We start from the raw sequence: 101,163 nt of genomic DNA on the forward strand, positions 1-101,163 counted from the left end.
TCTTGAACTAGCTTTGTCTTGAATATCCGACATTCATATAGATTGTTCTCAAGGATGTAAAGTTACTCATGATGTAGGCTAGTCTTACCCACCATCCAGGGATTTGTCGACTGTACTCGCTGATTTGTTCTTGTTGCGCCATAGTCGTGGCTTTCCTTCTGCATTTATTGTGTGAACCTGCACTGCAAAAAACTGAAAACTGAATTCGAGGAGAAAATTACTTTATTGGGCGGCACGGTGGTGTAGTGGTTAGCGCTGTCGCCTCACAGCAAGAAGGTCCGGGTTCGAGCCCCGTGGCCGACGAGGGCCTTTCTGTGCGGAGTTTGCATGTTCTCCCCGTGTCCGCATGGGTTTCCTCGGGTGCTCCGGTTTCCCCCACAGTCCAAAGACATGCAGGTTAGGTTAACTGGTGACTCTAAATTGAGCGTAGGTGTGAATGTGAGTGTGAATGGTTGTCTGTGTCTATGTGTCAGCCCTGTGATGACCTGGCGACTTGTCCAGGGTGTACCCCGCCTTTCGCCCGTAGTCAGCTGGGATAGGCTCCAGCTTGCCTGCGACCCTGTAGAACAGGATAAAGCGGCTAGAGATAATGAGATGAGACATTTTAGAATAAGTTGGTTGCAATCTAGAACTAGATTCTACTTGTATTCTTCTAATAGGAAATGCTAGATTGTTTCAACTATTTTCAAGATATTTTCACTTGCCAAGATATCATTTTTTTGCAGAGTGAGCAGTTTCCAATTATATCGTAAATCATCCACACAATTTGGTGTGTGACTTGAGGCATGCACGTGATTTTGAGTTTTATAAATTAAACACATGACTCTCTCTCTCTCTCTCTCTCTCTCTCTCTCTGATGCCATTGGGAAGCTAGATCTCTTAGCTAGCTTCCCAACTAGCTCCTGATTTCTTAATCTATGATCCAGACTATTTATTTTGTCCATGGAAGATGGTCATGGGGTGATGGCCTGTTAAACCCAATGAAAAACCTCATTTCACAGAAGAGAAACAGCTAAATGTAGCATCATATTCACACAGACTTTTCCAAACTCCCTCGCAATGAGCCGTGTTAGGAAACTGGAACAAGGACAGTGCTTCACTTTTCATTATGTCATATAAAATTTCATTATTGTTAAATTAACACATACACACACAGGCTCAGGGGCGCAGATACGTTTTTTGAACTGGGGGGGACAAAGCTGCCAGCAAACCAACCCCAACCCCACCCCCACCATGTGTTGTGCGAGGAATATACTAGTGCCTAGTGCACTACTACTACCCTCCTGTGGATCACTTATTTCACCTCCCTCACTGCCATCACCAGGAACTACCTGCAGGCCAGGACAATGATAACATTTTAACATAGCCTATGGAAATCCAAAGTTTACACATTATCATCACGCACAGAAATTGCAAAACTGCAAAACTAGTTTTAAAACCGCTAAGTTCCAACTGTTAAACATAGCGAGAGGCTGGGCTACGTGTGTGTGTGTAAAGTGTAAACCAGTGCATCCTGACTTTCTAACTATGCCTGTGTGTTGAGTGAGCGGCAGTCAGTCAACAACTCTTCGCAAAGTTTCCTTATGAAACAATATGCTCGCTGAAATTATGGCAGGGAACGCCAGATTAAACATTAAAACTGCCTTCTGAGCACTGTATCTACAGGCTGCCACCGAAAGAAGGAGGCTACCAGAAAGGCATCTCTACTCCATACGATTTTACTTTCACTACGACATTACTTTGAACAGACTATCAAAAAATTGCAAGGTGATATGATAAAGTAAGGCACAGTTTACTTACAGTCGTTGTTTTTTGAAAAAATGATGCAATCGTTTTCTGCCTTTTCGGTTTGGCACCCTTCATCATGCCGTGTTGGGGTCCTGAACTAGGAGCTGTCCCCGATATGCCTGTCAAACTTGTTGTGGGTAACCATAGGAACCAAGCTCGAGCTCGCAACCTGTGCAGTCTGCGCAGCTCAACCAACCGAATATCAGTCTTTGTTTTGTTTTATGTGAGTTGTTGCAACTATGTATGTACTGCTGTGCACCTCAATAAACCGAATGGTAATTAGTCTTTTGATTTTTCTGTGAGGTTTGCCTTATGCAAAGAAAGACAGCATAGACGTTTTTTCCTCCCTATAAGTGGGGGGGACCGAACGAGGTGAATTTAAATCTGGGTGGGACGAATCCCACCCGTCCCACCCTCTATCTGTGCCCGTGCACAGGCTGCTCTTAAAAAGGACAACGTACAGGTAAAAATATCTGTAATGATTTTACTGTGTGGTATACATAACCACATACTGATGACATCATCATTATAATCCATTACATTTTCATTAGACTGGAATATAAAAAGACAGAAATTTTTCATGTCAATACATGTGCTGTGACTCACACTTTCTGTCACATCACAACATAAGGATTGGCTTAGACCTGCAACTGTATCAGGTAAATAATAAGCTCAGGATATTTCAATCCATAGTTTACAGCTACCTTTATTCTATCCACATTCACTGGATATGAGCAATCGCGCGCTCTGATTGGTTACTCTACTACTCAAGTCAAGTTTATTTGTATAGCGTTTTTAACAATAAACATTGTCACAAAGCAGCTTTACAGAATTTGAATGACTTAAAACATGAGCTAATTTTATCCCTAATCTATCCCCAATGATGAAGCCTGTGGCGACGGTGAAAAACTCCCTCAGACGACACGAGGAAGAAACCTCGAGAGGAACCAGACTCAAAAGGGAACCCATCCTCATTTGGGTGATAACAGACAACGTGATGATAACATTTTTAACAGTTTTAACATGAAGTCAGTTTCGTTGATGTTATAAACTCTTCAGTGATGGAAACTTGAGTGCAAAACTGTTCATGACAACTGCAGTCCTAAAGTTAGCAAGTCAACTGTAGTCCTCAGCCATAAAAGCATTACTGTAAGAGTCCAGAGTGTCTTCCAAGTGCGACTTTCAACTGTCCATATGGGGCCGTCCTCCACAGGAGCGATGTGATGAGACTCCAGCCAGACGTAGGGCATCAGGATGGATCAGGCAGGTCCGAGGAGCAGAAGAGGTCAGCATCTCAATCTCAGGATTGACCTGTAACTCAGAGGGACAGATGGGGAGGAGGGGGGGAGAGAAAGAGAGAGAAAACGGTGAGTACAGAAAAACAAAATGGCGGTGCATGTTGCTGAAGCAACCGAGGACGAAATTAAAACTCTACTCGAAAACAAAATCCCCCAAAAAAAAGACAACACAATAAGGAATGAAAGTATTTGATCATAAGAACATATCTTTTTTTGGTTTGTTTTTCAAGAATTATTGTTATTATCACAAATTGCTCCTGTCATTTCGCCGGTTTGTTTACATTCTAAGTGGAAATGATTTTATCGGACATTTTGTATAAAAGTTTTATTTATCGAATTTGCAAAATAAATAAATCAATAAAAATGCTCTGTTTCTCAAAATCCAGTGAATACTGATCTAATAAAACAGTTATTCCACTCAATCTCGTCATACATCATTTAATCTTGCTGTACATCAGCTCATGTATGACTAGATTTCATGGAATATTTGGCAGTGATGTTAGTAATGTCTCCCTTGATCCACTGTGTATGTGTTCACTGATGTACATGCTTGGTTAAGAATAGTTTAAAAACACTGGATTTGGCATTTTGAGCTGAGTGTGAATCATCTCGCTTAAAGTTGCTACCATTAAGGCAGGATGGTTGTCGATTGTGAAGTGCACTCAGGCATGTGGTGGCACGGTGGTGTAGTGGTTAGCGCTGTCGCCTCACAGCAAGAAGCTTCTGGGTTCGAGTCCGGTGGCCGACGGGGGCCTTTCTGTGTGGAGTTTGCATGTTCTCCCCGTGTCTGCGTGGGTTTCCTCTGGGTGCTCCCGTTTCCCCAACAGTCCAAAGACATGCAGGTTAGGATAAGTGGTGGCTCTAAATTGACCGTAGGTGTGAATGTGAGTGTGAATGGTTGTTTGTCTCTACAGTATGTGCAGCCCTGCAATGATCTGGTGACTTGTCTAGGGTGTACCCCGCCTCTCTCCCATAGTCAGCTGGGATAGGCTCCAGCTTGCCCGTGACCCTGCACAGGATAAGCGGTTATGGATGATGGAACCCCAATCCTGTCGATCAGCCACGCAGTTGGCTAGCTCAGCAGTACTGCCAGCACCCATGTCCCTTTTCAGGGTGTCGATGAAGGTTGCGGGAGGACGGCCTCGACTTCTGCAACCGTTGAGAGGCTCCCACAGCATGAGCTCACCAGCAGGCAGATTCTTGTCCCTGAAGCAGTGACCCGCAAGCCCAAGTGTCCACCAGGCCACCTTAACCTTCCATAGGAAGGTTAAAAAAAATAAAGGTAAGGTGATGGGGTTGCAACTCCACACACAACCACCACTATCCAACTGACTGTTGGGATTTTTTATCAGGGTTGTCGCCCCTAGATCTGCTGCGATTCTGTGACGCTAGGGGCGGCTCTGAGAGCCACTGTGGACGGTCTTCGTCGTCTGAGAGGCTAGATGGTGCGGCCACTTGCTGGAATATTGGCCGTGTTTTGCGCATCACATAATGCTAGATATGGGAAGACCAGACTGGGATGCCAGGTGTATCAAGGCCACCCAGAAAGGTACTACTCCTGCAGAGATCCTTTCCCCCGAAAATGAATTAAGGGAGAAATAAAGTTCTGAAGTAAACAAAACTGTCATTCAGTTCTTCAGATTAACAGTTCATATTAGAATAAAAATGGATAAGTAAACAAATAAAATTCTAAATAATGAATAAGAATCGACAGGAAATAGAATAATATAATTGTTAATTGTGAAAATATTGTTTGTTTAGTATTGCGGAAATATGTCAAGATAGGCATGGATAACAATACCTTCTTCTTCTTTTCTTCTACTTATTATTAGTAAATTTTAAATATGCAATTTTTTTTCATTTATCTTTATTATTTCATCCATTTTATATTATTTATTACCAGAGGCTTCCATTATTCTTCATTATTTATTGTTTGTTCTTGATTATTTTTATTTACGTTACTGAGAAGGTTGCACAGCTGCTTATTTGCCCCTCTGTAGAGTGCAGCTGTTAACTCCAGCACTGTGTCACTGATCTCAGATCAGCTCTACAGGATCATTTGTGTTTAGTGAAAAGCCACAGCTGTTCCAGGAGCAGCCAGAGAAACGGGGGGTGGAGGGGAAAGGTCATGTGAGCAGGGCCTTCATAATAAGGACAAGCCCCGCCTGTTACACGGGTTGCCAGATTGATGTCAATCACCTCCGCAGTATTGCTGTAGCCTTATTGTTGACAGTTCACTTTGATAGTTTAAAGTAGTTACTGGAAATTTACAAGGAATGTAAGGAATTTGAGTGTTTTTTTTTATATCTATATCAATGTCAAGAAGTACTGTTGGGGGAAAAAAAAAATCACATTTACACAATTTAGCCCTTACCATAAATGGATCCAGTAAACCAAAGATATATTTGGTGTGTCTCTTTTTTAGTTCTTTGGTTTTCCATTGTGTGTATCAGGTTCTGGAAGTCTACCTCATCCCAAATCTTTTCATAAATGCACAAATCTGAATTATATTCTAGCAAATTAAAGGTTAAGTCTATATTTAATACAGCTCCAAAATGGAGACCACCGGAGGACAGAGTGTATCTCATGGATGGCTTCAGAAGACCTGGGAAGGAATTTCACAGGAGAAGCTGGAATAGTCTAGTGTGACCTTCTCAGCCTGTTGCCACTGTGACCTCAACTAGGAAAAGCAGAAGGAAAATGGATGAATTAATTCAAATAACGATGCTAAAATCTGGCATGACAGGATGATCCATACCGTATATTTTATTCATTCACTCATTCATTCATTCATCTGGAGTAACTGCTTTATTCTGGCCAGGGGTGGAACGGATCCTGGGAACACTGGGTGTAAGGAACTCTGGATGGAATGCGAGTGCGCACACACACACACAGGAAATTTAGCATGGCTAATACACCTATCGACATGTTTTTCAGAGATGTGAGGAAACTGGAGAACCTGGAGGAGAGCCACAGGGACACAACAAAAACACAGACAAGAACTCAAGCTGAGGATCAAACCCTGGATCCTGGAACTGTGAGGCAGCAACATTCCACTCTGCCAATCACTATTATGTTATTTATTTTATACATTTTTCATATACAGCTAACATTCTAATATACAGTAGTGTGAAAAAGTTTTAGGCACATCTGAAGAAATGCTGGAGAGCAACGATGCCTTCACCTTCAAAAATAATGAAATTAAATGTTTCTACATTAAAAAATATATATAAAGAGGAACAGTGAACGCTGGTAAATGAAAGAAAGTCAGTATTTGGTGTAAGACGACCCTTTGTTTAAAAAAAAATAGCAGTCTCAGGTACAGTGAGTGCAGTTTTATAAGGAAATGAGCTGTAAGATTTTTGAGCATCTTGCAGAACCAGACACACTTCTTCTGGACACTTTGACTGTCACATTTGCTTCTTGATTTTGCACCAAAACCCAGTAGCCTTTATGATGTTTTCTGTTTTCATCTGAAAAGTGCTCTCTTAAAATGTAATATTCTGCTCAGATACAAACTTTTTTTTTTTTGGTAGCATTTAATTTTGTGCTAGAAAAAACAAACAAACAAACAAACAAACAAACAAACAAACAAAAATGAACGTTTGGACTCTAAAATGTTTTTTGTAATGTTTTAACTTGATAATGTATCCATCCATCCATCCATCCATCCATCCATTATCTCTAGCCGCTTTATCCTGTTCTACAGGGTCGCAGGCGAGCCGGAGCCTAACCCAGCTGACTACGGGCAAAAGGCGGGGTACACCCTGGACAAGTCGCCAGGTCATCACAGGGCTGACACATAGACACAGACAACCATTCACACTCACATTCACACCTACGCTCAATTTAGAGTCACCAGTTAACCTAACCTGCATGTCTTTGGACTGTGGGGGAAACCGGAGCACCCGGAGGAAACCCACGCGGACACGGGGAGAACATGCAAACTCCGTACAGAAAGGCCCTCGCCGGCCCCGGGGCTCGAACCCGGACCTTCTTGCTGTGAGGCGACAGCGCTAACCACTACACCACCGTGCCGCCCACAGTAGAAATCATAAAATAGAAATCTATAGCAAAGTTTGTATAAAAAATAGGATGCCTAAGACTTTTGGACAGTACTGTATATCATATCGTACACTACCGTTCAAAAGTTTGGGGTCACCCAGACACTTTTGTGTTTTCCATGAAAAGTCACACTTTTATTTCCCACCATAAGTTGTAAAATGAATAGAAAATATAGTCGAGACATTTTTCTGGCCATTTTGAGCATTTAATCGACCCCACAAATGTGATGCTCCAGAAACTCAATCTGCTCAAAGGAAGGTCAGTTTTATAGCTTCTCTAAAGAGCTCGACAGTTTTCAGCTGTGCTAACATGATTGTACAAGGGTTTTCTAATCATCCATTAGCCTTCTGAGGCAATGAGCAAACACATTGTACCATTAGAACACTGGAGTGAGAGTTGCTGGAAATGGGCCTCTATACACCTATGGAGATATTGCACCAAAAACCAGACATTTGCAGCTAGAATAGTCATTTACCACATTAGCAATGTATAGAGTGGATTTCTGATTAGTTTAAAGTGATCTTCATTGAAAAGAACAGTGCTTTTCTTTCAAAAATAAGGACATTTCAAAGTGACCCCAAACTTTTGAACGGTAGTGTGTATAGAAGATTATTTTTCTCCCACATGAGACATTTCTGTTTGTTTTCCAGTGAATTTCCCAGCAGGGTGGGTTGGATCCAATCTGGCAACCCGGACAGGAGGCAGCTTTCCTCGCTCGTACTGTAAACTTCCCTCTGTGAAATGACACCGAGACAGTGAGATCAGACCAGATCGGATCAGATCGGATCAGAGCCCGAACTGCGTTTAGGATCTGTGTATGATTCGAGTGTGTGTAGGCGATTCATCAGCAGTGAAGCTCGGGGAAGTTTCTGGATCCTGATGGTGAGTTCAGTGGGATTAATTTCACTGTCTAATCCACAGTGGATTAGACACACAGATATGAATCGGATCTAATAACATGGGAAACAGTTTGTTATTTACAGCAGTGGATGGTCGTTGAATGCTATTCAAAAGGATGCGTCATTCATTCATGCAGATGTTTTGTGTTAGGAGTTTGGGAAAGTGTGCCAGCTGTTGTGCTGATGTTTTTATCTTAATGCACTTTGTGTCAGATTAAAACAAGGTCATAAACTAATCAAGTAGCCTAATGCACTCAGATGAACCCGGACAGAGGGAAAACCTGCACTGTCCTGCACACACTCCTGTCGGTGGAGGAGCTTTCTGTTTTCATCCTTCATGTTTAATACTTATGATGTTTGTATTTCCTGTAAACAGACATGATTCGGAGGAAATACCCCAAATATTTCACCCAGTTTTTAATATCCTGTACTCCTGTTATTATGGAAGCCTGTTTCTGCCACTTGGTACATAGTAGCCTGTGTCATAATAATGAGAACATCTCATTACTATGAGAGAGCAAATCATTATTATACAACCCCGATTCCAAAAAAGTTGGGACAAAGTACAAATTGTAAATAAAAACTGGATGCAATGATGTGGAAGTTTCAAAATTCCATATTTTATTCAGAATAGAACATAGATGACATGTCAAATGTTTAAACTGAGAAAATGTATCATTTAAAGAGAAAAATTAGGTGATTTTAAATTTCATGACAACAACACATCTCAAAAAAGTTGGGACAAGGCCATGTTTCCCACTGTGAGACATCCCCTTTTCTCTTTACAACAGTCTGTAAACGTCTGGGGACTGAGGAGACAAGTTGCTCAAGTTTAGGGATAGGAATGTTAACCCATTTTTGTCTAATGTAGGATTCTAGTTGCTCAACTGTCTTAGGTCTTTTTTGTCGTATCTTCCGTTTTATGATGCGCCAAATGTTTTCTATGGGTGAAAGATCTGGACTGCAGGCTGGCCAGTTCAGTACCCGGACCCTTCTTCTACGCAGCCATGATGCTGTAATTGATGCAGTATGTGGTTTGGCATTGTCATGTTGGAAAATGCAAGGTCTTCCCTGAAAGAGACGTCGTCTGGATGGGAGCATATGTTGCTCTAGAACCTGGATATACCTTTCAGCATTGATGGTGTCTTTCCAGATGTGTAAGCTGCCCATGCCACACGCACTAATGCAACCCCATACCATCAGAGACGCAGGCTTCTGAACTGAGCGCTGATAACAACTTGGGTCGTCCTTCTCCTCTTTAGTCCGAATGGCACGGCATCCCTGATTTCCATAAAGAACTTCAAATTTTGATTCGTCTGACCATAGAACAGTTTTCCACTTTGCCACAGTCCATTTTAAATGAGCCTTGGCCCAGAGAAGACGTCTGCGCTTCTGGATCGTGTTTAGATACGGCTTCTTCTTTGAACTATAGAGTTTTAGCTGGCAACGGTGGATGGCACGGTGAATTGTGTTCACAGATAATGTTCTCTGGAAATATTCCTGAGCCCATTTTGTGATTTCCAATACAGAAGCATGCCTGTATGTGATGCAGTGCCGTCTAAGGGCCCGAAGATCACGGGCACCCAGTATGGTTTTCCGGCCTTGACCCTTACGCACAGAGATTCTTCCAGATTCTCTGAATCTTTTGATGATATTATGCACTATAGATGATGATATGTTCAAACTCTTTGCAATTTTACACTGTCGAACTCCTTTCTGATATTGCTCCACTATTTGTCGGCGCAGAATTAGGGGGATTGGTGATCCTCTTCCCATCTTTACTTCTGAGAGCCGCTGCCACTCCAAGATGCTCTTTTTATACCCAGTCATGTTAATGACCTATTGCCAATTGACCTAATGAGTTGCAATTTGGTCCTCCAGCTGTTCCTTTTTTGTACCTTTAACTTTTCCAGCCTCTTATTACCCCTGTCCCAACTTTTTTGAGATGTGTTGCTGTCATGAAATTTCAAATGAGCCAATATTTGGCATGAAATTTCAAAATGTCTCATTTTCGACATTTGATATGTCGTTTATGTTCTATTGTGAATACAATATCAGTTTTTGAGATTTGTAAATTATTGCATTCCGTTTTTATTTACAATTTGTACTTTGTCCCAACTTTTTTGGAATCGGGGTTGTAAGATAGCAAGTAATAATCATGAGATGCTAAGTCATGGGATAGGATTTCCTTATTATAAGATAGCAAGTAATAATCATGAGATACTAAGTCATGGGATAGGTTTTCATAATTATGACATAGCAAGTAATGAGATTCTAAGTCATGGGATAGGCTTTTATTACTATGAGATAGCAAGTAACGAGATACTAAGTCATGGGATAGGCTTTTATTACTATGGGATAGCAAGTAATAATCATGAGATACTAAGTCATGGGATAGACTTTCATTATTATGAGATAGCAAGTAATAATCATGAGATACTAAGTCATGGGATAGACTTTCATTATTATGAGATAGCAAGTAATAATCATGAGATACTAAGTCATGGGATAGACTTTCATTATTATGAGATAGCAAGTAATAATCATGAGATGCTAAGTCATGGGATAGGCTTTTATTACTATGAGATAGCAAGTAATAATCATGAGATACTACAGTAATTCATGGGATAGGATTTCCTTATTATAAGATAGCAAGTAATAATCATGATATACTAAGTCATGGGATAGGCTTTCATAATTATGACATAGCAAGTAATGAGATTCTAAGTCATGGGATAGGCTTTTATTACTATGAGATAGCAAGTAATGAGATACTAAGTCATGGGATAGGCTTTCATTATTATGAGATAGCAAGTCATGAGATACTAAGTCATGGGATAGGCTTTTATTACTATGAGATAGCAAGTAATGAGATACTAAGTCATGGGATAGGCTTTTATCAGATAGCAAGTAACAATCATGAGATACTAAGTCATGAGATAGGATTTCCTTTTTATGAGACAGCAAGTCATAATTATGAGATACTAAGCCATGGGATGAGCTTTTGTTATTATGAGATAGGAAGTCCTAATTATGTGAAAATTATCTCATTATTATGAGATATTAAGTCATTATTATGAGAATGTAAGTCATAATTATGAGGAACTTTCTCATTATTATGGTAGTGGAAACAGGCTCCCATACATTACCACGTGATAGTATTATGTGAGTGAATTAGAGCAGTAAGAAGAAACGGGGGAGTAAGCTTGAGGAATCTGGCTCTGTATGAGAGAGAGGGAGAGAGTGTTTGGCCTCAAACATCCATAAACTGAGTAATTATGCCTGAAAGTCAGTAGTCAGGGAAAGCAAACACACCTGCGACTGTCTTAAGTGCCTTTAAGGTCACGGAACAAAGATCCCATTTTCAAGCACACACTCATCAGATATATAATTTTAATCAACAAACTAATTCTTTAACTTCACATATATTGCCAGATCTCCAGAGCTTTGCTAAAGGCCCAGATTATTTCCTGTGAAAAGGCTTGATTTTTGGCAGCTGACGAAGGGACTAGAGATTAGATTAACGATTTGTGATTTGACATGTTTTTATCTGCCAATTTGGCAAAAACGTTCAATGCTGATTTGTGAACATACACTGATGAAGCCTGCATGTACTTTAGTGCACTGCTAATGTTTGATAGCTCTCTAACTTCACCCACTTATACAAATATACAAACTGAAGCCTGTGGTTAAAGAAGGAAGTTCGCTTTAATTCTTCAACTTGTGACTCCTAAATGTAAATTGTGTTTAGAAAAATAAAGAATGACTCAATCCTCAAACACGAAGATAGATTTTGGAAACTTGGGTATCAGAATCATTTCTGAAGCTCACACTTGTACCAAATGTTCATGTGAAACCTTTATGACAGAAACTCATGCTGTATTTACCACAATTCTGGTAGCACTTGAAGGTACCATGAGTTTCCCTGCCATTTTCTTGTCAAAGTATTTTTTTTCCTTTTTTTAATCAGTATACACAATAAACGACCAGTTGAGTGTATAACATGTCTAAATGTTTACCAACTGAGCTGCCATTTCCTATGGTATACCAATCTTTGTAAGAAATGATCTGGCAACCCTGTGTATCAGTGCACCCGTGTTTACAGTGTCACACTATCGCACCTGTGGAATCTGGAAAGTTGACATTTCAGGCAGCAGTCGTACCGTTTCAGGTGTAATAAAACCATAATTCTGTTTAACCTAAACTAAAATATGTAGGGTTTCAGCACTCCTAAGTTCGAACATAAGCTCTACAGTGTGTCGCAAGGAGATCATATTTTCTAATCAAAATTAGAGCCAAATTATCTTTATTGTGCTTTATAATATTATCATTGTACAATACTGGAGAGATAAGTGTATTTACCATGGGTTTTAATTTTTTTTTTTTGTGAAAGTCATTTCGTAACTCGAACTTGACTCTTGCACAGTTCTGGAAAGTCTGGAAAGAAAATAGTCATTTACTAGTCATTTACCAGGCCTGTTTCAAAAGTATGGAAAATCAGAAGGCATTTTGGGAAAGTTTTGTACGTTCTTATAGCTGTTTCAGGAAGACTCAAGGCACCAAGTTTTTAAACCTGCTGTCTTTTGTATTGATTTTGTTTTGCACTGATACTGAAAATCTCTATTGTTTAGCACATTTTATTTATTCCATGTCATGATATTTTTAATGGCCTGAAAAAAAAATTGGCGGGATATACTTATAAAGTTTGCAGGGGAAAAAAAGGTTCTGGTAAAACATTTAAAAAGTGGAACAAGGAATTAGCAAAAAAAAAAAAAAAGTCCCTGTAGTAGTGTGTACTAAGTAGTGATTGAAACTGAGGAAGATGAGAAACGGATCTTAAATCCAGGGTTTCACTGTACAGGGATAGAAAACTACAGATCTGACTACTGCTCACACATGCATTCAGCTTATGGCAACCTGACCTACATGTAATGGTGAAAATCACTTCACAAATCTGCACACACTGTACAATACCTCACTACACAGGTACACACACTGTACAATACCTCACTACACAGGTACACACACTGTACAATACCTCACTACACAGGTACACACACTGTACAATACCTCACTACACAGGTACACACACTGTACAATACCTCACTACACAGGTACACACACTGTACAATACCTCACTACACAGGTACACACACTGTACCATACCTCACTACACAGGTACACACTGTACAATACCTCACTACACAGGTACACACTGTACAATACCTCACTACACAGGAATACACACTGTACCATACCTCACTACACAGGAATACACACTGTACAATACCTCACTACACAGGAATACACACTGTACAATACCTCACTACACAGTTACACACACTGTACCATACCTCACTACACAGGAATACACACTGTACAATACCTCACTACACAGGTACACACATTGTACAATACCTCACTACACAGGAATACACACTGTACCATACCTTACTACACAGGAATACACACTGTACAATACCTCACTACACAGGTACACACTATACAATACCTCACTACACAGGAATACACACTGTACAATACCTCACTACACAGGAATACACACTGTACAATACCTCACTACACAGGTACACACACTGTACCATACCTCACTACACAGGAATACACACTGTACAATACCTCACTACACAGGAATACACACTGTACAATACCTCACTACACAGGTACACACACTGTACCATACCTCACTACACAGGAATACACACTGTACAATACCTCACTACACAGGAATACACACTGTACAATACCTCACTACACAGGTACACACACTGTACCATACCTCACTACACAGGAATACACACTGTACAATACCTCACTACACAGGTACACACATTGTACAATACCTCACTACACAGGAATACACACTGTACCATACCTTACTACACAGGAATACACACTGTACAATACCTCACTACACAGGTACACACTATACAATACCTCACTACACAGGAATACACACTGTACAATACCTCACTACACAGGAATACACATTGTACAATACCTCACTACACAGGAATACACACTGTACAATACCTCACTACACAGGAATACACACTGTACCATACCTCACTACACAGGAATACACACTGTACAATACCTCACTACACAGGTACACACACTGTACAATACCTCACTACACAGGTACACACACTGTACAATACCTCACTACACAGGTATACACACTGTACCATACCTCACTACACAGGTACACACTGTACAATACCTCACTACACAGGTACACACACTGTACAATACCTCATTACACAGGTACACACTGTACAATACGTCACTACACAGGTACACACACTGTACAATACCTCACTACACAGGTACACACTGTACAATACCTCACTACACAGGTACACACACTGTACAATACCTCACTACACAGGTACACACACTGTACAATACCTCACTACACAGGTACACACAACTGTACCATACCTCACTACACAGGTACACACACTGTACAATACCTCACTACACAGGTACACACACTGTACAATACCTCACTACACAGGTACACACTGTACAATACCTCAGTACACAGGTACACACTGTACAATACCTCAGTACACAGGTACACACACTGTACAATACCTCACTACACAGGTACACACATTGTACAATACCTCACTACACAGGTACACACTGTACAATACCTCACTACACAGGTACACACTGTACAATACCTCACTACACAGGTACACACTGTACAATACCTCACTACACAGGTACACACATTGTACAATACCTCACTACACAGGTACACACATTGTACAATACCTCACTACACAGGTACACACTGTACAATACCTCACTACACAGGTACACACACTGTACAATACCTCACTACACAGGAATACACACTGTACCATACCTCACTACACAGGTACACACTGTACCATACCTCACTACACAGGTATACACACTGTACCATACCTCACTACACAGGTACACACTGTACAATACCTCACTACACAGGAATACACACTGTACAATACCTCACTACACAGGTACACACTGTACCATACCTCACTACACAGGAATACACACTGTACCATACCTCACTACACAGGAATACACACTGTACAATACCTCACTACACAGGTACACACACTGTACAATACCTCACTACACAGGTACACACTGTACAATACCTCACTACACAGGTACACACACTGTACAATACCTCACTACACAGGTACACACACTGTACAATACCTCACTACACAGGTACACACTGTACAATACCTCAGTACACAGGTACACACACTGTACCATACCTCACTACACAGGAATACACACTGTACAATACCTCACTACACAGGTACACACATTGTACAATACCTCACTACACAGGAATACACACTGTACCATACCTTACTACACAGGAATACACACTGTACAATACCTCACTACACAGGTACACACTATACAATACCTCACTACACAGGAATACACACTGTACAATACCTCACTACACAGGAATACACATTGTACAATACCTCACTACACAGGAATACACACTGTACAATACCTCACTACACAGGAATACACACTGTACCATACCTCACTACACAGGTACACACTGTACAATACCTCACTACACAGGAATACACACTGTACAATACCTCACTACACAGGTACACACTGTACCATACCTCACTACACAGGTACACACTGTACAATACCTCACTACACAGGAATACACACTGTACAATACCTCACTACACAGGTATACACACTGTACCATACCTCACTACACAGGTACACACTGTACAATACCTCACTACACAGGAATACACACTGTACAATACCTCACTACACAGGTACACACTGTACCATACCTCACTACACAGGAATACACACTGTACAATACCTCACTACACAGGTACACACACTGTACAATACCTCACTACACAGGTACACACTGTACAATACCTCACTACACAGGTACACACACTGTACAATACCTCACTACACAGGTACACACACTGTACAATACCTCACTACACAGGTACACACTGTACAATACCTCAGTACACAGGTACACACACTGTACCATACCTCACTACACAGGAATACACACTGTACAATACCTCACTACACAGGTACACACATTGTACAATACCTCACTACACAGGAATACACACTGTACCATACCTTACTACACAGGAATACACACTGTACAATACCTCACTACACAGGTACACACTATACAATACCTCACTACACAGGAATACACACTGTACAATACCTCACTACACAGGAATACACACTGTACAATACCTCACTACACAGGTACACACTGTACCATACCTCACTACACAGGTACACACTGTACAATACCTCACTACACAGGAATACACACTGTACAATACCTCACTACACAGGTATACACACTGTACCATACCTCACTACACAGGTACACACTGTACAATACCTCACTACACAGGAATACACACTGTACAATACCTCACTACACAGGTACACACTGTACCATACCTCACTACACAGGAATACACACTGTACAATACCTCACTACACAGGTACACACACTGTACAATACCTCACTACACAGGTACACACTGTACAATACCTCACTACACAGGTACACACACTGTACAATACCTCACTACACAGGTACACACACTGTACAATACCTCACTACACAGGTACACACTGTACAATACCTCAGTACACAGGTACACACACTGTACCATACCTCACTACACAGGTACACACATTGTACAATACCTCACTACACAGGAATACACACTGTACCATACCTTACTACACAGGAATACACACTGTACAATACCTCACTACACAGGTACACACTATACAATACCTCACTACACAGGAATACACACTGTACAATACCTCACTACACAGGAATACACATTGTACAATACCTCACTACACAGGAATACACACTGTACAATACCTCACTACACAGGAATACACACTGTACCATACCTCACTACACAGGAATACACACTGTACAATACCTCACTACACAGGTACACACACTGTACAATACCTCACTACACAGGTATACACACTGTACCATACCTCACTACACAGGTACACACTGTACAATACCTCACTACACAGGTACACACACTGTACAATACCTCATTACACAGGTACACACTGTACAATACGTCACTACACAGGTACACACACTGTACAATACCTCACTACACAGGTACACACACTGTACAATACCTCACTACACAGGTACACACAACTGTACCATACCTCACTACACAGGTACACACACTGTACAATACCTCACTACACAGGTACACACACTGTACAATACCTCACTACACAGGTACACACTGTACAATACCTCAGTACACAGGTACACACTGTACAATACCTCAGCACACAGGTACACACACTGTACAATACCTCACTACACAGGTACACACATTGTACAATACCTCACTACACAGGTACACACTGTACAATACCTCACTACACAGGTACACACTGTACAATACCTCACTACACAGGTACACACTGTACAATACCTCACTACACAGGTACACACATTGTACAATACCTCACTACACAGGTACACACATTGTACAATACCTCACTACACAGGTACACACTGTACAATACCTCACTACACAGGTACACACACTGTACAATACCTCACTACACAGGAATACACACTGTACCATACCTCACTACACAGGTACACACTGTACCATACCTCACTACACAGGTATACACACTGTACCATACCTCACTACACAGGTACACACTGTACAATACCTCACTACACAGGAATACACACTGTACAATACCTCACTACACAGGTACACACTGTACCATACCTCACTACACAGGAATACACACTGTACCATACCTCACTACACAGGAATACACACTGTACAATACCTCACTACACAGGTACACACACTGTACAATACCTCACTACACAGGTACACACTGTACAATACCTCACTACACAGGTACACACACTGTACAATACCTCACTACACAGGTACACACACTGTACAATACCTCACTACACAGGTACACACTGTACAATACCTCACTATACAGGTACACACTGTACAATACCTCACTACACAGGTACACACACTTTACAATACCTCACTACACAGGTTCACACTGTACAATACCTCACTACACAGGTACACACTGTACAATACCTCACTACACAGGTACACACTGTACAATACCTCAATACACAGGTACACACACTGTACAATTCCTCACTACACAGGTATACACACTGTACCATACCTCACTACACAGATACACACTGTACAATACCTCACTACACAGGTATACACACTGTACCATACCTCACTACACAGATACACACTGTACAATACCTCACTACACAGGTACACACACTGTACAATACCTCAGTACACAGGTACACACACTGTACAATACCTCACTACACAGGTATACACACTGTACCATACCTCACTACACAGATACACACTGTACAATACCTCACTACACAGGTACACACTGTACAATACCTCACTACACAGGTACACACACTGTACAATACCTCACTACACAGGTACACACACTGTACAATACCTCACTACACAGGTATACACACTGTACAATACCTCACTACACAGGTACATACTGTACAATACCTCACTACACAGGTACACACACTGTACAATACCTCACTACACAGGTACACACTGTACAATACGTCACTATACAGGTACACACACTGTACAATACCTCACTACACAGGTACACACTGTACAATACCTCACTACACAGGTACACACACTGTACAATACCTCACTACACAGGTATACACACTGTACCATACCTCACTACACAGGTACACACACTGTACCATACCTCACTACACAAGTACACACACTGTACAATACCTCACTACACAGGTACACACTGTACAATACCTCACTACACAGGTACACACTGTACAATACCTCACTACACAGGTACACACACTGTACAATACCTCACTACACAGGTACACACATTGTACAATACCTCACTACACAGGTACACACTGTACAATACCTCACTACACAGGTACACACTGTACAATACCTCACTACACAGGTACACACACTGTACAATACCTCACTACACAGGTACACACATTGTACAATACCTCACTACACAGGTACACACACTGTACAATACGGTACCTCACTACACAGGTACACACTGTACAATATCTCACTACACAGGTACACACTGTACAATACCTCACTACACAGGTACACACACTGTACAATACCTCACTACACAGGTACACACACTGTACAATACCTCACTACACAGGTATACACACTGTACCATACCTCACTACACAGGTACATACTGTACAATACCTCACTACACAGGTACACACACTGTACAATACCTCACTACACAGGTACACACTGTACAATACGTCACTACACAGGTACACACACTGTACAATACCTCACTACACAGGTACACACTGTACAATACCTCACTACACAGGTACACACACTGTACAATACCTCACTACACAGGTATACACACTGTACCATACCTCACTACACAGGTACACACACTGTACCATACCTCACTACACAAGTACACACACTGTACAATACCTCACTACACAGGTACACACTGTACAATACCTCACTACACAGGTACACACTGTACAATACCTCACTACACAGGTACACACACTGTACAATACCTCACTACACAGGTACACACATTGTACAATACCTCACTACACAGGTACACACTGTACAATACCTCACTACACAGGTACACACTGTACAATACCTCACTACACAGGTACACACACTGTACCATACCTCACTACACAGGTACACACTGTACAATACCTCACTACACAGGTACACACACTGTACAATACCTCACTACACAGGTACACACATTGTACAATACCTCACTACACAGGTACACACACTGTACAATACGGTACCTCACTACACAGGTACACACTGTACAATATCTCACTACACAGGTACACACTGTACAATACCTCACTACACAGGTACACACACTGTACAATACCTCACTACACAGGTACACACACTGTACAATACCTCACTACACAGGTACACACACTGTACAGTACCTCACTACACAGGTACACACACTGTACCATACCTCACTACACAGGTACACACACTACGATACCTCATTATGGAAGCACTTACACTGTACTACTGTCAACACATGTTGAACTGTTGTAAGATTGTAAGACTTTTGCCCAATTTGTGAACAGTCTATCTGTGTGTCTGTATGTGTGTGTGATACTTGAGAGGAATTAGGCCATAGATCTCTCTCTCTCTCTCTCTCTCTCTCTCTCTCTCTCTGTCTCATACACACACCCTACACAGTCCAATCACACTCTCTCAGTGTTCGCTCTGTTCCATTCCTTGTTTGCTGTATTCAGTGTGTTGCTCATCTTTCACATTGACACATCTGTGTTGCGTGGTGAAACTGATTTACTTACACACACACACACACACACACACACACACACACACACACCACCCTCTAGCTAAGGAGTGGATTAGTTTTTAAAATACTATGAATGCACAGAAGCAATTTCTTCCCATTCGAAAATAGGTGGTGTTGAGTATAAATGGTGATTCAGAAGTAAAAATAGTTGATGTCAACAAAGGCCAAAACTAAATAGAAGGCTGATGCGAGCTGAGCCTCCCCCCCCCCATGGGTACGCATTCCGAACGCTCAATTACCCCTTTTTCTTGAACCCCTGACCGTCTGATCAGTCCCCATTGAGCCACCACTGCCCTCATTAAAGAACAGCTTAATCATCACTTAAAACTGTTTTTAGCTGACACCTTGTTGATTTGTTGGAAAGTTTCAATTCCTGTCAGTAACAAAAGTGTGAAGCGTTTTTTTTTTCTTTTTTTCGGTTGAAGTTTGCATATTCTTGTATATTTAGCTAATTTATATTATTCTATCCACATTCACTGGATATGAGCAATCGTGCACCCTGATTGGCTACTCTACTACTAGGCTATCAGGTCATATACCGTGAGTAGAGAAAAACAAAATGGCGGAGCGTGTTGCTGAGCCAACCGAGGATGAAATAAAAACTACTCGAAAACAAAACCACAAAAAATACAAAAAACCCAACAAAATATGGAATAAAATTACTTGATGGTAAGAACGTATCTCTTTTATTTTTCAATAATAATAATAATAATAATAATAATAATAATAATAATAGCATTTTTCACAAATTGCTCCTGTCATTTCACCGGTTTGTTTACATTCTAAGCGGAAATTATTTTGTCGGACGTTTTGTATAAAGTTTTTATTTATCAAATTTGCTAAAAATAAAAATGCTCTATGTCTCAAAATCCAGTGAATGTGGATAGAATAAAAGAGTTATTCCACTCAATCTCGTCATACATGGATTATAAACAACTCGGTGCTACGCGCCTCGTTGGCTATCAGGTCATGTACGACTCGATTTCATGGAATAACTGTTAATTATTTACAACAGACATAGACTTATGCTAATTTTGTAAAACGTGATAAATCCAAACATTCCTGCAGATGGGAGTTAGATATCAGTTTAACCAATCCTGTATATCCTTAATCACTTATGCTGTTAGCGTCAAGCCATCCTGGCCACCGACATATGCTACGGGGTTTTGTGGTAAAATTCTGTTTAGTGTTTTTTTCTCTCTCTCTCTTTGCAAGGATTTTTTGTTAGCGATGTTTGTACCTCTGCCAAAGTATGTGTTCAGAAAGAAAGCATGTCTGGCTTCAAGATGGTGCTTTTTTTTATTTCTGCAAAGTCATTCTGGAATTCTTTTTATGGATATCAGTTTGTCAGAAACGACATATTGTAAGCTCTATCTATCTATCTATCTATCTATCTATCTATCTATCTATCTATCTATCTATCTATCTATCTATCTATCTATCTATCTATGTGCATAAAAAAAACAGTTATTCCACGAAATTGAGTTGTGCATGAGCTGATAGCTGACGAGGCGCGTAGCACCGAATTGTCTACAATCCATGTACGACAAGATTGAGTGGAATAACGGTTTTATTCTATCCATATTTACTGGATTTTGAGAAAAAGAGCATGTTTAATTTTTATTTATTTATTTTTTGGCAATTTTGATAAATACAAATTTTATACAAAATGTCCAACAAAATCATTTCCACTTAGAACAACAAACCGGCAAAATGACAGGAGCAATTTGTGAAAAATGCAATAATAATAAATCCTGAAAAAAAAAGACATGCTCTGACCATCAAATACTTTTATTCCATATTTTGTTGCTTTTTTGTATTTCTGGGGGTTTTGTTTTCAAGTAGAGTTTTTATTTCATCCTCGGTTGGCTCAGCAACACGCTCTGCCATTTTGTTTTTCTCTACTGATGGCATATGAGCTGATATCCTAGTAGTAGAGTAGCCAATCAGAGTGTTCGATTGCTCATATCCAGTGAATGTGGATGGAATAAATATTATGTTTGTGGGCGCAGTTCAGGCAGAACTAAGGATCCAGTAATATGTCTGTATAAAATGCAGTAATCTGTGGTTAAATGTTACGTCAGATTTTGAGTAGGTGGGATTTTCCCGGGATAGGGTGTGTTTTGTGTTAAATTGCCACCCTGATGTTGGGAAACCGTTCTCATCTCCTTTCTTTCACTCTCCCATGAACAGTTTTTGTGCTGAAGTCAGACTAATATCACTCAAGAGCCCGTTGGCGTTATTCAGCACTTTAATTAAACCCATTATCCTCTTAGTGCACAGCAGCAATGTGAGATTAAAGTACTCATGATCGCTGCTTATTAAGGACTCAGACAAGTCTGGGTTGTTACTAAAGTTTTAAATCGTTCGGAAATATCAATAAATTAATTGATACTAATGACTCATGAATGTTTTATTTTAAACAGCGATAACAGCAAAAGATAAAGGTTTGAGAAATGACCCAAATGGACCGTACTTCAATATCTTGCTCACACAAAATGACTTTTTATTTTTTATTTTTGTCATGCCATACATGCTATATGGCCAAAATTATTTGTACACCTGACCGTCATAACCATATGTGCTTGTTGAACATCTCATTCAATATTTAGTTCCCTTTAACTGTTACAATAACCTCCACTCTTCTGGGAAGGCTTTCCACTAGATTTTGGAGTGTGGCTGTCGGGAAGTGTTCATTCAGCCACCAGAGCATTAGTGACCCAGATGTCCACAAATGCCAGCGATGGGCAGTTTTCTCCGCCTACACAGATGGTCTGCGCCGGCTACTCGATCCCAGAAAAAAACAAAAAAAACTAACCTTTCCATGTTCAAGCAATTTATATAATCTCTGCTGCCCATAATTTGCTGCAAATCCAATTATTCCACCATGAAATTGTCTTCGATTCGGTTCTAGCATGACCAGAAGAGACGCCATATTTGTTGATTGATTCTCGCGCTCTGATTGGCTGAGGCGGACCACATGCCCATGCCTTAGCATATGTAGTTATGTTACACCATGTAGTTATGTTACAGAGCCAGGCAGCATACTACAGAGGGTGACTGAGAAATCCAAGCACACACACACATCTCATCTCATCTCATCTCATCTCATCTCATCTCATCTCATCTCATTATCTCTAGCCGCTTTATCCTTCTACAGGGTCGCAGGCAAGCTGGAGCCTATCCCAGCTGACTATGGGCGAAAGGCGGGGTACACCCTGGACAAGTCGCCAGGTCATCACAGGGCTGACACATAGACACAGACAACCATTCACACTCACATTCACACCTACGCTCAATTTAGAGTCACCAGTTAACCTAACCTGCATGTCTTTGGACTGTGGGGGAAACCGGAGCACCCGGAGGAAACCCACGCGGACACGGGGAGAACATGCAAACTCCGCACAGAAAGGCCCTCGCCGGCCACGGGGCTCGAACCCGGACCTTCTTGCTGTGAGGCGACAGCGCTAACCACTACACCACCGTGCCGCCCCACACACACACATCTGGAGGGAAATTTCATACATATTTTACAAGTATTTTATAGAGAAATGGTTAGTAATTTATCAGCCGAGAATGCACCAGGAGCTACAAGAAGGCATGTAAATTTAAAAACTTTTCGGGGGACCATGCCCCCAGAACGGGCGGCACGGTGGTGTAGTGGTTAGTGCTGTCGCCTCACAGCAAGAAGGTTCTGGGTTCGAGCCCCGTGGTCGGCGAGGGCCTTTCTGTGTGGAGTTTGCATGTTCTCCCCGTGTCCGCGTGGGTTTCCTCCGGGTGCTCCGGTTTCCCCCACAGTCCAAAGACATGCAGGTTAGGTTAACTGGTGACTCTAAATTGACCGTAGGTGTGAATGTGAGTGTGAATGGTTGTCTGTGTCTATGTGTCAGCCCTGTGATGACCTGGCGACTTGTCCAGGGTGTACCCCGCCTTTCGCCCGTAGTCAGCTGGGATAGGCTCCAGCTTGCCTGCGACCCTGTAGAAGGATAAAGCGGCTAGAGATAATGAGATGAGATGCCCCCAGAACCCCTAGCAGTAGCGCACCTTTGGTGCACTGCACCGGCTTCACTGCCGCAAATTCCAGAACAACCTACTACTTTTTTTTAGCTGGCTACTTCAGATTTTCTGGAGAACCCTGATTAAGATGGTTTTTATCCAGTGATGCTGGTTGAGGAGGTCTGGGGTGCAGTCGGTGTTCCAGTTCATCCCAAAGGTGTTCAGTGGGGTTGAGGTCAAGGTTTTTTGTAGGACAGTCAAGTTTTTCCACTTCAAACTTGGCAAATCATGTCTTCATGGAGCTCACCTTGTGCACAGGGGCATTGTCATGCTGGAACAGGTTTGGGTCTCTTAATGCCAGTGAAGAATTCTCCAGAATACAATGTAACTTTGTGGCAACAGTTTGGGGAAGAACCACGTATGGGTGTGAAGGTCAGGTTTCCACAAACTTTTGCCCATATACACTATATTAATGACTTTAAAAGACATTTTATATTCCAAAAACAGTTTTAATTGTTGTCTGACTTGGTTGAAACGTCTCTTTAAGCATAATGCACTCTCATGAATACTGCGAGCTGACCTAGTGGTTAGCGTGTCCGCCTCTCGACCGGGAGATTGTGAGTTCTACCCATGGTCATCTCGTCTCGTCTCGTCTCGTCTTGTCTTCTTCCGCTTTATCCGGGACCAGGTCGCGGAGGCAGCAGTCTAAGCATGGAAGCCCAAACTTCCCTTTCCCCAGACACCTCGGCCAGCTCCTCGGGAAGAACACTGAGGCGTTCCCAGGCCAGCCGAGAGACATAGTCCCTCCAGCGTGTCCTGGGTCTTCCCCGGGGCCTCCTCCCGGGGGGACATGCCTGGAACACCTCCCCAGGGAGGCATTCAGGAGGCATCGGAAAAAGATGCCCGAGCCACCTCAGCTGATTCCTCTCGATGTGGAGGAGCAGCGGCTCCACTCCGAGCTCCTCCCGAGTGACTGTGCTTCTCACCCTATCTCTAAGGGAGCGCCCAGCCACCCTGCGAAGGAAACTCATTTCGGCCGCTTGTATCCGCGATCTTGTTCTTTTGGTCATTACCCAAAGCTCATGACCATAGGTGAGAGTCGGAACGTAGATCGACCGGTAAATTGAGAGCTTCGCCTTTTGGCTCAGCTCCTTCTTCACCACGACGGACCGGTAAAGCGACCGCATCACTGCGGAGGCTGCACCGATCCGCCTGTCGATCTCACGCTCCATCCCATGGTCGGATCATCCCAAAGACCATCATAAATGAAGAAGAAGCCAAGCCAAGAAGCCTTTATTTGTCACACATACACTCAAATACAAACTTAAGCACACAGTGAAATTCACTCTCTACATTTAACCCATCTGAAGCAGTGAACACACACATGCACACACAAGTGAGCAGTGAGCACACACACATACCCAGAGCAGTGGGCAGCTATACTACAGCACCCAGGGAGCAGTTCGGGGTTAGATGCCTTGCTCAAGGGCACTTCAGCCCAAGGCTGCCCCATGTTAACCTAACCTGCATGTTTTTGGACTGTGGGGGAAACCAGAGCACCTGGAGGAAACTCACGCAGACATGGGGAGAACATGCAAACTCCACAGAAAGGCCCCTGTTGGCCGCTAGGCTTGAACCCAGAACCTTCTTGCTGTGAGGTGACCATGCTAACTACAACACCTCCATGCCGCCCAATAATGGTACCTACAAGGCATGGTGGCAATCCAGATGTGAGTAGTGAGTCAAACTCTCGCGGTTACCAGAGAACCAGCCCCCGACTGTAAACCTAGCTGTATAGGCAAGAGGCCAAGGGCTACAGAAACAGAGATTGGCACCACTCAATGCACTTTAATGGCCTGGGGTGGGTTTCCCAAAAGCATCGCAGCACAAAGATCATCATTAAATGGTAGAGCGAGGAGCACAATGAACACTCTGTCCTAGTTAAGACACTCTTAGCATTGAAGGCCAATTTATGCTGACAACCCAGTCCTCGCAGATGGCGTCGCAGATGGCGTCTGCGAAGCCCCCCCCTTCGCAGACGCTCTGCGCGCACCTCCCAAAAATTGTGACCACCGCAGACAGCCTCACAGACAGCGTCGCAGACAAGAGGGCTCTGATTGGTCCACTCTACATCCGCTGTACACGCACTTCCGCTTCCCTACTTTCCCAGTTTGTTTTGTTTTCACGACCGCCATTTTTAAAAACACGAGCGAAGATGGAGCAGCACGAAGAGCGGTTGATCGAGGAAGTGAGGAAGTACGTACATCTATACGACTCCAGTTCTAGTCATTATAAGTAACCGGAGGATAAACACTCCACTAACCACACCCACCAACTACTCCTAGCGATTTCGCGACTTCGTGCCCCCTTGCGTTTTGGCGGTGAATAACATCGCGCACGCCTATTACTCCCCGCTCAACGATAAATTACAACTGTCTGCGAAAAGCTATCTGCGAAAACCTTGTCGCAAGAGCATGCAGAGGCCTCAAGAGGCTTTTGGGAAACCCACCCCGGTTAGTATTGGGACAGGAGACTCCCTGGGAAGACCAGGATATGGCACGGGAAGGATTTTAGACTATCATGAATATTTGCGATAGTCAAGAACACACTGTTCTCATGATTTTTGTGAAGAATAAAAAATGACGACGCTGAAATAATGGATAATGAATCTAAATAATGTACTTGAATCTGAGAAGAAGAAAAAAAACTTGTTTTTGATACATCATGCAGTGGATGCAACTGTTCTCGGTACAACAGTCTGACTTCTCGGCTGTTCTGATTGGAAGTGCTGTAAAGGAGTGGAAGATGGGAATGTGACTGAGCACACCTACTTATCTTCTGTACTCATAACGAGTGTTAAGTTTGATTGATGTTCCTTCTCTAAATTAGGACTTGGCAATAACAGTTTTCCTCTATCAGGATGGATGGATGGCTGGATGATAAATGAGGAACAAAACACAACAGGGCATACTGTTCTAGGAAAACAATCAGTGTTGTTGTGTGCAGGGTTGTGTGATTCTTCTTTTTCATAACAGCCTGTCTTGACATGTTTTATTTATCTTATACCACAGCAATTAGATTTTTACCTCTGCCAACATTGTTGGAGGAGGTTATGTTTTCGCCTCCGTTTGTTTGTCATTTCCCAATGGAAGTCAAGAAGTAGTGAACGGATTTGGGTGAAATTTGGAGGAAAGGTGAGCCATGAGTCAAGGAACAATTGATTAGATTTGGATGCAAATCCGGATATGTACAGTATGTGGATCCAGGATTTTTTTTTTCTTTTCCCAACGTAACTCAAAAAGTAGTGAACGGATTTGGATGAAATTTGGTGGACGGCTTTAGTATTACCCTAGGTTCCACTTATTTGATTTTGATGTCGATAACATGTGGCTTGGCAGAGGTATGCACCCTACCAAGTGCCCTCCAAGTTGATTTAGTAAATAACGACACGTCATACTATTTATCCATCTATTGTTATATTTAATTTTGTCCCCCATGAAACCGATATGTATAATACAGAAAAGAGCAATAAGGACAATAAACAAAACAGGATACAGAGATCACACAAACCCACTATTCATAAAATCACACATGTTGAAATTTATGGATCTGGTAAAATTCAGAACAGCACAAATAATGTACAAAGCGAGAAATAATCTATTGCCAAAAAATATACAAGGAATGTTTAGTGAGAGAGAGGGGGGATATAATCTAAGGGGAGACCTAAATTTTAAAAAAACAAAGGTTCGAACAAATATGAAAAACATGTGCGTATCGAGCTGTGGGGTGACTTTATGGAACAGACTAGAAACAGAAATAAAACAAAGTGCAAATATAAATCTGTTTAAAAAAAGGTACAAAAAATATTTTTAAACAAGTATATAGAAGAGGAAGTATGTTAACGGAGGATGATGAGGGATAAATAGAATAGGGTTGATTGTTATATTAGAACTAACTTAGTATATGGTATATATGGTATATATTTATTTATGGGGATAGTTTATATATTCATATTTATAGGGATAGGTATGTAGTAGATATTTATTTTTGTAATGATATATTTATATAGATATTTATTAAGTGTATATATGGTATATAGTATATATATATTTTTTTGTAATTATATATTTATATAGAGTGGCGGCACGGTGGTGTAGTGGTTAGCGCTGTCGCCTCACAGCAAGAAGGTCCGTGTTCGAGCCCCGTGGCCGGCGAGGGCCTTTCTGTGTGGAATTTGCATGTTCTCCCCGTGTCCGCGTGGGTTTCCTCCGGGTGCTCCGGTTTCCCCCACAGTCCAAAGACATGCAGGTTAGGTTAACTGGTGACTCTAAATTGACCGTAGGTGTGAATGTGAGTGTGAATGGTTGTCTGTGTCTATGTGTCAGCCCTGTGATGACCTGGCGACTTGTCCAGGGTGTACCCCGCCTTTCACCCGTAGTCAGCTGGGATAGGCTCCAGCTCGCCTGCGACCCTGTAGAACAGGATAAAGCGGCTACAGATAATGAGATGATATATATATATATATATATATATATATATATATATATATATATGAAGTGTATATGGTATGTAGTATATATTTATTTTTGTAATTATATATTTATATAGGGGCGGCACGGTGGTGTAGTGGTTAGCGCTGTCGCCTCACAGCAAGAAGGTCCTGGGTTCGAGCCCCGTGGCCGGCGAGGGCCTTTCTGTGCGGAGTTTGCATGTTCTCCCCGTGTCCGTGTGGGTTTCCTCCGGGTGCTCCGGTTTCCCCCACAGTCCAAAGACATGCAGGTTAGGTTAACTGGTGACTCTAAATTGAGCGTAGGTGTGAATGTGAGTGTGAATGGTTGTCTGTGTCTATGTGTCAGCCCTGTGATGACCTGGCGACTTGTCCAGGGTGTACCCCGCCTTTCGCCCGTAGTCAGCTGGGATAGGCTCCAGCTTGCCTGCGACCCTGTAGAAGGATAAAGCAGCTAGAGATAATGAGATGAGATGAGATATTTATATAGATATTCATGAAGTGTATATATGGTATATATTTTTATAGGTGTATTAATGTAGTTTGGATTTCAGGGTAGTTAAAAAGGGGTGGGAAATTAAAAAAGTATTGTACTTCTTCCCACTCCTTTTTCGAGCAATGTGCGGTGTTTTGTAATGTCTTAGCTCTTTATTTTATTTTTTATTATTTTTTTATTTCTCGTTTTCTTTCATTTGTATGTACAAATAGTTACATACATTTTTTTATACATGTTCGAAATAAAAATAAAATTCATTCAAATTCATTCATTCATTCAAAAAAAAAACAAGTGCCTGTTATCACTCATGTTACAGCAGCTATAAACAGCTGTTACTTTACTTTCTCTTGAAGTTAATAAGATTGATAAATGCATCTTGTCCTGAAGATTTTATTTGGTGGAAAACTTTCAAAAACTTCACACAGCTTTACGTGTGACTGATACAAAGTACAGCCACTGGAGATGCTAAATAAATGTGTCCTTATTGAAAACTGAACCACATCAAGAATTTTACATTGTTCTTTCTTAAATAACCACACATTTTAAATCTATTTATTATTATTTTTAGGTTATGTGGCATGTCTTCCATACAAGTTCTTGTGAAGGAGCTGTTACTAGAAAAACATACTGTAAATGTGTTAAAAACAGGTCTACGATCAGACCTGATGTTAAAGCCCAGTCCCACAATACCGATAACTATAACTACAACTATAACTATAAATAAATCGGCCCCCTGCAGTTTATGTGGTCGGTGCTCACACCAGACCGATAACAATCCCTATAGCCCAGGCCTGGGTTTATCCGTATCGATGAGATCGCTTCTGGAGCGATTTTTCCAAACCTGGACCTGATCCGATAAAACATCTGACCAATCAGCGAATTGTTTCCATGTGACGTTATCTGAGCACGTGCGATTTTCCCCGGGCGTCTTTGTACATCCTTGTTGCATTATAAAGTCACGGAATACGGATTCACAGAAAATAAAAAATATAATACAAAGCACGGATCTTTTATTCACAGATGTGTGATTATTTTCCGTGAAATATCAAGAGTAAATTAATAAAGTAAATATATTTTTACAGCAGGTAAGATATTTTAATTATGAACTTCAGCAGTCCAAACATTTAATTGTCTTAGACTTCTTAATTTTTTATCCATGATGCATTTTTTATCCGTATGAAATCTGTAACCAATCTGTAATATCCTGAAACGTCCGTGACCAATCCGTAAGTTATTAGCATTCGTGATGCATCCGTATTAAAATCCGTAACCACTCCGTATTTTGTATCCTTTTTTATTATATTTCCGTAATCCGTGACCTATCCGTATTATATCAACCACCGGAGTGTGTGCATGGGTTGTTTTGAAGTCCAAGCTGTACACTACGACCCGGAATAATGTGCTACTACTTGGAAAAAACTTCCAGGACTATTCCTAAGTTGCATGCGTTTATTTCCCAGAGTGGCAGCACCAACTGATATTATAGTTGTGGTGTTTCTGCTCCAGACTGGAACTAAACTCAGACAGAGGGACAGTCAGAGCTGGAGTTATAGGTACAGTTGTAGTTCTCGGTGTTGTAGGACCGGGCCCTTACTGAAAACGAATCAACGCTTTCTGACCAATCAGAATGAAGACTTCAGTAGTGGTGTGGCGTAAGGCAAACATGTGACGTCTCAGTACATTTTCAGGATACATGATATGTATCGCCATATGTTTGCTAATAATGGACCAGGAACTCAGTTGTGCTACATTTGAAAAGGTATATGACAAAATCAACAACAACGACAACAAAAATTAACAAAAAAAAAAGAACAATAAAAGAAAATATAATTCAAGTGCCATTCAGTTTGACTATTGCTACGTACAGGAACAGTCGAAGGAGTGTTATAGAAGTACTGACGCGCTCAGAAAAGTATATTTATATGATATGATCACATTTCCCAGCCCTAGAATATAGGTGCCCTTCAAGGACTGAAATAAAGTCAGCCTTATGCTGATTGTGGGTAACTGCCATTTAACGCCCACAGCCTCTCCTGCTGCAGTCTTTTCCATAAACAAATTCAACTCTTTACTCATTGACTTGTGAGCATTACTCAGTGTGTGTGTGTGTGTGTGTGTGTGTGTGTGTGTTTACCTTCATGCTCCAACTAAAGTACCCGACGGTTCGTTAGTTAATTTCCTGTGCCTCGCCTTGTTGTTGACATTCGTGCTGAAGATCCCAGGGGTGTGTTTCAACTTCAAGGTTCCCCACTGAAGAATGTGTGTGTGTGTGTGTGTGTGTGTGTGTGTGTGTGTGTGTGTGAGGACTGTCTGCCAAACAGGACACGGGGGCGTAGATGTCCACACAACACACAGTGGATTGCTGTAGAGCAGATAGTACTGAGAGGACAAACAATGGTACAAAACAGAAGTGTAAGACCAAATCAAGGGCGTGGTGCGCCAGAATGAGCGGATCTTGTTTGACCCCTAATGAGTCTAAATTAGACACAAACACTACGATTACATAATATTAAAAGCGCTGTACAAATAAAATTGACCTGAATTAGACTAAAAAAGCTGCAGTACCAAGAACCACGGCTCCATGAATAATGGATTACTTCATGTTCATAACTTTAAGATGTTTGCTGTTGGAAATACTTTCATGCACCAAGAAAAACAAGCTGAATGGAGACGTGGATGGAGGTTTGAGCCCAATCTGGCTGTGAAGCCACAAGCAAAATAAGCTGGAGTGAAGCGAGAACGGTTTTAAGGTCTTGGTCTGAGTCTTGGCCTGTAGCTCAAGTCGAGGTTATGTATTTACGTCGGCCGGTATTTAGAGCAGAATTTCCAACAAGCATCATTTTTTAAAGAATAAATAGATTTATATTAAAGCTAGACGGCCTTTCGATTTCATAAAATCAGTGAAATTTAGTTTCCTCGGAAATTTCGTCATTGTGATATATGTTTATTTCTGTAATATCTCACAAAAAAATAGGCCCTGGGAACTTATTTTATTTAAGATGATTCCTGAGCAAATAATGTGCGCTAAATTCGATTCGCGCAGACAGAGGAAGTCCGTGTGTGTGCGCATGCGCAGGTTTCCCTTTGAGCGTGCACTGACAGTTCCATCATTCTGTCGCTAAACGAACAGCTGATCACACCAAGGTGCTCGCTGAGCGCCCATATTTATTAGTTTGGTCCTGTGTTTCCTTTTCTTCGTATAGAACATAACGTCTTTTCCAGTAGCGGAGATTTGGGGGGGGCTGCGGCACAAACAATCCAGGGCCTCACTGCTGGGGGGGGGGGGGCCCCCACTGGTCGGGATTTTTTTTTTGTATTAAAAACTTATTAAGAGTTTCTTGCGCTCCACCATGGGTGAGTCACGGCTGTCAGACCTGGTGCTGGTCTGTATCGAGAGAGACATTGAGGTCAATAAGGATAAAGTAGTCGACAGATTTGCAAACATGAAGGAGAGGATGCTAAAGCTCAAAATAGATTAAATGTTTTTGCAGTGTGCATGTCCTTTTAGGACTGTTAGGCTACGTGCCTGTTTTTTCTTTGTTGAAATTCTTAAAAGTGGGCCAACTTTTAACATTCTTGAGGTCACAGTCGCTCATTTTCCTGATAGGCGTGGGCTATGGGATATTGTTTTCATTTAGCCTACGGCAACGAGATTTTATTAAAAAAAATATCGCGTCCACATGGGCAACGGATCAGTAAAATATCAGGTCCATATGGCAACGCAACGCTTGCTGAAAACGATGCAATACACATGCCACACCTCTACGTGCGCTGTAAGACGGTCCCATCGGAGACACCAGAACAATAGAAGAAGTAGGACGCATGCGCATAAACTCCTTCTTCTACCCGGCGTGAAGCACTCACAGGAACAAGCACACAACAACAAGAAGAAGATGGCTGCGACTACGTGAGGAAATCGTGCCTTCTGTGTGTACAAATTAGTTTTATTAGTGTGCATAGTTTTATATAACTTAATTTTCTTATTGTGTGTGAACATTTTGAAAAGCATTCTAATCCAATAAAAAAAAGAAATTCAAGAAATGGTTCAGTTACTTGTTTATTTAAAAGAAAAGCTGTATACAAAAGTGAATGCAATGCAGTGGTTCATACAAAACAGCGAGAGTGCTGCTTGTTCTAGTCATGTGGTTGTGACGTCACCGTAAACAAATCCGTTCTACTCATCCAGACGACTTCGTAACAGCGCCGTTACCAGATTTTTCCACTCTGGAACCCGTTCTCATTTTGGGGCACCCAAAACGCTGGTGCCGTGTGGACGCCAGGCCGAAACGATAAACAATTTTATCAGATTCACCTGAATCCGTTGCCGTGTGGACAGGGCCTCCAAGTTTCTTTTCTTTAAAAAGGATGGGATAGTTGTTGTCCCTTTAACATGTTAAATGAGTTTGCAAAGTTGTTGTTTGCTTGTTTGACCAGAATAGGCAGCTATGATCAAAGTTTTTTTTTCTGAAATAAACATATATTAAATATTTTGGTTTGTACTGCATGTTACATGTGCGAATGGAAAGGTTGCTGAAATTACGCTAGTGTAAGCCAACGTTTAGAATTGGCTAGTATAATAGACTGTTTGGGCTACTGCAACATATCAGTGGGGGGGGCCCAAACATTTCCCGCCCCCCGGACACAATACCCGAGCTCCGCCCCAGGTCTTTTCTTCTCGCTTTCTTTCCGTTACTGTAGTCGGCCTTTCACGTTTCATTCGCACACTCACGTCCTCCATTTTTCTCTCCTGTTTCAAATTTGTATCCCACAATTGTTTGCCTTGCGTGAATGGGGAAAGCCCACCATGATGTAGTATCTTGAATTGGGTCATGGTGAAGCAGGAAAAAATAGCGGCGAATTTAGGGACACGTGGAGATAAATTCATTAATTGTTCTATTTAAAGAAAAATAATAAAATTGGAAGTCTGTGATTCGAATTCAGTATCATATTTTGGTCCACGAAACAAAAATAATTAGGTGTCGGGGAAAATTATTTTTATGACCTACTCTTGAAAAATCTGAAAGGTGGTCTGCCTTTAAATATGGGCTGCTTACTTGCATCAGATAAACTGCAAGTCATGCTAATGTGAAGAAAAAAAAATGGGAATTTTGGGGCCTGTACTGTACCGTATTCCTGAGTCCAACAATCTAGAGTTGACCAAAAATTCAATTGATCAAAAATTTTATACAGGTTGAGTCTTTCTTTTCCAGAAATGCTGCTGTGAAATTCTTCGAAGCGGGTGATGTTAGCTGCTGATGGGTAACAACGTAATCAGACGATTTGCAAGCTTGTGTAACCTCATCTCATCTCATCTCATTATCTCTACATGATTTGAAATGTAATACGGTTCTGCGTTACTAGCAATCCAACTGTGAACTTTACATGTCTTAGCTGAGGTAATGTTAGCGAAAGGAGGCTCGTTCATGAGCAAGAAGTTGGCAGAACAGCTCCAGCAACATCACGTGACTTTCTTAAAAAAGGCAATGCCATAATTCTAGCCGGAATGTAGTTGTTTCTAATATACACTCACTGGCCACTTTAATAGGAACTTGTTCTTGATTCTAAGATTCCTGTTCTTGGATGCCAGGAGTGGAACCCAGTGTGGTCTTCTGTTTTCTGTTGCATGCTGAGATGTGTTTCTGCTCACTATGGTTGTAAAGAGTTGCTATGAGTTACTATATCCTTCCTGGCAAAAAAGCTCAAACCAATCTGTCCATTTTCCTCTGATCTCTCTCATCAATAATGCCTCGGTCACAACCGGCCGTACGTGCTCCTACGGCCGATCTACGTGCAAAAAACGCAAGAAACGCACGAAGGGCGCGCGTGTGACGTGCTGATTTTCGAGCCGTAGACCGGCCGCAGAGGTTCTTTGTCATGTCAAACAAACTCTACGGGCGCTTACGTTTTTTTCAGGTTGCAAGACAAACTTACGGCCAACGTGCGTCTTTCTCCACGAACAAAAAAAACGCAGCGATTTGGGAAATGCCAAAAATCGCACGGCCAAAAAAATCGTACGTCCGGTTGTAACCTAGGCTTAAGGCATTTGTTTCCATCCACAGTATTTTCACTTACTCACTCACTCAGTCACTCAATGTTTTTTGTTTTCTGCACCATTCTGTGTAAACTCTCGAGACTGTTGTGTGTGAAAACCCCAGGAGATCAGCAGCTTCTGAAATACTCAAACCAGTCCATCTGGCTCAAACCAACACCCGTGTCACAGTGAAAGAAAGGCACACATTGAGATCACAGTTTTTCCTGTTCTGATGTTTGAACATCATGAACATTAACTGAAGCTCTTGATTTGTGTCTGCAGGATTTGATGCATCGTGCTGCTGTCAAGTGATCGGCTGATTAGAGACCATACATTTACAGTTTATGTAAATTTACAGAACATTTATAGTTCAAAAAAGAACTTAAAACGTATCTCTCTAGAATGGCTTATGAATAACTTATCATTTTAGAGATGTATATATTTCTTAGACATTTATTGTAATTGTACATCATCAATTTTGATTATTATTCATGTAAAGTGCCATAGAGTGACAGATATGGCACTATATAAATTTGTCCATTTATTTATTTTTTTATTTATTATAAAACAGCAGGTGGGTGCGTGGGTGTTGCTAATAAAGTGGCCAGTGAGTGTAGTCATGAAATAAGGCCATAAACCTTAATTTTTATGGTTTATCCGATTATTTGTACATTTATTCATTTTCAGTAGGCAATCATGGTGGATTCCAGAGTCTCAGGAATGCTAGGAATAGTAGGCATGAGGCGAGAACACACCCTGAATGGGGCAAATCCATGGAACGTCCTGTTTTTAGGAGGTGGGAGGAAACGCTGTTAGAAATTCTCAGGTCTTCTTCTTTCAGCTGCTCCCGTTAGAGTTTGCCACAACAGATCGTCCAGTTTATGATCCGCATATTTGATTTGGCATAGGTTTTACATCGGCTGCCCTTCCTGATGCAACCCTCCCTAATCTATCCAGGCTTGGGACTGGCACTAAGTATACACTGGCTTGTGCGACCCCAGTGGCTGGGTATTTTTACCTAATCTGTATGTCTTTGAACTGTGGGGGAAACCGGAGCACCCAGAGGAAACCCACATATGGTAGACACGGGGAGAACATGCAAACTCTACATAGAAAGTCCCCCATCAGCCGTGAGATTCGAACCTGGAACCTTCTTGCTGTGAGGCGACAGTGTTAACCACTACACCACCGTTAGAAATTCTCAGGTATCTTCTGAAAAACATTTTGAACATCTCAAAGTCATCTCAAGAAGTGAATCGCTCATCTCAGCTGTTAGTTTTGCTCAAATTTCCCCGTGTGGTTGATCAACCAACACATGTTTGTTATCTAAAGTTTGTTTCTTTACTTTAGCACTGGAGCTTTCACTCACCAAAATATTATACTTAAAAAAAAAACAAACCTATAAATATTCATTTCTAGGCAGGGCTTTGAACCAGAATTGTTTTCCTATTGGTTCGTTCCGAACAGAAACGGAATTTTAACGTTTCCGGTTTTGGGTTCCACCATTAAATAGACGTTCCCGAACTGGTTAGAACAAAAAATTTTCGTTCCCGGAACGGTTAATTACGTTCCCTGTCAGCTATAAAATTATGTCTCTGTCTCATCCAGCTTAAGCCAAATGTAGGCTAATTCTATTACAACCTTCATTAAATAAGACAAGAAATAATTCAAAACAATTATTATTTCAAATGTTGGCGATTTGGATTCTCAGTATGTCTTCCCATCTACACAAACAGAAAAAGTGCCAAAAATGAAAGCTAATTCATTTAGTGTGTTACCAAAGGCTAGTCAGGTCCTATGCATTGATAGGCTAACAGAGGTTAACGTCATTTAATGTTCGCGAGCCTCTCATTAACGTGGACAAATATATTGATATCGTGTTTGAAATTGACGTTTTTGAATAACGATAGACTGCAATATTTACCTCTTATTTAAGATGTGGAGACGTGATAGTAGTCCACCCTCCCGCTCTCTCCATTCAGTCAGCGAACATCACACAGGAAGTGAACCCCAGCGGGTCATAGAAACTTGCGCAGGAGAAGAATGACTTTTTTATTTGTAGGCTACGGAAACTTTGAGGAACGAAATAAAAACCGGTATTAACCGGTTACCATTATTTTTAATAAGCGTTTCTGTTCCGGAACATAAAAAATAATAAAGTTTCTGGTTTCGTTTTTCTGTTCCATGTGAAATAGAAAAAGTTCCCGGTTTTCGTTTTCGTTCCTTGAACCGGTTCAAAGCCCTGATTCTAGGCCAAATATGTGTTATGCATTAATTTCAATTTCCACATCACACAGCTGATTTTCTCCAAATTTGATTTTCTATTAAGAGGATGATACCTTAAATATCTCATCTCATCTCATTATCTCTAGCCACTTTATCCTTCTACAGGGTTGCAGGCAAGCTGGAGCCTATCCCAGCTGACTACGGGTGAAAGGCGGGGTACACCCTGGACAAGTCGCCAGGTCATCACAGGGCTGACACATAGACACAGACAATCATTCACACTCACATTCACACCTACGCTCAATTTAGAGTCACCAGTTAACCTAACCTGCATGTCTTTGGACTGTGGGGGAAACCGGAGCACCCGGAGGAAACCCACGCGGACACGGGGAGAACATGCAAACTCCGCACAGAAAGGCCCTCGCCAGCCACGGGGCTCGAACCCGGACCTTCTTGCTGTGAGGCGACAGCGCTAACCACTACACCACCGTGCCGCCCTACCTTAAATATGTTTGCTAAATTATCTGGATTGGCTGCACCAAATTTCACAAAAGGTTGTTTATTTTAAAAATAATTAACATCAATTTGGACTAACCAATACATTTTTCTTTCTTATTTATTTATTTATTTATTTATTTATTTTTTGACCAGCTGAACTCATTTTGTGGTGACACGCCCCGTATATACCGTAAAGGACCCCCAGGACTGTGTATCTTCCCAATTAGTGGGATTAATCTCATACCACACAAAGAAAGCACACATTTAATCCACAAGCTGCTGAGAAACCAGTTTATTCTTAGAACAATAAGAACATGTGGATCCTGATAAATACATCTCGATACTAAATACTGTACAACAACATGTAGAAATGGGATTGCCAAGTCTTCGAAGCAGGTCTATGCCAGACATGACAATTAAATCATTTTAGATCGTTTCACACGTTTTATGTTTGTTATCAGAAGGTAACGGTGGAAATAAAGAGCGATGATGTGACTCTCCAGATGTGTGTTCCATCTAATCTGAACCAAATGTACTGTGTGCATGTGAGGAGCAGTGCTAAGTGCTGATGTGACCATAGCAACAACAAATTAGTAAATCCCTACAGAGTAGAATGTGAGTATTCTCAAGTAATGATTTCCGAGAAAAACATCCTCAGAAAGGACAGAGAGCAAGAAGCAGAATTCATATCATTGATCTTTGAAATATTATCTGGATGCCTTTTACGCACACACACACTGCATTTAACCCATCTGAAGCAGTGAACACACTTATGCACACACAAGTGAGCACTGAGCACACACACATACGGTACCCAGAGCAGTTGGCATCTATGCTACAGCACCCAGGGAGCAGTTGAGGGTTAGATGCCTTGCTCAAGTTTGATGCCATGATACAGAGGGAGGGGAAAGTGCAAGTTTAAACATTACATACTGCCACTTTAAATTTAGTAGCATCATTCAAACATAATCCTGTATGAGATCCTAATGGTCGAAGGTCAGTTTCATGAGAGAGAGGAATCAAACCAGCAACCCTTTGGGCCCAAAGCTGCCATGTAGGTTGGTGTGCATTGTCACACAGTGCAGTTGAGAAAATGAAGGAATTCAAAAAAATGTACATTGATTATTTTTTATATTGGGCGGCACGGTGGTGTAGTGGTTAGCGCTGTCGCCTCACAGCAAGAAAGTCCGGGTTCGAGCCCCGTGGCCGGCGAGGACCTTTCTGTGCGGAGTTTGCATGTTCTCCCCGTGTCCGCGTGGGTTTCCTCCGGGTGCTCCGGTTTCCCCCACAGTCCAAAGACATGCAGGTTAGGTTAACTGGTGACTCTAAATTGAGCGTAGGTGTGAATGTGAGTGTGAATGGTTGTCTGTGTCTATGTGTCAGCCCTGTGATGACCTGGCGACTTGTCCAGGGTGTACCCCGCCTTTCGCCCGTAGTCAGCTGGGATAGGCTCCAGCTCGCCTGCGACCCTGTAGAACAGGATAAAGCGGCTAGAGATAATGAGATGAGCTGAGATTTTTTATATTTCTTAAACTTGACAGACCCAGTACCAGGTCCAATAGAATGTGACCATGATTGACTTCCGGTAAAAAATTCAAAGAATGCTGTTTTGTTTGGTAAGTTCTATACTTACTAAAACTTTTGTAGCATCAGTGTACTTTGTGGTATTTCTACGGTATGTTGTTTTGGTTCAGTTGTCGTCGAGGAGTTGCTGAACGAAAAAGATGGCATTTTGTGCATAGGACCATTGTATCACGGGGTCATTTACTGGAATAGTGTTTCGAGCAAGAAATCTTTTGGTCATAAGTTCCCTTCCTTTCACTGTAATCGAGAATAAACTTTAGGACAAAAAAAATGTACATTTCTCCTTTGGTTTAGTACAGTTTACTCAGGGACAGTAACAGTCACAATGTTACTGACACTGGAAATATATTTTCTGAGGTCCTAGATATCCGTATAGACCAAGATTTTGGATATTGACCTGATAATTGTGGAACTAGTTTTGTTTAATTTTGGGTACAGCTGTCTGATGCCCCTTTTCCACCAAATCAGTTCCAGGGCTGGTTCGGGGCCAGTGCTGGTGCTGGTTCACAACTCATTCAACTTGCGAGCCAGCTGAGAACCAGTTTGCTTTTCCATCGCTCACGGTGGTAAGAGAAGACACGTCATTACGTCGTTGTATACGTCATTACGTCGCTGTATACGTCAGTTACGTCGCTGCGTTTGCATCAGGGCTTTGAACCGGTTCAAGGAACGAAAACGAAAACCGGGAACTTTTTCTATTTCACATGGAACAGAAACGAAACCAGAAACTTTATTATTTTTTATGTTCCGGAACAGAAACGCTTATTAAAAATAATGGTAACCGGTTAATACCGGTTTTTATTTCGTTCCTCAAAGTTTCCATAGCCTACAAATAAAAAAGTCATTCTTCTCCTGTGCAAGTTTCTATGACCTGCTGGGGTTCACTTCCTGTGTGACGTTCGCTGACTGAATGGAGAGAGCGGGAGGGTGGACTACTATCATGTCTCCATGTGATAGTAAGTGCATTACTGAGTGTCTGTGAGCAAAGAAGAGCCTGAATGTTGCAACCTCCCTATTGGCTGTTTGTAAAAATGTATCAATTGTTGCCCTTCCCACGGGAATCATCGCAGGCTCGAGAGACGAGACCTCACGAGTTAGTTCGTTGGTAGCAGAACAAAATGTCTGGACACAAATCGGGTTTTCAGAAAAGGAAAGAAAATAAACGGAGGGTCGAAAATACAAAAAAGGAGGCAGAAAATGCAAAACGAGTTTTAAGGTAGGACAAATGGTTACTTTTCTGAGGCGGCCCGCCGTGGCTGCCTGCAGGCTTATTTATTATAGCCCATTTAGTTAAAATAGTTGATATAAAATGTTTATAGTTATAGTTATGTGATGGTTGTCCTGATTTAGACTGGGTTTTTTTTTGTGGGGGGGGGGGGGGGGGGGGGGGGATTTGCGCGATGTTGCACGATGTTGCACCCGGGTCCAGATTAGGGCAGAACCGGCCCTGGCTACATTTCAGGTGTAGTTTGTTTTATGTATGTATGTACTTGCATAGATGTGTACTTGGTCTTCCAATATGGTGACTACCGAAATCTCGCGGCGCGGTGACGTCATGCAGTAGCCCTCTATAGGGCCTGACTAGCCTTTGGTAACACACTAAACGAATTATCTTTCATTTTTGGCACTTTTTCTGTTTGTGTAGATGGGAAGACATACTGAGAATCCAAATCGCCAACATTTGAAATAATAATTGTTTTGAATTATTTCTTGTCTTATTTAATGAAGGTTGTAATAGAATTAGCCTACATTTGGCTTAAGCTGGATGAGACAGAGACATAATTTTATAGCCATTTGTTAAACAGCTGACAGGGAACGTAATTAACCGTTCCGGGAACGAAATTTTTTTGTTCTAACCGGTTCGGGAACGTCTATTTAATGGTGGAACCCAAAACTGGAAACGTTAAAATTCCGTTTCTGTTCGGAACGAACCAATAGGAAAAAAATTCTGGTTCAAAGCCCTGGTTTGCATAAACCTTGGCGCGAATATCGAAGCAAAAACAACACAGAAGAAGCAGCAGCAGCAACAACAACAATAATAATAATGGATGACTTCGCGTTTGTACAGCTGCTGCTTCTCGTCGCTTAAAAATGGCAATCTTTTGCGGTCTTGTTATTGTTGTCGGTCTTAACAACTCCGCCCCCCCCGCTGACGTAAGCGGTTCTTTCCTCTGGCCCAGCAGAGAGTTGGTGCTAGCCTGGAACCGGTTTTTCTGGCCCCAGAGCCAGTTCTTTGTCAGTGGAAACAGAAAACCTGGTTCCAAACTAAGCACCGGCCCCGAACCAGCCCTGGAACTGCTTTGGTGGAAAAGGGGCATAAGCGAGCCACGCCTCCCAGCACACTCGGTCTCAAGAGGTTAATGAAGCAATTATTCAGCATATTATACAACTTAGATAAAATTGTTATTTGAATTGACCCTAATCAGTTCAAGCTGAGATTCAGATGAAGACTTTTTGTTTGTTTTTCATTCCAAATGAGACTAATGCAATGAAATTATGTTAAAAAAAAACCAACCCTGATTAGTTTTGTTTTTAGTTCATGCATTTCTTTTGCAAAAATATCTTCCTGATAAATTATGCCGTATAAATAAACAGTGCTTGGTGGTGCATTCAGCTGTTTGCTGTCTGCAGTCCAGGAAAGAATAGTTCATTCATCATTCCTGTGGTTATTTTATTTGCCTCCAGTTTCACAAGGCTTGATTTGGGAATAAACATTTCCCATCATTCCCCTCATCCCCAGCTCTGACTTGGTGATGGAAGTTCAGCTGTGTATCTCCAGCAGCTCGTCGTCCTGCTCTCCCGTTTCCCATCAGGCCGAGCTGAACCACAGTCACATATAAAAACCAGTACCAGAAGGATTGAAGACCTTTGGGCCTTTAGTGTAGGTCAGTGTTCCCTCTGCTCTCGTCTCTGAGACTCCCACACTATTAATAAGCTCTTGTGTGGACGCGAGGCTGGGACATGATGTACAGTTATGGGATGTGTGCGTGTTAGGTTTACATGTTTGCGTGTGGTCTGAAGATAAGTGTTATAACGAACCACCGGTTATACACAATGCTAGTGAGATTTATAAGGTTTTTAGATATTTTGATACGAATGTGTGAGGTCTTGGGGTCAAGTTGTAGTGTGTGCTAAAAGTCCATAGATGGCAGCGTTCTGCTGTGCCTTTTAAAAATTGATCTACAGGCAGCTTAGTAAACTAAAACAATAACATTTTGCCTGACATGTGGCTTTCTGAGCTCAGCCAATTTAAACATCTGGAAGTTATTGATACACCTGAAATGGAAACATCCAAACCCATGATGTCAATGCGTCAGAAAACAGATTCATATCTGTCTAAGCTCTTTCTGGTTCAGCTGTATTGATGGACGAGAGCTCAAAGTGAGCTGAGATGGTCTTACAATAGCATCCGTGATTTACAGCAACGACTGTTTTTACACTCTGTCAGGCTTGTAGTACTCGAGTCCAACTCGTGCCCTAAGTTTAAGAACTCGTGACTTGACTTAGACTTGAGCACTGATGACTCGGACTCGTACATTAACTGCATTCGGACTTGTAAATTGGAGACGAGGGCTCGGATTTTTTCTTTATTTTTTGTAACATGCCATAATAATTTGGCATAAGGTATTTATATCTACATAATTTTTATATTATATAATTTTGTGCGGGCGGCACGGTGGTGTAGTGGTTAGCGCTGTCGCCTCACAGCAAGAAGGTCCGGGTTCGAGCCCCGTGGCCGGCGAGGGCCTTTCTGTGTGGAGTTTGCATGTTCTCCCCGTGTCCGCATGGGTTTCCTCCGGGTGCTCCGTTTTCCCCCACAGTCCAAAGACATGCAGGTTAGGTTAACTGGTGACTCTAAATTGACCGTAGGTGTGAATGTGAGTGTGAATGGTTGTCTGTGTCTATGTGTCAGCCCTGTGATGACCTGGCAACTTGTCCAGGGTGTACCCCGCCTTTCGCCCGTAGTCAGCTGGGATAGGCTCCAGCTTGCCTGCGACCCTGTAGAACAGGATAAAGCGGCTAGAGATAATGAGATGAGATGAGATAATTTTGTGCAAGAGAATGCACATTCACCTGTTCATACGTCATGTTCAGGAGCAAACTAACGTTAACGGCGCTAAAATGCCTGGAGAGACGCCCCTAGGATTGTCCGCTTTGCTTATACAGACTTCTCGTGCAGTGGGGAAAAATGCACTGCTACAGTATGTGTTCCATATGTAGAAGAACTATCGAGGAGACGACGGGGACAACCTTGAACTTCAATCGTCATTTGGCGAGACTCCACCCAGAGAACGAAGAGACACGCTATGTTCATTGCTCTGTTGATATTGGGCGGAGCTTGCTGAGCGATGAACTAGCTAGTATTAACCCCCTCTATTGTTATCTGCCCTGTTGATAGTGGGCGGGGCTTGCTGAGTGATGAACAAGTGTTTTATCTGTAGCCTGGTAACTAATGCCGCTTTTCCACTACAAACGCGGCTGAGCCGTGCCGTGCTGAGTCGAGCTGAGTCGAGCTGAGCGGGGCTGTTGGAGTTGCATTTCGACTACAACCGCGCTGAACCGTGCTGGCTGGAAGTGGGTGGACACATTGGGTGGAGTTAGCGAAAGTGGGTGGACGTCATGTGATGTCGTTAAGCAGCGCAAACAGTGACATCAGTGACAGTGGCGGAACAAGTCAGAGCCGGGCCGGGGGCGGGGCAAATGACCGGGCCCTTTATTAAAGCTTATCATAACATCATTTTAGGCTACAAAATGTCCGCAACTGCGGTGTTTACCAATTTCAACACTACCGGGTGCAACTATGTTATTTAGTACATCAAGTCCTTCAAACGAACATGTAACTCAGAAACAAAAAACATTAGGATACTGTACATGGCTCATAATAAAACATCAATAGCCTATACTGCGCACATTATTTGAAGGGCATACGAATGAGCGCTCAGAGGTTGCAACGGTGACAAGAAGAGTCAGAAATAAAAGGAGGGAGGTGCAAACCTCACTGAATGCACTGTGTTTACATTAAGTCCTTCAAACGAACATGTAACTCAGAAACAAAAAAACATTCGGCGACATACTGTACATGGCTCATAATAAAACATCAATAGCCTACTGCGCGCATTATTTGAAGGGCATACGACGAGCCTTGCGCTCCGCGAACTCGTCCACGATGCTCTGTATGTCACTGATTCAGTGAGCTTTTAAGCGGTAGTCTCACGACCCGGATAGTAAACAATAAACATGGAGGACATGGAGTCGTTAGTGTTGCTGGTCTTGGTGCTGTGGCTTGACAACGCCAACAGATACTGGCAAGAGCGTGTAGATGAGGCGAGGCGCATAAGGCTTCAGAAATTCTCGTAATTCGTAATTCTTCTTCTTCCGGGTTTGCGGTGTTTACAGATCCCAGCGCGCTCGCGGGGCGTGTGTGGGCATGTGAGGACACTCCTCCTCACCAATCAGTGCACAGGGGAGTGTCTGCTCACGCCCCCAGCCTCAGTCAGCACGGCTTGGCTCGCTTCAGCCCCACTCCAAAACCGTGCGAGTTTTAGGGGCTAAGCAGGGCTGAAACGAGCTGAGTCGTGCTGGTTTTTGGTAGTCGAAACGCGAGCCGTGTCGGGCTGAAGTGAGCTGAAGCGAGCTGAAGTGAGCTGAAAAAGGGTAGTGGAAAAGGGCCATAAAATGAGGCAGTTGAGCAGGAACGTTAGTCCAACACAGTAGCAGAGACGCTTTCACATAAAGGCAGCAACAGCCACCGTCAAATGGTGCGGATGGAGTCTTGTTCTCGGACTTGACTTGGACTCGACTCGAAATTTTCTTTAATGACTTGAACACTGGGGACTCGAGACTGGACTCGGACTTGAGGTTTAGTGACTCGACTACAACACTGCACTGTTTGCTAACGGAGTCGGAACAAATGTGAAAACTCGTTCACTGAAGGTCAAAGAATGTGAAGGAAATAAATAAGTGCCTTCATGCCGTTTCTGTAAAAACCATCAAGACAGAATTAACATGTATATTCGAATCACATACACTGGTGCTGTAAAAAAAGAGTGACCTTGACCATGCCGTGCACTGTAAAATTATGCCAACAGAGAAAACGATTATCTATATGGTCATGCTGTTTACACAACAAACGGAAATGACATCATCCTTGAACTGCTTTGTTTGGGAAGTGCCTATTGTGTGTGTTCTGTGTGTGGCCTCGCTGTCTGCGGCTTTGTCGTAGTCATGCTCGGACCTGGTTTTAATAATAGCCCACGGTATCATGGGAAAGCGTCTTCCCTCCCCCGTCTCTGCTGTTCTGGGTTTTTCTGGGCTGCTCCACAGAGGTCGGCTCTTTAGCCCCGTTTTGCCTGCGGGACCAAATTAACACTGGCTAGAGTGACCCATTTACAGCAGGACCAGAAAGGAACCTGTGGAACAGCGTTGTAGCCTACTTACTATACCCTACTTACACCAGTACACACACACACACACACACACACACACACATACACTTATATTGACCTGCATGCACATCCATATCTCAGAACACACACATTTGTGGCAGATCACAGAATCCAGGGACACATGTCGGCCCGGGGGGATTTTGAGTTATTGACAGATTCAGAAAGTACAGTTTCTAAGCTTTCCAATGATGCCTTCCATGTGGAGATCTGACAATATTTGAAGAATGTGTGGCCTTTTGAAAGTGTATACTTCTTAAAACAGAAAAGGGAGAAAATCGCCCTCAAAGTTTTCCATCTCAGCTACTCTGGGTGTAGGGCGGGCACATAATGGTGCTCATTTGCATGACATTAAGGAAAGCCCTACCCCCTACGAGCTAGCACGATGCTACTTTCATGTAAACAAAGATCACCACGTCAATTTTCCTTCCATGCAGAGTATGCCCAACACAATTATGAAGTACAAAAATAAGTCCTAAAGTATACTTTAACGTTTTGTGGTTGAAAAATTACTCACACCGTAAGAAAGAAAGATAGCACGATGATGACACAACTAACACAACACTAGTTTCATGTAAAGCCTCGGTCACAACCGGCCGTACAGTACGCGCTCCTACGGCCGGTCTACACGCAAAAAACGCAAGAAACACACGGAGAGCGCGCATGAAACGCACGAGAGCGCGCGTGTGAAAAGCACGAGAGCGCGCGTGTGACGTGCTGATTTTCGAGCCGCAGACCGGCCGCAGAGGTTCTTTGTCAACAAAAAAAAACGCAGCGATTTGGGAAACGCCAAAAATCACACGGCCAAAAAATCGTACGTCCGATTGTGACCTAGGCTTAACCAAACCACAACACTCTCCGTTACATGCAAAAATAACCACACAGCCTTAGATTAATAAACTTACCCCATCAGAAAGAGAAACGGCGCCTTGCACACACCAATGCCTCCGATGGAATGTAGTCCTAGAACGGTCCGTGTATCATCCGATCATTCAAGTATTCCATTCAATCTGGAAAACGAGGTTGCGTTCTTTTTTGCTAAAAATGGTGATCTCCGATGTAAATACCGTGTGTCTGTTTGCTTCGCGGTGTTTCAGCTCCTCTGCGCTCTGTTTAACTTGCTCATTCCATAGTGAAATCACACGCCTGTATGCAGTTAAGTAGCCATGCGCTCAGCTCGCATCATACAGCTGATTCGCGGAAAAAACAAAATAAAAGACTTAAATCATCATGTGAATGTCCCATATGGTAATTTACCCACACCCCCCAGCAGGCTACAGTCCTGACAAAAACGAGACAATTTGCAACAAAAAATGTATGCTTTTCCAACAAAACAATCTATTATCTGAAATACTGATTGCATTCTTCAAGATCTCAACTTGCACATGATGGAAAAAAACAAAAATCACAAATTAAAAAAAAAAAATGCTTCTTTTGCGATTATCTCGGATTCGTTTCGGCCGACATGTGTCCCTGGATTCGGTGAGGGGTCACATATACAGTATACAGAAACGTATGAATTATGGGGTTTAGGGTGAAGAGTTTCTGTCCTTCAGAAATTGTTTATAAAAAGCAACGGTCTTAATTATTTTAAGTCTCTGCAACTGGAGTTGTCGTACTTGAGATTGGTCCTGGTCTCGAGACTGGTCTTAAGCCCAGTTTATGAAGATCTCGGTCTCGTCTCGGAATCAACCGGATTTTTAGTCGGCCTTGTCTTGGTCTGAAACTCAGGATTTTATTTCAAGGCAGGTCAAGCCCACAGCTGTGTGGGTTTCACTAAGTTGCCTGTGCATTTGAACTGTCTGATTTATTTGTTAACATCGTTACTGTGATTGGATGTAAAACTTCCTGCTTCAAATGCAACCAATAACTTGATTCTTTGCTAATTTGACATTTTTGTTACTGTTCTGACAATCCAGACTCTTTTCATGTGTCGTCCCACACTGGTGGAATGACCTACCGAGCGCTACCAGAGCAGGGGCGTCCCTGTCTGTCTTCAAGAAACTCTTGAAGACCCAGCTCTTCAGAGAACACCTCCTGTCCTGCACTTAGACTTTACACCCACCCTCCTCTCTACTGCACTCGTCTTGCACTTGATTCCACTTTTTCACTCACACTCTGGCTACGTTCACACTGCAGGCTGAAGTGACTCAAATCCGATCTTTTCGCCCATATGTGACCTGTATCCGATCTTTTATTGACAATATGAACGACACAGATCCGATTTTTTCAAATCCGACCCAGGCCGTTTGGATATGTGGTCCTAATTCCGATTCCTATCCGCTCTTTTCATATGCGACTTCAGTCTGAACCGCCAGGTCGCATTCATCCGACTTACACGTCGTCAACAAGCCACAAACGTCACTATTCTGCGCTGAAGTAGGCGGCGGGTCTCTAAAAAAAAAGTTACAACAACATGGCGCATAATCACGGGCGCAGATAGAGGGTGGGATTCGTCCCACCCAGATTTAAATTCACCTCGTTCGGTCCCCCCCACTTATAGGGAGGAAAAAACGTCTATGCTGTCTTTCTTTGCATAAGGCAAACCTCACGGAAAAATCAAAAGACTAATTACCATTCGGTTTATTGAGGTGCACAGCAGTACATACATAGTTGCAACAGCTCACATAAAACAAAGACTGATATTCGGCTGGTTGAGCTGCGCAGACTGTACAGGTTGCGAGCTCGAGCTTGGTTGCTATGGTAACCCACAACAAGTTTGACAGGCATATCGGGGTTGGGGTTGGTTTGCTGGCAGCTTTGTCCCCCCCAGTTCAAAAAACGTATCTGCGCCCCTGCGCATGACATCAATGCGAGGGACGCTTCGGGCTGTGAAGGTTCTGAATCTTCTCAATGGAAGGACGCAGAGGTTAGGGAGCTGATTTCCATTTGGGGGGATACAGCTATTCAAGCTAGATTGGATGGGTCATACCGCAACCGGGCGGTTTTACTTCCGTAAACACTGGCCATGCTCACTGCGTGTGACGTCGTCGTATCCTGCAATGCGCATGCGGAACACTTTTAGGTCGCTTTTCGTTCATACTGAGGATCACATACAAGTCTCATATATTTGTTAATGTGAACGACCTCACAAAAAAATCAGATTTCACAAAAAAATCGGAATTGAGCATTAAGCCTTGCAGTGTGAACGTAGCGTTAAGCTCCCTTTAGTGATATTTCTTTTAAGACTTCTTTTATGTATCTTGGTTGTTAATTTTCTTTTTGTAAGTCGCTTTGGATAAAAGTGTCTGCTAAATGAATAAATGTAAATGTTCTGTTAACAGCTGTGATCCCTCCCCGCCCCCTTCACACACACTCATCTGGTCTTGGTCTCGACTACAGTGGTGAACTGTTCCTGTTAGAGCTGGGACTTGAGCTCAGCAAAAACTTAGCCAGACACCAAAAAAAGCAACAGGGCAAAGGATTTTGCAAGGGATTAGCGGCAGGCTGCCTGGGCGCCGTTGTGTGTAGTTGTCGATGTTGATTGTAGAAGTAACTCAGTAAATGAGAAGAGTCTAGAGACAGAAATCTTAGCTTTTCGGTCGTTAGCCTGTGCTACCTGCTTTCGATAGCACTGGCTGGAGCACTTTATTAGCATTCACTAACGCTATTAAATGTAACATTTGAAATGATGATATGGGCGGCACGGTGGTGTAGTGGTTAGCGCTGTCGCCTCACAGCAAGAAGGTCCGGGTTTGAGCCCCGTGGCCGGCGAGGGCCTTTCTGTCTGGAGTTTGCATGTTCTCCCCGTGTCCGCATGGGTTTCCTCCAGTTTCCCCCACAGTCCAAAGACATGCAGGTTAGGTTAATTGGTGGCTCTAAGTTGACTGAGTGTGAATGGTTGTTTGTCTCTGTGGGTCAGCCCTGTGATGACCTGGCGACTTGTCCAGGGTGTACCCCGCCTCTTGCCAGTAGTCAGCTGGGATAGGCTCCTGTCTTGTTTGTCTGCGACCCTGCACAGGATAAGGCACGACAGATAATGGATGATGATATGTTTGGGCCTTCTCTGAGGGACTAGAAGGCCCTAACAGTTCCCTTCTACTTGACAACACTAGCTGCAATGTCAGTAACCTTTGTATGTTACCATATAACTCTGGTTGCACATCGTAGTTCTGGTGATTGCCAGGTAACCTGGGTTTTGTAAAAATTTTCATTTGGTGTATATGTTTAAGCGTAATGTTTAACAATGGTGTGATGCACTCCAACGCTGTAACTAGAGCATTCTACTTATTCTGAATCCAATGAATATTCTGGAAGATTTTATTATTATTATTATTATTATTATTATTATTATCTGGATTAATAAGCATGCATAGATGACAGGAAGTTCTTTTTTTTCTTTTTTTAGAAGCAGGAACTTGCAGGTATGTGGAAACACTAATAAGATTGAGCAAAATAAAGTTTAGGGCAAGACAATCATCTCATCTCATCTCATTATCTGTAGCCGCTTTATCCTGTTCTACAGGGTCGCAGGCGAGCTGGAGCCTATCCCAGCTGACTACGGGCGAAAGGCAGGGTACACCCTGGACAAGTCGCCAGGTCATCACAGGGCCGACACATAGACACAGACAACCATTCACACTCACATTCACACCTACGCTCAATTTAGAGTCACCAGTTAACCTAACCTGCATGTCTTTGGACTGTGGGGGAAACCGGAGCACCCGGAGGAAACCCACACGGACACGGGGAGAACATGCAAACTCCGCACAGAAAGGCCCTCGCTGGCCACGGGGCTCGAACCCGGACCTTCTTGCTGTGAGGCGACAGCGCTAACCACTACACCACCGTGCCGCAGCTGGGAGGTCCGTATGGTGAAATACCGTGACCTCGGCCTTGAATACTGACCTCGGCCCAGAGGGCCTCGCTCAGTACTTTCAAGACCTCGGTCACGGTATTTCAACATACGGACCGACCTTAAGCTGGTAAATAATATATTTATTTTTTTCTTTACCAAATTCTAACAGAAAACGAGAGCGCCCGAAAAGGAAAACAGAGCCGAGGCGAGCCGCTGTTTTGAATCCTCATTCACGGCTGTAATGCAAATGGCTTCCTCCTCGGTATACAAGTGCACTTCCATGGCAGGAAAAAAACTACATTTTGCCGCCTATGTAGTCCCCTATTTATACAAATAGGAGTCATTCAGGATTCAGCCATGTTTTTGCTCGGCGTTAGCAACAGTTAGAGGTTTTTAGCTTTCTCCTGAAATGTTTTCTTTTATTTCTTCTTCCTCAGGGTAGTAAAACTCGCTTTTGCTGTGAACACTGTCGTTATCGCTATCCATGCTGTAAAATTAATGCTATTCTCCTGAGAAATGCGAAAATAAATGTTGACAAAAATTGCTACTATGTTTGTTGTTGTTGTGAACAAGCGAGTCGCCAGAGCTCCGTAACGACCCGCTCGCCAGCCAATCAGAGTGCAGGATTTGATGGAAACCCGACCGCGAATAAAATAATTAACAGTTATTCCACGAAATCGAGTCGTACATGAGCTGATAACTGACAAGGCGCATAGCACCGAATTGTCTATAATCCATATACGACCAGATTGAGTGAAATAACTCTTTTATTCTATTCACATTCACTGGATTTTGAGAAACAGAGCATTTTTATTTTTATTTTTTGTAAATTTGATAAATAAAAACTTTATACAAAACGTCCGACAAAATCATTTCCACTTAGAATGTAAACAAACCGGTGAAATGACAGGAGCAATTTGTGAAAAATGCGATAATAATAATTCTTGAAAAAAAACCGTTCTTACCATCAAATACTTTTATTCCGTATTTTGTTGCATTTTTTTGTATTTTTTTTTCGAATATAGTTTTTATTTCATCCTTGGTTGCTTCAGCAACACGCTCCGCCATTTTGTTTTTCTCTACTCACAGTATATGAGCTGATATCTTAGTACTAGAGTAGCCAATCTGAGCACGCGATTGCTAATATCCAGTGAATGTGGATAGAATAAACAGTGATACGACATGGTCGTAACATATAAAGAGAAAAACATAAAAATGATAGCTAGACTGAAATAATATTGTACTTGTGGTGCTAGGTCAATAAGGTAATAAAACACCACCGTCACAATCACTGTGACTTTTTAATCAACTGTACAAAGTACAACATCAAAAACATGATCTATAATTGTTTGTTTCTTTGAGGCTGTATTAATACACTTAACAAGCCAATAATCTGGACATAAAGTATGTTATTGACCAGTTTTTAGCCTGGTCAGTTAGATTTCTGGACAGCTAAAACTTAGACCTGGGCAGCTTTTACTTGTTCATTAATTTTGGATTTGGACTATCGTCCATCACGATAGTGGTTTATCTAAAGCCTAGGTCACAACTGGAAGTATGATTTTTTGGCCGTGCGATTTTTGATGTTTCCCAAATTGCTGCGTTTTTTTTGTTTGTGGAGAAAGACGCACGTTGGCCGTAAGTTTGTCTTGCAACCTGAAAAAAACATAAGCGCCCGTAGAGTTTGTTTGACATGACAAAGAACCTCTGCGGCCGGTCTACGGCTCGAAAATCAGCACGTCACACGCACGCCCTCCGTGCGTTTCTTGCACGTAGACCGGCCGTAAGAGCACGTATGGCCGGTTGTGACTGAGGCTCAATGTGATTGATCCTGCTAGAGAATACACCTATCAGCCATAACATTAAAACCACTGATAGGTGACGTGAACAACATTGATTATCTCATTACAGTGGCACCTGCCAAGGGGTGGGATAAATAATGCAGCAAGAGTCAGTTCTTGAAGTTGATGTGTTGGAAGCAAGAAAAATGGGCGAGTGTAAGGATCTGAGCGACTTTGACAAATTGTGATGGCTAGATGACAGGGTCTGGGCATCTCCAAAATGGCACATCTTGTGGTGTGTTCCCGGTACACAGTGGTTAGTACCTACCAAAAGTGGTCCAAGGATCCAAAGGACAACCGGTGAACCGGTGACAGGGTCATGGGTGTCGAAGGCTCATTGATTCGCATTGGGCACGAAGGCTAACCTATATGGCCCAATCCCACAGAAGCGCTCCTGTCAAACAAACTACTGAACAAGTTAACACTGAGACCTTTCTGTTTTAGCCTGCGTTCACTTTTTCAGCAGTTTCTGATGCTAGTGAGCGATGCTACTTAATGTCAGATAGCTCTGCCACAGAGGTATAATTAGTGTTCGGTAAACTGACTAATGAGAAAAAGAAATGAAAAGAAAAGCTAGCAGTGATGTTATACGATCGAGTTTGTGATTCGTTAAGCAAATTCAACTTAAGCTTCTCCTTCGTAGCGCTTGTAACTAAACGCAACATAGAACAGTTGAAATAGATGGCCTTAAAGTTTTGGGGTGTGTATGTACAGTATGTGTGCTTACAAGTCTCGGTATGACGTTCCTGTTATATAATACATTGACAATAATAAGGTGATTACATGGGAGAGGAGTGTGTCTGTGAATAAAGGTGTACGACACATTCCAGACCTGTGTGTCATTTCCTTGTTGTGGTCAGTTTCAGCCCAGCACGGTTCATATTTCACACACACACACACACACACACACACACACACACGCACGCACACACACAAATACTGCTGCTCAAATCTCAGAAACATCTGCTTGCTAACGAGAGACTGGAAAACCTGTGCTCAGGAAACAGAGTGAAAACTAGAAAGAAAGAAAGAAAGAAAGAAAGAAAGAAAGAAAGAAAGAAAGAAAGAGGGAAAATAAGGAAGGATGAGGCCTCCATGCACAGCTGGGCTGCGCTATATAGAACACGTGCGGTGGAGAAATAGCATTTCCTAAGGGAGGAGAGAGGATGGAGAGAGCAGTGAGAGAGAAAGAGAGCAACGAGAAGGAGGAAGGGCGAGAGGAAAGTGTGTGAAGCTGGCCCAGGCAGTCAAAGATGGAAGTGTGGAGGATTAGACGAAAGAGCTGAAAGAGCTAAGGAGACTTTTTTTAATTTTTTTTTTAATTTTTTACCTTCAGTTAGCAACGGAAGCAGCTATGCAGGAGTCAACCTGGGGTATGTCACATTAGGAGCTTTAGTTTTATGTTGTGTGTGTGTGTGTGTGTGTGAGAGAGAGAGCGAGAGAGAGAGAGAGAGAGACAATTAGAGCTGTGTATGTGTTTTAGTATGGAATTTTTAGTCAACACTTCAAAACAGTCTAATCTGGATGATAAATCTTGTTTGGGCGGCACGGTGGTGTAGTGGTTAGCGCTGTCGCCTCACAGCAAGAAGGTCCTGGGTTCGAGCCCCGTGGCCGGCGAGGGCCTTTCTGTGCGGAGTTTGCATGTTCTCCCCGTGTCCGCGTGGGTTTCCTCCGGGTGCTCCGGTTTTCCCCACAGTCCAAAGACATGCAGGTTAGATTAATATGGGACGGCCTCGGGCTGAGGTGCCCTTGAGCGAGGCACCGAACTCCCGACTGCTCCCCGGGCGCTGTTAGCATGGCTGTCCACTGCTCTGGGTGTGTGTGTGTGTGTGTGCGCTCATTGCTTATGTGTGTGTTCACTGTTTCAGACGGGTTCACTGTTTCAGATGGGTCAAATGCAGAGAGGAAATTTCACAAGTGTGTGATGAATAAAGTTATAAAAAACAAACAAAAAAACATGAATAAAGTGGCATAGAGATTAAAAAATATATACACTCTTTACAGCACCAGTTCATAATGTGCAGTGATAATTAGCATTAGCGATACTACATAGTCATGTGACTACCGGTCAGTGAAATTTACTGGTAGACACAGGCTACATCCACACGACAACGGCAATGAGATTTAAAAAAAATATATATCGCGTCCACATGGGCAACGGATCAGTAAAATATCAGGTACATATGGCAACGCAACGCTTGCTGAAAACGATGCAATACACATGCCACACCTCTAGGGGCGCTGTAAGACGGTCCCATCGGAGACACCACAACAATAGAAGTAAGGATGCATGCACATAAACTATTATGCGCGAGACTTCATATTAGCCACAAAGTCAGAAAAATCTGTTCGTAAAATTACATTATAATGACCAAATACAATGAAAAGTATTTTTCCAGTCTCACCTGTGAAAGGTAATCCCATGTGATCTCGTTTGGACAGTAAACCTGTTGGTACAGTTAAACGCAGCACATGAATGAGGCATCTTTATTCTCCGCTTTGACCTATCCAATATGGCGGCGAGGATGACGTATGATTCTATGCGGAAGGCGGCGTCTTTAATGGTCCGGAATAAATTGAATGCTACACGTTGATGGATTAATTTGCTCTTCTACGCCCTTTTTGAGGAATGTATTGTAGGACTTAAACCAACATCTGAAGAGGTGAGATCGCTCCTTTTTTTCCCTATTTTTGCTGGCGGGATTGACTCTCTCTCTCTCTCTCACTTTGCACCATTACACAATAAATATTCACAGTGAAAATATTTTGTAAGCACATTTCATGAACCAAGTTATAGGATTTGTTGACAACTCGCATCGAGTTCGTTACACTTCTACCCGGCGTGAAGCACATGTGGTTGTGACGTCATCTCATCTCATCTCATCTCATTATCTCTAGCCGCTTTATCCTTCTACAGGGTCGCAGGCAAGCTGGAGCCTATCCCAGCTGACTACGGGCGAAAGGCGGGGTACACCCTGGACAAGTCGCCAGGTCATCACAGGGCTGACACATAGACACAGACAACCATTCACACTCACATTCACACCTACGCTCAATTTAGAGTCACCAGTTAACCTAACCTGCATGTCTTTGGACTGTGGGGGAAACCGGAGCACCCGGAGGAAACCCACGCGGACACGGGGAGAACATGCAAACTCCGCACAGAAAGGCCCTCGCCGGCCACGGGGCTCAAACCCAGGACCTTCTTGCTGTGAGGCGACAGCGCTAACCACTACACCACCGTGCCGCCCGGTTGTGACGTCATCGTAAACAAATCCGTTCTACTCATCCAGACGACTTCGCCACGGCGCCATTGCCAGATCTTTCCACTCTGGAACCTGTTCTCAAAAGATTTCGTTTTGGGGCACCCAAAACGCCGGTGCCGTGTGGACGCCAGGCCGAAATTATAAACAATTTTATCAGATTCACCTGAATCCGTTGCCGTGTGGACAGGGCCACAGTTTCTTTCAAATTAAACTTTTTTTTTTTTACTGAGTTTAACCCAAGTTGTGATAACTAGCTATTGGAGGACAAAAACAAAAATGGTGCAATTAGGCACAATATAAACAAAGGTTTTAAGCTGCCAAAACCACACAAATACTTTATCCTTAACGTCAACTCCCAGGAGCTGTTTGTTAGCCCAGACTTCTATCTATCTATCTATCTATCTATCTATCTATCTATCTATCTATCTATCTATCTATCTATCTATCTATCTATCTATCTATCTATCTATCTAGCTATCATACTTTCTTTCCTTTCCGATTGGTTTCAGTGTAATTAATTAATAATTCATAGTTTTTATTCAAAACTCTGCTTGAAGGTGAATAACTGAATGCTTAGCGACATTTAGCATTATAATCATGTTAACAGCAACAACTAGCACAGTTTATTTTCTGTTGTGTATTGAGTATTAATCTGTTAGACTGTTAAGGATTAAAGAGGGGGTAAATATTCTAATTTTAAATTAATTACTTAGTCAAGTTTTATTTATCCTCACAAATTTGACCCATGACAAACACAAGCTAGTTTGCTAGCATTTAATTAAGCAGTTAGCTAGGCTAACGTGATGTATGTGTTTCTGTAGATACTGTAAAAAAAAAAGGTGAATAGATAGCAAGATAATGGTGAATAGATAAAGATAATGATGTCAGATAAATAGATAAGAATAATCAGACATTGGTGAATAGGTATAAAGTTTATCTCGGGTTCTAACGTCTTAGGATTGCGTTTCTTCTGTGTGTCTTTTTGTCTTCGCGTAATCAGGGCAGTGGGTGGGTGGGGGGCTGGCTGGGGGCGGGGTTTAGCTGTCAGAAGGACATGGCACACTTGGCAATTTGCATATTAATGCATATTCATATTCTTATAGGCATTTCTTTGTAAGGGTGAAGGAGACATTTCTACAACAGCACCTCCGACAGCTTATTCTAATGCCACACTCACAACCCGCCGTAAGTGTTTTGGACACGCACGGGTCGCAGGGTTTGGTAGCTCGCAGCCGTGCCGCAGGGTCGCCGTGAACCCGTGGGAAAGTTTGGGGGAGGAGTCCGGGCAAAGTACTCGTCAAGTACAGGTTGCATTCGGCAGAGGATAAGAGAAAGGAAGTGATTGGGAAAAGATGGGACAGAGGCCACCACCTCATCGGTGTTCCTGTATTAGCAAAGCCAATATCGCTTCGTGCTGCTCCTCAGCTTCTATCATCTGCCTATAAACTCCCTCGGTCGTTGCGGTGGCATAGCGACAGCCATCTTCTTCCCTTCTACAACGCTACACGCTACATGATCGGTTCCTTGGTTCCTCCCCCAATATACCCAGAGTCTTGCTCCTCATGTCTTGTGCGGGTCGCGTGCGCTGCGTGCACACCACACATGGGGTAGAAAGTGAGATGTACTTCTGTCTTGCGGGCCACACAAATAGCAAGTGTGGAATAGTTGTGTAGTACTTCTGAGGCACGTCACTCGTACAATGACCGTGCATGACTCGTGTGTCTTAACGTCGCCGCAAAAAGCCCCTACTAGCCGCGCTGCTGACTTGGTTCAGGCGTACAAAAGGAGTACGGGTCCCATAGATCGTGTATGCGTTCTTGATTTTTCGCAAGACCTGTAGAATTTGCATGTGCAGGACCAAAAGTCTCCACGGCCAGTCTGCATCCTTCTACGGCACTGAACACACGCAAGTGTCGCGCAAGTCTCAAGCACGGTTTTGCCAAATTTTTTTACCATAGCCCACCCGTAGCAGCACGTACGTCGGGTTGTGAGTGTCGTTTAATACATTACTGTTTCTATGCTAATAACTTACACAGCGACTTGTATAGTAAACACTCCACATAAATATGCATATTAAAGGTGCTTCCGGTACCTTCTTCCTTTTTATCTTTATCTGCCGCTTTCAAATTCGCTTTCGTATATTAAGTCAAACTATGAAAAGTATTCTTTGCCATGTCCACTGATGATGTCACTCACACTACTGTAGTAACCGGAGAACTAAGAAGTGGAATTTTATGTGGAAAATACAGAGAATGGAGTGATGCACACAGTGAGACGTCCCAGTGCGGTTACGGGAAACTTTGCATCACTGCTCAACCAGTCAGATTATTGGAGTGGCAATGACTGAGGGGAAGCCATGGCCTAATGGTTAAGCCTAGGTCACAACCAGCTGTACCGGTACGTGCTCCTACGGCTGGTCTACGTGCAAAAAACGCAAGAAACGCACGGAGGGCGCGCGTGTGACGTGCTGATTTTCGAGCCGTAGACCGGCCGCAGAGGTTCTTTGTCATGTCAAACAAACTCTACGGGCGCTTACGTTTTTTTCAGGTTGCAAGACAAACTTACAGCCAATGTGCATCTTTCTCCACGAACAAAAAAAACGCAGCGATTTGGGAAACGCCAAAAATCGCGCGGCCAAAAAATCGTACGTCCGGTTGTGACCTAGGCTTTAGAGAAGCAGCTTTGGGATCAAAAGGTTGCCAGTTTGATTCTCTGAACCAGCAGGAATGGCTGAAGTGCCCTTGTGCAAGGCATCTAACACCTTTGCTCCCCAGGCTGCTCTGGGTATGTTGCTCTGGATAAGAGCGTCTGCTAAATGCCTGTAATGGAATAGAATGTTGGATAATTAACAGTTATTCCATGAAATCGAGTCGTACATGAGCTGGCGAGGCGTGTAGCACCGAGTCGTCTATAATCCATGTACGCCGAGATTGAGTGAAATAACTCTTTTATTCTATCCACATTCACTGGATTTTGAGAAACAGTATTTTTATTTTTTATTTTTGCAAATTCGATAAATAAAAACTTTATCCAAAACATCCGACAAAATAATTTCCGCTTAGAACGTAAACAAACCGGCGAAATGACAGGAGCAATTTGTGAAAAATGCGATAATAATAATAATAATAATTCTTGAAAAATAAAAAAAGATACGTTCTTACAAATCAAATACTTTCATTCCATATTTTGTTGCGCTTTTTTTTTGTATTTTTTGGGATTTTGTTTTCGAGTAGAGTTTTTATTTCGTCCTTGGTTGGTTCAGTAACATGCTCTGCCATTTTGTTTTTCTCTACTCACGGTATATGAGCTGATATCCTAGTAGTAGAGCAGCCAATCAGAGCGCGTGATTGCTCATATCCAGTGAATGTGGATAGAATAATTTCCTATAGGCACATACTGAGAGAGTTTAGTTCATACTTACATGAATGTTATTATATTAAAAAATATAATGGATTAATGACATGTTATGAGAACTATAGAGAAACTTTTAGAGATCTGAAGCCCTAGACTTTCCAGTGTGTGTGTGTGTGTGTTGTAAGTGAAACAGTGCCTCCTTCACTGGCCGCATTAACTGTACTTGCGTATGAGTGTGAGTGGGTGTGAATGGGTGTACAAGTCGATATTTATAGCTTGCAGTAACACTGTGCATGTACTGTAATACTTCATAAACGCAGGTTTAATGTTAGATCTGTGTGTCTCAGTGCATCACTGTGAGCTGTTTTGCCTTCCTACACCATCCTGTTTACACTGAGTGTTCCTGCCAGTCCAGTCACAGTATCTACTCGGTGTGTGTGTGTGTGTGTGTGTGTGTGTGTGTGTGTGTGTGTGTGTGTGTGTGTGTGTGTGTGTGCACGCATGAATAGCTAGAGTCACCAAAACTCACTGCACCTTTATTTTTCTGTCGAGTTTCATGCCCGGGCAGTTAAAGTTACACATTCTTGATCTAAGCATCAGAGCAAGAGTGGAACAATAAATCATATTTTAATTGTAGTCGTGATCTTTGACGTCCTCAGTTAATGAAACATAATTGTAAAGGGTGAGCTTAGCTACAGTCAGCTAATTAGCTAACATATTAGTATGTTAAATCAAGAAATCTTTGCTCGTATGTTTCAGCCATTGACTACAAAAAACATATTTACGTATGTACACGTAGAAAATAATCAGGTAAGAATTTTTTAAAATAATCTTATTTTGAAAGCATTCACTTAACCTGAAAATAGGAAAAATTCTGGTACTGTGTGAGTCACTTAATAATCAGATTTCTTTTTGTAGCATGGATAACTGTGAGTCACAAAGCTATTAGTTGAGCTACATGTTAAACTACAAGTCGATTAGCTTGTATAACGTCACATGTTTGACTGGTGGGTTGGTCATAAGCACCTTTTCATCAAGGTTCGAATTTCATCCAAAGACAGAGACAAGCATTTTCTGTATTTCATTTCATAAATGATCTAAATTTGCTGACTAACCTGTTCAATGGCTTTAATCTGATTAAACACATCATAGTATAATAGTATAATATACTATTACACGGTTGCGCGAATATATGAAGTGAATATATTCACGAATGAGTGAAAATATTTTCTAACATGAGAAGATAAACTTCATATCTTCACGTCACCGTGTAATGTTCTTTATATTATATTGACACATCCACAAAATTTTAAAAAATACGCAAGTTAATCAAAAGAATTTTAATTTTGAATCGGTTCGCCATTTTGACAACGCGCTTCTAGTCAGTGGGAAAACACTGGGAGTGACGTCATCGGAGTGAAACATCAGGAATTATTATCCATCCAGGACACTTTTTCAATGGAATAAAAACATTTGTTCTATTCCCTTATAGCAGGTTTCATTCATTTGGTTTGATAGCATGCAATATTGTTAGCATATCGCTTATCCTACGTGTATTACGTCACTCTACCCAATGCAGAATGAGTGTTGAATATGGTTTACGATATTGCATGGTTGGCAAGGCAACGTGATGTCACATGTCGGAAATGTAAAACTTCCGCACTAGCGAGCGATTGGGACAATTTGTACACAAACATGGCTGCCAGGTTTGTTCGTTAAATACGGAAGATTTTGAGAGAATTTTGAAAGAGAAAGATACGTTGAACACCCGAAAGGAATGTGTATGTATTATAATAATAATAATAATAATAATAATAATAATAATAATATTGGCTGGCTTTTTTTGTGGTATATCAGATATATTCCATTCAGCTACTCGTCTTCGACTTGTTCAGTATCGTGCTAGCTGAATGGAATATATCTGATAGACCACTCGACGCCAGCCAGTATTATTTAAATATGTCACTCAGATTTGCGATGATGTGTTTTGTATGAAAAATGCGAGTTTTTCAACACGAGAAGATAAACTTCATATCTTCAAGCCAGCGTATGATTTTCTTTTTATTACACTACCGTTCAAAAGTTTGGGGTCACCCAGACAATTTTGTGTTTTCCATGAAAAGTCACACTTTTATTTCCCACCATAAGTTGTAAAATGAATAGAAAATATAGTCAAGACATTTTTCTGGCCATTTTGAGCATTTAATCGACCCCACAAATGTGATGCTCCAGAAACTCAATCTGCTCAAAGGAAGGTCAGTTTTATAGCTTCTCTAAAGAGCTCAACTGTTTTCAGCTGTGCTAACATGATTGTACAAGGGTTTTCTAATCATCCATTAGCCTTCTGAGGCAATGAGCAAACACATTGTACCATTAGAACACTGGAGTGAGAGTTGCTGGAAATGGGCCTCTATACACCTATGGAGATATTGCACCAAAAACCAGACATTTGCAGCTAGAATAGTCATTTACCACATTATAATAATAATAATAAGTTAAATTTATATAGCGCCTTTCAAAAAACCCAAGGACGCTTTACAATTATAGACAAGGAAAGAAAAAAAATAAATAAATAAAAATAAAATAAAAAGTAAAAAGTCCACCAAGTAGGGGTCAGGATGTAATTCCCGTGGTGTAGCAGCCACAGTCCCACCAAAAGGCGCACGAAAACAAGTCCCACATCTCCAGCACCGCCGCTGTGACGCCGCCAGCAACATCGCTTGAACACCACGCCGTGGATCCACAAAGTGAGCAGAGAAGCTCTGCCACGCAGAGCTCTGGTGTGTCCCAAACCGCCTGCACAGCCGCCGCGACGCCACCGAGCAACATCGCTCGGAACATCACACCAAGCATTAAAGCGCAGAGCGCTGGACGACCACGATGTAAATTGAGCAACGAGCTCACTGCAGTCCACAGCTGGGAGTGCAGGCATCGCCCACGGCGAACCAAGGCCTGGAGGGAACCGACGCCCAAAACTGGGTCCGGAGCTACACTACAACCGGCGGACAAAACACTCAAACAAACATCAAACTACACAAACACACAAGAAAGAAAAAAAAAATAGAAAAATAAATAAAATAAGAGCTCCGGTGAGAAGCGGCAGCCAGAACGCGCACGACGTACTCTCAACCGGAAACGGAAAAAAAAAAGGATTAGCAATGTATAGAGTGGATTTCTGATTAGTTTAAAGTGATCTTCATTGAAAAGAACAGTGGTTTTCTTTCAAAAATAAGGACATTTCAAAGTGACCCCAAACTTTTGAACGGTAGTGTATATCGACACACAAACAAAAAGGACCCGAATTTCTCCAAACAATTCATCGATTTCCTCACGGGTGACATTTTGAGATTAATGTCACGGTTTTGGTTCTCCATGTCCCGGATGGAGCTCGGATGAAAAATACGAGTGGCGTATTTCCCAGTAAAACACTCGTGTCCATATATTATAATATGATATAATACATAACCAATTGAATAATCCTGTAACTTTGAAAAGGAGATAATTACTGGATTATACTGTACATACGGTATGCATAATGTAAGCATGCTCATGGAGTAATAAAACTCCAGATCAACACTCTTCCTGTGGAGTTGTGTATTTCTCTAAATGCTAATCTAAATACAGCCAAATTAAGCAAAAACCATAATGAAGACAGAATTCAGTATGTAGAGTCATCTCACTAATAACAGAGAAATGTTTGGTTTGGTTAACTGCTAAAACTGGGGCAGCATATCTTTTGCAAAGTTTGTGATAAATCCTGATTGAAGTCAGAAATGGCTAAACGCCATACTTACAGTAAATCATGGACCAGTTATTAGATTAACTCTATGACCCATCTTTACAGATGGCACGAAAGAAAAACACTGACGAGGTGCCATGTCTGCACATTCTTACTGTTGTGCGAGAGACAGTACTTGTGTCTGGTGAACTTTCCCAGGAACACAGTCACCAACACCCACCGTCTCCGTCTGTGCTGTTGACCCCTCCTGTGTGCGCATGTTTGCGTTGTTTGAGAACAAGAGACGTAATCAAAAGAAAACGTCAGCCAAATATGGTCATTTGGAGACTAATGAATGGAAGATGGCATGACTGTATACTTTGCATTGATCACACTAACTACCTTCAGCTGTCATCCAGTCACTCTTAACGAGAAAGATAACACAGTAACTCAAGAGATTCAAGAGATTTATTTCTCACGCGCATAATTGTACACGTACAACAGCAGTGAAATGACGTTACAGCAACTCCGGCAACTGTGCAAAGAGCAAACATAAAGCGATACTGTATATCAGGATAACATTTCAATAAAGAACATTATTATTCATACAGGACACTTTTTCGATGGAATAAAAACACATACTCTATTCCCTTCTAGCGGGTTTCATTCATTTGGTTTGATAGCACGCAATATTGTTAGCATATCGCTTATCCTACATGTATTACGTCACTCTCCCCAATGGAGAATGAGCGTTGAATATGGTTTGCGATATTGCACGGTTGTCAAGACAACATGACGTCACACATCAGAGACGTAAAACTTCCACGTTAGCGGGCGACTGGGACAATTTGTACACAAACATGGCCGCCAGGTTTGCTTTGTTAAATACGGAAGATTTTGAAAGAGAAAGACACATCGAACACCTGAAAAGAATGTGTATGGATAATAATAATAATAATGGCTGGCTTTTTCTCATGGGCTATCAGATATATTCCATTCAGCTATTTGTCTTCGACTCGTTCAGTATCATGCGCGCTGAATGGAATATATCTGATATACCACTCAACACCAGCCAATATTATTTGAATATATAAAGCTACAGGGGCGGCACGGTGGTGTAGTGGTTAGCGCTGTCACCTCACAGCAAGAAGGTCCTGGGTTCGAGCCCCGTGGCTGGCGAGGGCCTTTCTGTGTGGAGTTTGCATGTTCTCCCCGTGTCCGCGTGGGTTTCCTCCGGGTGCTCCGGTTTCCCCCACAGTCCAAAGACATGCAGGTTAGGTTAACTGGTGACTCTAAATTGAGCGTAGGTGTGAATGTGAGTGTGAATGGTTGTCTGTGTCTATGTGTCAGCCCTGTGATGACCTGGCGACTTGTCCAGGGTGTACCCCGCCTTTCGCCCGTAGTCAGCTGGGATAGGCTCCAGCTTGCCTGTGACCCTGTAGAACAGGATAAAGTGGCTAGAGATAATGAGATGAGAATGAGATAAAGCTACATACAAGGAAAAAGTACCAGACTATCAATTTAATAATAACCAGACCGTCAATGACGGCGTAGCTCACTCCGGCCCCGTCTAGTCCAGAAGGAACGATCTGAAACAGGCCATCTTGCACAATAAATGTTGTAAGCTATGTACACTATATACAAGCTATATATAGAAGCGATATCCACCCTGGGAATCCCGACCTATTTACCAGAAAGAATCCAAAATGGCGAGGAATTGACCGAGAAGAAGCAATTTTTGTTGAACTGCTCATTAAGGCTTAATTAGTCCATAATTTCATTAATAATTGTAATGAAGCAAATCTGGGTAGAAGTTCTATCCACCCTAGGTTCCCCTACCTTCATCCCAGAAAGAATCAAAATCGGTGAAGAATTGAAAAAGAACAAGCGATTTGTGTGGAAACTGCTCGTTCGGGATTGATTAATTACTCCATATCTTCATTATTAATTGGGATTATGCAAATTGGGTAGAAGCTATATGCACCCCAGGCAGACCGACCTTCCTGCCAAAAAGAATAAAAATCGGTGAAGAATTGAGAGAGAAGAAGTGATTTTCATGAAATGTGGACGACGCCGGACGGACGCCGGACAACACATGATGGCTTGAGCTCATCACCTGTCGGCCAGATGAAATAATAATAATAATAATAATAATACAAGCTATATACAGGGAAATAAACAATCTGCAAGTGGAAAACAGTTGACATTGTAAAGGTGCTGAGCTGCAAAAGGATGTGGTGTACAAAATAGGTGCAGGATGTGTGTTATGTAGGTCTTAAAGCGTTTATAAACCTACATAAGTATAACTGCTCTAGAAAAAGACAAAGCACTTATTTAGCAAATGCTAGGACTTTTTTTTTTTTAGGATGACTCATTTAGCAGAAGTAGGACTAACAGTACTAAAACTTTTGACATGCTGAACAGAATGAATTTGACACTTAAAACAAATATGATGGTGCTAAAATGTCAACTGTAAGCTATAATTTTAAAGTATTTAACTACATCCTAGATAAACCATATAAGATTATTGTCCATTTTATAAGCCTCTTGTTTCAAGGACCCATAAAAAACGGACAGTTGGCTTCTTAGCCGTTTATCAGACATCTGTTTGTTGTTGTTGCATCATTAATTCTCAACACAAGATCTATTTTACATGTGGCATTTGCATCTGCAGCCAGTAGCCATTGGCTGTCAATGCAAGGTGCTGTTAATCTTCTAAAACTTACTGCCTCGTCTGTGAAACATTACAGTATAGACATGACCTGTGAGATAACATCAACCAAATATCTCACATCACAGGTGCAACAGGACAGGAATCTGAAACTTACTATAACAGTGTATTTCAGGGTTATACATTTCTACCCAAATCGACTGAGCATGCAACTTACTTACTGAAGTAACTAGATAGAACTCAATGCCAACGGCGTCGATGGGGATGCCTCCGCCTGGTAGACTACACGCCTTATTAAGTTGTGATTTGGGGATGGACCTTTGTCCTCACAGTAATCTTGACCTGTGACCTTTTAACCTCAAATCTAATCAGTTAATGTTTGTCCCCAAATGCACAAATGGAGAAAGTTTGGTGAAATTCCTTTCATTTGCCTTGGAGATATTGTGTTCACAAGGTTTTCGGACAGACATTTGACCTCACAGTGACCTTGACCTTAGACCTTTTGATCTAAAAATCTAATCAGGTCATGTTTGTCCCAAAGCGCACAAATGGTGAAAGTTTGGTGAAATTCCTTTGATTAGCCTTTGAGATATCACGCTCACAAGGTTTCGGGACGGACGCACGCATGGACGCACGGACGGACGCACGGACAGACAGACAACCCAAAAACATAATGCCTCCTGCACCTTAAGGTGGCGGAGGCATAAAAAGTAAAAACGCACGAGACAAGCAGAAACTGAATATTACCGGTTTGACGCAGCACCACAGGACTACAAGGGCTGTCAAAACTAATTTCATGCTTCAAATACTATTCAACTTTTCAGAATATTTATATGCTTGAAGGCAAAAAAAAAAAAAGATCTACCACAGAAAATGTGATATTCTTTGTACTGCTTTTACTTTAACACATTTTCATCAAACTTCATGAATTCAAATGCATAAAACAGGAAGTAACGAGAAGGGCACTTGGTAGAATGCATACCACTGACAAGCCACGTTATCAACATGACAATCAAATCACTTGAACGTAGGATAATACTTAAGCTGTACACCAAATTTCATCCAAATCCATTCACTACTTTTTGAGTTACGCTGGGAACAAACAAACAAAAAAATCCTGGATCCACATACATATCCGGATTTGCATGGATCACCTTTCCTTAAAATTTCATCAAAATCCGTTCACTACTTTTTGAGTTATGTTCAAAAAGTCAAAGTCCCTCTCACGCCAGAATCTGGTCTTCCCAGGCAGTCTCCTGTCCCAGTACAACCAACTCTTTAAGGCGTATGGGTGTGACGCTGATCTCCGTTTCCATAACCCTCAGCCTCTCGCCTATACAGCTAGGGTTACAGTGGGGGTGGCTGGTCCAATGGTAACCGCGAGAGTTTGACTTGCCCATCCGCATCCGTATTGCAGCGTGCCTTGCCAGATGGTAGAAGGTGCCATTTTTATGATGGTCTTTGGTATGACACAACTGCAAGTAGAACTCACGATCTCCCAGCCGAGAAACGGACACGCCAACCACTAGGCCAACTCGCAGTCATGAGTTATGTTGGGAACAAACAAACAAACGTAGGTGAAAATTAAATTAATTAATACATTCAAATGTACACTCACTGGACACTTTATTAGGAACACCCATCCAATCCATCCACCTGCTGTTTGATGCAGGTCTCTAATCAGCTGATCCAGCAGCACAATGCATCAAATCGCACAGATACAAATCAAGAGCTTCACTTAATGTTCATGATGTTCAAACATCAGAACGGGAAAAACTGTGATCTCACAGTGAAGTCTGACTTTCTTTCACTGTGGCATGGGTGCTGGTTTGAGCCCGATGGTTTGAGTTTGGTTTGAGTATTTCAGAAACTGCTGATCTCCTGGGGTTTTCGCACATAACAGTCTGTAGAGTTTTCACAGAATGGTGCGGAAAACAAAAAACACTGAGTGAGTGAGCGACTGTTCTGTGGGTGGAAACAAACACCTTGTTGATAAGAAAGGATCAGAGGAAAATGGACAGATTGGTTCGAGCTTTTTCTTTTTTTTTGCCAGGAAGGATATAGCAACTCACATAATCACTCATTACAACCGTGGTGAGCAGAAAAGCATCTCAGCATGCAACAGCAGAAAAAAGAACACATTGGGTTCCACTCCAGCAGCCAAGAACAGGGATCTTAGAATCAAGAACAAGTTCCTATTAAAGTGGCTGGTGAGTGTACAGTCAACATTGAATGGAAATTTGTACTAATTCAGCCCTGGAAGAAGATGTCATGCATCTGGAGATTGCTTTGGGTCAGAGATGTGCAATAACGACGTGTAAAAAATTTATTTTTGTTTGGAAACTCTACCATATATGTACTATATATATTTTTTTTTTTTGTATCCTGAGCAGGCTGATGTATAGGCATGAGAAGCTCCGGCATGTTGAGCCATTTCAGCATATTTTCATCACATTGAAGTCCTGCCCCGGTAATTAGGGCAAATAGCTTTAATTAGCTCCAGCACTCATAGTTTTAAAATGTCTAAGCAAATTAAACCTGTATTAATATATATACAATCCCGCATGATTAACCCTCCCTGGGCTGAGTAAAAACGAAGCGTCACTGATGTGGCCTCATAATTAGTCTACGAAAAAGCTCAAGTTATTTTTGTATTGAGGTGGGAGATGGACAGTACTGAGAGTGTGTTAGTGGTCCAGTGCAGAAGCTTGAGCCTTAATGCTTCTGTGAACATTTTGACCTGCATACAAAAGCATGTTCTGCCAAACATACTGCTGCTTGGATATCAGTAGATCAGTACATAGTAGATCTCATCTCATCTCATCATCTCTAGCCGCTTTATCCTGTTCTACAGGGTCACAGGCGAGCTGGAGCCTATCCCAGCTGACTACGGGCGAAAGGCGGGGTACACCCTGGACAAGTCACCAGGTCATCACAGGGCTGACACATAGACACAGACAACCATTCACACTCACATTCACACCTACGCTCAATTTAGAGTCACCAGTTAACCTAACCTGCATGTCTTTGGACTGTGGGGGAAACCGGAGCACCCGGAGGAAACCCACGCGGACACGGGGAGAACATGCAAACTCCGCACAGAAAGGCCCTCGCCAGCCACGGGGCTCGAACCCAGGACCTTCTTGCTGTGAGGCGACAGCGCTAACCACTACACCACCGTGCCGCCCCTACATAGTAGATAAATAGAAAAACTGCATTCATTCAATCTAAGCAGAACATATTACATTACATAACATTACAGGTATTTAGTGGACGCTGTTATCCAGAGCGACATACAGCATACCCAGAGCAGCTTGAGGAGCAGTTGGGGGTTAGGTGCCTTGCTCAAGGGCACTTCAGCCATTCCTGCTGGTCCAGGGAATCGACTCAGTGACCTTTTGGTCTCAAAGCTGCTTCTCTCACCTTTAGGCCATGGGTTCCCCTCTTAGAAATAAAGGTTAACTTTATAACACATTGGCCTCGTGGTTGGCGTGTTCGCATCTCGATCAGGAGATCACGAGTTCTACTTGCGGTTGTGTCATACCAAAGACTATCATAAAAATGGTGCCTACCACCATCTGGCAAGGCACGCTGCAATACAGATGCGAGTAGGGAAGTCAAACTCTCGCGGTTACCATTGGACCAGCCCCCCACTGTAACCCTAGCTGTATAGGCAAAAGGCCGAGGGCTATGGAAATTGAGATTGGTGATGCACCATTTGCCTCAAAGAGCTGGTTAGTACTGGGACAGGAGACTGCCTGGGAAGACCAGATTCTGGCGTGAGAGGGACTTTGATTTATAACACTTTGGTTTATATCTCTAGGTTTTATGCAAAACCAAAAAAATAGAGCTTTCATCACAAAAGCCAGTTCGCAGAAGGAAACAGGATGTGATATCAAATGATGTGATGTATGCATTTGTTTCTAGTAGCAGGTACTTTTGCTTCCTGCGGTCTTCATCTAGGTGAACTTTGACCTGTAAATTCACGAGCCTCAATCTGGTTAGTCAAAAGAAATCAGTTGGGCACGACCGTAGTGTCTTTGGTTGGTGAATAAATGCATTGCTTTGTATTAAATAGTGGAAACACCAGGCTTTTGCCCTCACTGTTGCTTGGCTGAGGGAGTTCAAAATAGAATCAGGTGCTTCATGAGGGTTTCTTGAGGATCCCTTGGATGGTTGAGAGATAATGAGATGGGTACTACAGTATATTGAACTTTAAATGGTTCCCACAGAGCTCTTTAACTTGTATACACTCACAACCAGTTTAATAGGAACTTGATCTTGATTCTAAGACTACGTTCAGACTGCACCCTGAAACGACCCATATCCGATTTTTTTGCCCATATGCGACCTGTATCCGATTTGTTATTGACAATCTGAACGACACAGATCCGATTTTTTTCACATGCGACCCAGGCTGCTTGGATATGTGGTCCTAATTCCGATGCATATCCGTTATTTTCACATGCAACTGCAGTCTGACCGGACAGGTCGCATTCATGCGACCTACATGTCATCAGCAAGAGACAAACGTCACTATTCTGCATTGGCTAATCCCGCCTCTTTGTTGGAAACTTGAAGAGTGCGCTTTTTTTTGTTTACATATTACGTAGATGTGCTTATTACGTGTCAATTTGCGCATGCGGGACACTTTTGGGTCGTTTTCCGTTCATATTGGAGATCACATACAAGTCTCATATAATTGGTAATGTGAACGGCCTAACAAAAAAATCGGATTTCACAACAAATCGGATATGGGTCGTTTCAGGTTGCAGTCTGAACGTAGTGTAAGATTCCTGTTCCTGGAACCCAATGTGTTCTTCTGCTGTTGCATGCTGAGATGCTTTCCTGCTCACCACCATTGTAAAGAGTTACTATGAGTTACTATATCCTTCCTGGCAAAAAAACAAACAAAAAACCTCTAACCAATCTGTCCATTTTCCTCTGACCTCTCTTATCAACAAGGCATTTGCTTCCACCCACAGAACTATCGTTCACTCACTCACTCAAATTTTTTTTCCGCACCATTCTGTGTAAAGGGTGGCACGGCGGTGTAGTGGTTAGCGCTGTCGCCTCACAGCAAGAAGGTCCGGGTTCGAGCCCCGTGGCCGGCGAGGGCCTTTCTGTGCGGAGTTTGCATGTTCTCCCCGTGTCCGCGTGGGTTTCCTCCGGGTGCTCCGGTTTCCCCCACAGTCCAAAGACATGCAGGTTAGGTTAACTGGTGACTCTAAATTGACCGTAGGTGTGAATGTGAGTGTGAATGGTTGTCTGTGTCTATGTGTCAGCCCTGTGATGACCTGGCGACTTGTCCAGGGTGTACCCCGCCTTTCGCCCGTAGTCAGCTGGGATAGGCTCCAGCTTGCCTGTGACCCTGTAGAACAGGATAAAGCGGCTACAGATAATGAGATGAGATGAGATGAGATTCTGTGTAAACTCTAGAGACTGTTGTGTGTGAAAACCCCAGGAGATCAGCACTTTCTGAAATACTCAAACCAGCAGCCCATCTGGCTCAAACCAACACCCGTACCACAGTGAAAGAAAGTCACATTTCACTGTGAGATCACAGTTTTTCCCATTCTGGTGTTTGAAGAAATGAACATTAACTGAAGCGCTTGATTTGTATCTGCATGATTGTTTTTTGCATTGAGCTGCTGTCACGGGATCGGCTGATTAAAGAACTGCATCAAACATTAGGTGGATATAGGGGTGTTCCTAATAAAGCGGCCGGTGAGTGTATACTGTTCAGGTGACCTGTTTTGTCATTTGACAGCAGTGAAAGCACCCTAAGTTCCCCTTTTTTTTAAAGCCTGAAATTTGATGACTTTTCCGAAAGTATGTTTCCAAAATGCACAAAAATGAAAATATTTAAAAATCTTACACTTTTGTACAGATGCTACATATTTTTGTACATCAAAGCTGTTCAGGGTCAAAACCAACCCAGAGTTACTGAAATGGATTTTTAGACCTACCAGTGTGGTTCGAATCAAGGAAAATGGTGGTTTTAAGGCCACTCGAAACTGTGAAACCGTGCTATGTCTGTGTATATGTGTCAGAAAACAGAATCCAGGGACACATGTCTGCCCGGGGACACTTTGAGTTATTGACAGATTCAGAAAGTACAGTTTCTAAGCTTTCCGATGATGCCTTCCATGTGGAGATCTGACAATATTTGAAGAATGTGTGGCCTTTTGAAAGTGTATACTTCTTAAAACAGAAAAGGGAGAAAATCGCCCTCAAAGTTTTCCATCTCAGCTACTCTGGGTGCAGGGCGGGCACATAATGGTGCTCATCTGCATGACATTAAGGAAAGCCCTACCCCCTACGAGCTAGCACGATGCTACTTTCATGTAAACAAAGATCACCATGTCAATTTTCCTTCCATGCAAAGTATGCCCAACACAATTGTGAAGTACAAAAATAAGTCCTAAAGTATACTTTAACGTTTTGTGGTTGAAAAATTACTCACACCGTAAGAAAGAAAGATAGCACGATGATGACACAACTAACACAACACTAGTTTCATGTAAAGCCTCGGTCACAACCAGCCGTACGGTACGTGCTCCTACAGCCGGTCTACACGCAAAAAACGCAAGAAACGCACGAGAGCGCGCATGAAACACACGAGGGCGCGCGTGTGACGTGCTGATTTTCGAGCCGCAGACCGGCCGCAGAGGTTCTTTGTCATGTCAAACAAACTCTACGGGCGCTTACGTTTTTTTCAGGTTGCAAGACAAACTTACGGCCAACGCGCGTCTTTCTCCATGAACAAAAAAAAAAAAAACGCAGCGATTTGGGAAACGCCAAAAATCGCACGGCCAAAAAATCGTACGTCCGGTTGTGACCTAGGCTTAACCAAACCACAACACTCTCCGTTACATGCAAAAATAACCACACAGCCTTAGATTAATAAACTTACCCCATCAGAAAGAGAAACGGCGCCTTGCACACACCAATGCCTCCGATGGAATGTAATCCTAGAACGGTCCGTGTATCATCCGATCATTCAAGTATTCCATTCAATCTGGAAAACGAGGTTGCGTTTTTTTTGCTAGAAATGTTTATCTCTGATGTAAATACTGTGTGTCTGTTTGCTTCGCGGTGTTTCAGCTCCTCTGCGCTCTGTTTAACTTGCTCATTCCATAGTGAAATCACACGCCTGTATGCAGTTAAGTAGCCATGCGCTCAGCTCGCATCATACAGCTGATTCGCGAAAAAAAAAAAGACTTAAATCATCATGTGAATGGCCCATATGGTAATTTACCCACACCCCCCAGCAGGCTACAGTCCTGACAAAAACGAGACAATTTGCAACAAAAAATGTATGCTTTTCCAACAAAACAATCTATTATCTGAAATACTGATCGCATTCTTCAAGATCTCAACTTGCACATGATGGAAAAAAACAAAAATCACAAATTTCGAAAAAAAAATGCTTCTTTTGCGATTATCTCGGATTCGTTTCGGCCGACATGTGTCCCTGGATTCGGTGAGGGGTCACATATTTTTGATGCGGCAGTGGTGACAGATTTCAAATTGGAACTTGACGCTGTCATGAGAACTGCCTGTGTTCCCAGTACATTTGCCCAGGTTCCCACCAACACAAGCACCTGTTGGTCTTTGGGGGTGTCATGGTGTCAGTATCATCAGGGAATCCTGAAAGAGTAAAACAGCATATTTTCATGATCATGATCATATATGGCGCACATAAGGGTCAGAGGTCATAGGGTCAATTTGCAGCTTTTGAATTTGGGTGAGCTTCCATGCACAAGCCCAACTAACCACGCCCGAGCACACCTCTTCCAACCGGGCCAAGTGAACCGAGCATGTCACACAGCAATCACACTCGTCAAATGAACCAGACTTCAGGGGGCCAAACCTGCTCAGGCATGGTATGGGACGGGTCGCTGAGAGTGAGTTCACCCTTACTATCCAAGAGGTCATTGATCTGGTCTTCCAAAGTGAGCAAGCAGACGCTAGTTTGGAGGAGAAAGTGATTTTTTACGGTACGACTGCTTTGAATGCGAAGACTAATTTGCAAACAGCAGTTATTTTTTGTTTTGTTTGTTCGTAAAATATTAGTTAATGTTGAATTAATAGGTATGTATAATTAGATAATAGCTATGAGGATTTTTTATGATAGTTTATGATCAGTGAGGACAGTGTTTTATAGCTGTAATGATTATAAACGGTTATGTGGGGTAATAAACCCCACAGGTGGCTGTTATGTTTTTACGTCTTAATAAAACAGGAAAGGATATTGTGTGATAGTAGATGTTTCTCTCCATAAACTAGTGGTGTAAAATCGAAAAAATATACTCTCCCTGCCAGCGCTCGAAACTAACGGTGTCCCGACGTCCCAGGGACCATAAAAAATGTCATCGGGACACAAAATTATCATATTTGGGACAATCCCGGGACAATGGAAAAAAATAGATCTAGAGACGACAATTCCCCCGGGGGAAATCGTGAGAGTGATGCAGTGCGCGTAGCAGTCACAGTTGCCGGAGCTGAGCTGGACTGTATTTTTGTGTCTCTCTGCTCAGCGCGCGGGTGGGGGAGGGGCACACAAAAAGGGCAGCTTTCCGTCAGAGCGCTCCCTCCAAACAACGGGGGTTTACACGAAAACGGAAGGAAATATTCACAAAATTATTTCACATTGAGTGCCACAAGGGTCTCCTGAACACACTGATGTACTTTTTTTGTCTGTAGTGTAAAAATTGAGGTCACTAGAGTGAGACGAGTGACTTTTCTGATTTAACAGTCAAAGCGCAGCTACGTTTATAATGTGAGTCTATGGGGCTGCGCGCCTGCCCTCTCCTCATTTTCAGGCTTCTCATTCAAAAACTGCAAGTCCTATCGCTCAGGGAGACACATTGTGTGAATCCGGACAAGTGTGGCTACTACTTTTGAGAAAATTATATGTGTAGAGTGAAAATTGGGGCTGAAAACACAGTTTAAATGAGAAAGTTTGAGCTATTTTTCCAAGCTCTCTACACTCTAACTCAGGGGTCACCAAACTTTTTTCTCTGGGGGCCACATTGTCGTTCCTGACTGTGATGGGGGCCGGGGTCGGGTCAGCTATATCACATAGAATTGTATAACCCAGACAAATATGACCACCAGCAGGCCTCATTGTGTAGTAGAGATTACTAGCCTGGCACGGCCATCCCCACTACTATATCCATACTACTATATCAACACTTGATTCCTGGCACATATTTGTTTATCTTTACTAGTGGTTTGCAAACGTAGTAATCAAGTCTTCACACTTTGTTTTAATTTGAAATACCACTGATATTCCATTTATTTATTTTCTAATAAAAATAATATCAAAGCTGTCAAGGTAAGAAACATCTGCCTAGTTGAGGTGATTGACACTGGCAATGGTGAGTGGAAAATTATAAATTGTAGGTAGGCCTGTTGATATTAATAATATTAATAATAATTGTATGCAGCACTTAATAAAGGTCAAATAAATAGGCCTATAAAATAAATACATTTTAAAAAACAGTGAAATTATAATAATATGATCAATAGATCACAGCAGTTGTGCTGTGTCCTGCACGTCATTGCTCTCATCCATGGCCAAAGCAAAAAACTCGAATTCTGACGCTCTCTCATTCAGCTGGTCATACACGTTGTCCCCCAAATCTTCGGTTCGCCTGGTCATAGTAGGTGCGGAGAGACTCACCGCGTTGAGCGCATCCTTCTTGTCGGGACACACCTCCTCGGCCCCAGCAAGCATGCATACTTTAACAAAGTCCCCATCAGTAAACGGCTTTCCATGGGTAGCTAGTAGGTGAGCTACCTTATAGCCAGCTTGGACAGCAGCCTGGTTGATCTGGGTTTGGGGAAGGAATACATTCTGTTGTGCAGCCAGTCCGCATTTCACCCTCCGAATCCTGCCTTCTCTTGTTTGCCCTCGCAAACTAGCATACTCTTTGTGGCATAGTTCGAATTACGTGGGAGCCAATGGGAGCTGAGCTCCCATTCCCTCAGGCTCCCATGAAAGAAGCAAACTTAATTTTCTGTGGAAGTCTCTCAAATACGTCATATATCACCATAATAAGCTTGAATAGCCTATATCACCATATAAATATAAATAAAACTCATTTCATTTCCGATCACCATGCAGCCATAACTTTGTATTGAACGTGTTATTAAACCGCAACATGTACGACTGTACTTCACCACCACACCACTATGCGCGCAAACTGAAATTTGCAGCCTGCGAAATCGAATGTGAAGTTAAGTCCGAAGAAGACTTGTCCTCTATCTCACAACGATCTTCCTTTGTTTAACAATATATATAATTATATATATATACACAATTTGTTTAAATATATATATATATATATATATATATATATATATATATATATATATGCGCAACACCGTGTGTGTGTGTGTGTGCGTGCGTGCGTGCATGCGCGCGCCTGTGTGTGAAAGCTGTGCACTGCAGTGCGCAAAAGTGCGCTGGTCCTGGAGAGTGAGTATGCATTGCTTTTTTTTTTTTTTTTTTTTTTTAAATAGAGACCCCCATAGGGTCAAATTTATAATTCGAACCCTGCTTTGTGGCGGGTTTCATAGTGACGACGCAGATTATATTCTTTGAAAACCGGCACACTTTCTTTACATACAAGACAAACTGCACGGTCCTTAAACTGAACGAAAAAATAATCGGTGGTCCACTGTTGTTTAAAAACTCTGCACTCTCTGTCAGCTTTTCGCTGACCGCTCGCCACTTTGCTGTCCTGAACACTGACAGTTCTCTGCGCGTGCGCTGCCTGTCACTGCTTGATCGCGAGCATATGACGAAAATTCGGAAAATATGAATAGTTCATTTTATAACTAAATAACAATTTTAATTGATAAAATCAACAAAATACAAGATGCAGACATGTTATTATTTGCCAAAAAGCAATTTAAAAAAATAGGCCATGACCACTTTTGGGGATTGCCTCAGAGGGCCGGTTCAAGTGATGGGGGGCAGAGGGGCTGGGGGGCCGGTCAAAGGGGGGTGGCGGGCCGGATCTGGCCCGCGGGCCGTAGTTTGGTGACCCCTGCTCTAACTTAACTAGCTCCACTGGTGTGTAACGCAATAGACACCCATTATAAAGCCGGAATTTCTCCAGGAACCCACATGGTGTTTGAGCTGGGTCTGAGCCAAAAGTATAGAACCTAGCAAAAAGTTGATTGCCAGATCCACAGAGGAGAAGTTTCTCTACGTTTTAAAGTTTGAATCATGTCTCTAGGTGAAAGCATGCCAGAGCAGCAGATGTTTGAAAATGTGTGTAGTTTTTCAAATAATTCCATAGAAATGAATGGGAAATTTATCTAGGTCAAAGAAAATGAAATTAAGCACTGTAAATAATGTAAATGATTTCTATGACTAAAGGTTACAATAAAAAAAACTTGCATTACATTGTTTTGTTTGCACTTATATGATATGACACTTTTATCCAAAGTGACTTTACGGTTTTTTACAGTGTTACAGTCTTTGTAGTAGTGTTGGCGTAGGTGCCTTGCTCAAGGGCATTTCATCTATTGATGGTATGGCTGATGGCTTTCAAAACATCTCTGAATGGGGCAACAGGTATATTACATAAAAATGGATAACGGTAATGGTGAAAATGATAAGTTGGCCTTATATATGCCAACAGATATTCAAGGTATAAGTAGATGAAATGAACATAAAAGGGGTCTTATTTTCAACTAAAGTGTACTGCAGATGTAGTGAGTTAAAAATTTTCTGAATGAGCTAGTTGGCCCCTTTAAATAAACGGGTATCTATTCATACAGTGAGATCGCCAAAGTTTAATAAACTGAAAATGCAATAACTGTAATTTTGAAGTAGATGATGTATAGGACATGTGTCACTTGTGTTTTGTGACTTATTGTAAAAATGATATAAAGGGTTCAAAATCGCATAGTTACAAATATAATAGTAACTTCATATGATAATATTAACCACTGGTTATTTCAGAGAGGAAAAAAATGGGGACACTACTGCTTCCATTCGGGACAATACAACACAGAATTCGGGACCACTGGGGGACACAAAGAAAAAAAGTTAATTTCGAGCCCTGCTCCCTGCTCTTTGAAACATTAATTAAGGTTTATTCACCCATTTATTAATGCCAGATAGGCTGTTTATACGGTATGTTCTAAGGGCCCGGTCCTACAACACCGATAACTATAACTATACTTATAACTCCAACTCTGACTGTCCCTCTGTCTGAGTTTAGTTCCAGTCTGGAGCAGAAACACCACAACTATAATATCAGTTGGTGCTGCCACTCAGGGAAATAAACGCATGCAACTTAGGAATAGTCCTGGAAGTTTTTTCCAAGTAGTAGCACATTATTCCGGGTCGTCCTGTACAGCTTGGACTTCAAAACAACCCATGCACACACTCCGGTGGTTGATATAATACGGATAGGTCACGGATTACGGAAATATAATAAAAAAGGATACAAAATACGGCGTGGTTACAGATTTTAATATGGATGCATCACAGATGCTAATAATTTACAGATTGGTCATGGACATTTCAATATATTACAGATTGGTTACTGATTTCATACGGATAAAAAATGCATCGCGGATAAAAAAATTAAGAAATCTAAAACAATTAAATGTTTGGACTGACAAAGTTCATAATTAAAATATCCTACCTGCATTTATATGTTTACTTCATTAATGTACTATAGATATTTCATGGAAAATCACATATCCATGAAAATAGGATTCATGCTTTGTACTATATTTTTTATTTTCCGTGAATCTGTGTTCCGTGACTTCATGATGCAACAAGGATGTACAGAGATGCCCGGGGAAAATCGGATGTGCTCAGACAACATCACATGGAAACAATTAGCTGATTGGTCAGATGTTTTATTGGATCAGGTCCAGGTTTGGAAAAATCGCTCCAGAAGCGATCTCAGCGAAACGGATAAACCCAGGCTTGGGATATAGGGATCGTTATTGGTCTGGTATGAGCACCGACCACATAAACTGCAGGGGACTGATTTCTCATCTCATCTCATTATCTGTAGCCGCTTTATCCTGTTCTACAGGGTCGCAGGCGAGCTGGAGCCTATCCCAGCTGACTACGGGCGAAAGGCGGGGTACACCCTGGACAAGTCGCCAGGTCATCACAGGGCTGACACATAGACACAGACAACCATTCACACTCACATTCACACCTACGCTCAATTTAGAGTCACCAGTTAACCTAACCTGCATGTCTTTGGACTGTGGGGGAAACCGGAGCACCCGGAGGAAACCCACACGGACACGGGGAGAACATGCAAACTCCACACAGAAAGGCCCTCGCCGGCCACGGGGCTCGAACCCGGACCTTCTTGCTGTGAGGCGACAGCGCTAACCACTACACCACCGTGCCGCCCGGGGACTGATTTATTTATAGTTATTGTTATAGTTATTAGTACTGTGGGACCAGGCCTTAAATAGATCTGTGGTTTAGATTTTGGTATAGACACTTATGAGGGGGATTCTTGGGCTGAGTTAAAATTGACCCACGCCATACTGTGAAGGTATAGAATATACAGTGTGTAAGCGTTAAGATGATAAATTAAGCCTTTTTTGTACAAACACATGATTATCCATAGCTCACTGACAGAGGCTACTGAATTTATTCAGTACTCGCTGCAGATAAACCCGAAATGATCCACATGCCTTATCCCCTGTGAGCAGAAAGAGATTTCCCTGAAGCTCTTTTCGATGGCCACTTTCTTACTTTAATTTATTTAGTGTGAATTTAGTCACACTTGGAAGAAACTCTGGACACTTACAGTAATGCTTTTATGGCTGAGGACTACAGTTGACTTGCTGACTTTAGGACTGCAGTTGTCATGAACAGTTTTGCACTCAAGTTTCCATCAATGAAGAGTTATAACATCAACGAAACTGACTTCATGTTAAAACTCTTTATGTTATGGTCATGTTGTCTGTTGTTGTCCAGGTGGGGATGGGTTCCCTTTTGGGTCTGGTTCCTCTCGAGGTTTCTTCCTCGTGTCGTCTGGGGGAGTTTTTCCTTGCCACCGTCGCCACGGGCTTGCTCATTGGGGATAGATTGGGGATAAAATTGGCTCATGTCTTGGGTCATTCAGATTCTGTGGAGCTGCTTTGGGACAATGTCTGTTGTTAAAAGCGCTATACAAATAAACTTGAAACTTGAATGATCTGACCAAATTCTTCTGTGTTTTCTTGTATATAGATCGTGTGGGTGCAGTAAGCCACAGGTATGGCATTGGTCCAGTCCCTTCCGGTGACTACTGACCACCAACGTCCAGGTCTGGAGAGCCGTAGGCAACGTTCTTCTCCTGTTTCACCACCCTCTCTAGGGGGGATGGGCTCTGTAAGCAGTATGATCCCCAGTCATGCCGCATACCATGGCCGGAACAACCTAGAGGTCACGGCTCAGCTCCGCCGGGGTACGCCAGGCTCAGGACGACTCCTGTCTGATTCCTCTCAAGAAGGAATTTTTGTAACTCGCACACCGTCAAGCAAGAGGAAAGCCATTGCAGCTCGAGGGAAAGGAATTGGCGGGCGATCATATTCACATGAAGATTTGATCACTGACTGGAACGATAACTGGTTGAATTCAGGCCAGAGTCAAGGAGAGATGGGTGTGGATGGGCCTCCTAAACTGGTCCCTGTTTCTGGGCAGTTAGAGAGGGTAAGTACTGCATACAAGTGGATCGAAACGTATATATGCACACTGAAAACTAGGGGCAACAAAATAATTGCACGAAGATGCCATATTCTTAAGTCTATATAGGTTTATAGTAGTGGAAAATCATGCATTATTTTCTGAGAAATATAGTTTGACAGAATATGAATAATAAACTTAAGTCGACTCTTCAGTGTCAACCACTCTTATGGAGTGAGTACCTGGGCTATTACTTACTTGGAAATAAAATTGACTTAATTGGGATGGATCTCATGAATCATGCAAAACACACAAATAGCCCACTGTGTAAGAAAACCAATATAGTTTTCAAAATTATTTACAGATGAAAAATGTAAAAATGGCACTACCAAATATTCACCAATTGGGGGGTGAATAATTTTAACCATTTGTCCTTTGCAGAACGTACAGCAGGCCATCATCCGTCCAACAGCTTTCAAGCCTGTGGTGCCAAAGAGCAGAAATGCTATGCAGTATCTCTCGCCACGGCTAGGGGGAGGCTTATCAGGGAGCCAGGGCAACCTCAGTGCACTCTCTCCAGAACAAGACATCGTCAGCCCAGTAACCACAGAACGGCGCAGCTCCTACAGTGGAGCTCGGAATGGCTTGTTCAGCCAGTCGTTCACTATGACGGACTCAGGACGGAACTCATTAACCAACCTGAATGCATACAATGGCCCTGTTTATGGTTTAAACCAAACAGAAGCTAGCAAGCCTGTGCTTAGCCACGGACACTCCAATTCAGACAGTGGACGTTCATCTTCAAGCAAAAGCACAGGGTCTCTTGGAAGTCGGAGTCAACCGGGTATATCGGACATGGGATCAGGTGGACCCTCTCCTCCACCAATAGAGGCTTATGAGGCCATTGTGAGAGACTTGGAAGAAAAATTGAGAGAGAGAGAGCAGGAGCTGCAGCACCTGAGAGAAAACCTGGATGAGAATGAGGTGGCTATTTGTCAGGTTAGTAAAGAGTTTTTCCAAAAACAAAATGGACCGATGTGGACCATGGCACGGGCAATTGACAGCCTTTGAAGCCTTTCAGCTTAAAATGCCTGATTGGAAATACACTTGATTCAAAATTGATGAAAAACAAGACAGTATATACAGAGTCTTGCAAAAGTATTCCTCCCCCTTGGTGTTTGTCCTGCTTTGTCGTGGTACAAGCTGGAAGTAAAATGGATTTTTGGGAGGTTAGCGCCATTTGATTTACACAACATGCCTACCACTTTAAATGTGCAAATTATTGTTTTTTTTGTGACACAAACAATAATTAAGATGAAAAAACAGAAATCTGGAGTGTGCATAGGTATTCACCCCCCAAACTCAATACTTTGTAGAGCCATGTTTTGCTGCAATTACAACTGTAAGTCTCTTGGGCTATGTCTCTATTAGCTTAGCACATCTAGCCACTGGGATTTTTGCCCATTCCTCAAGGCAAAACTGCTCCAACCTCTTCAATTAGATGGGTTGCGTTGATGTACAGCAATCTTCAAGTTATGCCACAGATTCTCAATTGGATTGAGGTCTGGGCTTTGACTAGGCCATTCCAAGACATTTAAATGTTTCCCTTTAAACCACTCTAGTATGCAGTATGTTTAGGGTCATTGTCCTGCTGGAATGTTAACCTGCGTCCCAGTCTCAAACCTCTGGCCGATTCAAACAGGTTTTCCTCCAGAATCACCCTGTATTTAGTGCCATCCATCTTTCCTTCAGTCCTGACCAGCTTTCCTGTCCCTGCAAATGAAAAACATCCCCACAGCATGATGCTGCCACCACCATGCTTCACTTTAGGGATGGTGTTCTCAGGGTGTTGGGTTTATACCACACATAGCATTTTCCATGATGGCCAAAAAGATCAATTTTAGTCTCATCTGACCAGAGAATCTTCTTTCATGTGTTTGGGGAGTCTGCCACATGCTGTTGGCCACATGCTTTAAGCAATGGCTTTTTTTCTGGCCACTCTTCCATAAAGCTCCACCCACTCTGTGGAGTGTACGGCTTAAAGTGGTCCTATGGACAGATACTCCCATCTCTGCTGTGGATCTTTGCAGCTCCTTCAGTGTTATCTTTGGTGTCTTTGTTGCATTTCTGATTAATGCCCTCCTTGCCCGGTCTGTGAGTTTTGGTGGGCGGGGCCTTCTCTTGTCAGGTTTGTAGTGGTGCCATATTCTTTCCATTTTGCTATAATGGGTTTAATGGTGCTCCGTGGGATATTCAAAGTTTGGGATATTTTTTATCACCCAAGTCTCATCTATACTTCACAACTTTGTCTCTGACCTGTTTGGAGGCTCCTTGGTTTTCATGTTGCTTGCATAGTCGTGTTGCAGAGTCAGGGTCCTTCCAGAACAGGTTGATTTCTACAGACATCATGTGACAGATCATGTGACACTTTGATTGCACACAGGTGGATCTTAATCAACTAATTATGTGACTTATGAAGTGAATTGACTAGACCATCTCTTATTTAGGGGTTTCATACGAAAGGGGGTGAATACCTATGCACACTCCTGATTTCTGTTTTTTCATCTTAATTATTGTTTGGGCCACAAAAAAAAAAAAATCAATTTGCACCTTTAAAGTGGTAGGCATGTTGTGTAAATCAAATGCTGCTAACCCTCCGAAAATACAAGCTGGAATGATAATGGAATGTGACAAAACAGGACAAACACCAAGGGGGATGAATACTTTTGCAAGACTCTTAAACCACCAAAAAACATCCTTTAACCATAAGAAACATAAGTCATTTTGAAGAAGTGCGAAATATTTATTCTTGTTGACAGGTGTATGAAGAGAAACAGAAACGCAGTGAGCTAGAGATGGAAGAATTACGACAGAGCTGTGCCACTAAAATGCAGAAAGCTTCCCAGAAGGCCCAGCGGGCGCAGCAGCTCCTTCAGTTCCAGATCTTCCAGCTTCAGCAGGAGAAAAAGAAGCTGCATGATGATTTTACGCAAGTCCTGCAGGAACGTGAGCGGCTTGAGGAACGCTGTGCCTCCTTTGAGCGGGAACACACACAACTGGGCCCAAGACTGGAGGAGACCAAATGGGAGGTGAGATGAGTGTGAAACTAATTCAGGCCAGGCTGATATACACCTCTTGAGTTTATTTTGAAGGCCAATGTTGTGCACATAATGCAGCTAATGAACATAATTAAACAAAAAACAAGCATAATGGACTACATTGCATTGTAGGCATTTAGCAGATGCTCTTATCCAGAGCAGCCTTTGCAGCAGTTGGGATTTAGGTGCCTTTCTCAAGGGCACTTCAGACATTCCTGCTGGTCCAGGGAATCAAACCAGTGACCTTTTGGTCCCAAAGCTGCTTCTCTAATCATTAGGCCATGGCTTCCCCATAACATGACCTGAGATAACAAGACAGAGGTACCGTAAAACAAGCTACAGAATGACGCAGGGCATGGCCAGGGTGGTGTCATGAACAGGAAACTTATTAAGTCAGGGAGATAACTGTTGTCTAACATTTGGGCCTAGCCAGGAGAGGGAACGATGATTGGACTGAAGAGACTGGATAATTGGACTGAAGAGACATGGATAATTTATCTGAGGTAAAGAATTGACTGACCAACAAAGCAGCAGGAACTGGTGCTAGACAAGCTGGAGAAGAGGGATAGCAATTTGGACTGATACCTGTAACCTGGAGTTACAGTCGGCTGTTCAGCACAGATCGAGAGAGAAAATAGATCTAGGGACTATTCCAGATCTTTCTTGTGCTTCACTGGGACCTGTGGCCATCTAAACTGGGACAGCAGAACAGCAGGGAGGTGATGCAAGGGCAGCAAAGCCAGAGATCAGGAACAAACTGTGACAGTGAGAAGTCTTGGAGGTTTGGATTGAGAAAAGTTGTAGTGAAAGGGTTCTTTGGGTGGTTGATGGCTCTTACTTTCTGAAGGGGTTCTACTCTGAACCATTTGTGAAAGTGTACATAGTTCTAAGGGTGTTTCGAGAGGGTCAACCCTTAAAGGTGCTAGTTTGAGGGTCATTTCACCGAGAAATCTTCCCGGAAGACCATACTGCGATCTCAGAGCGTGGCTTGGTCGCCGCAGGTCGTACGCAGTCAACAGTTGACCGAGGGTTGGTCACGCCTTGGTCTTCCGTGGTTGCACGTGGTCGAGGAATGGTCTCCCCGACAAAGAGATTGTAGCTCGTTTTTTTGACATGTCAAAAAACTGAGCCTCGACCTAAAAGTCGCACAGAGAGCGTCGAAAGGGCGAACAAGGTCGAGGAAAGGATGCATCGGACGAGAGACAATCGAGGCTAGAACGGGGATGAGCGATGCTCAGTCTTCTCGAGCAAGAACTGATTGCGCGCATGGTTGTGCTGCTCGGCCCGTCCTCGACACTCACTCGATCCGTGCAATCTAGCTTCACTCTTTTGCGATCAAGCCTTGCTCCACGCAACCTGTCCCAGACCTTCCCTAGACCCGTACGCTCCCTGTTCTTCCCACGATTGGATTCTAAAGTGGATTAAGGTGCGACCTACTTCAACCAATAAAGATCGACCATTGCTTAAGTTGTGACCTACCTTCGCCTAATCCTATTAAAGCTACGCGTACTGAATGTCATATAAATAGGGCGCATAAGCTACGCCTACTGAACGTCATATAAATAGGGCGCAATAGCATGATGCAGAGCGATTGGGTCCATGTTGTCCCTTCGGAGGCTGGTCAAAAACTGATGGTCGGCCACCGATCACCAGGCCTTTTTATACGGTCACAGTGGGTCGCACACAAATCTGGGTGACCGTGACAAATTTGCGCGTAGCTCAGGCGAGAATCTGTCTAGAAAAGCTCGAGAATTGAGCGTACAGAGCGAGGCTAGAATGTTTATATCGCAGGCTAAATCGTATTGATCGAGGGTACTTTGCAACTCGTACGTAGCTAGATCGGCCAAAATTGAGCCTTGATCGGCCGAGGTCACGCACTTGCGAGGATAGATCGCCGAGAGATCAACGCTATGTCGCAGATTGGTTGAACAGAACGAGCCTTGGTCGTGTTAAGATCGCATCAGATCGAGTAGATAGACGTAAGTAGAGCGTATGTAAAGCGTCTACAGAGCGTATAGGACGCAGGTAGAGCGTACACATCGAAGGTCGAACGAGATAACATCGAACATAGAGCGTACACAGAAAATAATGCGTTTAGGTCGCACGGACTATGGGAAAACATAGCTGCGATCATAGTCGCGCGTGGTCGCGTGCGATTTTTCCAGATCGTACTCGGTGAAATGAGCCCCTTTGGAAAGGTATGGGTCCAGCAACTGCACGGAGACCAGTGACCCCATAGAGGCTGCAGTGAATCAAGTGGCTTTGACTAATGCCTGCTGTGGATGAAAGAGTACCCATGGTGTGGTGGGCATTTATGACGTAATATGTATCATGTATACTACATGAAACATTCTAAGATCTCGATGAGTATCTTGGAGAAGCAGACATAAACAAAAACAGTCATTGGTGACTGAAAGAAAGACTTGATGATTATTTGTGAGGGCTTGGTGTTAGAAATCCAAGAAATCAGAAAGCCCAAGGATAAACTCCAAGATGCCAGTCTTCCAACTGGTCAGACAAAAAAAAAAAAAAAAGATCTTCGACTACATAATTGTATATACACTCCTGTTGATGTCAAAAGGCTGGTGCAAGCTAATTTAAAAATATAGTTTACTAAGCTATAAGTTGCTCAACAAATGTGTACATTTGGTCCACTGAAGCCTTAAAAGGTTTCCCTTTGAAAGAAGGATCCAAAAAGAGTCCCTTGACCACACGGGGCCCTATGACGCAGACATTTTTAACTGTCCCTTGTCTATTTAGGGCCCTTTGAATCGCCCCTTTATGCCAGCCCTGACTATATTGAAGTTACATATGTGACTGATGTCAGACCAGCAACACTCCCACCACCAAAGACACCAAACAATGCCTAACGTTGATAAACAATCTGATAATATTGCATTATGGGTACCTATGCCCTCTTAATGAACTTTGCTGTTAGTGATATTACATTACAGGAATTTGGCAGACCCTCATATTCAGAGCAGCCTGGGAGCAGTTGGGGGTTAGGTGCCTTGCTCAAGGGCATTTCAACCATTCCTGCTGGTCCAGGGAATCAAACTGGCAACCTTTTGTTCCCAAAGCTGCTTCTCTATCCTTTAGGCCATGGCTTCCCATATTTATTAGTCACATAGCTCTTTCTTACGTGTCTTACATTATCCACTGATGTTCCCTCATCCCGACTCATCCCCAGGTGTGTCAGAAGACAGGCGAGATCTCTTTGCTAAAACAGCAGTTGAAGGACTTGCAAGCAGACCTGTCTCAGCGAGTGGGAGAGGTGGTGACACTACGAGGGCAGCTGCGGGAAGCACGGACTGAGCTTCAGAATAGCCAAAGCCAACTGCAGGAGGCACACACCCACACGCGCACTCGTGCCCTCGAGCTGGAGGTGTGCGAGAACGAGCTGCAACGGCGCAAGAGCGAGAACGAGCTGCTGCGAGAGAAAATGAACCGTTTGGAGGAGGAGTCAATGAGGCTCCGCCAGGCTTTGAACGAATACGCTGAGGCTTCACCTCTCAGAGGAGCAGGGGGTGGTGCAAGTATTGAGGAGCAAAGGCTGGCAAGTGATAGCGAGGAGGTCAAAGGTCAACGTGAGAATGCCAGGCAGCAGGTGGAAAGACTGAAAGGTGAGCTGGCTCGCCAGAAGCAGTTGGTCGATGATCAAGCGGCGGCATTTGAGAATGAGCGCCATTGCTGGGAAGAGGAGAAGGACAAAGTGATTCGTTATCAGAAGCAGCTGCAGCAGAATTATGTTCAGATGTACCGGCGCAACCGGGAGCTCGAGGCGGCCCTACGTGAGCTTAGCCTGGAGTTAGAGAAACGAGAGCAGGACGATGAGAGCAGCGGTAATGAGGTCACCTTTGACGATGTTGCTGCAACCGAGATATAACACTCTCCGGGCAAAATTCTACTGGAGTTGTTCGTTCACAGTTGCATATTTAATCGATGCCCTGTTGACCCGGGCCATCACTTTTGATTTCATAGCAGTATCCAAATACAGCTTTTTTGCTCACTGGTTGAAATATGCATACATGGGATTCACTGACACTAAAACGTGGATCTGTCAATAAACTCAAAAGAAAAGTTGGAAAAAGATCCGCAATTGTGTTGGTTTTTTTTTTTCTTACCTGTATTCTGAGAAATCCCATCTTCTGCACCAGGATTGGCTAGTAGTTGTGTGCAGGGACTTCGCTGACTGGGCAGTTGAAATGCCAGATTGTGGAAAATGCAGAAATATCCAAGATAAGAGATTTCTCAGAATATTGGTGGGGAAGTGGTACACCATTGTTTCTCAAGATCTATTTTTGCTTTCATTTCTACAGTCATATACTGTAAAAGGCTTCCAACTTACTGCCTAGTTAGTGGAAAATTTATCCTGGTTAGGGTTGGAACCAAATCCCAGGGACATTAAGCACAAGGCAGGAATACATCCTGGATCTGATTCCAGTTCACTACATGGTATAATGCACAAACACATCTGGCAAATTCCTCTATAAGCTCACCCTTTACCTATTCTAAATTATTAGCAATACAACAGTCACAGATTTTCCAAAGCCCTTCTTCCCATGTCTGTGGATCCACCTGAACTAAATGACAATGACTAAAATCTTAATTTATTTATATATATATATATATATATATATATATATATATATATATATATATACACACACAATTATTCTATTCACATTCACTGGATATGAGCAGTCATGCACTGTGATTGGCTACTCTACTGCTAGGTTATCAGCCCATATACCGTGAGTAGAGAAAAAACAAAATGGCGGAGAGCATCAAATCAGATATATCACTTTGTTATCAAGTATTTAAAAGAAACAGAAATAGCTAAAAGAATATAATTCCCCCTCCCAATAGCGCCTGTTCCACACTCCAGCCCAGCCGGTGGCAGTAATACACCTTTAAGTTGGTTTGCCAACTGCCAAAAAACCCTAAAGAAGAAGAAAAACAAAATGGCGGAGCATGTTACTGAACCAACTGAGGATGAAATAAAAACTCTACTCGAAAACAAAACTCCAAAAATTGTCATCAAGCATTTAAAAGAAACAGAAATAGCGAAAATAATAGTCCCCGCCCCCATATCTCTTGTTTCACACTCCAGCCCAGTCGGTGGCAGTAACGCACCTTTAAGTTGGTTTGCCAACCACCAAAAAAACCCTAAAGAAGAAGAAGAAGAAAACCCAAAAAATAAAAAAAGCAACAAAATATGGAATAAAAGTATTTCATGGTAAGAATGTACCTTTTTAATTTTTCAAGAATTATTATTGTAGCATTTTTTCACAAATTGCTCCTGTCATTTCGCTGGCCTGTTTACATTCTAAGTGGAAATGATTTTGTTGGACGTTCTGTATAAAGGTTTTATTTATCGAATTTGCAAAAAATAAAAATGCTCCGTTTCTCAAAATCCAGTGAATGTGGATAGAATAAAACAGTTATTCTACTCAATCTCACCGTACACGGCTTATAGACAACTCGGTGCTACGCGCCTCATCGGCTATCGCTCATGTACGACTCGATTTCATGGAATAATTTAAATATTTTAACTCTTTTAATTCAACCTAATCCCCGACTTGAGAATCATCTCTGTAATTGAATTATAATATTTTTTATCATTTTTATTTCATATTCATTGGAATAATAAACTTTTGACCCAAACGTAAAATAAATAAAGGTTAAAAAGCAACCTGCCTTTCCAACATTATCATATTGAACATAAGTTCACATGTACAGGATCCTGAAGAGGTCATTAAAGTTTGTATTTTATATATTTAGGTCACGATTGTCACATTTAATGTGACTCTATAGTATAGGCTAAGTCATCTCAACTGTCTTGAGATGCTCTCTGTACAGTACGTCACACAAAGTGTAAAGTTCAAGTTTGTACGGCTCATATTTATACTTTCTATCTGCTTTCACGTGGAATGTACGATGCGACTGATTGTTGCACTCGCCACATCTGTTTGCCGCATTTAATGCAGTCGTGCTCATATACAGTGTGTAAGCTGTGAAATTAAAAGTGACTGTTTAAAACCCTGATTATGGAATGGTGTCTCAGGAGACATCACTTCAGCAATGTACAACTGCTTTGTCTGACCTTTGAATGTTTTATAGTTAATTCAAAAGTCACTTAAGTGCACTTTGTACGTGAAGAGGTTGCGTGGTGAGAGTGTTTATCCCACCTCATTGTACATCAGCTGAGAAGATCTCCACCTCATGATGAAGTAACAAAAAGCAGCTGAATTAAAAAAAAAAAAAAGCAGTGTTCCCAGACCAAAAGACGTGTGCGCGCGTATGTATACAGTTTGGAAAAAGAGGTTCATGCGGGTTCTTTGGAGATTTGAGGATTCTTTGATTCCTAAAAGGTTTAAAGCGAGACAGCCTTTCGATTTCAAAAAATTGATGAAATTTAGTTCCTTAACTTTAGTTTCCATGCGCATGAAATTGCTCGCTTTGTGCATTCAAGCAGACAGAGGAAGTCCGTGTGCGCATGCGCAGGTTTACCTTCTTCTTCTTCTTTTGGGTTTTACGGCAGCTGGCATCCACAGTGTTGCATTACTGCCATCTACAGGTTTACCTTTGAGCGTGCACTGACAGTTCCATCATTCTGTCGCTAAACGAACAGCTGATCACACCGAGGTGCTCGCTGAGTGCCAATATTTATTAGTTTGGTCCTGCGTTTCCTTTCCTTCGTATATAACATAACGTCTTTTCTTCTCGCTTTCTTTCCGTTACTGTAGTCGGTCTTTCACGCTTCATTCGCACGCTCACGTCCTCCATTTTTCTCTCCTGTTTCAAATTTGTATCCCACAATTGTTTGCCTTGCGTGAATGGGGAAAGCCCACCACGTGATGCATGACGTAGTATCTTGTATTGGGTCATGGTGAAGCAGGAAAAAATAGCGGAGAATTTAGGGCCACATGGCCTTAAATTCATTAACTGTTCTATTTAAAAAACCTAATAAAATTGGAAGTCTGTCGAATTCAGTAGCTTTCGGTCCACTAAACAAAAATAATTGTGTGTCGGGGAAAATTCTTTTTATGACCTACACTTGAAAAATCTGAAAAGCAGTCTAGCTTTAAACTGTTGTGGAAATACTCTGTTATAGAAACTTTAAGTGTTTCCTCAGTGGGATGAGCTGAAAATCTATTTCGCATGGGTGGACAAATCAGTAACCTGGGACAAGCAGGGACAAACAGATTTCATGTCTGGTTGATTCGGGTTTTTTATTTAGTCACCTGGTGGACAAATAGGTTAACTTACTCTTGATTGACTTTCACTAAACCCATCATCAACATACCGTAACTCTCCTGCCAACACAACATGCAGTCAGCTTACATTTTAGATATCTAGAAAAATAGACACAAACCAGGCTCAAATAGTAGATTTTATATGTGATGAAAGAAAAAAAAAACACACTACATATCGTATACACTCACTGGCCACTTTATTAAGAACACCCATACATCCACCTGCTGTTTGATGCAGTTCTCTAATCAGCTGATCCCTTAACAGCAGCGCGATGCATCAAATCATGCAGATACAAATCAAGAGCTTCAGTTAACGTTCACAATGTTCAAACATCAGAATGGGAAAAACTGTGATCTCACAGTGAAGTGTGACTTTCTTTCACTGTGGCATGGGTGTTGGTTTGAGCCAGATGGACTCAAGTCCAGCCAGGATCTGGTCTTCCCAGGCAGTCTCCCATCCCAGTACTAACCAGGCCCTTAAAGCGTATGGGTGCGGCGCCGATCTCCACTTCTGTAACCCTTGGCCTCTCGTCTATTATACAGCTAGGATTACAGTAGGGGGCTGGTTCTCTGATAACCACAAGAGTCTGACTCCCCACTCGCATCTGTATTGCAGCGTGCTTTGCCAGACAGCAGTAGGTACCATTTTTATGATGGTCTTTAGTATGACCTGACAACGAGGCGGGCACGCTAACCATTAGTCCAGCTCATGGTTGCCAAATGGACTGGTTTGAGTATTTCAGAAACGGCTGATCTCCTGGAGTTTTCACACACAACAGTCTCTAGAGTTTACACAGAATGGTGCCAAAAATAAAATAAAAAAAACATTGAGTGAGTGAGTGAGTGAGTGAGTGACAATTCTGTGGGTGGAAACAAACATCTTGTTGATAAGAGAGGTCAGAGGAAAATGGACAAATTGGTTTGAGCTTTTTTGCCAGGAAGGATATAGCAACTCGTATAATCACTCTTTACAACCGTGGTGAGCAGAAAAGCATCTCAGCATGCAACAGAAGACAGAAGAACACATTGGGTTCCACTCCTGCAGCCAGGAACAGGGATCTTAGAATAAAGAACAAGTTCCTATTAAAGTGTCCGGCGAGTGTGTGAAACATTGGCCAATGACTTGCTGACTTTTGTTGTGACTTGATGCCACATACTTGACAATCTACATGATCATCTACTTTATTCATTTCACTTAGTCATTGTACCAGGGAGTGACGTAGTGGTTAGCGTGTCCGCCTCTCGATCAGGAAATCACAAGTTCTACTCACACTTGGGTCATACCAAAGACCATTATAAAAATAGTGCCTTCTGGCAAGGCACGCTGCAATACAGATGCGAGTGGGGAGTCAAACTCTTGCAGTTACCAGAGGACACCCCCCCACCCCCCCTTAACTCTAGGTGAGAGGCCGAGGGGTACGAAACGGAGATTGGTGCCGCCAAATGCGCCATAAAATGGTGCGGGAAGGACTTTGACTTAGTCATTACTAATAAACTTAATGCTAACTACTACTTTTTAACCTCATCAAAAGACCAAAACATGGTCCAGGATGAGCACATTCCTTCCCTGTTGGGCTGGGTAATGAATTCATGATTTGTCCACCCCTGTTTTTGGATTCGAGATAGAACCTTTTCTCAAAGAGTGAAGTAAAACAAACAAGAAAAACAAAATCTTTGGATCAAGTAAGGTCCAAAAGTCTGAGTTCACCACCAAAAATTAGCCTTATTAACCCCTCCAGAACACTGATCATCAGCTTATTATGTGGTGTTTCTTTTCAGGTCATGAAAATTGAACAAAAGTTTCAGTCCATTTGAAAACACTGAAGCTACAGACACTCACTGACTTATTTGTATTATTATCCAGTAAGGCACACATGGTAAATATTTGAATAGTTTGAATGAACAATGGTACTTAATTTTATGACCTCAAATGGAAAACTACCCAGTAGCTATTCTGTTTGGAAGCCAAATAGCACTGTCTGTGTGAAATTTGCGTCTGGCTAAGGAGTGGCAAGAGTAAAAGGCAAAACCAGGTGATATATACAGTCCTGTGCAAAAGTCTTAGGCACATGTAAAGAAATGCTGTCGACCAAAAATGGCTTAAAACATAATGAAATGAAATGAAATGTTTCAACATTAAAAAAATACTATAAACAGTAATCAGTAAGCTGTAATGAAACAAAGTCAATATTTGGTGTGAGACGACTCTTTGCTTTAAAATAAAAACAGTAGTCTGAGGTCCAGTGAGGTCAGTTTTATGTGGAAATGATCTGTAGGTTTTCCTGAGCATCTTACAGAACCAGCCCCAGTTCTTCTGGACACTTTGACTGTCACACTCACTTCTTCATTTTACACCAAAACCCAGCAGCCTTCATTATGTTTTCTTTTTTCATCTGAAAAGTGTCTCTTATGCTGCTCAGATACAAACATTTTTTTTCCTGTAACCTTTAATTTTGTGCTGGAAAAAAAATGAACGTTTTGAACTCTAAAATGTTCTTGTACTGTTTTGACTCGATAATGTAGAAGTCATAAAATAGAAATCTATAACAAAGTTTGTACGAAAAAAAGGGATGCCTAAAATTTTTTGCACAGTACTGTATGTCATGACAGTAGAGTAATTCGTTGAATTGACTTCAACCAGGAAATTTACTTCCTCAAACAAAGCAGTAATTATATATATATTAGTGCTGTCAAGTGATTAAAATATTTAATCGTGATTAATGTCGCGACTGTCGTAGTTAACTCGCGATTAATCGCAATTTAATCGCACATTTTTGTCACATGAAAAACCATTGTAATTCTCTTATCAGCATAAAAAAGTGAATGGGCTTGCTCACCGTTCGAACTACGGGGTACACGGGGGATCCGAGATCCCCTGAAACAGACATGAGATCCCTTGAAAACATGATTTGGGAAATGTTGGGGGGTCTCTAAAATATTGGCAAAATGATGTTTATTGACATAGCAATCGTGTGTAACGGGAAGCATTTGCATATCCGAAGTGAGCGTGCGATGGAGATCTGCGCTCTGAGACAAGCACAAGCACCCCCCCCCATAAGGGACCCCCCTGAAAATATCGGCATAGTTCGAACACTGGTTGTACCAATGTTTTTTTTTTTTTATTGCAGAGCATAACACGTCTCGTCACAGCCACTGCAAAGTGGGGCTGGAGCCGCCGATGGGAAAACGAAACCTAAGCCGAGCACCGTGGCTCTTCGGGGGAGGGCAGAGGACTCTGGCTGTGCGGGGCGTGGCATCATGTCACAGAGCGTTAATCTCGCAATAAAAAAATTATTGCCGTTAAAATTGAGTCAAGTTAACGCGTTAATAACGCGACATTTTTGACAGCACTAATATATATATACACACACACACATGGAAGACTGTTTTAATTGTATTACTAGAAGATGTTATCTGTTAAAGCGAAACAGCCTTTCGATTTCCTAAAATCGGTGAAATTTAGTTCCGTCTGAAATGTGGTGATTGTGATATCTGTTTATTTCTGTAATATCTCACACAATATCAGGCCATTCTGTGGCTGGAAAGTTATTTAATTTGAGGGGATTAAAGCAAATAATGTGCATGAAATCGCTCGCTTCACGCAGTCAAGCAGACAGAGGAAGTCCGTGTGTGTGCGCATGCGCAGGTTTCCCTTTGAGCGTGCACTGACAGTTCCATCATTCTGTCGCTAAACGAACAGCTGATCACACCGAGGTGCTCGCTGAGCGCCCATATTTATTAGTTTGGTCCTGCGTTTCCTTTCCTTCGTATATAACATAACGTCTTTTCTTCTCACTTTCTTTCCGTTACTGTAGTCGCTCTTTCACGTTTCATTCGCACACTCACGTCCTCCATTTTTCTCTCCTGTTTCAAATTTGTATCCCACAATGCCTTGCGTGAACGGAGAAAGCCCACCACGTCATGCATGACATAGTATCTTGTATTGGGTCATAGTGAAGCAGGAAAAAATAGCAGGAATTTAGGAACACATGGAGATAAATTCATTAATTGTTCTATTTAAAAAAAATAATGATAATAAAATTGGAAGTCTGTGATTCGAATTCAGTAGCTTTCAGTCACTAAACAAAAATAATTGGGTGTCGGGGAAAATTCTTTTTATGACCTACACTTGAAAAATCTGAAAGGCCTTTAAGTTTGGTGAGATATATTTATGATATCATAACATTAAGGTGTCAAAGGATATAATAATAATAATAATAATAATAATAATAAAACTTATTTTTTCAGCTTTTTGACTGTTCAGCCATAGTTACAAGACAGTGAGTGTAGAGTTTGGTAATGATGAAGGAAGAGCAAACCTTACGTTAACTAAAGTTATCATGACATGAGTTTGAACACTGGGTGACACTCATTAATTGCCAGCAATTTACATGGATTTATTTTAATCATAGATGGAATTGAAATGATGAATTCAAATAAATATGAATTAACACTTGTGTATTTACTAATTCTGACATTCATAGTTTGTTTGTGGTAACTAATGCCATAAATAAATGTTAGTTATGGAAATTTTAATGTTAATAAAAAAAAAACACTTGCTAGTGGTTGTAGACTTTTCAACTCTATCTTACATCTAATATTTGGCATGTAAACAAAATGAAATGTATAAAGTGAAAATAAATGTGTATTTTATCACAAATTCCCTCAGAGAGGCCACTTTATATACTGTGAAGCACAAGTGTGTTCTGCCAAATCTCAGTTTCCTTGCCATGGGAAACTCTTTTCACCACCATAAATATCTACTAAGGTATATAATGTTAAGGTATAAAAGGAAAAACAAACATCCTAATCTCGATACTTGTAATATACCTGTATATGGACACACGTTAGATATTTGGTAATATATTGTTGTATAAAATAGAGTAGGTCACTGTGAGTAGACCAAAGCATTGTCACGTATTTGGTGTGGTGTTTTGACGTTAATGTGGTGAAAGTGTCAGAGTGCGATTCCTATATACATTTTTAAAAAAATATTACAGTATTTGTATGAAGCCATGATATTGTATTTTTTCATGCTGTATATTTCTGACTGTTTCTAATAAAAATAAAACATCTGGTCAATAAATTATGCATTCTGGAGTCGATTTACTGGTTGTATTTTCTTCACTTTTCATGGAACAGGTTTTAAATGGAACCAACTTCATGACTAGAAATCTGAAATTCATCTCATCTCATCTCATTATCTGTAGCCGCTTTATCCTTCTACAGGGTCGCAGGCGAGCTGGAGCCTATCCCAGCTGACTACGGGCGAAAGGCGGGGTACACCCTGGACAAGTCGCGAGGTCATCACAGGGCTGACACATAGACACAGACAACCATTCACACTCACATTCACACCTACGGTCAATTTAGAGTCACCAGTTAATCTAACCTGCATGTCTTTGGACTGTGGGGGAAACCGGAGCACCCGGAGGAAACCCACGCGGACACGGGGAGAACATGCAAACTCCGCACAGAAAGGCCCTCGCCGGCCACGGGGCTCGAACCCGGACCTTCTTGCTGTGAGGCGACAGCGCTAACCACTACACCACCGTGCCACCCCTCTTCTCTTCTCTTCTCTTCTCTTCTCTTCTCTTCTCTTTTCACATATTGACAACCAAATCTGATTCAGTTTTCTTTTTAAAGAGAACTTTCTTGTTATGTATCATCTTGTAGAAACTCCATCTGCTTGCCATTTATTTCCATCACAATATGCACTGAAAATTGTGCTTACACCCTAAAGTATCTGTACATGTCAACAGCTGAGGAAATTAGTGCATTAAAAACTGAAAATGACCTCCCTGACCTCGGAAAGTAGTTGATTCGTTTAGAACGGGTGTATATTTGGGGTAATTTACTGAAGCATGTTATCAGCCAAAAACATTAAGCTTTGGTGAAAACTACATTTTTGTCTATTTTCAGAGTTTTTTCAGACTTTTGACCTGAAAATATTAGAGAAATATGCGACAGGACAAATAGAAAGCGCTTATGTCAATTATATATAGTGAATAATACATTTCATTTATGTCAAGGTAATAGTTTCGGCTAAAAGTAGAGAAAGCATCAATGCAAAGTTTTAAGGGACAACCATCACATTTTGGGAATTTTTGTAATTTTTATCCCCTGCTGGCCGAAAGGCCCGAACGGGGATTATGTCGTGGCGATGTCCGTCCGTCCATCCCAGGAAGGGCGCTCATCTTCTGAAATCAACTCCTCTCACAATTTTTGGAGGAATTTCATGAAACTTGGCAGGATTTTTTGTTATATGTCGGTACTACACATACTGCTATTTCTTTAAATTCGGTCACATTTTACCAGAGTTACAGCCCTTGGTTAACAAAATTATACTTTGGCAATTTCACAAGAGTGTGTTTTCCTTCTGAAATCAACTCTCACAATTTGTAGAGGAATTTCACCAAACTTGGCAAAAGGCTTTGTTATATGATAGTTATACGCATATTTAAATTTTGTTTAATTTGGGCAAATTTTACAAGAGTTATGCTCTTGATTATGAACAAACTTGTACTTTGGTAATTTCATCAAGGTGTGTTTGCTTTCTGAAATCAACTTCCCTCACAGTTGTTATCCCCCACTGGCCGAAAGACCTGAAGGGGGATTATGTTGTGGCGATGTCCGTCTGTCCATCCGTCCATCTGTCTGTCCGTCCCGGGAAGGGTACTCACCTAATGAAATCAACTCCTCTCACAATTTTTGGAGGAATTTCACCAAACTTGACAGGATTCTTCATGTCGGTAATACGCATATTGCAATTTTGTTCAATTCAGTCGCATTTTACCAGAGGTATGGCCGAGTTACCAGCGGGGGATATTGTGCTCTCAGAGCACTCGTTATAGCTTTTGATAAAATATATCAATTTGTCAGTAATCTACAAAAGAATATGGACTAAAGAAAAAATACAAGGTTATTGTATGTTAATATTAAACTGTTCATCCATCCATTATCCATAACCACTTATCCTATACAGGGTCGCAGGCAAGCTGGATCCTATCCCAGCTGACTATGGGTGAGAGGCGGGGTACACCCTGGACAAGTCACCAGATCATCACAGGGCTGACACATAACCATTCACACTCACATTCACACCTACGGTCAATTTAGAGTCACCAGTTAACCTAACCTGCATGTCTTTGGACTGTGGGGGAAACCGGAGCACCTGGAGGAAACCCACGCGGACACGGGGAGAACATGCAAACTCCACACAGAAAGGCCCCTGTTGGCTGCTGCTTTTGAAGCCAGAACCTTCTTGCTGTGAGGCGACAGTGCTAACCACTACACCACCGTGCCACCAATATTAAACAATCTTTATGATATTTTGAAAATAGTACAGTCAGAAACAGAAAATGACCTTTTTGACCTCTAAAACTAGGTCAAAGGTCAAATTTGACACTCGATTCTGGTAGAATGGTCATATGTTTGGGGTGGTTTACTATAGCATATTATAAGCCAAAATCAATATTTCATAGTGGGCGGCATGGTGGTGTAGTGGTTAGCGCTGTCGCCTCACAGCAAGAAGGTCCGGGTTCGAGCCCCGTGGCCGGCGAGGGCCTTTCTGTGTGGAGTTTGCATGTTCTCCCCGTGTCCGCGTGGGTTTCCTCCGGGTGCTCCGGTTTCCCCCACAGTCCAAAGACATGCAGGTTAGGTTAACTGGTGACTCTAAATTGACCGTAGGTGTGAATGTGAGTGTGAATGGTTGTCTGTGTCTATGTGTCAGCCCTGTGATGACCTGGCGACTTGTCCAGGGTGTACCCCGCCTTTCGCCCGTAGTCAGCTGGGATAGGCTCCAGCTTGCCTGCGACCCTGTAGAACAGGATAAAGTGGCTACAGATAATGAGAATGAATATTTCATAGTGAAATGGCTACATTGACCATTTTTGTGAACATGCAAAATACATTAAATTAAATTTTTCAAAAATCGATAAAGACTCCTTTACCAAAGAAGAACCTGCACTGGTCGAGCGCAAATGACAACTTTTGGCACCATTGGTGTTTTTGAACATGTTGTGGTTTTGGCCATTTCAGAAACAAACTGTTTTTGACCGCGGTCCAAAACACATCACTTTCTGCTTGACTGGCATTGAAGCTTTTTGTGCAGGAAATGAGCACATCATGTGTTTATATAAAGTCTAGGGGGAAATCCTTATATCTTTAGTAGATACTGTAATAAAAGAAATGACATTTTCAACAAAAAACACATCAAATATGCTCTGTGATCTTGAAAAAATAGGTCAAGGTCACTCATCTTGGGTCAGTGAGCTTCCGTTGTCCATGGCTACCAGCGGTTAAAATTTCACCAGAAACCAAACAACTTTTGGAATAAGGAGCAAACAAACAAACAAACAAATTGTCATGCAGTTGTCATGAACAGTTTTGCATTCAAGTTTCCATCAGTGAAGAGTTTATAACATCAACGAAACTGACTTCAGGTTAAAACTGTTAATATTATAGTCAGGCTGTCTGTTGTTGCCCAAATGAGGATGGGTTCCCTTTTGAGTCTGGTTCCTCTCGAGGTTTCTTCCTCATGTCGTCTGAGGGAGTTTTTCCTTGCCACCGTCGCCACAGGCTTGCTCATTGGGGATAGACTAGGGATAAAATTAGCTCATGTTTAAAGTCGTTAAAATTCTGTAAAGCTGCTTTGCGACAATGTTTATTGTTAAAAGTGCTATACAAATAAACTTGACTTGACTTGACAAATATCACCAAAAACAATAGTCTTCATCTCTGAAAAAGATGAAGACGAATTATTATTTAGACATCATTCATTCATTTATTCATGGTGATAACTGGAACAAATATCTCATTTCTATATATAATCTTGTCACTGCCGTGGTAAAAGGCCACCACTAGCACTGCTGTATTTTTCCCAAATGTCACTCCTGGATTAATTCTAATATACACACATTTGCATCATGCACCTCATTCCTGTACCTGCATGCTGCAGCTCAATCATCTCTTACATTTCTTGCCTAATTTCTGCCTCATACAGCACTTTGACTTCGATATTGTTTTTTCTGAATGTGCTATATAAATAATCCTGACTTGACTTGTCTTGACTTGACACACAGCCAGATTCAACCCAAATCTGAATCACTGAACAAAGGCGACAAAAAGAAAAGCCTCTCCTGTTTTCTTTTTTCATCTTTTCAGCTATTATGCTACGCTGTTAACACTTACTGTGTTTATACAGCTGGCTAATGCCGTCTTACAGAACAAAACTACAATATGTGTTCCATCGTGGGAAATTCATGTGATGAAACGACAGCATATTATATTACACTTGTGTATTGTAGCATAATCGAAAACAGTATGGCTGAAATATTAATAATTTACAGGTGTGGCATTAAGAGACAGTTAACAGCATCTGTGTTAAAATACTGTATCTAACATCACCATTGTTTTCTCTCCAGACATTAAAGCACCTTTGATATATAACAGTTATTCCACAAAATCAAGTCGTACATGAGCTGATAGCTGGCGAGGCGCGTAGCACCGAGTTGTCAATAAGCCACGTACGACGAGATTGTCAAGTCAAGTTTATTTGTATAGCACTTTTAACAATAAACATTTTCGCAAAGCAGCTTTACAGAATTTGAACGACTTAAAACATGAGCTAATTTTATCCCTAATCTATCCCCAATGATGAAGCCTGTGGCGACGGTGGCAAGGAAAAACTCCCTCAGATGACATGAGGAAGAAACCTCGAGAGGAACCAGACTCAACAGGGAACCCATCCTCATTTGGGCAACAACAGACAGCATGACTATAACATTAACAGTTATAACATTAAGTCAGTTTTGTTGATGTTATAAACTCTTCATTGATGGAGACTTGAGTGCAAAACTGTTCATGACAACTGCAGTCCTAAAGTTAGCAAGTCAACTGTAGATTGAGTGGAATAATTGTTTAATTCTATCCACATTCACCAGATTTTGAGAAACAGAGCATTTGTATTTTTTGCAAATTCGATAAATAAAAATTTCATACAAAACGTCCGACAAAATTGTTTCCGCTTAGAATGTAAACAAAGCGGCGAAGTGACAGGAACATCTCATCTCATCTCATTATCTGTAGCCGCTT

The 101,163-nt window shown here is 42.1% G+C and overlaps 1 protein-coding gene across 2 annotated transcripts; it reads left to right on the forward strand.

Annotated features, from left to right (window-relative positions):
* Positions 1–7,871: 7,871 nt before the first annotated feature.
* lzts2b (leucine zipper, putative tumor suppressor 2b) lies at positions 7,872–96,154 on the forward strand. 2 transcript variants are annotated; one of them, XM_060940304.1, is made up of 5 exons: positions 7,872–8,033; positions 80,277–80,738; positions 81,153–81,710; positions 83,531–83,800; positions 87,000–96,154. In XM_060940304.1, the coding sequence occupies exons 2-5, from the start codon at positions 80,304–80,306 to the stop codon at positions 87,693–87,695; spliced, it is 1,959 nt and encodes a 652-aa protein (XP_060796287.1). In that variant the 5' UTR covers positions 7,872–8,033; positions 80,277–80,303; the 3' UTR covers positions 87,696–96,154. The 2 variants fall into 2 exon arrangements, with proteins under 2 accessions (XP_060796287.1, XP_060796288.1); XM_060940305.1 differs by lacking the exon at positions 7,872–8,033 and adding an exon at positions 54,103–54,398.
* Positions 96,155–101,163: the final 5,009 nt, after the last annotated feature.

The sequence above is a fragment of the Neoarius graeffei genome, chromosome 14, assembly GCF_027579695.1.
Source record: "Neoarius graeffei isolate fNeoGra1 chromosome 14, fNeoGra1.pri, whole genome shotgun sequence".
Lineage (NCBI taxonomy): Eukaryota > Metazoa > Chordata > Actinopteri > Siluriformes > Ariidae > Neoarius > Neoarius graeffei.

Bases quoted from the DNA above. Each gene is read 5' to 3' on its own strand.
- lzts2b (XM_060940304.1), top strand. From the start codon at position 80,304: ATGGCATTGGTCCAGTCCCTTCCGGTGACTACTGACCACCAACGTCCA. The intron at 81,711-83,530 runs GTTAGTAAAGAG...TCTTGTTGACAG, and splicing joins ATGAGGTGGCTATTTGTCAG to GTGTATGAAGAGAAACAGAA. The intron at 83,801-86,999 runs GTGAGATGAGTG...ACTCATCCCCAG, and splicing joins TGGAGGAGACCAAATGGGAG to GTGTGTCAGAAGACAGGCGA.